This window comes from Leucopleurus acutus (genome assembly GCF_964270905.1).
Source record: "Leucopleurus acutus genome assembly, chromosome: 10".
Classification (NCBI taxonomy): Eukaryota; Metazoa; Chordata; class Mammalia; order Artiodactyla; family Delphinidae; genus Leucopleurus; species Leucopleurus acutus.
In genome coordinates this window covers 80,234,072-80,355,811 of record NC_139153.1, presented here as the reverse complement: position 1 = coordinate 80,355,811, position 121,740 = coordinate 80,234,072, and the positions used below count along the sequence as shown (strand labels likewise).

Sequence of the window (121,740 nt, the reverse complement as noted above, 5' to 3'; positions counted from 1 at the left end):
ATGTGGTGTGTATATGTACACACAATGAAATACTATTGAGCCGTAAAAAAACAGGAATCACGTCATTTACAACAACACGGATGGACCTTGAGGGCATTATGCTAAGTGAAATAAATCAGAGAAGGAAAGACAAATACTGTATGAACTCGCTTACACGTGGAAAATTTAAAAACCCGAATTCATAGAAATAGAGATCAGATTTGTGGTTGCCAGAGGTGGAGGGTGATGGGTGGGAGAACTGGGTGAAAGTGATCAAAAGGTAGAAACTTCCAGTTTTAGATAAATAAGTTCTGGAGATGTAATGTACAGCGTGGTGACTATGGTTAACAACACCGTATTGTATATTTGAAAGTTAAGAAGAGAATGGATCTTAAAAGTTCTCATTACAAGGAAAAAAATATAACTGTGTGGTGATGGATATCAACCACTTATTGTGGTAAACATTTTGCACTATATACATATATCAGGCCATTATGTTGTACACCTTAAACTTATACAAGGTTATATGTCAGTGATATCTCAATAAAATTATATCTCAGTAAAACCGGGGGAGAAAAATGACCGAAATCTTTTATAGCCACTTAAAAAGCTGTTTTGGGAAATGGCTGAAAGAATTTCTTTAGGAAATGGTTTTCAAAAGGTAACCACAGATAAATCAGAATCATGACAACGAGCAGAAGGCAAGACTTCTCTCTTCACACAAGTGATCTGTTGGCCTGTCCTCCTCCTTTCTAGTACTATAGGGGTACTAGAAGTACTAGAGTACTCCTCAGGAGTACTAGAATATTGGAATACTCCTCGGGAGTACTAGAGTACTCCTCAGGAGTGCTAGAGTACTAGGACAGTTTTCAGGAGTGCTAGAGTACTCCTCAGGGAGAATTGAAAATTTGTCCCATCTGTGGCAGGAAATGTCCTCGGCTATTTTTTTTCTCCACAATATTTGGGGTTCTCAGCACCTCAACTGCATTATCTGTTGCATTTTCAATGTCCTTGGAATCATCTCAAACAGAGCAGATGTGAAAGGCCCAGGATCTCATCTATGCCTTCTTGGAAACAGAATGAAGGAACGGAGAGAGTGAAAGAGTTTCAGAGGAACAGAAAGACGAAGATGCTACCACTGAAGTAATAGTACTTTGTCTAGTATGAAACTTGTGGGGTTGGTTTATGAAACATGTGTCCTCTAGTTGAGTTCTAAGACTCGTCAAGACACGGGCTATGACCCAACCGCATTTCCTGAACACAAAGAGCAGCAGAATTGAACAGCTGCAGGAAGAGACTTTCCAGTGGCACCAAATGGTCTCCTTTCCTTCTTCTTCCTCCTCACCATCCTCCATGAGAGCTCCAGTTTTGTCCCATTTACCTTTATTTTTACAGTGCCTAACAGCAGCAGGCTCAAAATATGTGCTTGAGAAATGTTTGATTGGAAGAGTCCTTGTGTAATGAACATGGCCATGGTCAGGCAGCTGTATTTGAATGCCACTACCTCTTTTTTGCTGAAGTACTTTACAAAAAGGTGATCCTAGACAGAATCTGGAAAGAACCATACAATCAGCAAACATTTGCAAAATAAATGCTCTTTTCTGTTTGAATGGTGACAAATGCACATGATACAAAATTGGTTCCTAGTCTCCATCCTAAGGCATCATCGACTAGTTTCTTGTCTGTTTTCCAAAGATTAGAGAGATTTTCTGCATACAGTAGTCCCCCACTTATCCGTTGGGGGGGTGCCTTCCAAGACCAGTGGATGCCTGAAACCATGGATAGCACTGAACCCTATCTATGCTATGTTTTTTCCTATATATACATACATACTGATGGCAAAGTTTAATTTGTAAATTATGTTCAGTAAGAATATCTGAATTGCCAGCATCATTACTCTTGCACTTTGGGACCATTATCAAGTAAAATAAGGGTTACTTGAACACAGGACTGTGATACTGCAACAGTTGATCTGATAACTGAGACGGCCATCAGGTGACTGTTGGGGAGCATATACAGTGTGGAGGCCTTGGACAGAGGGATGATTCTTGTACTGGGTGGGAAGGAGCCAGACGGAGCAAGAGTTCATCACGCGACTCAGTGCGCAATTTAAAACGTATGAATTGCTTATTTCTGGAAGTTTCCATTTAATATTTCAGACTGCAGTTGACCACAGGTAATTGAAAGCACAGAAAGCAAAACCATGGATAAGAGGGGGACTGCTATATATGTAAGTGGTATCATACTAGATTCATTTCTAACATGACTTTTGTCATTTTCGGACACAATTTGGACATCAGATCCTTATAAAGATAAAGGACCACAGCTACGTCATTTTTAATGGTTTGTAATACATTAAATGACTATATTATAATTAATTTAGTCCTACTGATAAAAATTTAGATTGATTTGAATCTAGTAAATTATTTTGTCTAAGTATATAAATTTATATATTCAGTTTAGCAGAGTTACAAAGCAAATGCTTGTATAACCACCATCCAGGCCAAGATACAGAACTTGCATTTCAGAAGGTCCCCAGTATCACCTCACATGGGTCAGAATGTCCATCATGAAAAAGTCTACAAACAATAAATGCTGGAGAGGGTGTGGAGAAAAGGGAACCCTCCTACACTGTTGGTGGGAATGTAAACTGGTACAGTCAGTGTGGAAAACGGTATGGAGGTTCCTCAGAAAACTAAAAATAGAATTACCATACGATCCAGCAATGCCACTCCTGGGAATATACCAGGACAAAACTGTAATTCAAAAAGATACATTCACCCCTGTGTTCATTGCAGCAATGTTCACAATAGCCGAAACATGGCAACAACCTGAATGTCCATCAACAGATGGATGGGTACAGAAGATGTGGTAAAGAAGGTCCCCTAACTGCAGCCCTCAGTCCCTCCCTCTCCTGATCACAAGCCCCTTCCTGCATCCGGAAGGTGATTGCTAAGGTGGCTTTTTATATTTTTACTACCTTTATATGTATTACTCAACAATAGTTTGATTTTGGCTTTTTGGGGAGAACCTAACAAATAGAGTCACGTGGTGTACTGTTAAAAACGTATTGAACTATAATGTACATACAAAAGAGTGCACGGTCATAGCCTAAGCTCAGTAAATTCTCACAAGAACACAGCAGTCTGGCCACCATCAAGTGCAAATTCACTCATATCTGCTTTTTCTGCTCAACATTGTGTCCAGAAGAATCATCATATTGTTGTGTATAGCTGTACTTTGTTATTTTCATTGATGCATTAAATTTATTTATTTGCACCTGAAATGCCTTTCCTCCATGCTCTAAGACAGGTGTCTCTGCTTGCTAAACATTTGGGCTCAAAATTCTAGGAATTTTGTCTGATAAAAAGTGTCTGATGTAATTCACCTCCCCTCGGAGAGCCCCAGGAGTTTGCATCTCTCCACCCTGCATGGTCCTTGAGTATAAACAACCGATTAGGGACCTATAACCATTGGATCTGAGGGTTTGAACAAAGTTTAAAGGTCACTTGTGCAAATATCTGAACAGACATGAATCTCCTTTACAGCTTCCCAAACAAGAGCTTATCCAGCATGTGTTTGTATCTTTGCAGAGAAGAGAAATTCTTTCCTTCAGAGCATAATCAGCATAGTAATTTCATCAAGTGCTTTGAATTCAGGTCATTTCAAGGATGCCTTACTGTTCCCTGAGGACAAGGAAAAAATATTAGGTCTTCAGTTGAAAAATATTAAAAGCCTTACATACAGCCAGGCATCCAAGTCTGTGTAAGTCAGAAAGCCAAGCGAAGGACCCTGAAAATGCTAGTCCTTATCCTTAAGATGCAGTTGTCAAAACAACCTAACATTTGCACTGACCACAATACGTGGGATTTCAAACTTTTGGACAGAATCCAAAGTACTTTTTAGATTAGGGACCGTCTGGCAGCCACAGCGATTACAAAGAAAGACCTTTAAATTAGGCTCTGTTGAATATTCAAAAGGCCAAAAAAGGAAAGGACAGGCTTAGGGTGGAGCAGGCTGTGGGATGAAGCCATGGGCGTGGAGGAGTCTCCTGGGTCTGGGAGGCTCCCGCTGCACCTCAAGAAAGTGTCAAGGAACAGCCACTGCGTGGGTGGGAACTTTAGTTTCTATTTGGTCCAAGGCTTTCTGGGTATTTCAAACATTTCACATCTACTAAGCTAGGCACTCTGCCCTCCCAAACCCTTTTCTCTAGAAAACGACAGTCTTGATATTTATCAAAGCAAGAACATGCACATAGCTTGAAACATCAGATAGCACCACCAGACTTCTGACGGATAACAGCCATCTCTACCCATCCCTCCCCACTCCCGAGCCCTTTCCCCACACTCCACTTTAATTCTTTTAGCTGACGGCATTTTGTTAGGTGTCGCCCGCCTCTAAGTGGCCTTGACTCCAGATGATGCCTTAACAGCCATCGCTGCCTCTTGTCCACCAGCCCTACCAGTAGGGGTCAAAGTTAAACTGGGCCTGGACATTAGGACTTGGTTGGAAGCTGACTGTCTTGGTGGCCAGCTGGGTGCCCCCAAGCTCGCAGCATGAGTGAGATGGGGAGGCTTCAGGAGTGGGTGAGGGAGACGTAGAGATGAGACTTGTGCTTGTCAAGGGGGATGGGGGCAGGGAGAGGGTTGGACTAGGTGTTTGGGTGTGGTAGGTGCAAACTATTACATTTAGAATGGATAAACAACAAGGTCCTACTGTATAGCACAGGGAGCGATATCTAATCTCCTGGAAGGAACCGTAATGGAAAAGAATGTTTAAAGAAGAATATATGTGTGTGTGTGGCTGTCACTCTGCTGTACAGCAGCGACTGACACAACACTGTAAGCCAACTGTACTTCAATAAAAAAAAAATGAGTGGGTGAGGGGAGGGTTGGGGGAGATGGAATGGAGGATAAATAATTGCACGTGGTGACTGAGGAAAAGAGGATGGAATGAATTTTAAAACCAGAACCAACTCCCCAATTCTCATTCTGTTCCAAATAGAAAGAATCATTCTCCATTTTCTGACCAGAATCCCTCCCTTAAAATGGGAGCATTGGCTTCCCTGGTGGCGCAGTGGTTGAGAGTCCGCCTTCCGATGCAGGGGACACGGGTTCGTGCCCCGGTCCGGGAAGATCCCACATGCTGCGGAGCGGCTGGGCCCGTGAGCCATGGCCGCTGAGCCTGCGCATCTGGAGCCTGTGCTCCGCAACGGGAGAGGCCACAACAGTGAAGGGCCCACGCACCGCAGAAAACCACAAAAACAAAAACAAAACAAAATGGGAGCATTGTCCTATGAGAACAGGAGGCTTTTGGCCCAGGGTGATTTCAGTGGTTTATCCTCTCATCCTGCAAATATCTGGAGGATTCCTCCAGAGCAGTTTTTTTTTCTTCATCAGGAGAGAAGAAACACACCTGACTTGTTTCTTTTTCTAGCTTCCTTGGCCTTGCTAAGAAAAAAATTATTTTGGAAATCTAAGCATCCTCTGCTAAGCCTTGGGGTTGTTTATCTAACTGTCACAGAGAACTTGTGTTCCTTTTGGTACAAAATAAAATACAAGAATCGGCACTAACCAGGAGACACAGGGTTCTTTGGGCTGACGCAGGCTGAGATGTACAACCTGGGAGTTCTCATTCCTTCAAGTTCCTTTTGTGTGACCTCATACCAGCAATTTTCTCCTTGTGCAAACAATGGCACAGAACACTGTCCTCTTTACCCTGAGAGAGGAAAGAGCTTGTGTCTAGTTCCCTGTCTGTTCAGGCTCTTCATATGTCCTCAACAGACCTTCCACGGACTGGACTTCTCCCACTTCTTGGAACCATTTGGTTTTGTTCTGGTTATAAGGCGAATGGAAAACATCCTTTGAGGAACTCAAGTCTATGAGCTGTTGAGACTCCATCCTGAGATGCTGAAAGCTGTTCATGAAGGCTGGGAGAGAAGGTTAAATACGCTGAGACTTTAAAAAATAATTTTTATTTTTTTATACAATTTTAAATGTTACACTCCATTTATAGTTATTGCAAAGTATTGGCTGCATTCTCCATGTCGATACATCCTTCAGTCTATCTTACACCCAATAGTTTGTACCTCCCACTCCCTCACCCCTGTAGTGCCCCTCCCCCCCCCACTGGTAACTACTAGTTTGTTCTCTAGATCTGTGAGGCTGCTTCTTTTTTGTTGTATTCACTGGTTTGTTGTATTTTTTAGATTCCACGTATAAGTGATGTCATACAGTATTTGTCTTTCTCTGACTTATTTCACTTAGCATACTGCCCTCCAACTCCATCCAGGTTGCTGCCAATGGCAAAATTTCCTTCTTTTTTATGGCTGAGTAGTATTCCACTGTGTGTGTGTGTGTGTGTGTGTGTGTGTGTGTGTGTGTGTGTGTGCGTGTGATCTCTCACATCATCTTTATCGATTCTTCTGTTGATGGGACTGCCCTGAGACTTTCTATTGAGAGCATAGAATGTGCCAGAAGTTGTGCCAATCTATACACTACCTTATTTAATCCTCAAAACAATGATGTAGAAAGTGTGATTGTCTTTGTTCCACAAACAAGAAAACTGAACTCTGAGATGTTAAGTAACTCAGAAGGACACCCAGGAGACAGTGCAGAGTAAGGGTTAGTTAAGAGAATGAGCCTTCAAGGGGGTGGGGAACTGGGAGATGTTGGTCAAAGTGTACAAATAAGTTCTGGGGATGTGGCACGCAGCAGGCAACGTAGAATTCAGGGCAAACTGCTAGCATGATTGACCGTCCCTGACACCCAAGCAGGTGAGCTTAAGTCACATCTGAGTTACACCTGTCACTCAGTGCTGAGAGGACTCAGGGCTGCAGCTGGGCACCCACAACATCCAGTGACACTCACTGAGGCGCCACCATGAGGGCCTGGCAAAGCCACCCCACCTCCACAATACTCCACGGCGTCCCCAAGGTTCCCACACAAACACACGCGCCTTTGTGCATTGGTTGCCATGCTGTCTCCAGCAGACTGCTTCATCAGAGTCACCGTGGCTTCTCCTGCTGCATTTTATTGGTGCTGTGGTAGCAAAAGCTGCCAGGGCTTAACCATAGGATGGAGACACAGCACTCTGGGCTAATGTGAAGAATTCTTGGCGGGGATGTGGAAACGTGCTTTGGATGAATAGAGATCAAAAGGCTGACTTTAATGATAGCTTCCTTAGAAATGCTTGGCATTTCGCAGAAGCCATCAAAGCCTGACATAGTCTGCATGGCTGAGTAATTGTCCTATAAGCAGAAACCTGAAGCTGTCTCTCTCTTTGGCTTCCGGTTTCTTGGGCCAAGCCCATCATCAGGACATAGACGAGATGTGGGCTGGGCAGCTTGCTTTGGGCTCTTAGTGACCCTGCAAGATGTGCTCTTTTTATGGCCCCGATCTTTTTCTTCTTTTAATTAATTAATTAAAAAACACTTTTCTCCTAAGCCTTCTGATGGGTAGGGCATGTCAGAATAATAGAAATTAAAACAAAGAGATGAAATATAACACTTTGAGAGTGTCCAGCCGGGAGTAGATTGTTTGTAATTATTTAATTATTCGTTGGCTGGGGGCACATCAGGGAAGACTTCCAGAAAGAGGAGTAGAACTTTCAAGGTAGAGCTGGAGGAGCTGGGAGAAAAGGAATTCCAGAGCCAGCAGAGCAAAGATGCAGGGGCAGGGAGGTGCCTCAGGTGTCCTGGGAACCAGAACCACTCGTGGCTAGCTGAAGGCATGAGCAGGAAGGACCACTGGAAAGGTAGGTCATTGTCTAGTCATTCCGAGCCTAGAGTGCAAAGCTCATGATTTTGGATTTAGCCTGGACCCTGGAGGTCAAACACTGGCTGATTTCATTCATCCTGCAGATGGCTTTTGTTTGGCCTGTATAGCATGTGTGTGTCTTTTTAATTTGATCCAAATTTTAAAAATATGGACATTTCACACACAAACCAGCTTCTCTTTAAACATGGGAAGATCTGGCTTCAAGGAGACAGTCAACAGGAGCCTAGTAGCTGATTCCCTTTCAGGCAAGCCACACAGGGACCCGCTAGCAACTGTCTACCCGCCTGGCCCACTGTGACTCATTTGTGGCCCCCTGCGGACCCTACCACAGAGAGGAGGGCCGTGCAGCATTGCGTGATGCCAGCTGGTATAGTCATGGGCACTAAACGTGTAATTTTCTCTTGACTCTTTCAGGTAATTTCTCAGGCACTTCTGGCTGCCCCTTTTGGGCTGCTCCTGGTTAGATTTAGGAAATCATTGGAATTTGTCCAACATACTATCAAGGATTTCCCATGATCTTCCACACCTTTCCTTTTATATCAGCCTTTAGAGCATCACTGCCTTCCATTTATTTCCCCTGAGCTACCCAAAGCCTGACCGCTGCTCTAGATGTCCAGACCCTTGCCTGTGTTAAGAGCAGTCTTATGCATTGGTCAGTGAGGAACAGAGGGTAATTATGTGCCGCCCCAGTCCTGCACCCAGGGCAGGCATCATTAATCAATCAATTCTGGCATGCCTCCCTGAGTTCAGACTCAGCATCAGAATCTTTCTCAACTGCACTTCAGGCAATCCCTACCAATCGATCAAGTCCAGTCATAGATTTGACATAATCTGACTTGCCCCAGGACAAGAGGATTTCTGATATAAACTGCCCAGTTGAGATAGGTCACAGGTATAGTCTTAGGGCTTTTTTCTCTTTCAAGATTTATGATGTTAGGATCTTCTTTCTGGGGGCTCCCAGTCATAGAGCTATTTCCCCCACCTACCTGAGTGTTACTGTTCTGTTAGATAATCCTAGGCGATAATAGTTTCCATTTATAAAAGCCTATTTTGTGCCAGGGCTTAAGATATGTAGTATTTTGCTGTCATGGCAAACCTGCAGCTAGTTACCATTATGCCTAGTTTACAAATAAGGCTCCAGGTGTTTAAGTGAATTTGACTACGATAATAAGTGCTGGTAAGGGTGGATGTTCAAACCCACAGCTATCCAGCTCCAAAGTCCAGCGTGTTTCTACCCTTTTACGCAATTTCCTTACTTCTCCCTTCAAGTTCTGAGTTAGGGGAAAACCTTACTCCTTCACATCTGGAGGAACAAGAATCTTTCCTTCCTATTCAGATTCCAGGGACTCAAAGGAATCACGCTTAGGTCTGAAGGATGCTTAGCCTAAAGACCCTCAATCTAGAGAAGCCCCAATGTTTGTAGCTACCACTTGCTCCGAACGGTACAAGCGCCTATTACTGGAGGCTTGACTTGGGAGCCCCAGGCAAGGAACTCCTCCTCTGATACGTTGCTGGTCGAGAAGGCCACAGAGGCCACCCCTCCACTGCTCCCCGGCCCTGCACTGATGAGGACAGTCTGACTGGGTGTTGGCTCACATTTACCAAGCACCTACGATTCATCAGGCTCTGTGCTAGGCGCTCTGAGCGCAGGTCCTTTGATCCAGTTGATGGTCTTTGAACCACACCATGTCACAGTGCTCCAAATAAACCCACTCCTCTAGATGATCACGCAGAGTAGGTGTCCACAGATGAGAACAAAGAGGGCACGAGGCAGGAAACTTGGCTTCTAGCCCCACACTTGGAGGGAATGAAAGTCGTAAGGCAAAAAGAAGACGTCTCTTGGCAACTGTCCTCAGGTACCTGGGATTCTGAACAGAATCCCAGCCACAGATGTGAGAATGAATCAAGAACAGACATGAGAAAAGTAGAAACTAACGAAGAGTAGAAATCAGCACTTTTTCATGCTGTCGGTGATGCCTCGCACCAAAGTCTCCATCAGCCAAGTGCAGACTTGGTGACGTTCCGAGGGAAATTAGCAGGGCCCAAAGCAGTCACTTCACACACTAGGAAACCAAAGGCATTTTCTTCTTTCCTGTCAAGAGGAAGAAAAATAGATCGAACTAATAACCTCATTCAAGTGAAATCTGATGAAAAGCTGGTTGTAGGGCCTTGGCAATGCCTGGTATGTAGTGACCATCCATCTCCACTTGCCCAGGACAGTCTCGTGTTATGCTGGTTGTCTCAGTGTAATTACAAAACATACTCCTCTTTCCCCTAAAAAGTGTCCTGATTTTGACAATAACCTGACTATACAGTCACTTTGCTTCCATAGCAGGTTTCAACTTACTGCCCCTTTGGCCTGCGCACAATATATTGGGTTGAGTGTATTTCCAGTGTTCAAGGAAAAGTTAGTCTGCACAGAAATCCAAGTTGTCAGAAAGAAGCCTGTGCTGATGAAATTTCCACTCTTCCCCCTCAATCTGCTGCGCGCACACACACGCAGCATCTGCTGTCAGTCAAATCTTGGATCAGTCTTGCAAGCTTTTATGAATCTCAATTCCACGACTAAATGTCTGTTGGAGTCACAGGCAGAAGGTGCAGATATGGAAGATTCGAGTGGATTTAGGGGTGATGCAGCAAATATCTGTACTGGGCAGAAGACTGGGAAGTAGGGCTCAGGGCCTCCCAAAGTATGCAATAGTTATAATAAATCAGGCCGCGTGTGTGTCAAAAGGGGAAAGGTCGGTCTCTCTTGTTCCCCTTTCCATCTTGTCTACCTCCTAACCCGACCCCAGTTGACTCATCCCAGGAGCCCTTTTCTGTTCATTCCAAACAGGATATTCAGTTTCCTCCTGCAGCCGAGACAAGCGGGCCAGATAAACACTGGCCAAGAAGACCGGGCTTCCTTGGCTGTAAATTGAGGAGTTCAGCAGGCGGGAGTCAGGGCTCTGTGGTCAGGGTGGCATCTCATTTTGGGTACACACCTTGTATTAGTTCCTATCACGTGCAGCTTTGAAGGCCAATCAGAGGGCCGTGGAACGCCCCATTTTCCTGCGAGTGTGAAAACCAGCTCCCTCCCTCACACTGACGAGAAAAAGAGGCAAACTTTAAAAGAGTGGGACAAGAGCGTCACCTAGTGGCAAAAGCATAGTTCATTCATTTGAGAGAAGAAACGTAGTGTTGACTACTATATATAAAAGATAACCAATGAGAACCTACTGCACAGCACAGGAGCACTATTCGGTGCTCTGTGATGACCTATATGGGAGTGGAGTCTAGAAGAGGGTGCATCTATGTATATACATATGGCCGATTCACTTTGCTGCACGGCGGAAACTAACAACATTGTAAATCAACGATACTCTAATTTAAAAAATAAAAATAAATAAAAGAGGTAGTGTTGAAAGACCCGTGGAATGTCTGCTGCTTCCTAGGGGTTAATGTTCACAGCACAGAGGTGCTTTGGGATCAGGAGTTGAAGAGAAAGAGCCCCTGTCCTAAAAGAACCCAGTTTTATCGAGGGACACTGACATGTACAAAAATTAGAAGTGTGATACCTGCTGGGATGGCGGGAACGTGGGGTGTTTTGAAAACGCAGAAAAGGGACACTTGCTGGTGGAATCAAGGAATGTGTCACAGAGGTGCTGAGTCTAAGATTATGTGGGAGTTAATTAGCTCCGGTCTTGGCTCACCCATCCCAGCGAGGTTGAGCATGGCACACGGCATCCACCGGCTTACACTTTCCTGTGACATGCCCACATTTCTCATTTCTCAGATTGCTGCAAAAAGCCAAACTAAATGGAACTTTTTCTTCCTAAACACACACCGGATGGGGGGTTTTCATCTTTTTTGGCTGCACCACGCATCACGTAGGATCTTAGTTCCCTGACCAGGGTTTGAACCTGCACCCCCTGCATTGGAAGCGTGAAGTCTTAACCACTGGACCGCCAGGGAAGTCCGGTTTTCATCTTTAACATAACATATATTAGCTTTTTAAAAGGCCTGCCCCACATTGAACTGTGGGAACTTACGAAGCATCTTTTTTTTCTCGGCTGCGTCGGGTCTTCGTTGCTGCACGCGGGCTTTCTCTAGTTGCGGTGAGTGGGGGCTACTCTTCGTTGCAGTGTGTGTGCTTCTCACCACGGTGCCTTCTCGTTGCGGAGCACGGGCTCTAGGCGCACGGGCTGCAGTAGTTGTGGCTAACGGGCTCTAGGCATGCCGACTTCAGTAGCTGTGGCGCACGGGCTTAGCTGCTCCGGGGCATGTGGGATCTTCCTGGACCAGGGATCGAACCCATGTCCCCCGCATTGGCAGGTGGATTCTTAACCACTGCACCACCAGCTGAGTCCCCGAAGCATCTTTTAATGTCACTATGAACTTGAAAGCAATCCTGGCTGCAGGTGTTTTCTTCTGAAAGTACACAGGTACTCGACTCTAGCTGTATTTGAATCACCAAAACCGAACCTGAATCTGGTAGAGATGTGCCAAACGCAAACTCTGAAATTACTCATAGCGTTGCCGCCGGGGCAGTAACGTACAGTTCACTTGGCGGCTGGCCCTCTCCCAACTTTGGTTCTGGAGAGAGTTGGGACTGGGTTTATATGATCCACTCCTGCTCTTTTATGAACAAAGAAGATTGGCTGAGCTTGTTGACGAGTTCTGGCCCCGAGGGAGTCACCCTTTCTCACCTAATGTCACGTATCTGTAGGGGGCCTGGGTAGGGTCAGTGTACAGATACTATAGTCTGTGGCTGTGTATGAAGACCAAGATGAAAGAGGCGCTCATTCATTCGTAAGCCTTCACTGGCTACCTTAGGATTGTTTTATCATTCTGACATTTTAAAAAGGCTGTCCAAATACATTTTCTTGAAAGAAACATTTATTTATGATCTTTATTGGTCAAAGTTTCAAACAAATCCAGAACAGGTGTTCACATTTTGAGCCTTTAGTGAGAGACACTACGTCACGTGTGAAATAAATGCTGATCCCGTGGGGTGCTCCCCTGACGCATTTAAATACTGGGCTGATCAGTCAGAAGACGACCTATGTGACAGAATCTGCTCAGAAATCTGCTTGAAAAAGGGCACGATTTAAATCCCATGTGGTTTTTCACAACATAAATGTACTGTAACTTATAATAATTTCAAAACAAACTCCCCAAGAATCAACTCTCTCTTTACATAAAAAAAATAATCAATTTATACTCTTCTTGAAAGAACTCCAACAATGTAAAATAAGTTCCAATTCCATATATATATAATATATGTACATTTATAACTTAGGTGCTCTGTTTCTCTATATACTTTTATCCATGCATCGCGGCAGGGGTGGACGTGAGGGCTACAGGGGCCTCTCGGAGAAGGCAGTGTAGCTTCTCACCCTGGCAAACAGCAGGGGCGTGTACATCTTGTCGATCTCGAAAGCTGTGACCGCAGTCTCTCCAGTTGATCTGGAAAGAAAGCACAGAATCACTCGTTACCAGGAGATATCAACTCATTTGAAATCCTTGCCTTTTTTGGGGCGGTGGTGGGGGGGGAGGAGTTTATTTTAGGCTTTAGCCTTTTTTAAATTTAATTCATCTCAGTCAATTCTAAATAATATAGTGTATTATAGAAAATTTGAAAAATTTAGAAAAATGTAAAGAAAAATCACTCATCACCCCATCACCCAGATACAGCCTCATGAAGCATTTCTTCCAGGCACTTCAACCTTGCTATCAAACTTTACTGCTGAAATCATACTCTACTTGTCATCCTGCCTTTTTAAAACATTATGACATAAGCATTTCCTCACGTCATTAAATACTCTTCAGAAGCCATTTTTGTGGCTGCATAATATTTCACTGTCTGCTTATACCACATTTACTAAATTCTCCTTTTGCTGGAGATGTAGGCTGTTTCAATATTTGGCAATTAAAAATGATGTTGTGATATTTTTGAATATGAACAAAACAAAACAGATCCCTAAGAGCAGAATTTCTAAGTCAAAGGCTATAGACTTTGTAAAGCTCTTGTTAAAATGTATTTTAGAAAGAATTATAATCCTAGAAGAGAATTTAATGAGTTTATATTTGCATGATCAACAGCACAATTTCAGGTTGGAGGGGAAGCAGGTGACGAGTTACATTACCACAGCTTTTAATTTTCTCCTAAAAACAAAAAAGGAGAAATAAACAAAAACATAAAATTCAAGTGACTTTATAGATATTATTATAGGGACGTCAACGTGATCATTAGCAGTTACAAATGACGTCACTTTTTTCTCTTAAGATGTGATGCTTTTCATTTGCTTTGTCCTACTTCTGGGTTTGGTTTCTTTCTTTGAAAAGAAAAAAAAAAAAGATTCCACTTCACAAATTACTCAGAGAAGCAAAAAGAAGATAGTAGGACCAGGAGGTAAGGATGAGGAGAGAGAAAAATGCTCTTTCTCAGCTGTCAGGACCTCCCAGATGAGTGGGAAGTTATTTGTAAGATGGAAACGTGACAGAGGAAGTTTTCAACAACGGAGTCAAGGTTGTGAAAGAGGCTAATGGAAGCTGACCTCACAACCTGCCTCTCAGAATTCTGATTTCAACTGGCATGCAGACCCTCGGGCACACACCGGTGTTCCTTCAAACCTAACAACAGCTAAGATCTGTATCCACGTGAACTGACATTTCACTTTCCTAATTCCTTTTTTTTACTTGACTCATTTCTGCACTGTTCCTTTCTCACACATTCTCATCTGTTCATTAATTATTTCATACAAGCAAATCCTAACTCATAGGACAAAGAACTTTAAATAGGAACCACTAAGAGATTTGGCTTTGGAACACACGAAATCTTTTCAGCAGACTTACTTTCCTAACTACAACTTATTTTAAATCTGGGTATAATCCCTGGGGATAAACCAAATGGAAATAAGGTGAAAAATGATCAGACTGAAACATGGGAGAAGAAAAAAGGTCTCGGTGCTTTACAACTGCCTTGAGTAAGCCAACGAATGAAGTCACGCACGGACAGCTCAGTGACCAGGCACCGTCCACGCACGGAAGCTGCTCTCAACCCCACAGGGTCGGTGCCCACCCGCATCACCATGGGCAGTGGGCAGGAGCTCGGAACGCTCCACTTCCTGGTCCACTTTTAGGTTTTCTCCAGTTGGCCGTTTCCTTCGTCTGCAGGATTATTATGCTGTGGTTTTGCTCTGTAATCGAACGTTCACTCTGAGGAATCAAACCCTATCTGAGTCCCTCAACTGAACAGGAAGGACATATCTAGTCCGTAACCTTGGGATTTTTACTGCATTCGCCTACTTGTAAGTAATATGACAAGAATGATGTATCCAGATGAGTTTGTTGAACGTCTGGTGGCCACTGGAACACAGCTGAAGCCCCACGTGAAAATTCTGATCGGCTTCTTGTACAGGGACACGGCGAAAATATCTGTATTTATAGTCAAGTGGTTTCTGTAAAAGAAGAGAGGTGCATGAGCAACAGTGAGGCCTCACTTCACTGACAGAGACAGAGAGATGGATGGTGCTACACCTCAGAAGCATGTTAAGTTACACACCATCTGCACATAGTGAACAGCTATTTTGGTTATCGACTGAGAATGTGTACGAGTGCCTGGAAATACACGAAGGACTCTAAACGCAGAAGGCTCTTCCCTCCATCATCACCATCTCAGTCAGTCATCACAACATCCCCAGGTGTGACGTGCGACCGCATCGCTGCCGTGTGATGGCCGACAGGATGAGGACCCAGGGCGGGCAGCCCAGGGCCAGTGTCAGAGATGCGAACTAAAGTTCCTGTCTCCCATCTCTAAGCCTAGTATTTCCTTCTACTCGAAAACACTTGGGAATTTTTAAAGAGGGCAAGTGATAAACTGGTGAAGGCTGTAGAAAAAACACTGAGTATAACTGATCCTTTGCAATAACAGTAAAAGTCAACGGAGAAATAGATGTGACAAGGTTCACTGGAATCACACTTCTGTAAATACTGCTAAAAACACCAGAATGTCGCCACTATGCACGGCTTCACTGAGTCATATTCTGCAGAGAAAACTGGTCATCAGCATGGGAGTCCCTAAACTCTCTTATTAGATAAAATCTAAACAGCTAGGGCCTCACGACTCCCCAGCTCTGACCTCAGTAAACTCACGGCCAAGGTCACAGTGACAGCAAGCAACTCTGCCCCTCAGGCTGTTGCCCCCCGATTCCGGGAGCCAGAGGGAGCCAGAGAAGCCACAGCGGAGGGCCACAGGACTCACAGATGAAACCCGCCCTAACTATTCCCATACATGGTGCTGGGGGTGGGAGGGAGGGGGTGTTTAACACAAGAGAAACTTCATTCAAGAGCTATATTAATTATAAAAGCACCAGGCAAGTATTTATTCTAACTACCTCACAACTGACTTCTTGAGTACACATTAGCGTTTTCAACCAGGACTGAAAAAAGGCACATGGGGAAAAGCTGTGAAAAAAATTAGCCCCTTAATCTGTTAAGCGAATTTAAAACACTCTGGAATGTAATAATTCAGCCATCGTATTTACTCGGCATTTTTTTTTCCTTTTGTAAGAAAAGGAAGAAGGAAATTATCTCACTTCAGCTTATTTCCAGTACAAACTGAAATTCTAAAAATATCCTTGTGAAAGAATTATCTCTATGAGTCCGTTTAGGAAGAAAATCTCCTAGGATTCAAAAGGAGAAAAGCAAAAACATAGTCATATATAACTGTACTAGTTATTTCACAGGAATAACTAATAGTTACTTTGGCTTTACGTTTTCATGCGTAAGAAACCTGGACCAGAAGAGGAAACTTGGAGAAGAACAAATAAGTTGATCCAATAAAAAATAACTGTGTTTTAGAAACCCTCCAGCTCTCCTCAGAGATATGCTGTAAGTCAACACCCATATTGTATAAATTACGAAACGGTATTTTTTAACCTTTCTAATCAAGAATGCTTGAATGAGCAGGGTAAGAAAATTAAAAGGAAAACTGCCAATTCCACCTTGCATACTCACTTCTTCTTTCTTCTTAGTTATCACAGCAAATACTTTCGTCTGATTGTCTATATCTTGTGACAAGCGATAATGACCCAGTAGAATTGCATCAGTTCTAAAAATTAAAAAAAAACCAACACTTTAAATCTATTAATCCGTAATGTGTATTTATTTAAGTAATCGAGAAGGTAATAGGTTAGTTAGAAGTGTTTATTCAACTTGCCTGAGGGCAATCAGCTAGGATGTGAGTAAGTCTAGTCTCCGAGGCCCCAGACCTGCGGAGGGACATCTCTGCGGAGAGGCCCAGGGATCAGTTGTGTTTTTTTTTTTCTTTTGGCCGTGCTGCATACAGCTTGTGGGGTCCTAGTTCCCCAACCAGGGATTGAACCTGGGCCCTCAGCAGTGAAACTGCTAAGTCCTAACCAATGGACTGCCAGGGAATTCCCGGGATTGGTACTTTTCACAAGTGCCCCAGATGACTGCTTCTTTAATCCAGTATTAAGTTACATAATCTGCAAGTTACCACCTAAAATTTGGACTGGATAGAAAACTACAGAAAGACACTACCTGGTATTCCTGGTTCTTAAACGCGGAACAATGGACTGGGGCTCCTCAGGGGTGGTCAGCATCATCACGTGGCCATCTGGGAAGAACCTTATGTACCTGTGGAACAAGGAAAACACCAAAACACCACATGCAAATAGAAAACACATCCTTATTTACTGGTACCGAAACCTATTTACTCATGGCTGTGAAACCAGAATGGAAATACCGTGGGCCAAAGAAGTGGCAAAACATCATTGACACAAACATGACCTGTGAGGCCAGCAGAAGAGAACCAAAGCATTTGTGTGTTTTTCCCCAAAGCACTAACTAATGTCAAACGAAAGTGAGGCCCAATGCTATTACAGGGCAGTTACCATAGCTTACTTGTTTCCCAGTGACACTAGTATCTGGTGAACAATAAGCCTGAGTAACAGCACAAGCTACCTGACAAGGCAGAAGACACGGAGGAGCTCTAAAGTGACTTCATAGTGATTCTTAGGTTTAGAGCCCAGGAGGAATTAACTGATTTATCTTAACCTACTGGTTCTTTGAGTGCAGTTCCTGTTATAACACCGGATAAAAATACTGAGGGCCATTTTGTGGATAAATGCAAAAGCCACAAAGAACAGATGTCCAATAACTAACGAACCAATACTTGGAGAGAGAGAATTTTTCACTCACTCAGTTTACTACAGTTGTACCTGTAATATTCCACTTGGTGCCAGGCTCTATAGAAACCATCAAGAGACTGTTCCCCTTGACGAATATATGTGGTTTTACTGATATACACGCCTATAAAAAGAAACAGGTTTTTTAGAAAGAACATAATAAAAAATTTTTACCACCATGTAACATGTTTCCAGTTTTGTTTTTATTGTGGTTTCCTTTAAATATACTTATAGTACTCTGCTCTGTTATAGAAAATTAAGACTGTGTATTTCTCAAAATCAGCACAACAGGTCACCATTGCTCTAAAGAGTTCAGCTTACCATCAAACCGAACACGTGGCCTTTGTAAAAACATCTCTCTCCAGGATGTATATGCAACAAGTTTAATACAGCTTCTGCCCCAAACTTTCAAGCACGCCAAACGCCATATTTCAGGATCTCTAGGTAATAAAAGCACAACATCAACACATATAACAGGTGAGTCCCTATCCGCACTCAGACATGAGAAGCATTCCTGCCACCAGCCATCTTCTATTCGGCAATATTGGTTGAGTGCCGGCCAGGCACTGTCCTGGGCACTGGGGACAGACTGACGGACAGGGCAAAGGCCCTGCTCTTTTACAGGGAAAGCAAACAAAAGAGAAGAAAACAAGAGAAAAGTTTTAGGTAGTGTGCTCAGTACAAAAAGAAACAAAGCAGAGTAAAAGGACCAGGACGATGGTGGTGGGGAAACAGAGACTACTTGTTTCTGGGCAGGTGTCTACGGTGACGAGGAAGGGTATCCTGGCAGAAGCAACAGCATTAAAGGCCCAAGGGCTGGAGTGTGGCCAGCACGTTCAACAAGGAGCGAGAAGGATCATGCGGCTGCAGCAGAGTGACTGGGTGAAGTGCAGACTACGTGTGTGAAGAGGCAGGCAGGGGCAGGTGACGTAGTGCTCTACAGGCGGGAGTGGCCCTTTGAGTGAAGTGGAGGCCACTGGAGGGTTCTGAGCATGACTGATGCTTCTAAAAGGAGACTGGTGGTCTACGGAGAATGTGCTCCCGGTATGTAAGAGCGGAAGCCCAGAGACCACACAAGATGCCAATGCCATAAACCAGACCAGGCCTAATGGTGGCTGAGCCAGAATGGTACTCGGAGAAACAGTGAAACAGTCAGACTGGAGGTCAGTTACGAAGACAGCACCAACCCTAACCCTAACAAGACTTTGTCATGGGATTACTGCAAAAAGCTACGCAACTGACATGGTTCTAATACAACTCAAAATAATTTTAACGCCATCTTTAACACTATCTTTAACTGAAAACATTCCATTTTAAAGACGTAGGAATTACTTATATTGAAGCCAGACTGCAAAAAGAGATAAACCGCCCAAATTTACATTGCAACGTATTTCAATTTTATTCTTTTAACAAATACTTTTATAACCAAATTTTATCCTACCCCTGAAAATTTATTTTCTTAATTCCCTTTTTGTTTTCTCCTGTGTAATTAAAAGGAAAGTTAATGGAATAACAGTGCTAGAGACCCCAATTTCAAAAGGCTGGGTCAATCCACTAGGTGCTTGATAGGTACTTGTTAAACAGAAATGCACACAGAATCACCAAAAAAAACCCCAAAGGCTTTAAAGTAATTCAAATGTTTTACCCAAAACACAAGACTCCAAATGAAATTAGGTTATTTAAAAACAAGGCATCTGTATTTTAAGAACTACATAAAGTTATAAAAAAAGTTCTAGATGCTAAGGATAAAGTATTTATTTTTATATAAGACATTCATAAAGGATTACCTGTCTTAAATAAAGTTACACTAAACTATGATTATTCTTCACATAACCAGATTTTAAAAGTATAGCTCTTTTCCCAATTTTACTGAAAAATATTTGACACACATCACTGTAAAAATTTAAGGTGTACAGCACAATGGTCTGATTTACATCTATTGTGAAATAAGCCACAATAGGTTTAGTGAACATCCATCATCTCATACAGATACAATAAGAAGAAAAGGTCTCCTGTGATGAGAAATCCTAGGGTCTACTCTCTTAACAACTCTCTATCATATGGCGATGGTAACCATAGTCACCATGTTGCACATTACATCCCTAGTACTTATTTGTACCTTCTGACCACCTTCTTCCCTCCCCCACCTCTGGTAACCACAAGTCTATTCTCCTTTTCTATGCAGATGCCACATGTAAGTAAGATCATGCAGCATTTGTCTTTCTCTGACTTATTTCACCTAACATAATGCCTTTAGAGTCCATCCATGTTGTCACAAATGGTAGGATTTCTGCATTTTTCATGGCTCAATAATATTCCATTGTTTATATATACCACATGTTCTTTATCCATTCATCCATCCATGGACACTTAGGTTGCTTCCATGTCTTGGCTATTGTAAATAATGCTTCTACGAACATGGGGGGCAGATATGTTTCAAAGTTAGTGTTTTTGTTTCCTTTGGATATATATTCAGAAGTGGAACTGCTGGATCATATGGTAGATCTATTTTTAATTTTTTGAAGAACCTCCATACTGTTTTCCATAGTAGCTATACCAATTCATAATCCCACCAACAGTGTGAAAGGGTTTCCTTTTCTCTACATCCACATTTATCTCGTCTTTTTGATGATGGCCATTCAAACAGGCATGAGCTAATATCTCACTGTGGTTTTGATTTGCATTTCCCTAATGACTAATGATGTTGAGCAACTTTTCATGTACCTGTTAGCCATTTGTATATCTTCTTTGGGAAAACATCTATTCAGGTCCTTTGCCCATTTTTTAATTAGATTTGGGGTTTTTTGCAATTCAGTTGTATGAGTTCTTTATACATTTTGGATATCAACCTCTTATCAGATATATGGTTTGCAAATATTTATTCCCAGTCCATTGGTTGTCTTTTCACTTTGTTGATATGTTTTTCACCACTGCCAGAGTTGCTTAAAAAAAAAAACAGTAAGTACCTGGCACAGATATAGAATCCTCTGCACACCTGTGACAACTGCTCTAACGATCTGAGGTCCAGGTCGCTCGACACCACCCATCGGAAGATGTACATCAGGACCTCCATCGGCAGCGCTGCAAAGGAAACTATCCTCTCAGTGACTCTCCTTCCTATACATCACTCTGCTGTCACATTCTCCCTGCAGATATCTTTATGTATTCCTTAAATTTTATAAACCGCACCTTCAGTACTGCTCAGAGCTACAGCACAAGTATATTTAACTACCCAGAAGTAAAAATGGTTCCTAACATCAAGACACAAAATATCTTTGTTTTTTCACTATTGAACAGATCCAAAGGTATTTTTATAAAGTACCCCTTTCCCTTGGAAGATCATTTCATCATCAAGATACATAAAAATGGATATGTTAGAAAAATAGTCTAGTATGTATGCATGCGTATGCATTTGTTAACATTAAAAAATAACTTCCATCTCCTTGGAAATTTTCAGTTGTCCTCCTCTGGAAAGTCCCATAGCTAAGTAAACAACATTTAACATATGAAAAGAAAAAAACCCCATCAATTTTTAAACATTCAGCCCATCTCAGGACTACCGTCCAACCTGGCTGAAGTGCCTGATGGTGCCATTGTTCCTCCGGTTTCCTGAGGGCCATCCCAAATCACACATTCACCCTCGCAGAGCATCACTGAAAAAAGAACGGCACCCTTTTTTTTTTTTTTTTTTTTTGCCGTACGCGGGCCTCTCACTGTTGTGGCCTCTCCCGTTGCGGAGCACAGGCTCCGGACGCGCAGGCTCAGCGGCCATGGCTCACGGGCCCAGCCGCTCCGCGGCATGTGGGATCTTCCCGGACCGGGGCACGAACCCGCGTCCCCTGCAGCGGCAGGCGGACTCTCAACCACTGCGCCACCAGGGAAGCCCAAGAATGGCACCCTTTAACAACTGTGCTACAAACTCCACTCTGCTTCGGATCTTGAAAAGCTTATCAGTATGCACAAATTAGACCTCCCACCATACTTTGAACTAGAGCAACTGTCTGACAAGCTATCTGACCTTGTTAAGTTTGGAAAACGTAAATCTAAGGAAAAGTATTTCTCACTGAGTTATAACGACCACGAAGTCACACCTGATATGTGAGTCTGACTGCTCTCAAGTTCGGGCTGGCACAGTTTGAGCACAGACTCCTGAAACGTGAGCTGCTGCTGGAAGTAGGACAGGAGGTCTGCCATCTTGCTGTCATCATCGGTATCTTCGATGCTGAGAAAATAAGGGAGGTGAGTGAACGCAGTGCCACAGTCTACACAACACAGCTTAGAAAATGATTTTCCACAGTACTTTCAAAATCTGCTTTAGAAAAAGTCATCCAAAAGCAAACTTCTTACTACTTTTTTTTTAATATGATAAATGGTTACCCTGCCTTGCAAAGGTGTATACCAACTTTTTGAAGAAAAGAGCTTCAGCAATTTTAATTCCCATAGAGAAAGAATTTAAATTTTTGGATACAGGTGTTGAGATTTAATTAATTAGTTTTATGGCAAATAGAGATTTCATGAATTAGTAAAAAGATACTTTCAAATGATTTTTAAAAATCTTATGTAAATATATCCTTTTAAGTGACCACAATCCATTGTAACTGGATAAAAATAAAACATACAAATGTTATCTGAGGCGCTTACTTACCAAGGGTTTTCTAACGTATGTGCCTTATCACCCTACCTTTAGAGAGGAAAATATGTAATTTTAAAAAGCAGGGTCCACAAATAATTTATCAGTATGAACAAATACATAGTTAGAGTTCTAGAAAAATATATAGCTTTCCATTTTTGCTAACAGTAACCTTAAAAATGATCAGACTTACAAAAAGGTTGGATGAGGATGAAGTTAGAAAACCAGGATGGGCTTATTATAAGACAACAAAGGGCACATGCGGCTGAGGCTAGATGGACTGCAGGGCTATGCTACCAGCTTTTTACAGAAGGCAAAAAAAATAGCAGAGGCTTTTAGGGCCTGTTAAGTCTGTTAAGAAAATAAACTGTACCCTTAAAGAACTTTCATAGCATCTGGGTTTGTGTAACAGGACGGGAGAGAAAGAAATGTTCCTTTAATGTTTTAACACAACCTTTCTCAACAGCCCTTGGCGTCTATCAAACTGGCTCAGAGCTGGGTCTAAAGGACTCTACCCACATTCAAAGAAGGTTTAGAAAAAGCCCCAGTGAGTCCTTTTGAGTATGAACTACCTCACGTTATTAAATCGAATTTAGTGAACAATATTATTAGCCCCAAACAGACAATAAATGCTGACTTCACCAGGATTCTTTTAATACGGCTTAGCCAAAGCTTAAGTGTTAATACCATAAGCAGTTAAGCAGCACGGGCGATCAGCGCTAAGTTATCGATAAAGGTAACCTCTTAATTGTTTCATGGCAGAACTAATATAATGTCTCATCACCAAACTTCTATTTTTCTCTGTACTGCTCATTTTAAACCTGACATCCTTTCGTGGGGACAGACTCCCTTCCCGTCTAATATAAGCTTTGGGAGAGAGAGGGGTTAAGCCAATACAATTTTATAATTGCTTTACACACAGCTTCAAAAGTATTCGCTTAAAAATATATTCTCTTGGTCTCTGTCCATATAAACAGTCAATGCTACTCCATGACTGTGATGCCAATGGCATCTGTACAATGAAACACAGTTTCTTTGGTTTTTTTTAGGAGCGCTTATGTCCTGCCCGTGTTTTTAAACAAATGTTGCAGTCTTAACAGTATTCTATCTACAACAAAGTCTGGTTAGAGTCCAGCATTTTCCTAATAAAAAGCCTTTTAAAAAATGTATTATTTCAAACGGATAGAAAAGGAGAAAGACTAGTGTAATAAAACACTATGTACCCAATTTCAACCATTAACATTTTTCAGGCTTGCCCTGATCACGTTTTAATAGTTTTGACTTTATATGTTTCAGAAAGTTGAAATGTGTCCTTTAATTTACTCCTTTCAGTAATCACTGCTTTTATTTAAAAAAAAAAACTCTTTCATCACCTAATTTTCGTTACACCTGTTTACAATATGCATTTCTATACTTTACTCTTAAAATTTCCCTAATTAAAAAATTTCTACAACTTTATAAGCAAGTCTTTATATTAAAGACTATATAACAACAGAATTAGCACCGTCTTCTTATCATTATCATGTTAAGAGTCAACAGGGCAAAGACGCTTAACTTTAACAAACTCTATATATTACTGTCTATCAAATTATGTACGCACTAGCTGTTTCCAACGCCATCACCATCTGGAGACCGGGTATAAGTAATCTTGAACTCTATATCAGGTACAAGTTGCATAGCCCTACGATAAAACTTGATGGCTAAAAGAAAAAATAAAGCTAAATTAGCTATGACCACACATTTTTGTCATTTCCTTTGATTACCCTAACTGTGGTTTAATTTGGTAACTTTCTTTACAAACAGCCAAATTCCCTTTTTCTACATGCAACAGTCGCAGTCAGCAAACTTATTTCCAAACCCTACTAGTCAGAAATAATCTTTTTCTAAAGCTCTCACGTTACAGAAACTTAAGATGTTGCATTTTACTCTTATCTTTTAGCCCATCTTTTCCCTCTGCCTCTCACATATTGTCAGAAATGATCTTATATGTGGCTGTCTTTCTCTGTGCTTTGAAAATGCCACTGCTGCAGCCCCAACAAAAACACCTTTAAGCAAACTTCTTCCTAGGATGCAGAAAATCAAACGTTTCCTCCTGAGTAGAATAAGGAGAAGGGTTTTCTGGAATTTATTGGAATTTATTCTTCAAATCCAACTTCCTTTAGTCCAGCTGCCTCTTATTTAGCTAAGTAACCTATAAAACCTGTTTTAAATCAATCTGCTGGCCAGGAGGTTTAGAACTAGAACACTGAGCAGTCTCTCCCACAGAGACACACCACAGAACCTGGGGCTGCAGAAGCCGACTAGTTCTTTCCGCACAGATGAAGCCCACTCAGTTCAGTCCACTCTGCCGTGTTCTGCTGCTCTGGGTGAGTGACTGTAAACTACGTGGACACAGGAACCTCACAGGCTAATAAAGACTGTGGCAGGATACCACCATTTGGGCCCTTTTCATATCTCAGAGTGAAAATACCCCTAGAAGAAACTTGCAAATAAATGCAGTAATTTTGAAAATGTTATTTGGGGGGCATTTTCGAACCACTCAAGTGCTAGCATTTTTTTCCATGCCCCAATTAACAGCTTTTCTATCAGGAAATGAAAGCCTAATTACAAACCTAATCTGGTAAACAGCCCCACTACTTGGTTTACTTACACATTTCTACTGGCCTAATAAAAGAGACAATTAAGGCTGAAGAGTATTCCTTCTCTAAAATGTACATTAGAATTTAGAAAGCATGTACATGTTCCTCCATCTATCCTTCATAGTCTCCTCCTCTGAAATAACGTTCACCTATAAAAGGCGCATATCCTATTTTTTCAATGGCATATCCTGCTATTTTTCAATAAGCAACAGTATTTTTAAGACTTTAATAATAAAGAATAAATACTAAACCCTAAATGTAGAAAAAGGTTATTTGACTAATCCTACCAATATGAGATGTTTCTCAGCAATATTTTTTGGAGAGAGACAGGTTATATAAAAATACAATTTTTATTTTTTAAAAATCAATATCAAATATAGAGACTGATGTTCTGTATAAATATATTCTATTTTTTAAAAAATTGGTGAATAGCAAAGAGTTCTTATTCAAAACTGTCAAGACAAGATGATCCTGGGACCTGAGTTTTTACCTTCATAGAGAGCTCCATTTTGTTCTTCTTCTACTGCTTTTAGGAAGAGTTCTCGAGCCTATAAAAATAAACAGTGAAAGACAATTTCTGAAAATCTGTACTAAAAGTGAGCGTGGGTGGTAGAAGGATAGCCTTTTCAACAAATGGTGCTACAGCAGGTAGACATCCACAGGCAGAACAATGAATGTCAACCTCTACTTCATAGCTTACATAAAAAGGGACTCGAAATGGATCAAGGACTTAAAAGTCAAACTTTAAAAACTTTTAGGGAAAAAAAGCAAGAAAATCTGGGAGACTTGGGCGAGGAGTTCTTATACTTGACACCAAAAGCACAATCTATAAAAGGAAAAACTGATAAATTAAACCTCATCAAAATTAAAACTTTTGCTCTGTGAAATTTCCTGTTAAGAGGATGAAAAGGGTTTCCCTGGTGGCACAGTGGTTGAGAGTCCGCCTGCCGATGCAGGGGACACGGGTTCGTGCCCCGGTCCGGGAGGATCCCACGTGCCGCGGAGCGGCTGGGCCTGTGAGCCATGGCCGCTGAGCCTGCGCGTCCGGAGCCTGTGCTCCGCAACGGGAGAGGCCACAACAGTGAGAGGCCCGCGTACCGCAAAACAAAAAAAAAAGAGAATGAAAAGACAAGCTACAAAGTGAAAGAATTTACAAGCCACATATTCAACAAAGGACTTGTATTTGGAATACATAAAGAACTCTCAAAACCCAACAGTAAAAACATGAGCAATCCAATCAGAAAAGACAAACAGGTATTTCACTGAGGGGCGTATAAAGACAGGAAACAGCACATGGAAAGATATTCAACATCATTAGGCACTGGGGAGATACAAATTAAAATCACAAGAAGGTATCACTACACAGCTATCAGAATGGCTAAAATTAAAAAGTAATGACATGGGCTTCCCTGGTGGCGCAGTGGCTGAGAGTCCGCCTGCCAATGCAGGGGACACGGGTTCATGCCCCGGTCTGGGAAGATCCCACATGCCACGGAGGGGCTGGGCCCGTGGGCCATGGCCGCTGAGCCTGCGCGTCCGGAGCCTGTGCTCCGCAACGAGAGAGGCCACAGCAGTGAGAGGCCCAAGGACCGCAAAAAAAAAAAAAAAAAAAAAAAAAGTAATGACAACTCTAAATGGTGACGGGGATGTGAAGACACTGGATCACTCATACACTGCTGGAGGGAAAATGGTGCAGACGCTCTGGAAAACAGTTTGCAGTTTCTTTTAATCAAAGATGCACTTACCATACAACTTAGCAATTGCACTCTTAGGCCAGAGGGATGAAAACTCATGTTCATGCAAAAACCTGCATATGAATATTCACAGCAGTTCTAGTAATAATAGCCCCAAACTGGAAAAAACCCAAATGTCCCTCGACAGGTGAGTGGTCAAACAAAGTGGGGTACGTGAACACCATGCAACACGACTGAGCGGTAAAAAGCAACAAACTCTTGACACATACAACAACTGGGACAGACCTCAAAGGAATTAAACAACACTTTTTGAATATCAAAATTATAGAAATGCAGGCCAGCATAGGGGCTGCCAGTGGTTAGGAATGGCTGGGGAGGAGGTGGGCAAGAGAGCGTATAACTATCAAGGTAGCAAGAGGGAGCCCTGTGGTGACAAAACAGTTCTGTATCTTGATTGTGGTGATGGTTACATGAAGCTACACGGCTAATTGCAGAGAACTATTTATACACATACAGACAGTGAAGTGCTTGGAAACCTGAATAAGCTCTGTGGACTGTACCAAGGTCTACTTCCTAGAAGCCTAGCTACGGAAGGTGTCACCGTCAAGGGAGGACGGGAGGGGTGCACAGGACTCCCCTGTGCTATGAATCTGTGATTATTTCAAAATTAAAATGAAACAAAACAAATATGGAAGTTTTTAGTTATCATGGTAATGTCGATTATTAAACGGCAAATTTTTGTAAAGAAAAACTTGGGTCTGATGGTATGAAGATGACAACCCCTGTGGAGTAACAGGATACAGTCAGCCCTCCACATCCCTGTCTCTGCATCCTCGGATTCAACCAACTGCAGATCAAAAATATTTGAAAAGAGTTCCACAAAGTTCTGAAAAGCAAGACTTGAATTTGCTGCGCAATGGTAACTATTTACTCAGCATTTACACTGTACTTACAACTATTTACAGAGCATTTACATTGTACTAGGTATTACAAGTAATCTAGAGATGATTTAAAGTATACTGGAGGATGTGCGTGGTTATACGCAACTGCTACACCGTTTCATACAAGGAAGGTGAGCATCCCCGGACACAGAGGGACAAATGTTGTGAAAACTGAAATGGTGGGTTGAGTGTACTTTGTGTGAACAAGCACTAGGAAAGAGGTGAACCATTAGAAAGCATTCAAAATTTTCCAGGATAAGGAAGTAATTACTGCATCACTATAAATCTGTTCAACTCAAAATATAACAAAATATTGCATTATGACCTTTGGGAAGGTGTTAACATTTAAACCAATTTTTTCCCCTTTCAGGCTTCTGTTAAACAGATTCAGAGGCATCTGTCTTTTAGACCAGGTGAATCTCAGGGGTGTATATTACCAAAGAGTTCCGGCAAGACTGTATACCTGCAGGAAAGAAGGAGTAATGTGTCATCCAAAGGCCTACAAAAAGTGGTGAGGGATGGACACCCTGGCACACTTGTCACCGTCTTTCCAAGTACAACGCCCCTAACACTTAACTTTTCTTCTTTTGCCAGCTCCTGCCTTCCTCTGGTGTCCGCTGCTCTCAGTGAAGAGCCTCTCGTTGCTCTCCAAGGTCGAGATTCTAAACTGCTCGAGCCTCCACCTGGGGCAAGTTCAAACATCCACTGAGCTCGGAACCTCTGGAGTTGTGCCTGAGGGAAGAAGAATGTTTCAGGACCCACCAAGGAAGAGGAGCTCAACTCTGGAACAATCTGTCAATAGGTCCAACACCGATGTCCACACATACACATATGCTGAGAAAACACTGTCTTTAAATTATTAAATTACTGAATACTACCATTAAATACCTGTTATCTTCCAAGATAATTTTTTGCTTAAGACTTTGAAGAAATTGTGAAATTTTGCCTAAAATAAGATTCTCTATACAGGAGAAATCTAATGGTATGAGAAAATCAAATTTTAATTGGAATCGAAAATGTAAGCCATCACTTAGGGACTGAACTTAGATGCTTTCAAACATTTCTTCCCTTGGAATACATCACCTCAAAATCCTGTATGCGAGCCCCAAGTCTTTCTTTTAATAACCTTTCTCTTTTTTAAAAGAAATTATTTTTTCTAATACATATCATTAAAAAGAATCTAAACATAGAAAAAGTGAAACCCCCTCTGTGGCAGGCTCTGCTGTGCTGCCCAGACCCCCCCATTAGGAACTGCTGGGAGTGCCACAGAAGAACAGCCCTCAGCCCTCGCCCTGCAGTAGGGCCTCAGGGAGACCACACCCCTTCCCAAGTGCTCCCCACCCAACGACTGATCAACGAGAGTGATCAAAGACCCCACTCTGAAAGGTCATTCTTCCCCCGCTCTGAGGAAGTCCTCGGAACTTCCGCAGGATTAACTGAGCTGGTCCACTGAGACTGCAGAGCAGTCCAGCTCCCCCAACCCCCTCAGGCTTCCCTCCCTGCCTCCCTGGCACAGGTGCTGACTCCAAGAGCACTGCTTAATAAACCTCTTACACCCACCTCGGAGTCTGCTTTCTGGGAACCCAACCTGGGATGCCCTTCCCCCCAAAGGACATTGGTAATTGGATTGTATATATTAGTGCTGGCTTTTTAAAAAAAGAGTACAGATTTAAAACATGAAAGCTTTTAATAATTTTTCTCTACATTCTGCACACTGCTTTGACTCCCACCTTCCTATTACGAATGTAACACATATACCTCTGACTTAAGCATGTGGGATCTTAGTTCCCTGACCAGGGATTGAACCCGAGCCCCCTGCATTGGAAGCGCGGAGTCTTAACCACTGGACCGCTAGGGAAGTCCTAGCAGCACTCTTAACGCCTACTAGATGGTGCACTCCAAACACACAAGTATTCTAAAGATTACAAATTCAGTAAGAAGCACTTAACTAACTACAATGAATGGTTTTCTATTTCGATGCACAAAGCTCTACCCTATCCTTTTAAACGGCTGCAGAATATTTCACTGTATGGATGCATCATTACTTAACACAAGTGATGGATATTTAGGTTGTACTCCGTTTTTCCATATAAACAATGCTACAATAAACATTTTTGTATGTGTATATTTACTCACTTCCCCTATTATTTCCTTAGGATTAATTTCCTAGAAGTAGGATTGCTGGTTCAAAGGGAATGTATGTTTTTCATTTTGATCCATATTGCTAATCTTCCCTGCAAAAAAGCTGTAGCAACTTATGCTTTCATGTATACTGCGTGAGTGTTCTCAGAGCCTGGACAGCAATAGGCATTATTCAGTAATCTGATCTTTTTTTAAAAAAAAATTCTTTGCTGATTTGTTTTTTTTGTTTTTGTTTTTTTTTTGTGGTACGCGGGCCTCTCACTGTTGCGGCCTCTCCCACTGCGGAGCACAGGCTCTGGACGTGCAGGGTCAGCGGCCACGGCTCACGGGCCCAGCCGCTCCGCAGCATGTGGGATCTTCCGGACCGGGGCACGAACCCGCGTCCCCTGCATCGTCAGGCGGACGCTCAACCACTGCGCCACCAGGGAAGCCCTTAATTTGTATTTTTAAAAAATTATTAGTGAGGCTGATTATCTCTTCTAATGTTTCATAAATATTTATATTAATTTTTTCCATTAGTTATCCATTCCTATCTTTCTATCCTATGTTGTTACTACTTTTATAAGGATGTTACATCTGTATCAGAGATATTAATCCTCTTCCCCTAGATGGTAAATAGTTTTTCCAGTTAATTATTTCTTTTGATTTAGGAGGTCTTTTGCTATATATGGGTTTTAAACTTTTAGGAGGTCAAATCTGTCAATCTTTTTCTTTAAGGTGATGGGTTTTAGTCATGCTTATGCCTTGGTTTGAACACTTTAAACCCACATACTGAATTACACAGCAGCAATTACTGATATTCCTTTTTACAGAAAAAGAAATCTATAACATAGTCATAACTTAAGTATTCTAAAAACCGGTATGAAGATACAGCTACATTCAATGCAAATAAGAACCTATGAATCTTCATAATTATGACCAACTCCTGCTTATGTATGGAAAGCAACAGAATAAGAACGAAATGCACAAAGGAAGAAACATGCCTGCAAATCTGTCTCAGCAGGGCGTTCGTTTTCATCCTCATCTCCTGCCCTGACAGCGTCGGAATGACAATCTTCCTCAGCTTCTGCCTGAGTGGGGGAAAGCAAACGACGCTCAGGAATAAGCAAACACAGTTTCCCTGGTAACCTACATCTCCTATTCAGCTACCTGCCCAGTGAAACACACAGCTGCCTCTCTCTGAATATCTTCTTCACAGGTAAGTTAAATGATTGCAGTCAGAAAAGTCTGACACTTTAATTTTTTAATACTGTAGAATAAACAACTTCACTGGGCTCCAGCTTAAAATGTTTTGGTAGGTGGTTAAAAAGAACAACTTTGCTTCAGAAAATAACAGTTGGTGGTATAGAGTTCAAATAGTTTTTGTTTCATGGATCTCTTAAGACCATATAGAGCCCATATATGGTTGTCCCTTCTTTACACAAACTGGAATGTTATTAATGTGTGAATGACTTTAGTCTAATAATATTTTAAATGTACTAGAAAAGCTCACTCAAATCAAAGACATGTAAGAGTGAAGGTTTTTGTAAAGAAGCTCCTTCCATTTTTTTTTTTTTTATAAATCCAGATTTTCATATATTGGATTGACTTAAAGTGGAATAAAGCTGGGCTGGAACTACTGTGCACGGCTTGGGACTTAACAGAAGCCTCAGGTCAGTTTCCGTCCATTTTATCCTTTTATTCTCCATAAATGTTTGCTAAATAAAACTGGATCCTATATTCCAGTGAAAACGAAATGTTGCCTAGGTGTGGTCTATAACCTAACACACTTGTTAGCAAATAAGACTTGCTCAACACTTCAAGTGTTCAGTCCTATAAAGAAATGTGGCAATCAGGGAAGTGACTTTGAAGGTTAGTTAGAAATAAAAATAATAAAATCTATTTAACTTCACTCATTCCAAACACGGTAAGTTTTACAATTGCCAATTGGGGTTGTAATTTGTTCCCAGGACTAAAATGTCTGTATTAACACCTATCTTTGAGCACAGCAACCAGATATACTTGCACTACTTCATAGCACAACACAAACAAGCCTGGCTCCCTATCTTATCTCTGGCAACCAGACTTACAACAGAGGTGCCTGTGAGATGTGAACTAGTTAGTACGTGGTAAAGTGCTTGGCACCCTGGAAAGGCTAAATCAGTGGAGAAATAAAAGAGAAAGGCTGAGCCTCGGATGAACTTCCAGAAAACTGGAAAATCTGAGCATCAACGCACTGTCAAATACATTTTTTTAAGTCTCTGTAAGCTGAGAGCTTTTCCTACTCAGATCATCAGTAATGGGAAATTACACAATAAAAGGGTTTGAGTTTATAGATCTAACAACTGTATTTCTCTCTCTTCTCAAATAAGGGTCTGCTTTATTACTATAAACTCTAAGGACAGCTAATGGAAGGGGACCTTGGTCCCTGGGGTATCTCAGTAATTCAGCCTCTACCTCTAGCCCAACAGCCCCACCAAAGTGACTTCAAGAGCTCCCCCTGCTCTCTCCAGCCCCGCGCTTTGGCACACGCTGCTTTGCTCTCTGCATCTGGAATGCCTGCATCCTCTTCCACTTGGCTACTTGCTACTCATCCTTCATGATTCAGCTCAGGGATTATCCCAGGAGGAAACAAATTCTGATCCTTTCACTTGCCTCTTTGGTTTTCCCATTACACTTGTGCTGGTATCACAGCACTTAAGACTTGTATTGAGATTTCGTCTCTTTCGCTAGAAATCAGTGCATTGGCATCAAGATCTGAGGTCTGGCACTATGCCAGGCTGATAATAAGTGCTCCAAAAAATGAATTAACAAATAAAATGCCATGAGGATATATAATGCGTATCTCAAGGATGAGGTAAGGAGACAGGAAGCCTATAATACAGACAGCATCTTCTCCCCTGGGCTGTGTTAATAGAGTTCTCATCCACTAAGACTTTGATTTTGACAGTATGGTGACAATAACAATAACAAGAACCATCAAATTTGGGGTTTTACCATATGCTCTTCAACTCAAATACCACTTGAAATAAGTAGGTCTTTGGCTGTCATCCAGAAATTTTCACTTTTGTTTTTCATAACTGAGTTGGACCTAACATCACCTTTCACTAGAGTAGCTCATGTGTTCATCCTTTTACTGTTTTACACATGGGACTAATGAAATACAGAAAGTTAAGTGCTTAATCCTGGGCAGAGAACTATTTCTGAAAGTTTAAAAGCATAGTCAATTAGTGTTTTTCTATTCACCAAATTGACTTCATAAAATAAGTTCATTCAACCATTCGTGTATTAAATAAACACTTGGGTGTCTACTATAAGCTAATGAGTTTGGGATCATTTCACTCTTGAATCACTCAACTTTAGCCAGAGATTAGTTTCTCGGAACGACAATTTATTTGAAGCCAAAGCAAAGCAGCATGGGGCAGAGACTACATACGCCAACACGCAATAGCCCCATGGAATCTGCTTTGTCAATTTCTGGAGCTTTGCTCAGTTCCTCCATTTGGACCGCACTGACGCTGCTTGGGCCCTCGCTGCTGTGAAATGAGACAAAATCCCTCCAACCCCAAGCCACCAGGACCGCCAGCCAAAACCCTGCCCCAGGAACTGCCGCGTCCTGGGGCGGGCGTCTCCTAAACCCAGGACTCCTTAAAGGGTCAGAACGGCGGCTCCATGGGCAGGCTTTTTGTTTTGGAGGGGCGGGGGGCGGCGATCAACAAGTGTCTCCACTTGCCAAGGCTCCCTCCCGTTTTCAGATGTTGCGACGGCTCACCTCAATCTACGCTCGCTTTTATTAAAGGGACGAGATCGGTTCAATGCCCTCAGCAGGCCGAGAGGCGTTATTCTCGGCCGTCCAGCAAACCCGCTCTGCTCACCTGGAGACCCAGCTAGGGGGCTCGGTAGGAAGGAACCCCGGGGAGCGGGCAGGACTAACACTGTCCGCCACCCTCAGGCCAGGGCCCCAGTATGGTGGTAGCCGTGCAGCCCCCAACCCTCGCAGGTTCACCCTCTCCACGTCCCCCGGGGCTCCCCGCAGGCCCGGGCCGTCCCGCCCGCCGCCCGCCCGAGCTCCTCGGCGCTTTACCATGCTGGCGGGCCAGCCGGCCGCGGCCGAGGGGCTCTCGGCGCCCCTCGGCACCGCCCCCGCGAGGAGGTGCCCCGGGAGTCCGGTGTCTACTCCTGCCGTCTGCTGCAACGGGACTTAGCAGAGTTCTCGGTCGGAGAAGCGCACCAGGCAGCGGCAGTAACTGCGGGCCCGGCGTACGGCAGCCATTTTCGCAGGGCAGAGGGCCAGATCGCGGCGCGCTGGGGCGGCGGCCGGGGACTCGCGGAGCGCAGGGACGCCTGGGGCCCGCCGAAGCCGAGGACTGTGCGTGCACCGGAGCCTCGACCCTGCTGGAGACCCCGGACGCCGCAGCGTAGATGCACCCCTGCCGCGGAAACCTGCGCCGGCGCAGCGAGCATGCGCAGTGCTGACCCGCCGCCGCCCGCGTGGGCTGCCCTGCTCCGCTGCCCGCGCACTTCCCTGTGGAGGGCTAGGGACGTGCGCTTTCTGTGTGCGCGAGGGACAGCCCGGGTGAGGTCAGCCCGGGGTGCCGAAGGCCAAACTCAGCCTAGTATTCGGCTCAGTGAACTTACGCAAACTTGAACAGGACTTAACTCAAATTTAGAGTTGAGACCCTAAGGCAAGCGGCCCGAAGGCATCGAATTGGGTGCCCGGGACGGTCACTACACCATCCTCGGCGACTGTGGTTAGAGTCCCACTCCGGGATTGCAGGGAGACAGTTAAATTCCACTATCGTCACAGGCTGTTATAACGACTAAACTTTTTAAAGACACGGTCCTGGAGGTTGAGAAAAGAGGCGCTCAGGAGAGTAGCGGCAGGAGAGAAAACAGCCCCCCCCAACGCCCGTCTCACTACAGATCCCATCATGCAACGCGGGAGGACGTTGCGGCTCTACGGCTCCGAACCCCGAGTCCTGCGGAGACGGATTCCGCAGCGCTCTGGGATTTGTGGTCCGCCGTTCCGCGTAGAGCACCAGCCCTCACTTGCCGTCCGGACCCCGCTTCTTACAGCCCAAACACCTGATTTCATTTCCGCAGAAGGCACTCTTGTTTGTCAGGCAGTGTATTATTTTCCCACACTTTACATTGTTTTAAATACTGAATGTTGCATGCTCTCTACTCTGTGTAAACCTAGTCTTGGGGCTTCTTACCTTCATTCAGCAAACATTTATGTAGTTTCTAAAGTTTCTACTAGGTGTGGGGTACTAATAGTCATCAGGTTTCCAAGATCCTACTCGTGGTTCTCACGAGTTCACAATAGTTTAAATCTCTTATCCATTATTTTCTTTTATTGTGTTTATTTAGATCTTAGTAATGCAGTACATTCTTCTTCAGAAAATAGAGGCGAAAAAAAATGGGAGGGGTGCAGAATGGTGAGCTACAATAAGGAAGCCCCAACTGCTGTCTTGTAATATTAGAATCCACCCTTCCGATGGGCTTTTCATTTGCATCCTAAGTCAGCTACCTATAAAAAGTACATTCTTGTTTAACGGGGACTAAAAATTTACTAGTTTTCAGTTTTTAAAAGAGACTAGGGCTTAGGTCTGTTAAGGATGATTTTCCTCCCAATGACCTCTTTTAAATTGTATTTTGAAATTTAAATCGGGAGAAAGATTAGATGTATGGATTTATAATAGAAGAAAATGTTATATGTGACTAATGAATACAAAAGATCAGTTTTGCAAATGAGGAATGGGGTATTGAAATATTTTCAGAACGAGTCTATTTCATTAAACTTGTTGAATGCTTAGTTAGCACAGATGATTTCTATTATTCTAGTAAATAAACAAAAAAGTTTAATAAAATAATACGTACTTTTATCAATAAATTGAGCACCTATTTTATTAAAACGCTGTTATGTTTCATAGCTACTAATTTTCAATTTTAGGTCAGTATCCACTGTATCCACTAGGCTTCTTTACAGTGTTGTATTATCTCATCATATTATGTAATACGTGGTTATAATTTTCCCGAGGCTGGGACTATGGACCTAAGCCACTTACTAGCCCAATGGACCCTTGTTAAAGGTAGATCAAGACAGGCCATTTGCCAGTTGCTTGGACAACTGAATTTGACTAAAACTGATCATTTTAAATACTTTAAAAATCACTTTTTCTGGGAGTAGTATATGATTTGTCGGGCTGCCTCCTGTCTCCCTATCTTTTCATTGACAATGACGTTCAATTTTCATTTGCCATATGGTTTGGGTGTTATATAGGTAAACATGAAGGTAGATAAATGTTATACGTTTGCCAAGTGGCCAGATGACCCTTTCCCATTTGAGACAGGAAGTCTAAGGAAGTTTGTCCTGTATCTTGTAGGTTTCTTCAACAGAAGCAAGAAGAAAGAGGGATTCAGGCCTTTTGCCTAGATTCTTCCTAGAAAACACAATCTTCTCGGTTATTAGAATTCAAAAACAAAGATAGTGAGAGAAAATTGATATGAGCTAGGGAATTTAAACTCAGAGAAAGATCCACAATGTGTGAAAGGATTACTGTTTTATTAATTAAAACTGTTGCTTAGGACAGTGTGGTTTGCCTGACCAGTAGCATCAGCACCAAAATTCTGGGGAGAGGGCCCAGCAATCTGTTTTCACAAGCTATCCCGGCGATTCTGATGCCTCCAACTAAAGCACCCTCGGCTTGGGGCAGTTATGTGAATTTAAATCGAGGACCTCGAAACAATTTCTTTTTTCAAAGTGGTTCAGGGCCAATCCTGATAGGATGATTTACCTCCGCAATATAACTAACGGCACAAGTGACAGTGTTTAAAAAGTGTTAAGTGTTAGACTTCGTAGAACTAGTCAACACACAGAGGACGATTCTGTAGACCATTATCTAGTCTGTTCCCCACCTAACAATCCAGTCTTCCAAACTAAAGTTGCTCACAATATAGAAACTCTTGAAGTTCAAATGGATGCTAACAGGCAGTCTGGTTTTTATTTTAAATATTTTTTATTATGGTAAAATAGATATGACGCGATTTGCCATCTTCAACCACTTTCGGTGGCACTGCAGTTACGTTTTTTAAAGCCAGGAAAGTGTGTTCACCTCTATCACCTGTAATGAGATGTCCTCCGAACGTGCATCCTCAGCCTGCACTTCTCCATTCTGATGCCCGAGGCAGTCGATCTGCAGTCAGGCGAGCGTGTGGAGCTGGAGGGCCAGTTGGCGGTCGGCGGGGGCCTCAGGGACCCTGGGCTCCAGCAGGCCCCGGGTGGAGAGCGGAACGCGCGGCTCGGCGCCCCCCGGCGGCCCGGCCGCGGTGCAGGGACGCGCGGGGCCTGCGAGGGGAGCTGCAGGGTAACTTTTCCCAGGGAAAGAGGCCGGTCGTCCCCACCAGAAGCCTCCCTGCCTTTTGTTTGTTTTCCTGCCGGAGGCTGGAGAGCGGCCGGGTGCCCAGCCGCTCACCATGCGCGGCGCGGCCCGCGCCCCTCGGCGGCGCCCCCGGGCGTCCCTCCGCGGACCCCTCGGCCCGTCCTAGCGCGGGTCGCCCTGCTCCCGCTCCCGGGCCAGTTCGGCGCCCGCCCTCCGAGAAGCCACGCTCCCCGCAGGCGCGGGCCCCCGCCTGTGCTCGCGGCGCCGGTAAGTGGGGTGCGGATTAGGGGCTTCTGCCGGGTGATCTGTCACTCGGGGTGATGGACCGGAGCTGCGAGGGCCCCCAGTGCCGTGGCCCCGCGAAGGATCGGAGGGCGAGGGAGAGGCTCTCGGGCTGTAGTTTCTCTCCGCGGTCCTGTGGGTCTCTCCCTCTTGGCAGAAAAACTCCCGCTTCCTCGGAGTCTGGAAGATTTTGGTGTGTGTTTACCTTTTGGCGTTAAAGAAGGGAAAGATCCCGGCCCGATTTGAAGCCCCATTGGTAGGATATGGAGGACTTGCTTTCGGAATTTTCCTGACTAGGCCTTTGGCTGTCCCGCAAGAGGTCTGAGCAAGAAATCCTCACACATTTATGTGCAACCATTTTTCACTGGGTTTCTTTCTGCTCTGATTTCTTTCTTACTAATCAGAGTAGACGTTATGAGAGGCATGCTGAAGGACTTTACAGAACCGCTGTTTCTTTTCTAATGCACCTTTGAAAGTTTGACTTTGACACTAGCATTGAGGGCTTTTACTTTTAAATTAGAAAGTAGTTGAATGCCTTATTCTGCAGAAAAGAGTATTCGTTTCCACTTATAACTAAATAAAGAGCTGCTTTTGCTAAAGCTGAATTATACTGAGAAAATATCACCCTGCATTTTGCATCCAGAGCTAGACTTCTCTAAGGTATTGGCACTTGTTTTCTATTTTTGCTTGGAGCACTCTTTGTAGCAGTTTGATAAGTACAGTTTTCCTTTCTCACATTTTCCAGTGAGTGGGCTTTCAGGATGTGCCCCCAAAGTGAACTGTACTATTGCTGAATATAAAATTAAAATGAGCTTTAAATTTGTGTAGCTAACATATAAATTATTAAGAGGAATTTGTGCCTCAACCATATGTTAGCTGTGCTAAGAGTTAATGTATTCATAAATATGCACATTTGAAATAGTTTCTGAACAAAGCACTGCAATTTGGTAAAGAATTTGGCCTTCCTGTCTATTTGGGTGTAGAAATAAGAGCAGTGGTGGGATCCTTTATTTAAAATGATACCCTGTACCACTGCTTGCTTCCCTAAGGTCCAGCCCTTACAGTGACCCTGCCTGTCCACTTTACCTTGTCCCCTTCTCCAGAGTCAAAACTGGTGGCAGGGCAAGAGTGGACAACCACGTTTCTAAGTGAGACCAGTTTAGTTTCAGATGATGGAAGGATGTGTTGGAGGGCTGATGGAGCGTGTCTGAGTGGGCAGAGGTCTGTCCTAGCCAAGGGAACTCAGTATTTAGTCACAAAGAAATGCTTTTTTCTCACTGAAGTTTCTTACCTACAGACTGTGTGTAAACAGGCTACCAGAATAAAGAAACCAGGCTTTGGGGGTTTTATTTGTTGACTGTTTCACATCATCAAAGCTCTTTTTCTACTTTCATTGTTTTCATCTCATTGTTTTTTGAGGTTCCCAGTAATGGTGGAAATCCTGTCAGTCTTGAACCTTTTGGAATTCTCTTCAACAGTCTTTTCCTTCATTTCCTTCATCCTTGCTATCGATGAGTCATGAAGACCTTTGACATGTGATTTATATAGCGCCCTCCCTCCATATTCTAATCCAGAGGCTCACGCCTCCTCTCCTGCAGACTGGGGCAGCCTCTGAGCTAGCCCCGCAGCTGGCTCTTAGTAAGTCCTCATTGAATGTTTGCTGAATGAGTGGATGGATAGATGGAATGGATGAATGAATGAATGAGACACACCTTCTGGTTTCTTCATCTTCTTGTCCATCTAGTCTTTTAAAACTATCAGTTCCTCACGACTCTCCTTGCCTTGCAACCCTCAGGTCCTCTCCCTTCTCAACTATCTCAAGTCTAAAACAATTTGCCTGATTTTTAAGGCCTTTCATAATTAGGCCTCACGCCTCCTATCTAAATTCTATTTTCAGTTCAGCATACATCTTCGCACTCTATGGGTGTGGTCTTCTTTCGAGCCTGCTCTACTAAGGAGGCCAGGATGGTTCCTGCTCAGATCGCAGTCCTAGAAACCCTCACCCCTCTCCCCCATCTCCTGTACAAATCTTACCCTTCCTCAGACAAGGAAGCTAAGTCCTCACTTCTTCTATAACATCTTCTCTAACTATTCATTTCTCTTCTCTCTCTTGCAAGTCTCCAGATACTTGTTTCTTTTAAGTTTGACTTTGACACTAGCACTGAGGGCTTGGTTTTTTTTTTGTTGTTGTTGTTTGTTTGCTTGTTTTTGGCTGAGTTAGGTCTTTGTTACTGCATGCGGCTTTCTCTAGTTGCGGACAAGCCGGGGCTACCCTTCGTTGTGGTGCACGGGCTTCTCATTGCGGTGGCTTCTCTTGTTGCGGAGCAGGGGCTCTAGGTGCGTGGGCTTCAGTAGTTGTGGCTCGCGGGCTCTAGAGCACAGGATCAGTAGCTGTGGCGCACGGGCTTAGTTGCTCCGCGGCATGTGGGGTCTTCCCGGCCCAGGGTTCGAGCCTGATCCCTGCATCGGCAGGTGGATTCTTAACCACTGCGCCACCACGGAAGCCCGAGGGCTTATATTGATCTCTCATTGGTTTAGGTTATTTTAAGCCTCTTTAGGGCAGGAGCCATATTCTCTGCATGGTCCTGTGGGGTTGTGGGCTTTGAAGTCAGGCAGAATTGAGGTCGGGGCCTCACTCCTCGGTACTCATGTGGCCTTATGGATTCTCCAAGCATTAGTCCTCGCGTGTAAAATAGGGGAAATGCCTCCCCACCTGGCTGTGGTGTGGAGATGGTCTTGGTGCCTGAACAGCACCTGGAGCACACCTGACAAAAATCTGCTCATCCCTCCAGTGACTGGGAGAGCCCTGAACACGTAGCAAATATTTGGTAGATGTTTGTCAGCTGACTTGGAGTCAAGTCATGGCTGGGTCTGGAGGCCCAGGGGATGGCAACCACGCAGCATCCTTAGTAAGTGTTATCCTGCCCTTACTTAAAACAGCTTGAGCTTAGCTTATTCCTGGTGACAGCTCTGCTTCTGGGATCTGTTGCTGTTTTTCCGTCTGAACCTTGCCAGGAACACGACTGCCTTTAAATTTTCTTTTTTCACTGCTTCTTTGCGGCAAGCTCCTCCGTTTCATTTTGCAGGATCTTGCTGAGTTGGAGTTGCACGCAGCACTTCTGTTTTTCTGCTTGTGAGGGTATGTGTGAGTGTATGTATTTATGGTAGGACGTGTTGCCTAGCAATTTCTTGGCAGAATTCTGGGCACAGTGACCTTTCTGTGTATGTTGATCTGTCAGCCTGTGAATAGTGTCTTAACTGTAAATTGTCTCATCAGCTCTCTTGCTTGACCATGGCCTTCTGAGAAAGGCCTGTAACTAGAGCATCAGAAACCTCCTATCTGTGGGCCTCGGTGTTTGTGGTTGCTGTAGGTGACCCGGAGAACGTGCAGAGACGTGCGCCAGATGACTTACACGCATATCTACAGTGTAACCGTGTCCTAGGTTGTGGCTGTGCTCTCCTTGAAACAGTTTGAACTTCCCTATTAGTACACCTGTGTGTTCAAGAAAATTACCTGGTAAAAACAATTTGCTGAAGTAAATCAATTCCTGGGGCAGATTGCATTAAAATGCTAAGTTATGGAAGGAAGAAATCAGAGGCATCTTTACTTGTAGCCAGAGAAGTAGAAGAAGCAGTGGAGGGTCCCCTCGAGATGGTAACCAAGGTTGATGTGGAATTCACGCTCACTCTCTCTGCTCCTCGTGACGTGCTGTCTGATGCTCGGAAAATCCTACTGCTCAACAATCCAAGCGGAGAGCTTCCTTTCTTGATTCCTTTCAAGGAAACGGAAGCGTCCTTGCACTTTAAGTGCCTGGCTCACTGTGCTTTGAAAGTCGAAACCTCCGTAGAAAGAAGTGCCTGGGTTTGGACTCACCTGTGCAGCTGGCGTCAAATCCTGGGAGCACTGACTTCTGAAGCTGTCTCAGAGTTTGAAGAAAGCACGTCTCTGGAGAGCTGCCACTTTTTTTTTTCTATGTAGTTTCAGGATTAGCAATACCTTCTTGTACTTTTTGAGGAAGGGGAAGTGGGAGCATTTGTTACATCTTTAATCGACTATGAAAACATCTCTTATATTCACATATTTAAAACTCTGCTGCCCTGAAGGTATCAAGAATTCTGTCCGTTGGGCCACAGCATCTCAGCTGTAAAGTGAGGGTGTTGGGGGGTGATCTTTCAGGTCCCTTATAGGGAAAAAAATCTGATTCTATAGTCAGCTTTCCTCAATATTATACTATGCCCGTGTTCAGCTTAGGTCCTATTAAACTGAGCATTCAATCTATGCTAATTAGCATTAGGTTATATATTACCTTACTTTCCATTTTTCCTAGATTTTGTTTGTCATCCTCAGTTTTTTTAATTTAAAAAATACTGTTTTTAAAATAAAATAACACAATAGTGTTATTTCCACCATGCTCTTAGTAGCCACTTGATAAGTGTACAGTGACGGCCAAGGGCTTGTGAGAGCCACGTATTTGTGAGGAAAGCTCAATGTGAGTCATTTTTTATCTTTCTATAGGTGTAGTGTGGTCTATGATAAAGTGCTGATAACATGTGACTGCTCTCGTGGTTAATATAAAAGATAATGGCCCAGAACCAAGAAGATAAAGGAGTAGTGGTGTAATGTCCAACTACATATTTCACAATGTCATGAAAGTTACTATCTGCATGAGTTTGTAGTTCCGAGAAGACAATAGTTAATGGTTCTGGCCTCTCGGACACTGCCTGTGCTTTGAAAATGAATTTACTGATGATTGATTTAACTCAGACGAAACCGAGTGAGAAAAAAGTAGGTTATATATGCCTACCTTTTTTTTAAATAGTAAATATTTATTTATTTATTACATCTTTATTGGAGAATAATTGCTTTACAATGGTGTGTTAGTTTCTGCTTTATAACAAGGTGAGTCAGTTATACATATACATATGTTCCCATATCTCTTCCCGCTTGCATCTCCCTCCCTCCCACCCTCCCTATCCCACCCCTCCAGGCGGTCACAAAGCACCCAGCTGATCTCCCTGTGCTATGCGGCTGCTTCCCACTAGCTATCTACCTTACGTTTGGTAGTGTATATATGTCCATGCCTCTCTCTCGCTTTGTCACAGCTTACCCTTCCCCCTCCCCATATCCTCCTACCTGTCAGCTTAGCTGTTAAAAAGCAAATGTTTTCCTAAGTTGTTATAAAAGCTTTTAGAAGGATTCATAATTTTTGTGCCCTCTTCTCCATAGAGCTGTTCAGTTTTGCAGAGAATCTATGAGGGATGGCAGTAGGAGTGGGGTTGATGGTATAGGAAAATTAACAAAGTGACCCTTTATAAACCCATAAGTTACTCATTCATTAATTTATTCATTCAACTCATCTTTATTTGGAGCACCTATTTGGGCCGACCGGGTGCCAGGTCCTTGTCTGGTTGCTGGGAATACAGTTGTGAACATAACAAAACTTCTGCCCGCAGAAAGCTTATATTCTCAGGATACACGTATATGTAACCCTGTGACCCACAGGTACATGAGGATTATGTGGAAAGGGCTAAAGTGCTCTGCCTCCATGCAGCATTTCCTGTGTTTCAGGGGTCCACACATCATGCCCTGCAGGCATGTCCTGCCGGCTGCCTGTTTTTGTAAATAGACTTGTACCGGGATGCAGCCGTGCCCATTTGTTTCCGTGTCATCTGTGGCTGCTTTTGTGCTACAGCAGAGGATTTGAATAGCTATGCCAGAACCCTGTCACCCTCACAGCCTAACGTATTTACCGGCCCTTCACAGAAAACATTTGCTGACACCTGCTCTATTTTATTTTTATGTTAAGCCTTTATGTCCTCGATATGTTTTATTGATTTGTTTGTTGTTACACATGGTGGTGAAGCATCTTACGCTGCATGAGATCGGCCCTGAGTTAAACGTGCTGTGATATTTGAGTAGCGCTTGAATGTGTGACATGTTCTGATTCACTCCCTCATCTTCACCTCGCCCTCCCTTGCCCACCCTTAGAACAGAGGGTGGCAATCAGGTGAGCAACTGGGGCTGGGGGACTGTCACCCCAACTCATCCGCAGTTTCCCACGAGTCAGAGGAAAGTTATTCTTCCTCTGGGTCTTCAATATTTCCTTTCCCTTCAGTTCTTCACAGCCCACAGACCACATAGAATGATGGGTCCTAGTTTAGAACTAATCTACAAGCAATAGAAGACTTTACTTTAGGTTCGGGGCACAGCGCCCTTTGTGGGAGAAGTGATGGGAAGTGGTAGACCCTTCTCCTGGGATTTAGGACTTGGTGCATGAATTCTCCTTTCAGAAGCTGGGGTTGAAGGATGTGAGGGAGGTCAGGGCATGAAACAGTCTCTGGGGAGTGGAAGAGGGCAGCCCAGGTAACGGATCCTCTTCTCCCATCCTTCCAATTAAGGCAGTAGCCAGAAGCATCTTTAATGTGCTCCTTGTCACAGGAAAGGCAAAGCACGTTCCACAATAAAGGAGGCTCTTTTGGCCTTGTAGCTGCTGTCCCCAAAGCAGAAAAAAGCACTGGTCCAAGAGGCAAAATATTTAAAGGACATTCTTGCTAAAATGTATGTGGGCAGAAGAATTAGGTCCCAGAGAGAAAAATTAGAAATACAGATGTACTATTTTTAGTACCTTTTTAAAAGAAATGTAACAATATTAACTTTACTCTTGTAAAGTTATGAAATGTTCGAACCTAGAATTCATGCCAGTTAAGGTAAAATGGAACTCACAAGTGCCAGGAGAAGGGCCATTGAGTGATTTTGCACATGATCTAGTTTTCCGATGAGGACAGGTGAAAGCAATGGCATCTTTTCAGTGGAAAACGATCAAGGCTCAGGGAGAAAAGCTCTTCACACAGGTCCGAATGGTGGAAGTGGTGCTGGTAAACCACGACTCCCAGAGATGCCCACTTTTGCGTACAATTTTCTGTCTCCTATCTTAAAAAATGAGTAATTGTGGCATTTATTCAATGACTCTTAAGTTTTCAAACTAAAGAGTGGACCACCCTGTGCCTGGTTGGTTTCCCAGGTTGGGAATGAGACCCCGGCCGTGAGCAGATGATCTGCCCTACTGAGGACGGAGCCGAGGGGAGGGAATTGGGACAGACCGCAGGAAGGTTTCCCCAATGTCACCTAGCCAGAAAAACCATAGCATTCATTTCAAAGTTTGTCTGGAACGCTTTGAAAGCGAAATACAGCTGTGCTGCTCTGTGAGTTGGGTACAGCCTAACCCAGAAGCCGAAGGCCTGATCTGACGACACTGTGGGGACCTTTCTGTGATTCTTTGAGACCCAGTAATTCCAGCAGCATGGTGGGAGGGCCCAGGCAGCCTGCCGGCTTTAGCCTTTCTGCAGTATTTACTATTCTCCCATTTCAGAACTTCAGAACATTTCTGCTCAGGGCAAACAATCTGAGTACCATGACTTTGCACAGGAAGAAATAGAAGAATTCTGTTTCGAGATATTTACCAAGGGTGGCACAGAAGATACACAGCAAAGACTAAAATTCATGTTTTGACCATTCAAACCATGAGTACCTGCTAGCGTAGGCGGAGCATGAGGTAGGAGAGCAGAGATGAAAGAAGCATGGTGACTGTCCGGGACAGGCCTGCGTGTCATTGACCACTGAGGAGGTGGGGACAGGGCACTGTGGCCTCTTGGGGAGAGAGCCGTTGGCTGTGTCTGTGCAGGTTGGGACAGGAGGTCCTGGAAAGGTGATGTTTGAGCTGGACTCGGAGGGAGGAAAAGGAGTAGATTCTGAGCTTTGGGGTCTGGCTGAGACAGTGAGACACTTATCCTGCTCTGGAAGAGAGATGATGTATAGCACGCAGGGTCCCTCTGGGGCACTGTCTGCTCTTTGCTAGCTTTTGTGCAGGTGATGGGAAAGGTGGAAACGTTGATCTGGTTTTTTTCTTAGACAAATGACAGCTTGATTCCTGACCCAGAGAGTCACAGAACCACAGAATAACGGAGCAGGAAACCACCTTGCTTCATTAAGTCCCGTGCCGTCACCTCACAGAAATTAACCCGAGGACCAGGAGATGCTCCGAGTCACAGGTGCTCTGTGCCAAGTGGAAACTGGGACTCAGTTCCTCTTTGTCCGCAGTCACTTGCCTCCCCTGTAGGCAGTGGCTGCTGGCAAGGTCCCCGCTCGGTCCACTGAAGTTCGATTGTAGAATGAGGCCAACTAGAGCATGGCCACATCACTGGTTTCCATATTTGGACTTTGAGCTACAAAGTACTTCTTTTAATTCCTCTCGTTCTCAGATCCTCAAAAGATTTCATAACCTTTGGATCTTTTGCAATCTCTCCCTTAAGTTTGGTGCAGTCGGCCCAGGTTCCTATCTCGCTGCCAACACTTATTAATTGCATAACCTTGAACAAGTAGCTGGTGTCTCAGATTCCTTATCTGTAAAATAGGGGTAATAATAATAGTACCTACCTGGTGCCGATGTGAGGACTGAATGGATTAATATATGCAAAGCACTTATAACAGTACGGTATACATAGTAAGTTCTGAAATTATTATTATTTTTACCTTTTTGGCTTATTTGATATATTAGTAAGCTACATGTGGATTGGTTATAGTGAGTGATTATCCAAGATCATTCTTGGAGTCTGAGTGGTATTTAGAAGTACTGCCCATTAACATGTTAGCTGATTCCCCAAGTTAATGGATGGGCTGTTACACCCCATTCACTTCACAGGCAGTAGTGACCGTCTATACCAGGGACTGTGAATTCAGATGCTCTCAGGGGCAGAGGAGGAAATGTAAAAGAATCAGGGAAGCTGGTTATGTGCTTCTTAAACAGTAAGGAGTTGCTCTTCTCTTTTAAAAAGAGAACAACAGTTTTTCTTTCCCTCCAGTTTTTCTTCGAATGAGGTTTTTTCCCAGGCTTTTTCCTTTGTTACTTTTGATATAGGCAGAGGAATAGAGAAATATTTTTCTTCTAGTAAAACAAGTGGCTGTGAAGGTGCAAAAATAAATGGCAACTAAGAAAAAAAAATAGCAACTGACACAACATTCATTTTAGGGACACAGGGAGGTTGGGGACAGTGGCGGGATAGAGAGCTCACGCTTGGCCTAAAAGGCCAGTGACCACGCTCGTCTAGCTTTTATTCCCATGGAGGACAAAGGACCTTGTGTTATTAGCTCTTCAGTTTTTCTGGAGCTACCCCAAATCTCGATATTTATATGAAAGTTCCCATTTTTAAATATAAACTCAAAGTATATCTGTGAATTGCATCCTCAGGCTGCCTGTTTGCAACCCCCGGTCCACACAGGGTGGAATCTCTATATGCTAATGTCATCTACTGAGATTTCAGCCAGAATTGTGAAGTCTTGTCTGCTTTGTAGAGTTAAAGAGAAATACTCTCTATCGTTCAGAAAGGACTGCCTTTGTTCATTGGGTAACTAAGCATTGGATTCTTGATTTCATTCCTAAGACACTCAACTTTGTATGACTAGAAACCACAGCTGCCGTAGCTCAGATGACTGTGGGAGTCTTTGGGAGGTTTCATTGGATGGTGGTATCTATCCCCTGAAGATATCACGTTCTAGTCCCTGGGACCTGTGAATTTTTCCTTATTTGGCAAAACAGACTTTGTAGATGTGATTAAATTAAGAAATCTGAGTTGGGGAGATAAACCTACCTATCTCTAAATGGAGATAGGTTTAGTGGGCCCTAAATGGAAACACTAGTCCTCATAAGTGAGAAGCAGAGGGAGATTTGACACAGAGAGGAGTCAGTGTGACCACAGAGGCAGAGACTGGAGTGATGTGGCCACGAGCCAAGGAACACCAACAGCCACCAGACGCTGGAAGAGACAAGGAGGAAGTGAGCCAGTACCTCTGGAGGAGGTGCCAATACCTTGATCTCGACCCAGTGATACTGGTTCTGGACTCTGGCCTCCAGAAACGTGAGAGAATACATTTCTGCTGTTTTAAGCTACCAAGTTTATGGTAATTCGTGAACAGCAGCTGTGGAAAACTAATACTGTTAGTAAGGAAAAAATTTTTTAATTGGTTTTTGCCAGTGATGCATGGATTAGTAAATGACATGTCCTTGACGAGAGAAATTAGCCATTATTTAGGGATCAGTGGCCCTAAGCCTTCCTTGAGATTTTTGGCTAGTGGTCCACATGGTGACTTCTTGCTTGTACAACTGTGGCACTCTGGCCATCTGTGCCCTGCCAGAAACTTACCCCAAGGGCCATTCCCTGGTCACTGTGTGTGTTCCAGAGGAATGCTTTCAGTTGTCCTTGACAGAATATCGGATGGTGGCTTCAGCAACAAAGACTTTTGATTAGGTCATATAATAAGAAATCTAAAGCAGATATTTTCAGGGATCGTGCAGCAGCCCAGTGATGTCATCCAGGATTCAGCTTCTTTCTCTTAATCCATCCTCAGCAGTTGGGATTCTCATCTTTAGAGCTGACGTCTCATAATCACCAGAAGACCGTCTCAGCTCTGAATATTACAGCTTTATACAACCATGTTCAAGGCAGAAACACGGGGCAACCTCTTTGTCAGCTGTCTCTATCAAAGAGTAGATTCCCTCCCAGAGGCCCTTCTCTTCCCTCCCCAGCTCACTTTCCTTTCCATCTGGTTGTCAGAGCCGTAGTCCCGCTCCTAAACGGTATTCAGTGGGAAGGAAGTACAATAGAATTGTCTGGCTTGGCTTCAACGGAGCACTGTTTATGCCCTGGGGCTGTAGTAGGTGGCTGCTGTCCCTGATTGTACTGAATCGTGAATAAAATCAGAGCTCTATCAACTAAGCAGCAAGAGGAACGTTGCTATGAGGTAGATCAGCAATGGCATCTGTCACATCGCCCTTCTTTTTCCTAGTGCGTTGTCCATCACCCTGCTGTTTTCCCAGAGCAGCAGTGAGTTTTTGTCCTTTCCTTTCAGAGTATAACATGAGTCATCATATTCAGGCCACCGCAAAAATGGTGAACAGCTGAACAATACTGATCTCAAAAGCCAGTAACCACTTCCTGCTAGGATATGCTCAGAGTTGACTATGGGTTGAATGCTACTTTTTGTCTAATGCTAGTTTGAATAATACCACTTCCTTGTTTTTAGTTTAGGAAATAATTCACTAGAGAACAGAAAGCTCAGATAGTTGTCATGGTTCTGTTCTCTAGATCTGTATATAGTGTAACTAAGCCTCCTCTCTGATACTCCTTGGGACCCTTGAAACAATCACCACGGCTTCCTAAGTCCCTTTTTCTTCGTGTATTCTCTGTTTCTTCAACTACTCTTCTCGTGCTTTCATTTAGGCCCCTTATTATGTGCTTGAATATCTTTCTTGAAGTTTGTCACCCAGAGTTGAACAGTAATCCAGGTGTATGTTGAGACTGTCATGTCCCTTGTTCTGGATCCGCAGCTGCCATGTTGCAAAACTCCAGTAGACACCATCCATGTAGTGTTCTGTGAGTACCCCAGAGCTGTGCGTGGTATTAGCATTGTCTGAATGCTGTCCTCGTAATAAGAACTCCAATAATGCACTATCTTTGGGGGAAAAAACATAAAGCAACCTTAGAGCATCTCCAGTGAGAGGTTTTGTACATATCTCAAATTCAACACCTTAGAAAACAGAACCCATTGTGTCTCCTACTCTCTATAACATTCATCCTGTCTGGTGCCTTTGTTCAGGCCTTCCACATATTTCACCTGACTATTGCAGTACCCTCCGTCTAGTCTCTCTATTCTAACATCAGTTTGAATAGTCCGGGGTGGGTGGTCTCCCTCATGTCATCTCCCTGCTTAAAAGCCCCAGAGAGCTCCCATGTGGCAGGGTAAAAACCAAACTCCTGCATGGCAGATGTACGCCCTCACAGCTGGGTCCCACCCTAAGTTTCTAGCCATTCCCTGCACTTCCTTACTGCCCTCCGTGGCTTTTATGTCCTAGCCCTGTACTTCATAGTGGGGTTGCACATTACAGTCCCTGGAGGGCTTTCTAAATTATCAAAACTCAGTCCCCAACCTCGACCTGACTCTTAGAGGTGGGGCCCGGGCATCAGTATTTGTTAAAATTTCCCCAGGTGATTCTGTCGTTCACCCAGTGTAGGAACCGTAAGCTCTCGTGAACATGCCAAGCTCTTATACCCACCAACCTTTTGCAGAGTTTCCTCCATCTGGAATTCCTTTCTCTCCCTTTTCTGTGTAATAAAACTTTGCTCATTCTTCAAACCTCAATATTACCTCTTCTCTGAGCGGGTGTCTGATCCCTCCCTCCTCCCAAGAGTTTGTTGTTCTCTCTACCATGGGCTTATAGCGTTTCCTACATTTTCCATGTTTGTGTTGATTAGGAGTTATTTAAAGGAAGGACCCTTCTCTTACCCATAATGTGCCCCAGAAGCTTTGCATAGTGCTTGGCCTCTTGGTAAAGTTTGAATAAAATTGTCAACCTGACTTCAGTGCCTGAAGAGAGAGACTCTAGTCTGATCCATTTTACAGTCGGTATGTAATTACCTGAAATAAAATTGAAAAGCAACCGCCACGTGTTGGTGAGGGTCAAATCTTGCCAGAGAAATTGAACTTTGTTCTATGATAATGTGACAGACAGTAACAAGGAGGAATCGTAGGGTGACTGTATACTGAATGAATGACCCACTCTACCATGATTTCAGTAAAGTTCTTAATTTTTTCAAGATAGCTTTTCCTCAGTGATAATCTATGAAGACATTGTCCCAATTATGCAGTTTTAGTAGATGAGGAACTAACTATCAGAGAAAGGCTTCTATGATTAATAATTGATAGATATGAATTATTATTATTGTATATAATGCCATTGCAAAAAAAGTGGGAGAGAGCCCACAGGCTACTGGAATGTAGATCGTTATTAAGTTTTGGTTGCCACAGTTCATCAAAGACATGGAGAAATGTGTGAGGTTTCAGAGATGAATGCCAAAGATAATTAAAGGAGTGGAAAACAGGTCCTATGAGGAAAGGTTGTGAAATTACAGCAAGAGGAGGTTGAGAGATACACATTTGATTACTAATTTGATGTACATCACATTTTCGTGAGATAGTTTCTTTATATTCACACACACAAAAAAAAAAGCGTGAGGAAATTAGCTTAAATTAGAATAGGCAGGTTTCGGTTGGACGTTAAGAAAAATACTCTAACTGGATTACAAAATGCAAATCTGATCATGTTATTTTCTTGTTAAAAAAAAACCCTGGTGGCGCAGTGGTTGAGAATCTGCCTGCCAATGCAGGGGACATGGGTTCGAGCCCTAGTCTGGGAAGATCCCACATGCCGCGGAGCAACTGGGCCCATGAGCCACACCTACTGAGCCTGCGCATCTGGAGCCTGTGCTCCGCAACAAGAGAGGCCGCGACAGTGAGAGGCCTGCGCACCGCGATGAAGACTGGTCCCCGCTCACCCCAACTAGAGAAAGCCCTCGCACAGAAATGAAGACCCAACACAGCCAAATAAATAAACAAACAAACAACTAAATAACTTTATTTTAAAAAAACCTTAATTGACTTCCCATTGTCTCTAGGTCAAAGCCTACTTTAAAAAAATAAATAAATAAAGCATATAATTTATGAGTTAGCTGATTTTTGACAGATCAAAGTTCCAGTGATTTTTTTTTTAAGGAAGATGACATACAACAATGATTTGGGAATTTTAATTTGTTGGAAAATGAAATTATGAATGATGCAGAAATCATATGCCATATCAAAAATAGATGGAGATAAATATGAGAAAGAAAAAGAGGGGAAACAAACACAGAGCCCAAAATTGCTTATGTTGTGGCCCAAATGCTCTTTCTATGTTATGCTGAGACACACCTTGAATCCAAAACAGTCCACAATGCACAAATCGTGAAGTGGAGGAGCCATGATGTATGATGTGTTCTGTCTTATGAGCAAGTTCATATTAGGTTTTATTAAGTAAGTCTATATTAAAATGTTTTAGGCTGAAAAAATGCTTAAGATATGTATTATCTTTTTAAAGATTTCCTTCCTCTACCATTTTGAGAATTTTTTTAAACTTTTAGTCTAGAATAATTCAAACATACAGAGTTGCAAGAACAGTACAAAGAAGACCCATACACCTTTTCCCCAATTTACCTTGTGTTAACATTTTACCCCATTGTGTGTTTGTTCTCTCTCTCTCTCTCTCTCTCTCTCCACACACACACACACACACACACACACACACACACACACACACAGAATTTTTGTTTTACCACTTGAGAATAAATTGCATATATGATGGCCCTTTGCTTACAAATCCTTCAGGGTGTATTTTCTTAGAATAAGACTATGCTGTTTCACAACCACAGGACAGGCATCAACTTTAGTAAATTTAATACAGATACAATACTTTAATCTAGCATCCATATCCTAATTGTTGCCATTAATGACCTTTATAGTGTTTTCTTCTCCTTTAGTATAGGATCCAGTCAAAGCCTTATGTTTTTTGAAATGTCATTTGAGGCTCTCAACAAGCAAACTTCTGGGGTTAACTCTTTCCAGTTCCAAGCTCCCACCTTCCTCTCCACCCCAGATTCAAGCCCCTGTGCCTTCTTTTCTGCTCCTTGGAATGCTAGAATCCCCTACATTACAAAACACCTACTTTTCTTTTTCCTTCAAGACTCAGTCTTTTATGAAGACTCTTCTTACTGCCCTCCTGAGCCCAAGTGGAATCAACCAAGCTAGAAGCCGGGGGCTTTCTCCTTAACCCCTCCCCACATCCTGTACCCTCAGTGTACATGAAATATCTTAGTGCATGTTCATGAGTAGGCATCCACCCACCCTCATCCTCTGCCATGAGACTCTAAGATCTTTAAAAAAAAAAAAAAGGACCGTATTTTATTGGTCTTTGTATCCCCAGATATTAACATAGGGTCTGTCACACAGGAAGTGCTTTATAAATATTTATTAATCAGCAATGGAATCTATCACTGTAAAGAGCTGCTGAAGAAAGTTGTAAGTTGTCTGATCCTGTAGAGCTTCAAAAGAAGGAAAATGCTCTTCAAACCAGGGGCCTTAAAATGGTTCTATGGGGGAAATGGGAATGAGTGGGAGAGGAGCAGGTAGGCTTGATCTCTAAAAGGTTTTCCAGTTATATGGTAGAATATGGTGAAATCAGGAATAACCTTTACAGTTCTTTTTTTTTTTTTTTTTCCGCGGTACACGGGCCTCTCACTGTCGTGGCCTCTCCCGTTGCGGAGCACAGGCTCCGGACGCACAGGCTCAGCGGCCATGGCTCACGGGCCCAGCCGCTCTGCGGCATGTGGGATCTTCCTGGACCGGGGCACGAACCCGTGTCTTCTGCATCGGCAGGCGGACTGTCAACCACTGCGCCACCAGGGAAGCCCACCTTTACAGTTCTTAAGGTTTCTCAAGGTCATGCAAAGCCTTCACAAAAACATAGACTAGAATTACTTCTTAATTTTGAACTAATTTTAGACTTTCAGAAATGTTACAAAAATAGTACAGACAGTTCTTAGCGATTCTTCACCCAGCTTACCCTAATATTAACATCTTCTATAACCATAGGACAATGATCAAACTCAGGAAGTTAGCATGGGCACAGTGCTGTTAACTAAACTATGACCTTATTCAAATTTCACCAACTTTTCCACTAATGTCTTTTATCTGTTCTGGGATCTTATTCAGGTTCTCACATTGTGTTTAGTTGTCATGTCTCCTTCTTTGCCTCCAATCTGTGACAGTTCCTCATTCTGTCCTTGCCTTTTATGATCTTGACACTTTTGAAGAGTATCGGTCAGTTTTTTGTAGCATGTCCCTCATTTTGAGTTTGACGTCTTCTCATGAGTGGATTGAGGTTCTGCATTTTTGACGGAACACCACAGGGGTGATGGTGTGCCCTCCTCAGAGCATCACATACAGGGTACATGGTGTCGTATGTCTTAGTCATGTTGATGTTGAACTTGATCACTTGGGTAAGGAGGTTTCTGTTAGATTTCTGCCTATAGAGTTACCATCTTTCCCTTTGACATTAATGAATGTCTTAAAGATACTTTGTTTTTTGGGCTGCTCCATTTGGCTTGTATCTTAGTTCCCCAATGAGGGATCGAAGAAACTGGGCCTGGTAAGTGAAAGGGCAGCCAGGGAATTCCCAAAGATACTTTGAAACTATGCGGATAGCCTGTTTCTTCTCAAACGTTCATCAACCAATATTTGCATCCATCGGCGAATCTTGTCTGCAATAAATTGTGACGTTTGCCTAATAGCGAATTTCTTATTTCCCTCTTTCCTTCTACATTTATTGACTGGAATTCTTCTGGAAGGAGAAGCTGCATTGACTGGATTTAGATGCAGAATGTCACTTATTCTATCATTCTTTTCTGATCTTTTGATTTTTCAGATTATTACTTTGACAGATGTATTTTTTTAATGTCTTTAGTGTTCTTATTTAAGCATTTACATTTTTTAATGTTTGCCTAAAGGCATTGCAATCACTTAAGTTATGTACTACATTTTCTTCATTATAGGCAGACTGAATGACACTCAATTTCATAAATGAAAAATCAATGACTTATCTTTTTCTTTATAAATTTATTTGTTTTGGGCTGCATTGGGTCTTCGTTGCTGCGTGCGGGCTTTCTCTAGTTGCAGCGAGCAGGGGCTACTTTTCCTCACATATGTGGGCTTCTCATTGTGGTGGCTTTTCTTGTTGTGGAGCATGGGCTCTAGGCGCGTGGGCTTCAGTAGTTGTGGCTCGCGGGCTCGGTAGTTGTGGCGCACGGGCTTAGTTGCTCAGCGGCATGTGGGATCTTCCCGGACCGGGGCTCGAATCCGTGTTCCCTGCATTGGCAGGCAGATTCTTAACCACTGCTCCACCAGGGAAGTCCCATGACTTATCTTTTTAAAGAACACAACTGAAGGACTTTAAAAGAGACACACCCTACATGCAGGCCTTAAAAAATTACTAGTTCTTTGCTTAGTTTCTGAATATCTAGTAATAAAAATAATATTAATAAAATACTGTTGTTGCCTAGCCACAAACAGTTCATGGAGCACATGTAAGTTCTATATCAGGAGAACCTTAATTTAAGCATTTCTTGGCCTTTGTACGTTTACGTTGTTAATTGTAGCTGAATTACACAGAACACAGTATATTTAGCATGGATTCTTGTAGCTCAGCAATTTCCATCGACCGTAGTTATCATGTCGTGTTTGCCTACAGTGGTTAGTCAGCAGAAAGGCATCAAATTGCAGCTGATTCATTTCTGAGTCAGTGATAAAATCACTTTCCAAGAACGCTGTGTCTCATTTTATAAAACATTGGAAAAGAGCATTATTTAGACCAGAGGTTAACAAACTTTTTTTTTTTTGTAAAAGGTACAATAATATATCCCTTAGGCTTTGTGGGGCATACAGTCTGTGTCACACCTACTCTGCTGTGTAGCGTGAAAGCAGCTGCAGACAGTATGCAAGTGAGTGGGCATGACTGTGTTCCAATAAAACTTTATTTACAAAAAAACAGGTGGCAGACTGGGGGTTACAGCTGGCCCCTGATTTAGACAGACATAGAATGTACATTAACATTTATCCTTGTCTTTCATTTTTCTCTACAGGCAGAAGACTCATCTTTGAAAATATGTATTTGGGAGATAGTCACGTTCTATTGAATACCTTGTGCTGGTGCTGCCATAGAAAAATCTGGTTACACTCCGGGGAGGTCTGCTGCGGCTGCAGGACTGATCCGCCTTGGCCCTGAGATGAGTGTCCGGCCTGAGCGGGCACACCATGAATAGATACACAACCATCAAGCAACTCGGGGATGGAACCTATGGTTCCGTCCTGCTGGGAAGAAGCATCGAGTCTGGGGAACTGATTGCTATTAAAAAGTAAGTTTTATCCTTCATGCTCACGAATCCATCCTCAGTGACACATGGTCAACATAGTTTTAACTCTATGCTCTCCATTCTTCATCTGTGAAAAGTTTCTACAGGGGAGGCATGGAGAAGAATCTCAGACATTGATTGCTGTGGGTTAGATGACTGTGAACTCTGGGATGCTCGTGTTAGGGTCTTCAACACATCCCCAAGTTAGACGCACTACTTGGCATACAGCTCTAGTACTTGTTCCAAGGATCTTCTCATGTGGGGAGGTAGTAACAAGCAGATTAAGAAATACTTTATAGGAAAGGAAACTGAAACTGAGAAATGAAATGTTATTTTGGATCCTTTACACGTGTGATAGTCTGGTGACTACGGTTTTGCTCCCCCCACCCCACGCACCCTTTGCAATCCGAGTCCAGACCCATTGTATTAGTTATCTGTTGCTGCATAACCGTTTACCCCCCAAAAGTGTGGTTTAAGACAACTATCTCACAGTTTCTGTGGGTCAGGAGTCTGGGCCTGGCTTAGCTGAGTTCTCTGCTTTGGGGTCTCTCATGAGGCTGCAGTCAAGCTGCTAGCTGGTGCTGGGATCTCATCTGAAGGCTGGACTGGGGAAGGAGCCACTTCCAAGCTCACTCACATGACTGTGGGCAGCATTCAGTACCTTGGGAGTTGTTGGACTGAGGGCCTTAGTCCTCTGCTGGCTCTTGGCTGGAGGCTGCCCTCAGTCCCTTGCCATATGGGCCTCTCCAAAGAGCAGCTCACAACATGGCAGCTTGCTCCACCAAGACATGGAAATCAAGAAGGCAGTGAGTCTTCAACCAAGATGGAAGTGACATCTTATTGCATTTGTAAACTAATCACAGAAGGGGTATCCTCTCAAACTGCTGTATTCTATTGGTTAGAAGCAGGTCATTAAAAGAAGGGGCGTTATGCCAGTTTGTGAATACCAGGAGATGGGGGGCTTTGGGGACCATTCTAGAGTCTGCCTGCCACACCCATCTATATCCAGTTGCCTTCTCAACATCTCCATTTGGATGCCCTGAAGACACTTCACACTCATCATACCCAAAACTGAACTTACATCCAGCATATAATGCCTATCTTGATAAATGACACATTTCCATCCCCTCAAAGCCTGGGAGTCCCCCAAAACCCCTCCCTGTGCCCCAGCACTGGTCGTCTGGTCCTATAGACTCTAACTACCAGATATTTATCTGATCCACCTACTTCTCCAATTCCCCACTGCTAACCTCCCATTCAACTCATTATCATTTACCTCCTCTGCCTCTAGAATACTTTCCTCTCTAGGGTTCCTGGCTTCCATTCTTACCCCTGTCCATTCCAGCCTGAAGGGATTATATTAAACACGTGAGTCTAATTGTCTAAAATCAATTGTACCAAACCTTCTTTGCTGCCCCATCATGTCCCCTTGTCCCACCTGACTTCAGCATGCTGGGGTGTGCAGTGATGTGCCCGCCACCAGTATCCCACCTCAGGTGCACGTGGGAGACTCAACCAAGGTGCTCCTGCTTGGTCCACAGAAGGTCCCCAGCAGGACTGAGCCCCCATTGCCCACTGCAGTGTCAGCTCTGTAATGTGTCCTTTCATGGGTTTCCCCCCTCTCTGTTCTCAGGTTCCCTGCTCCTTGCCCTGGGTTCCTGGAATCACCTCCCAAATCAACTCCCTGCATCCAAGTCCTTGCCTCAGGCTCTGCTTTCAGGGATCCCAAACGAAGAGCTTTTAATGTCTTCCTATCAGTTTTAGGGTCAAGCCCCCAATTTTACAACTTGCTGCTTCACTCGGCCCCTGCCTGTTTTCCTTGGCTGCATTTCCTCCCACTACTCCCTTGCCTGCTTTGTCCTGGCCACACTGGCCTTTTGGCTTCTTGAACTCACCAGATACCTTTCTGCCCTCTGTCTTCCCATGCTACTCACTACCGCATGCCTCCGACCAGGCCAAATTCTCCTGGTCCTTCAGGTCTTGGTTGAAATACCACTTCACTGGAAGGCTGTTTCCTGATACCCTAGACAAGATTAGGTCACGTTGGGGTCCACTTTCATGGTGCCCTGTCCCTTCCCTTCATGGCACTCAGCACAGAAGTCGATGGATGACCTGCCTTCCTGCTCCGAGGTCGGTTCCATGAGCAACGTCTTGCCCATCATTGTATCTCCAGTGCCTGGGCCTCTGCCACGTGTAGCAGGGGCTAAAATATATCTGGGGCTTGAATAAAGGAAATGGTCACTCAGCTGGGAGACAGTGTGACATTGGCACAGACTCTCAGAGTGAGGGGGAGAGATGAGAGTTGATCTGTTACTAGCCAGCAATGAGACCCTGGTGAAATGGCATAACTTCTCTGTTTCTTAGTTTCCACCCATCCCATCTAGCTCATGGTGCTGCTATAAGATTCAAATGAGATGATGTGGTTGAAGGGCCATGAAAGAGAGAACCCTTAGACTTCTGGCCAGCTCACCAGGTTGTCTGTCTCTCCCCTCAGGCTCTGGACCAGGGGTTGGCACACGTTTCCTGCAAAGGGCCAGACAGTAAATGCTTTAGGCTTTGCAGGCCATGTGGTCTCTGTCATAACCCAGCTCTGCTGTTGTAGTGGGAAAGCAGCCATGTATCATATGGAAGCAAAGTGATTGTGTTCCAGCAAAACTTCATTTATGGAAACTGGAATTTCAGGTCATTTTCACATGCCACAATTATTATTTTCTTTTCCTTTGTTTTTCCCAACCATTTAAAAGTATAAATGCATTCTTGTCCCATGGGCTGTATAAAATCAGATGGTCGGGTGGAATTGGCCCGTGGGCCATAGTTTGCCACCCCCTGTACCGGAGTGTCCATCCCTGTGCCGTCCAACATGGTGGCAAGTAATCATATATCATTTAAATTTAAAATTTAAATTAACAATCCGGTTTCTGTGTTGCCCTATCCTCACGCCAGGTGCTCAGTAGTCACCTGTGTCTACCGTACTGGACAGTACAGAACATTTCCACCAAGACAGAAAGTTCGATTGGACAGCTCTGGTCCAGATAAAATAAGCCTGGGGGGTTTTCCTCCAGGGCAGGGTTAGCTAATTAGTGACAGAGCAAGACAGCAGTCCAGGCCTCTTTGCAATGCCCTTGTGCTAACTCTGCTGGGAAATTTTGTGCTGGAGGATTGATTGCACTGCCAGGTTTTTAAATAAAATGCTGTTTTGGATAGTATAGTATCTGGTAGAAATTGGAACCCACTTTAAGCACTGTTCATTAGGTTCAGAACGAAAACATTTTTTTTTAAGATAAAGCATAGCCAGTTACTGGGAATAAACGTGCTATTTGTTTCTTTCTTCTCTTTTAGAATGAAAAGAAAGTTTTATTCCTGGGAGGAATGCATGAACCTTCGGGAGGTCAAGGTATTTATTAATACACAAAGGGATAATTTATGGTATGGTTGATGAAAATAGCTTTATACACGCATTGATTTATAGTTGATACAGTTTGAATTGTTTCACTGATGTTGAAAAAGGAGGCAGATGATAACATAATGCAGCTGACAGCTGAGAGGAGAAGATTGCTGTGCTATTTATGTGTGTGCACTTTGTTTTTAGTTTTTTGGTGTGTGTGCAAGTACTTCTTTTTAAACCTTGGTAATAGTGCTGTTAACTAAACCACAGATTTATTCAACTTTCACTAGTTTCTCACTAGTGTCTCTTTTCTTTCAAATGGTGATGAAATATACGTAGTACTTACCTTTTGACCATTTTTTTAAAGCTTTGCACAATTTTGTTTACATAGCAAACTGGACAACATCAGAAAATCTGTCATACCATCCAGAAGTTGAACATATGTAACAATGACATTTTGTAGCCATCTCTGGAGAAGGCTCCTCTGCACATTTTCTGCGAACAATGCCTATGCATTAAGGTTAACAACAACTCAAAGGAAAGTGGCAGGTTGCCAGGTAGATAATCAGAGAAATAGTCCAGATTGTTAGAACAGCGATAAAGGTGTCCTGTGCTAGAACCCAAAGGACTCAAAATAGATACAGAATTGCGTATTTGACCTAAAAATGGTACAGCTCAGTGGTATTAAGTACATACATAATGTTGTACACCCATCAGAATGGCCCATCTCCAGGACTCTTTTTATTTTGCAAAACTGAAACTCTATGTCCATTAAACAATAATTCCCCGTGAATCCCTCCTCCCAGCCCCTGGACAGCACCATTCTACATTCTATCTGTCGACTGCACTAGGTACCTCATATAAGCGCAATCATACAGTATTTGTCATTTTTGTGACTGGCTTAATTCACTTAGCAGAATGTCTTCTAAATTCATCCATGTGTCAGGATTTCCTTCCTTTTTAAGGCTGATTAACATTCCATTGTATGGTTCTACTATATATTGTTTATCCATTCATCCATCAATGGACACTGGGACACCTTTGGCTATTATAAACCTTCCCATATCTTTAAACTCCTTTCCACTGGCTCCTTGTCTTCAGTCTATCAATGTGCCCACCGTTCTGTCTAACCAGGCTCAGCCCTCCCTCCCGTGGAGCTCCCACCCCTTCCCCTTCCTGACCTTACCTACCAGAGCACCCCCTCCGCTGTCACTTCCCCCCACCACTGACTTTCCACTTAACTGAATCAGGCATTCACCTCTGCAACTCTACGGAAGTTGCTCTCCTAAAAGCCACCAGCTGTCAAGTCCAGGTTCATTGGGACTTCCCTGGTGGTCCAGTGGTTAAGACTCTGTGCTGCCAACACAGGGGGCGCAGGTTCAATCCCTAGTCAGAGAAATAAGATCCCACATGCTGTGCGGCGTGGCCAAAAGATTAAAAAAAAAAGTCCAGGATCATTTTGTCAGACATTTTCTTGTCTGTGGACCACTTCCTCCTCTCCTTTCCCAGGTCTCTGGGACTCTGCTTTGACCCACGTCTTCTACCTCTTCTTGCCTTTCACCAGTGGTTCTATGGTTTCACCCTTTAAGTATGGATAATTCCTCACATTCTCTTCTCAGCAATTTTCTCCTTTGCTCTGGCTTCTCCTCCTGGGTGATTCTATTCATTTCCCCTTGCTTCAGCAGCCCCATCACATCTTTTATCTTTCTTATGCATTTAGACCAGGGGTCAGTAAATAGCCCACTGCCTGTTTTTGTAAAAAAAAAAAATGTTGGAACGCAGCCATGTCCATTTGTTTATATATTATCTGTGGCTGATTTCACACTACGCTGACAAAGCTAAGTAGTTACAGCAGGGACCACATGACCTAGAAAGCCCAAAATATTTACTCTCTGTCCCTTGACAGAAAAGTTTGCTGACCCCTGCTTCAGTCCCATATATCCAACTGCTTAGTGGACACCAGCGTCTGAATTTTCTAGAATGTCTGCCTCCCTCAGTGCTTATATTTTCTCCCTCTTGTGTTAATGATCATCTACCCCGGCACTCAGAAACCATAGCTCATTGCAGTGGCCTGTGCTCCCCACTCTCCACACCTCTCATCTCCCTAGCACTCAGCTGTTCACTCACACACCATCTACCATTTACTGAGCAGCTGTTATGGGCCAGGCAGCACCTTACGTGCTCTGTCTTATTTCATCCCCACAACCACCTGATGAGGAAAGTCTTAGTATCTTGAATTTCCCGGTGGGCACAGCTGAGGCCCAGAGATTCCGTAATTTGCTGGAGGGAAACACAGCTCTAGGCAGCGGAGCTTGGTCTCAAGCTCAGGGTCTGTCAGAAGACTTCAGTGGGCATCCACCTGGCATCCGGGCAGTTCTCATCCCTCCGACACTGGGTGGCCACTTGCTCCCACACCCAATCTCGGAGGGGCTCCCTCCTGACGTGCCCTTGCCCTCCCACCGAGTTTGTCCAAGCCTGATTCTTCCTTCAAGTCTCGTGTATGAGACACTCACTGACCACTCAGAGCTTGCAGATTCCTCCTCCTTGAAGCATCCCCCTGATATGCTCCCTCTCCGCCTGATACGACTGTCCTGCCTCTACATCTTTTTGGAAGCCTTTCCCAAGCCAACCCAAGATGCCTTCTTTCTGGAAATATACCTCTTGAAAATGAATCACATGAAGTCCTCCACAAAATTAATTCATGTTTTAAATTAATTCTTTTTCTATTAAACTGATATAGACTTTAACTTGCCCCTGAGCCTCACTGAGAAACGAGAGCTGGAGCCACTGTTAGACTTGGGCCGGTAATTCATGCTCAAAACACACTTGCGGCAGACGGTATCCTCCTCCTTGCCTAGAATTCTCTTCTTGCAAAGCTTTGAAAACGACTTCATTTTCCTCTGAATGAATCTGCCCTGTTCATTCTGCTGCTCATCCACTGGACACCTCAGCCATTGCTGGTGGTGCATTTTAAGCAGACAAGCAGGAAAGACGCCTGCAGTCCATGAGAGTCTGGTGAATGCTTACAAGTTAGGCAATGCTTGCTACTCATGGAGAACCAGAAATCCAACCCAGCTAGAAAAAGTAATCAGCCTGTTGGGTCATTCTGGAAGGATTTGGCCATTTGGCCAAAACAGCTGAGTATTTCCTGCCAGAGAGGCGCTTGGCAAAAGCTTGTCTTTCAGGGAAGAGGTTCCAGAAGAGTCTTATTTTGTTCTCATTCACTGGCCATATTTCCTCCCTCTTCCCAGCTGCTTGAAGCAACTCGGTCATATTGCACATTCCCCAGCTCTGATCCCTTGGGTGCGTCGTTACTGAGTGTCCTTCCAGATTTGGACACTCATGTTAACACTTTCATCTTCAGACATTCTGTTTGTTTTATAGAAGGAATGTTCCTTTGAAGGAAATTCAAAGATAAAGAGGGCTTTACAATTTATTATTATCGGACTCACGTCTCTATGAGGAAGAGGCTTTTTGAATGAAAGGGCTCAACCCCCTGCCACGGTGACCCCTTGAGGCATTCTTGAAGGAGACGGTCTATCAAATTCTGATCACCTGGTGAGCAAACCCACAGTCGGGTGTCCGGCTGTCACACATGAACTGGATTACTGCTCACCAACATGAAAGTGTATTTGTTCACCGTGGACAGAGCTAGTGATGCAAACAGAAAATAGCTTGCGCATGGCTGCACTCACGTGTATGTTCCAGGAGGAGGAAAACCATACATGCGCATGGGGAATAATCAGAGGGTCACTTACCATTTTCTGAGCCACCCTCTGTTCCTCATCCCCCGCTTGACTTTTTTACCTTTGCTGTTCTTGGAAGCAGAGGTGTCTCTCCCATCTCACCTCAGGATCTTTCCAATGAGATTTCTCCTCCTTCTCGCCTCCTTCTTCTCCTCCTTTAACACTCACCTTGTAAGGAGCGCTATGCGTCCCATGGACACACACGTGTCAGAAGAAGGTTGGGAGAATCAGGCTGCCAGCCTCTGTCTGAGCAATTTCCTGTTCAGAGTGTCTGCAGACTGCTGCCTGGTGATCTCAGCTCCCAGCAGCTGCCTCTTCAGTATCAGATCAATCAAAGCCTCAATGGATTCCCCTCTGGCCACTTTCATGGCGTGAATTCCATCACCTGGAGGGAGTGCACCTAAAATAGCCCTGGCCCACTGCCTGGTCCTGGGGGCAGCCAGGAGTTCCAGTTATGGTCAAGTTCTTACCTCCTAGTCAGTTAATTGAAATAGTTTTTCTACATAAAGTTAATACCAACTTCAGAGAAATACCATTGATTAACACATTGTCAATAACAAATGAATTGTGGCACTCTGTGGTTCTGGAATTAGGTGTTTCTCCCTAAGTATATGTGGAATTAACTTTTTTCAACAACAGACTTGCTCTAATTTTTTGTTTTTCTTCTTCGCCTTTCAGTCTTTAAAGAAGCTCAACCATGCCAATGTAGTAAAATTAAAAGAAGTTATCAGGGAAAATGATCATCTTTATTTTATCTTTGAGTACATGAAGGAAAATCTTTACCAACTCATTAAAGAAAGGTACAGTGTGGTCATCGTGATCTTAGAAATAAATGTTGCAAAGTGGATGTGTTTTCTTTCTGCTTTTGTTTATTGTGGTCATGCTGCTTGGCCTTGGCTGTTCAAAGCTGCCCATGAGATGAGGGGCCCCATCTGCATTCCTGCTTTGGAGGCCCTGTGATAACGGCAGAGAAGCTGCTTTCAGTGCAGCCGTCTTGAATGTCTTAATGGGTTATTCACCCTAACAGGCTCAGAGATTTAACAGATACTCTGCAGCTCTCCTTCCCAACAGGACTGTATGGGCAGAGTGACCACAAGTGAGGGGTGTAGCAGCTTCATTCATTCTGAGCCATCCATCGGAACTTCCAGGTTCCTTTCAGTGCCTTTCTTACTACAGTGCACAGGGCTTGCATGCTGGGAAGACAAAGAAACTAATTTAAAAAACTTACCTCTGATGGTCATTTTGGACTTGACAAGTAAACCATGTAGAACCTCTTGGGCACATTTTCCTGGTGGCAGTTGAATGCCATTCTGAGCATCTTCTGAGTGATTTCAGTGAACAAATATCGTTTCCATTGTCAATAACAGCAGAGAAGCTGTGTGGTTTGCCCAACCAGGGAAAATGTCACTATCCACTGCATCTCATAAGCCCTTCATCTGAAAGACCTCAGATTTTCCCCATCAAAACGTTTTAAGCTTTAATTATATTATGGAGAGAGGAGACTTTTATATGCTACATTGGAGGGAATTTGTTTGTTTGTTATTAAATGTTTGATCGTTTCTTTTTGTAACATAACTGATTCGGTGCTTATAAGGTAGGCTCTCTTACATGGATAAGCAGTTGTTTTTCTTTGATCTTTATTATCAGAGGATCTAGTCAGATTAGCATGTCAGCAAGTGTTTTCTTAAATTCTTACTGTATAACCAAAAGAACATGAAAACAGGGGCTTTGTTTTCATTAACAAATTTCATAAATCTAGACTTATAACTTTTTTTCCTCTGCCCTATACAGAAATAAGTTGTTTCCTGAATCTGCTATAAGAAATATCATGTATCAGATATTGCAAGGACTCGCATTTATTCACAAACACGGTAGGTGATTTGGAGTATTGTGCTTTGGAATAGCAGTGAAATGCTGTCATCAGGTGGAAGATGTAGGAAGCATCAGTGTCTTTTGTAATTGACTCTCAGAAAAAATTGAAGAGTTGAGAGGCTGACAATGGATTTTGGAATATGTTATCTTCTGTAGCTTGATTTCTGAATTTCCCTCATTATTTATCATGTCTGTGTGTTCTTATTCGTTAGGCTTTAACATGAAGCTTGTTAGTTACAGATCTAAGAGTTATTCCTGACCATTAACTGGTGTATTAATCAGGAACCTACGATTAGAATTCATAGAAGCTCCACATGTGATGTTTCACCTACTAACTAACACTGCTTTGCTGTGGCTTTTCATTTTTTTAATGTATTTCAATTTCAGCTTGTTCAGAAGGGTGCAAAGTGGTCTAACAAGATCTATGCAATCCAGGAAAATAAAATACACTTAAAATAAGCAAAGAAAAAGGCAAAACAAGGCACGGACATAGCCGGGGTGAGGTCAATCGACAAAATACATGTCAGCAAGTTTTACCTAAGTAGAAGAAGCAGGCTACAGATGTGAGCCTGAGTTTGCTGTCAGACAATGCAGAATGTGAAACACGACCAATTACAACCTACATGGTTCCTCCAAGGTAAAAACAGTTCAGTTGCCCAAGAGAAGCAGAACTTTTCTTGGTACTGATACCAGAGAGGTTTCTGTCATGGATCCTTATGTAACATGACTTTATGGTAAACACAGTGACAAGTTACATGGGACAGTTTCAGGTCATCTTCCTCAATATAGGCCAATTACATCACCTGATCAGAGAAAATGGTCCTACTGGGGCCCAGTATGATTCACTCTGGGGATGGTCTGGTGAGTCCAGGGAGAGATTTAAGGCATCCAGAGGTGTGGATGGTCATATACCCTTCAGGAAATCCTCCATCACTATTGTTCTTAGCTGAACTTTTGAACAGTATTGAGTAGCAATGCTTTTGAGGTTATATTTCCAGCAAGTCCTGAGGCATTACTAGTTTGGGTTACTAACTGGCCACAGACCCAACTTGGGTTGGGTCGATATGCTCTAATGAACGCAGAGCCTCGGGATGGACGTGTCCACCAGGGGAGCCAGGAGTCCCTCAGAAGGCCATTTGAGGTTGCTTTGACATACAGACAGATGACAAGCTGATCTTGCACAGACAGAAATCTGTTCCCTCCCAGTCTAAGGGTATCATTGCCATTGCAAATATTGCACCAACAAATGAGTTTCATTACCCAATAAGGAAACTGGGCGGAAGCCCTTTGATGATACAGTCAGTTCAGATTTGACGCAAATTGGCAGTGAGGGGAAAAGACACTGTGCTGCATGGTACGTCTGGGACCCTTCCCAGCCTGCTCTGTGACCCCTAAGCAACCATCACATGTAGAGGCCAAACAGAGGCTGTCTGTACAAGTTCTTGGAAGATGCGGGCATGTGCTGAATAATTCGAGAGTGATATGCAAGCCCGTGAACCAATTCTGGTAAAAAGTTTTCAGTAAAAGGTATCTCTGATCCCACTGACACGGGTAGAAGGAACACTTTTGCCACAAGAATTTCCCAAGGGATGGTATGAGTCTGCAAAATGCTGAAAACTTCTGGTATGGTGTCTTTAGGGACAAGTAGGAGGAGAAGAGGCACTAGATCTGAGAGCCCAGGAAAAAGAAATGGTGAGAAATCAAAGGGATTCTCCAAAGAGAAAGGTCAACCAGAAGTTTTCACATAGGGACCCGTCATGGTGTCTCAGTTACTGGGGCTCTTTGCTCAGTACTGGGAACGGCATGGTGGATCTATAAGAAAGTTGATACGTGTTGGCTTTCTCTTCCTTTCCTTTCTCTTGCTTTTTGTGAGACTCAGATAGTTGTTGCCAGAAAGAACTTGTATCCTTTTATCCAGGTCTCTACCAAATCCCATCAAATCAACGCAGATGCGCATGCACACACACGCACCCATACTTGTGCATACACACGCACACATCTGCGTGTACACATGCACATGTGCACCTACACATACACTCTCCCCCCAGTACCCACAAATGCACATGTATGCACACACACACAGTACATATTCGTATCCAGTATTTTAGCATCCCTAAATTATTGTGTCAAAACACCTCTTTGAAACGCTGCACTGTCAGTCTTCCTTGCACACCTTACATACTCCGATTGTGTTCAGAAATGGTGGAAGGGAAAGCTCAGTTTAGGATGGTCAGACCTCCTTCGCTTTTCTAACCCCAGCACCATGCTTCTCCCTAAGATTCTTGTGGACACTCTCCCCCAGCTAAGTGCCAGTCCCAGTCTGAGCTTAATATCATTTCATCCGTTACCTTATTTGTTTCCTTGCCAGTTTCTCAGGTAGAGAGGACAGATGGTATCTATTCCTTTCAAAGAAGAGGAAACTGAGATTCAGGGAGGTTTAAAGACCTGCCAAAGACCCCACTGCATTAAAGCAGTAGAGCGGAGATTAGCTCCTGTATCTGTGCCCGTTTGCTACACTTCTCTAGAAAAACCTGTCTCTTCTCACAGAGAACAGAGAACAAGAAGTGAAGAAAGTGGTGATAGTAGTTGGAGGTGGGGTGGATATTCATTTTGCAGGTTCTATCGCATTTTCATTGATAAATGATTTTTGAAAACTTTGAATGGTTTTCATACGGTGTTGACGTAACTTTGGAGCTTAATGTTGTTCTTTTCCTCCAGTCACGGAAAAGAAAGAATCAAAAGCACTTTGCAGATTTGTCTTGTGAGTTTCAGGCTCTTCCCTGTTGTCTGGTTCTCACTGTGAGAAGGTGCATTCTGTCCCTGGGAGTGGACTCCTTTGGGAGCAGAGAACAGAGCTGCAGGTGGTTGCCATGGCCATGGTTCATGTCAGTGACTGCTTCCCCCCCACAGGGAATGAAAACTCAGCTCCACTTGGTGCTGATCGAGCAATGCCAAAGCAGATATACTTTGCAGGAATTAAATAATTAATGCAAACCGTGTTTCATCCTTGCCCTGCCCTTACAGATATCCATGCAGGAGATCCAGAATGCCTTAGGTGGCTTAAAGGACAATGTTTGGCCCCAAGAGGTGGTTCTCTGCTACCATGTTTCACCACTGTCTTGCTGTGCGTGACCTTGAGTCAGCCCTTGGCCTTTCTATGTGTTGCTGTCCTCCTGGCCTTATTGATAAAAGCACTGTGGGTTTAAATTCAGTAATACCTGTGAAATTACAACTTCCCTAGCAGGAAGTTGTGCTACAGAAATTCATAATGTTTAAGTATTCTCTGGTTATTTCCATATATTCCTATCAGATTCCTCATGAACAGAATGTGGAGGGGAGAAAGCCTTCTTTGTGGCTTGATGTTTTCTTGCCCAAGGGTTGTTAATAAAAAAACGAAGCACAACGCATTTTCTGCCAGGATGAAAGAGAAAATCCCTCTGTTATTCGACTGGCATGGGGTACCCTGAAATTAAATTGGAGGTCTGTTCCTGTGTTCTGAAAGCCAAACAGTTTCGAACAGGAAGATTCTGTGTTAACAGCACTTTGCCGTTGCCTGATCTCTGAATAACCCAGCAATAAGGGTTTCCACTGTGAATCAGAAGCTCAGAGGGTGACGTGGGCTCATTGTTACAAGCCTGAGTGCACACATCAGCAGAACACGTGCCCAGCCAGGAGTCAGATCAGAACTTAGTGCCACCTCCTCACAGGCGGGGGGGCCCCGAGGGGGTGGGGGGGTGGGCAGTCACCGGCCTCGCGAGCCTTAATTCTTATCTGCAACAAATGGAGCCGTGTCTGCCTGTCCCCCTTGCCAGGTTGTGGGGAAGATAAAATGAGAGGATTCGTACTACTAACAGTGACAAGCTCTTGCAACGTGCAGATGTGCCAAGCGCTGCACTGAAAGCTCTACAAATATTAACACGCTGAATCCTGCAAAACAACCCCATGAGGTAGATGCTGTTATTTCCCCATTTTACAGAGGAAGAAAGTGAAGCACAGAGAGGTTAAGTGCTTTTCCAGCCAGATTTGAAATCAGGCAACCTGATCGGTCTACACACTTAACCACTGTGCAGCGTTTCCTCTCATAGTGATAAAATCGTAATGCTTTGTTAAAATAGAGATGAAAAGTAAAGGTACATGACAAGGGGGTCTTATACCTTAAATTACCAAGGAATAGAACCCATGGGTATAAGGCTGATAGTAATTATTGCTATTATTCAGTAATGAAAAGAACAGAGGGCCAGATATTCTACAGACATATTCACAAATGCTTCCTAGTTATAAAGGCTTATCCTCGAATACAGTATAACAGGTGACATATGTCAACTGACAAATACAGTTTTCATCAGTCACTTTTAAAGAGTCTGTTTGCAGTTCAACTTTTTTCCCTAGCCATTTTCCCTCTGATAGTTTATATTGGGCCTGAAGTATGATCCATAGAAAGGAAAGCTGCTTAGAGGGATAAATGGGGAACCAGAATCTTCTCTCTCCTCATTTCATTAGTGCCCATGTTCTCCGTGGAAGTAGGATTAAAGATGAGTTAGCAGGGAAAGGATAAAGCTTGACCGATGGGAGGAGGTGGTCAGTGTGTACTGGAGCGTGACCTGGGTGGAAGCAAGGTCCGAGGTCTGGAGTCCAAGAATGATGCTTGTATCTGAGTATAGTTGATGTGATAGGATGAACTGAACAGGGGGAAGATGCAGGTTTGTTGAGTGGGTGTTATATAGATGGTGGCAGGGGGAGTTGCAGTGGGGCCTGGGGGTGGAGGACATTTCATTATCAGAGAAATGCCACTTATGTTTGGAAACAACAGTGTAGCCCAACTAGAGGAGAAAAAGGGAGTCTAAGAGGAGAGACAGGGTGAATGTGGACTTGAGAGGCCCAGCACCACAAGTCAAGATTTGGCTGTCTGGATCGACAGGGACAGAACAGAGCCGGATAGGGCAAGAGCTCTGACACACTTCTTGGTAGGATTGTGACCAATTCATCCCCCGCTACCCCCATGACTCACTTTTCCCATCTGTTCAGTAAGAAAATGATGTCTGCCATCTCTTTTTTCCATGCTTTTGATGCTCTGAGTGTTTAGGAAGAGAGACCATCGGTCTCGCAGGTCATATGTTTTAGGGGCCACGGGAGCCTTGCTGGATGCACTGTCAAAAGATCCCATTCTCATAACTGCTTGCATTTTTAAGTCAGAGAAAGGGCAGAAAGGACAGATAGGAGGTATTTTGATGGAAAATGTGACACAGCTCCATTACTGTCTGGGGACAGATGGATCCAGCATAACTACAAGCTACCTGGATGTCATATCAAACGTTCAAGAAGGAGAGAGAATTTGGGAGAGGAGAAGAGTGGTTTGGGACAGGTCAATGCAAGGGTGACAGTGACATCAGCTGCTGTCCCATCAGAGACACAGGTCTGGAGAGGATTTAGCAGGCACGTTAGAGATGCAGCCTTGAGCACATCGGCACAGAGGTGGGTGAGGAATAGCCGATGTCTTCAGTGACAGCTCTTCCTTCCTCCCGTAAATGCGCTCGTAGAATCCAGCTTCACAACATTGGTGATGGTGGCAGGTAACCAATAACCCCATTGGCAGCACTGACACAGCTGTATTTCCGGTTTTGATGACCCATTGAGACTTAGACTCAGGTAGAATGATGTCTGTCAGTGGTACTCTCTGCAAGAGGAAGGTTTGGGGTCTTCAGAGGCATGTGATACTGATCAGTGGGTGTTTGAGTCTCTCCTACATGTACCCCCAAAGCCCTGCGGTAGCTGAGACAGGCTTCCCATCCCGTGAGTTATCTCCGCCTTTCACAATGCGAATTACAGATGCACCCCTGTGCTTCTTTACTGGGCAAAGTCATCAGTATTTGACATTTAAACGTTCGTTGCAACACACACCAGAATCTCATATACGAGTAGGTCCTATTCATAAATCCCTTGTTTCTTAAACAAAAAATGTGATTGTGTTTTTGCTGTGATGTAAACTCTCAGTAGCCATAAGACTTGTCTTCTGAAATGGTTTTAACCTCAAATTCTTTCTGGCTGACTGGGGCAGGGTAGGCATGATATATTTTTCTTTGAGTGACAATTTCTTTTGCCAAGTTATCTCAGCCCATAATGGAGTTTTGATATGTTAAAAGAAGTTTGCTCTCCTGGAAAAAAATGAATGATTCGACATTTTTGTATTTGTCAAGGGGAGATGAATGGTCCAAAGTGCTCTGCATTACCCTTGGGATGAATGTACAGAGCCTTCAGTGTCATACCGGACTATCACTGTCATGAAAAGAGCAATACAGCTGCAAAGAGTAATGCAGGCACGATCTTGCCTCTGAATTCCTTCTCTACCACCTCCGCAGGCTTCTTCCATCGGGACTTAAAGCCGGAGAACCTCCTCTGTATGGGACCCGAACTCGTGAAAATTGCAGACTTTGGATTGGCCCGAGAAATCCGATCGAGACCTCCATACACAGACTATGTATCTACCAGATGGTGAGTACCATCTTCCTCAAAGGACTTAATTGCACTTCTTTAAAAATATACCATTATACTGAGGATAATATTAATGTTTGCATTTCTTTTTTTTTTTTTTTTTTTTTGCGGTACGCGGGCCTCTCACTGCTGTGACCTCTCCCGTTGCGGAGCACAGGCTCCGTCTGCGCAGGCTCGGTGGCCATGGCTCACAGGCCCAGCCGCTCCGTGGCATGTGGGATCCTCCCAGACCGGGCACGAACCCGCGTCCCCTGAATTGGCAGGCGGACTCTCAACCACTGCGCCACCAAGGAAGCCCTGCATTTCTTATTTTTAAAGACCATTTAAAGACCATGTGATTATACTGAGGATAATATTATTGTCACAAATACTAATTTTCCACTAAGAACACCATTTGAAACACATATGTGTAGGAATGTTGGCATTGTACAAGCCTAAAAGCTTGTATAATAGGGGCTTCCCTGGTGGCACAGTGGTTAAAAATCTGCCTGCCAGTGCAGGGGACACGGGTTTGAGCCCTGACCCGGGAAGATCCCACATGCTGTGGAGCAACTAAGCCCGTGCGCCACAACTACTGAGCCTGTGCTCTAGAGCCCTGAGCCACAACTACTGAAGCCCGCACGCCTAGAGCCCGTGCTCCACAACAAGAGAAGCCACCGCAGTGAGACGCCCACACACCACAACAAAGAGTAGCCCCTGCTCACCGCAACTAGAGAAAACCCATGCATGGTAACAAAGACCCAACGCAACCAAAAATAAATAAAATAAAAATAAATAAATTTATTTTTTTAAAAAAAGCTTGTGTTGTAAACAATTTTAGAAGGAAGTCCAACAGGGAACTATATTCAATATCTTGTAATAAACTATAATGGAAAAGAATCTGAAAAAGAATATATGTATCTGAATCACTTTGCTGTACAATAGACACTAACACACACTGTAAATCGAATATACTTCAATAAAAAACTTCTTTAAAAAGGAAGTCCCTTGTGCTTTTCCATGATCTAAATAATATTCTGTATATAGAGCTTCCAGAAGACCTTTTCCTAAAAGAGTTGTGTGAAAGATTCTCCAAAGACCTGTCTGAAAATCAGCCAGTTGGTGTTATTAAAACTTTCAGGCCCTAAGAATTTGATTTAAGCAGTTGGCCATGACCAAGAAGAGCCTACAGACCACTAGCTCTATATTCTCTCTCGCTCCTTTTCCCTCCTCTCTCACTCGCTCTTTTCCTCTTCTCTCTCACTGTCTGTATTTCTCGAAAATGCTATAGAGCAGAGGCCTGTCAAGAAATGCTCCATAGAAAACCCTGTGAAGCAGAGGAGTCCAGCTTTATGCTGCAGCTACAGCTGTTGCTTGACGAGTCCGTGCACCGCCCTGAACTAGACAGAAAACAGAAATACAGAAACGCTCTGAGGAGCTGAGTGTGTATTTAGTTTGCTTCTGACCGGTGGGTATGGAACTAGCTTCTCCTTGGTCTTGCAGGTACCGGGCCCCGGAGGTGCTCCTGCGGTCCACAAACTATAGCTCCCCCATCGACATCTGGGCCGTGGGCTGCATCATGGCAGAGGTGTACACGCTCCGGCCACTCTTCCCCGGGGCCAGTGAGATCGACACAATCTTCAAAATCTGCCAAGTGCTGGGGACACCCAAAAAGGTAATGAGGTGGGACAAAAGCCTGTGGGACAAAGCTGCAGCTTCCTGTGTTCCCTGCCCCCCGCCCTGGGCAGCACCGGCTTGTTCTGGATCTTCCTCGCCCTGGGTGGTCCTCCACACCCTTCTCCTACCCTGCAGTGGAAGACGTCCTGGCTTCCTCTGCTTTTCTGCCCGCGTCCTCTCCGCTCCCTTGCAGAGCTTCTGCGTTCTCGTGGCTACAACTCTTATCCGTGCAGACGTCTCCTAATGTGATCTGTAGCCCTCCCCCTTTCCTTTATAACTCTGGTCACAAATTTACATCTTTCTCTGGGGTGTTTCCCTGACACCTTCACCCTTACCTCCAACTCAGCACGTCTGACCCAGACTGCTTACGCGGGCCTCTCACTGTTGTGGCCTCTCCCGTTGCGGAGCACAGGCTCCGGACGCGCAGGCTCAGCAGCCACGGCTCACGGGCCCAGCCGCTCCGCGGCATGCGGGATCCTCCCGGACGGGGGCACGAACCCGCGTCCCCTGCATTGGCAGGCGGACTCTCAACCGCTGCGCCACGAGGGGAGCCCCGGACTGCTTTTTGTTTCGGCCCCAACCAGCCTCCTTCGCTCATTCCCCACTTCTGCCTGTGGTCCCATCACATCCCAGAGCCTAGCCTTGAGGCTGAGTTTCAGTTTTACCTTCTTCCTCTCTCCCTTGCTCCCCTTTCCCTTTATCCAAGCAGTTGGCCCATAGATCCTGCTATCTCCAGCCGGTATCTCAGACTGAAGCCCGCCTGTGTCTGGGGAGGGGGGCACCTCCCCAGTCTTTCTGCCTTCAAGTCTTTTCCCTCCAGCGTTTCTTCCAGTCTGCGGCCAGACTTATTGCCCTAAAGAACTACTCTGGTACTGTCCTCCCCTCCTAAAAATATCTACTGCCCAGCCCCCTAACTCTAATCCCGTATCTGCCACTTGCACCCCTCCTGGCTCTGTGCTCTAGAATCTCCCGCTTCTGCCAAGTGCATGTCTCATGTGCCCCAATCCCACTCTTCTTCCAAGACCCTCGTAATCTTTCTCCTCCCTATTCCTCTAATCTCTTCATGTTCAGCTGTGTTCTGTGTTATTAATATATCATGTGTACATAATCTGTTTCCTGGACCATAAGCTCACTCAGGGAACAGATTTGTCTTGTGTTTCTTTTTGCATTTATTTCACACATTCTAGCACCATTGCTGGTACAAACCAGACCCTCAAAAAATTTTTTTTAATTATCTGAAGGGGGCTTCCCTGGTGGCGCAGTGGTTGAGAGTCTGCCTGCCGATGCAGGGGACACGGGTTCGTGCCCCGGTCCGGGAAGATCCCAAGTGCTGCGGAGCGGCTGGGCCCGTGAGCCATGGCCGCTGAGCCTGCGCGTCCGAAGCCTGTGCTCCGCAACGGTAGAGGCCACAACAGTGAGAGGCCCGCGTACCGCAAAAAAAAAAAAAAAAGAAAGAAAAATTATCTGACGGAATCATTAGTGCCACCTCTTCAAGATTTCCAGACTCTCCTGCTGGAATCTGTCCCTCCTCTGGATGACTGTATCTCTACTTCTCTTGTGACCTTTGTTACTTTTTATTTTGTGTTACTGTGCTTTTAAAATAAATGTCTTATTTTCTCTTTCGGACCATAATATCTTTAAGGACAGGATTTATATTGGATTATTTTTTGGATACCCAACAACATTAAGTATATAGGAGGCCCTCGGTAACTACTCTAAGTGAATGAATGATACAAGCTATATATTCTGCCACTTCACTTTAAAAAAATAAAAAGCAATTACCTCAGAATGTGTCATATAAAACAGGAGTTTGTTGGAGCTAACAGGGATCTTAAAGACTGATTGCTCTGCATCTTCCGTCATTCGCTCCAGCGCTGAGTGCCCCGTAGGTCTGATGCATGAAAAAGTGGAGGACTTGAGACTAATAGCTATCCTGACTGCTGGGTTTCTAAGCGTTTGTACTTTGACTCACCAAGATGGGGATATAGTAATATGGAGGCTTTCACAAGTTTATTTGACCAAGAACAAGGTGTTTTGTTTTATTTTTTCCCCAAAAAAAACTCATTAGCAGTTTCTAAAACCTATGTCTCATGGAACGCAATTGGGAAAATACTAATTTGGTTCAACCCCCAAATCTCAAGAGGTGAACTGTCTTGTGTTAAAGTTATAAAATAAGTTGGAATGGGGATTTCCCTGGCAGTCCAGTAGTTAGGACTTGGCGCTTTCACTGCCGTGGCCCAAGTTCAATCCCTGGTCAGGGAACTAAGATCCTGCAAGCCACGCGATTCAGCCAAAAAAAAATAAAAGTTGATGGCAAATCCAGTGTCTTTCCCACTGTTCCCCAGTCTTCCTGTTCTTTGTGTCTCTCTGTTAGCATCCTCCTGCATTTCAGTACCCACAGTGCCACCACCACCATAGTTAGTATGGACGTGGCAGTGACACGTCATACACGCCAGATTATAAAGTCCGATCACAGCGATTGGCTGAGCAAGATTTTCTACCTTTTCCTTCTTTCAGACTGACTGGCCTGAAGGCTACCAACTGTCGAGTGCTATGAACTTCCGCTGGCCCCACTGTGTGCCCAATAACTTGAAGACCCTGATTCCAAATGCCAGCAGCGAAGCAGTTCATCTCCTGAGAGACATGCTGCAGTGGGATCCCAAGAAACGGCCAACAGCTAGTCAGGTTTCCTTCCATTTTCTTCAGATGCGTTTCTCTTGAAGTTCATGTCTAACTGTGAATAATTCCTATAAATCTCATGGAAAGTATTTTATTAGGCATTACGTGTGAAAACTAGTATTGAATACCACTAATGGTGAACTATATAAGGTATAAGAACTTAAAATAGTTTGAAACTGTCTGTGTCTAAAGTAGTTAAGGTGTAAACAATATAGTTGCTTTGAAGATTGCCATACAGTTCACGTCATATATCACCGTATACGTGAAAATGAAAATAAACATATCCACCTGTCTTTGGCAGATGTTTTCAAATATATTCTCTATGAGTTAAGATGATGTAGCAGTTTGTTTATAAGGCAGTACTGGTTGTTGAAAGGCAGTTTCAAAGTGAAAATATCTTGTAAGATCCAAATCACTCATTTTACAGATGACAGAGAGAGAGAGAGCTAGGATAATAAATGTAATTAGCATTTTATAGCACTTTATAGCTTGCACATGCTTTAGGATGTTTTTATGTGATTTTAACGCTGTGAAGTCTCCATGAGATAGGTGTTACTGTTTTCATTCTATAAATGAGAAAATTGAATCTCAGGAAGTATAAGTGATTTGCAAAAAAAAAAAAAAGAAAAGAAAGCTTAAGTGATTTGCCTTAATACCTCTACCAGTAACTAGTACAGATAGTGTACTATCAATGGCAGTTCTGTCACGTGGATGACACATCTTCTGTTTTCCCAATTCCATACCTCCTGTTTTCCCAATCCGCCCTCCCCCAAGGCCACTTTGACTTAGATTATAAAGTACACCCAAAAGAGACATGTAGTGCCACGGGCTTCAAACACCGCCAGGCCTCCTGCCAGCTTCTTTTTGTGGTAGTTGTACCTGGCCCCTTCTCATCTTGTCTCATTGATAATCCCACTGCTCAGAGAATCAAAAAGGTGACCAGTTCTAATCAGAGTCAGTGATTTAGCTGAGCGACAGTGACAGGGGCACTTGAAGATAGGGCCGACATGACGTTAGAATTTGTGAGAGCTGAGAGCTGATGGTTGGGGGGATTAAGGAATGGGAGAAAAGCAGCTGTCCAGTGGCTCAAAGAAGAAACAGCCAAGACCCTGGGTGGCTCAAGAAGGTTGGAGAAACAAATGGTTTCAGGGCAGGAAGGAAGCTTTCTGACGAACCCAGTTTTTTACAATGTAAAGTTTTTTAGAGATGAAAAGAAAAAGATTCTGTAAGGAACCCAGGAACCAAGAGAGGAATGTGTACTTTTAAGAATAGTATCAGAAAAGCTAAAAATACCCCCAAGTCAGTTGAGACTTGCAAAAATACCTGGGAGTACAGAGAAGACTTTCCGAGTTAGATATCAGGGTCCAGGACCACTATGGGAGTATCCATGTTATTTGCCTCTGTATCTACACTTACTATCATTACAGGTGTTTATAGCTATGTCCCAGATTGATCGAGAAAGGTTATGTTGTAGTCAATGACTTCCACTCAAAAAGACTAGGGAATATTTCAGAAAGAATTGCAAACCCAGCACTTTAAGATTTATCCCTCGGCGATCCAGAGAGCGTGATTATCTTGATGGGCAAGGTTTAACTGTAGCATGCATTACACTCTTGGCGTTTCTGGTGTTAAAGCAGATGCACCTGCTTATTTTATTTTTTTTTTAGTTGAAGTATAGTTGGTTTACAATATTGTGTTAATTTCAGGTGTACAGCAAAGTGATAGTTTTATATACATTTCTTTTCCGTTACAGATTATTACAAGATATTGGAGATAGTTCCCTGTGCTATACAGTAAATCCTTGTTGTTTATCTGTACCTGCTTATTTTATATTTGATTTTTCAGAGTCCTCCTGGATCATTATACTTGGCTCTCTCCATTTTATTTTTTTTCTTTCTATGGACTGAAGAAATGGGCTTAGAACGGTGAAATATTATATTTAAGACACACAGCAAATAAGTTACAAAGCCAGGATACTGGCAGAAGTAGCAAAGGGCATAGCAGTGAACCTGGATGCTTTACCCAAGTAATTTGAGTGTGGCAACCGGTCCGTACATTTTACACTATTTTAGATAAGGAAATTCACAAAGGGTGTTACAGATTCAGGTTGCTGTTTTATAATTGGTTTGGACTAAGCAACTGTAGTAAACCGGTTTCGTGACATCTAGCCAGCAACCCTGAATGGTGTCAACCTTCCTGGCCAGATTCTTCTCCTAAAACAGCCTTATGTGTCGTTCCAGGCGCTTCGATATCCTTACTTCCAGGTTGGGCACCCCCTGGGCAGCACCACACAGAGCCTTCAGGATTCAGGAAGACCACAGAAGGACGGTCTGGAAAAGGCAGCCCCACCGTCTCACATAAAGCCGGTCCCTCCTGCCCAGCCCCCAACCAAGCCACACACGCGCATTTCTTTGAGACAGCAGCAAGCCAGCCAGCCCCCTCAGCATCTCACATACCCCTACAAAGCCGAGGCTTCCAGGACGGATCACCTCCCAGAGGACAAGCCAAGCCCTTTGCTCTTGCCATCCCTCCACGCCAAGCATCCCCAGGCAGTAAGCAGGAAGATTCACTCGAGAGCCCTGTGTCTGGCCTGTCCCTCCTCTGACCCTACTTACTGAGTGAAATATTTTCTTTTTCAGCAGATAAGGTCTAATTATCATAGATCTGTCTTTGCAATATCATGGAATTGTGAAAAGAGCCTTGGCTTTGGAGTTAAAGGTCTAAGTTCAAGTTCTGGCTCTGCCTGTGAATTACAGTGCCGCGCCTGGGGGCCTGGCCGCGGGGTGGTGGCCGAAGGCTGGACGCGGCCCCAGATCACTAGGGTCTCGCATCTCGGCTCTGCTGTTTCATAGCTTTGTGACCCTGTGCAGGGTACCTGGCCTCTGTGCTCCTCACTCCCTCATCTGTGAAACAGGGGTGGATAAGGAGAGCGCTAGTCATTGTTATTATCGACCCCTGTGGACTCAGTGTCCTAATCTGGAAAAGGAGGATCCTTGCCCACCAGACAGGGCTGTTCATGGGGATCAAAGGTCCTGCTGCTTGTGAAGATGTTTTGAAAATCGTCAAGTGCCCCACTAATATTTGTAGATCATTATTCCTATCGGTGCCCTCAGTCGATGCTGGTAATGCCAGGCTGTTGATGGAGCCCAGCTCTTCCTTTTCCTCTTGCTGTTCCAAAGGAAACAGTGAGTGTTAGTCAATAAGATAATAATCTGACACGGGAGCCTGGTTTCCATTAGCCTTATAGTGCTGTCTGAGAGTCTGATCTTCTAACACCTTTATGCAAAAATAATACTTTATCTGTCGACTAGCATTTACTCAGTGAGTGCCGGCTCCCGACTAGGGCAGCATGAGGTTACAGGGATGGTGTCTCCAGACTGTCCACTTTACCCCCGCCCCCCTGCAGCAGCAGTGGGTGTTTGGAAATTTCTTACTGTAGCTAATTCTGCAGTTAAATAGGATCCAGGTCTACTGAGAAGGCAAAGAAGGCATTAATTGCATTGTTTTCTATAAAAGAGCAGGTGACTGACACTTTAGCTATATTCTCTTACATTCTATTTAGGACAGTGTCAATCACACTAACTCTTTCAGAGATGAGCCCTGTTTCAGCATCCAGCCACTTTCCTCATACGTGAGAAGTACCTTAAATTTCTTTTTTTAAATCCTTATCTTACACAGCTTAGCGTCCCCATTGAATGAAAACTGATGTAATCTGTGCAGGCTGAATGACACAGGTCCGGGACTGTGTTTTCCACCGTTGTCCTTTCCAATAAACAGTATATTGCATATTGGGGAAGGAAACGCCCCAGAACCCTCCTTTACATAACCGAGAAAGTTCAGAATGGGGATTACTCGTGGGTGAGCTCCGTTAATGCCAAGTATTGCTTTTTTCCCCCCTCTCCTTGTATACACAGAGAATTCTCACTGGCCTGGAGCACAAAAATGGTGAGATCAAGCCAAAGAGTAGGAGAAGGTGGGGTCTCGTTTCCAGGTTAGCAAAGGATTCTGATGGCTGGGCTGACTTAGATGACTCGGACTTCAGCCCATCGTTCACCAGGATTGACCTGAAAAACAAGAAGAGACAGAGCGATGAGACTCTGTGCAGGCAAGTGTGGGCTCCTGTCTGTGCACGGACTGCACCTGGGGTCTGTGAGGTCATCTTTACGTCTGATGAGCTGCCCAGCTCGTGCTGACCGAAACCATCTTCTCCCCACTCAGATTTGAGAGTGTTCTGGACCTGAAGCCCTCAGAGCCCGTGGGCACCGGAAATAGTGCCCCAACCCAGACATCCTATCCCCGGTGCGACACGCCCACCTTGAGGTCAGCGGCCAAGCAGCACTACCTGAAGCACTCCCGGTACCTGCCTGGTAATAAACATTCCTGCCTCTGCTCTGATCACTGATAAGAAATCGTGTCCCTGGAATCACGTGTTCACAAAGATCCTGTTTTGGATTGCAAGTGCCTGGGGCTTCTCTTCCGAACTGGTGGGACCACCATAGAAATACTAGCTGAAGCCCAGGCTTCACATTCTTTCTTTTTTTTTTGGCCACATGGCATGCGGGATCTTAGTTCCCTGACCAGTGGAAGTGCGGAGTCCAAACCACTGGACCATCAGGGAATTCCCAGGCTTCACATTCTTATCTTCTGTAGTTGCCTAAGATAAGAAATTTGGTAGAGGAAACCGGGTCCAGTCCCCAGGGAAGGAGTAACCAGGAAGAACCAGGCAGCTTGCCCAAGGTCTCTCCAGAAACTACCAGCCCTGTGTGTTTTCTCAGGAAAGCAGATGGGAGCTTAGTCACCCCATGTGGCTGTACCACAGGGGTTAAGTGAAAACATTGTAGTTGGAGGGTACCCAGACCTCTCTTCGCATTCTCCGTATTCTAAGCGTACAGTGTTAGCCAACCGTTCATTCTCAAATTCATTCCATCAGTAAATCCGTATTGCACAGCGTCCCATGCTGGGCACTGAGAATCTGGTGGACACAATAGCCAGGAGGGGCCACTAGGCTGCCCACCTCTAGGGCCTCCATTCACATCACAGGCTATGCAGTGACTTTAGCCAGCAGCCTGTAGACAGTATCCTCACCCTCGTATTTTCTAGTGGTGGGAGACAGTCCCTAAATAAATGGACACACCATAGCCACAGATGGTGACAACTGGCGTTAAGGGTGATGAAATAGGGGCAGAGGCAGTACTTTAGACAGAGTAGCCGGGGAAGGCCTCTCTGAGCAAGTGACTCCGACCTGGGCCCCAGCGATTGGGAAAGAACTCCAGGTGCACAGAGACATGCTGAGCAGAGGGAATAGCCAGTACAGAGGCCTGCAGGCAGGAAAGGGCTTGGCTTGAGAGAGGCCAGCATATGGCCCGAGCCCCGTCAGAGAGGATGAGGTGTTAGACGCATGAGGCATCTTTGGGTGTCTTATAAGAAATTTGGATTTTATTTCATGAGCCACTGGAAGCTCTTGAAGGGTCGTAGCTGGTGGACTGACGTGCTTTTTTTGACATCTGTGTGCTGCATGGGTGAGGGGCCCACAAGCTGTCGCTGTTGTCCAGGTGGGGACAGTGGTGCTCAGACCCAGGGTGGAGACCTAGGGCGGGGAATGGAGGCCCTGCTGATGCACTGGTTCCCCACTCTTGACTGGGAACAGGCCTCCTAAATACTGCCAGACCTCATCGGGCTTGGCACTGTGGCCTTAGGAGACTGGCCTGCCACTTCCCAGATGACAGGGTATGGGGGGGGGCAAAGACTCCAGCTGCAGTGAGCACAGGCAGAGAGAGTTATTTCTTTTGGGCTCTAGGGGATGAAGAAGGGTAAAGGATGAATTGAGGTTTTCTGTTCTGAAAGCTACCTGCAAGGCCTGGTAGGAGTGGGAAGTGGGTGGTCCGGGGGGGGCAGTGGTTTGCTTGCAGTTGAGGTCAAGGCAGCCTTGGGCGTGAGGGAGTCGGTGAGGGTCATTGGTACAGACCAGAGTCACCTCCCATAGTCCATGTCAGGTTGAGAGGATGGAATTTCAGAATTCAGAAAGAGGAGAGCAGAGGGCTGCGGAGCTGGGCTTGGGGGTGTGGAGGGACAAGAGAAGAACTTGGGCAGCTGACGGAAAGGCAGTGGTCTGCGAAGGCAGATGAGTAGGAAGGCCGAGGGACCCAGAAGCCCAGGACTGCACCAGGTGGTCAAGACATCAGACGTGGACAGATCTGTTGGTAGAAGTTGAGGTCTGTCAGGCCACCCACCACCCCGAAGATGGCATCTTTCCTCTGCCACCTATCTGATGACATCATCATGGTCAGTTTTTGCTTTGATTGTTGAAACACGGGAAGTCTTTGACAAATTGGATTCTGCATTCGTTTCATCTCTGACATGTGATGCAAGATTAAATATAAATTTTGCATTTGAAAAACATTTCTTCCCTATTAGGAATAAATATAAGAAACGGCATACTCCCAAATCCAGGAAAGGATTTTATTCCATCTAATCCATGGTCTAGTTCTGGTTTGTCTGGAAAATCTTCAGGGATGGTATCAGTGGTCAGCAAAATAAATTCAGGTGAGTAATGATGATTAACCCCTAAATGATAAGAAGCAGATTCTCTGGATGTGGCAGGGTGACAAGCCGTGGAACCGCGAGGGCCTCTCTGGCGTGAAAACCCTGGGCCTCTTTTCCAGGCCCGTGCTGCCCTCTCTCACCTGGCAGCAGGCCTTGGGGACTCCGCCAGTTCCCTCCGGCTCCGCCGTCAAGAGTAGCAGGGGACGAGAGCAGTCTTCCCTGGTGCAAGGGAAAAACAGTCTTACGGGTCTGGATTCCGAGGCCCTGCTCTGTGGTGGGCGACCTCCAGGGCCACACTTCACTGGGTCTGCCTTGCTCTGCCTTCTCCCTTCTGTCTGATGGCCCAGCCTTAGCCGGGGGCATCAGAACCCCTTCTGGTTGGAAGGTGGACGGTTTGGAAGCCCCTGCCTACTCTTTTTATAATAGACAGATGAATTTCAGAAGTCCTCCAGGGAGACACACCCCGTGCCCAGTAGACAGCTTCCCCTGCTGTGGGCTGCTTCGCCTTCCACATGCCAAGTAAACATCTGGGCTCCTCTTCTCTCTGCCTTTGTCCATTGCGTGTTCATGTATTTTTTTATTTTTTTTTTTGTGGTACGCGGGCCTCTCACAGTTGTGGCCTCTCCCGTCGCGGAGCACAGGCTCCGGACGCACAGGCTCAGCGGCCATGGCTCACAGGCCCAGCCGCTCCGCGGCATGTGGGATCTTCCCGGACCGGGGCACGAACCCGTGTCCCCTGCATCGGCAGGCGGACTCTCAACCACTGCGCCACCAGGAAAGCCCCATGCTTTGTTTTTAGTATACAAGAAATACCTAGTATGGTTTTGCATGTTTTAAAATTTATATGCATATAATCCTGGATCTCCACTCATTTTAATAATTATATTACATATGCAGCAATTATACATCCATAGAATATATATCACATTATGTATAGTATTACATATACAATATATATAAGTGTATGATACCACGATTTATTATTCATACTAGAATATAATTTTTTTAATTCAAGTATAGCTGCTGTTCAATATTATATAAGCTACAGGTGTGCACTATAGTGATTCACAATCTTTAAAGGTTATGCTCCACTTATAGTTATTATAAAATATTAGCTATATTACCTGTGCTGTGCAATATATCCATAGTAGCTTATTTTATACCTAATAGCTTATACCTCTTAATCTCCTACCCGTATACTGCCCCTCCTCCCTTCCCTCTCCTCACTGGCAACCACTAGTTCTCTATATCTGTCTGCTTTTCTTTTGTTATATTCATTAATTTGTTAATATTTTTTAAACATCTTTATTGGAGTATAATTGCTTTACAATGGTGTGTTAGTTTCTGCTTTATAACAAAGTGAATCAGCTATACGTATACATATATCCCCATATCCCCTCCCTCTTGCATCTCCCTCCCACCCTCCCTATCCCACCCCTCTAGGTGTCACAGAGCACCGAGCTGATCTCCCTGTGCTATGCGGCTGCTTTCCACTAGCTATCTATTTTACATTTGGTAGTGTATATAAGTCCATGCCACTCTTTCACTTCATCCCAGCTTACCCTTCCCCCTCCACATGTCCTCAAGTCCATTCTCTACGTCTGCATCTTTATTCCTGCCCTTCCCCTAGATTCTTCATAACCGTTTTTTTTTAATTCCATATATATGTGTTAGCATATGGTATTTGTTTTTCTCTTTCTGACGTACTTCACTCTGTATGACAGTCTCTAAGTCCATCCACCTCACTACAAATAACTCAATTTTGTTTCTTTGTTAATATGTTTTAGATTCCACATATAAGTTATATCATACGGTATTTGTCTTTATCTGATTTATTTCACTTAGTATAATGACCTCCAAGTCCATCCATATTGCTGCAAATGGCAAAATTTTGTTCTTTCTTATGGCTGAGTAGTATTCCATTGTATATCTATACCACGTCTTCTTTATCCATTCATCTGTTGATGGACACTTAGAACATAATTTATTCATTCCTTCTCTTCTTGACCAACGTGTAAGTTGTTGACAGTTCTCACAGTTAGAGCACCGGAGTGAATATTGATGCCCCCTATAGGTGGTGTGCACGTGTGAGGTTTCTGGGTATCACGTAAATGTGTTAGCTTAAAGGCTGTGTTCATCTTGGACTTTGCCCAGCTGCTGTCCAGCAGGGTGTGGGAGTTGTGCTCTGCCCTTGATGCTCTTGGTACTGTTGAGATTGTCAACGGGTGCTCATCTGAGGGTGTGCAATGGCATCTTACTGTGGCTTCAACCCGCATGCCCCATTGACTAATGAGGGTTGAGCATCTTCTCTTGTGTTTACTGACTCTACGTCTTTTTCCTTCTGTGATTTCCTTGTTCAAATTCTCTTCCCATTTTTCTTCTTATCTGTCTAGTCACCAAAATTGCAAAATGTGCTCCGGCTGACCAGCACAGCTCCTCACACATGAGCTCAGACCCTTGCTCCCGCTCTGCCTTGAGCAGTTGCCAAGAATGCTCTGTGTTGTGAAGACAGAGAGCAGCTCTCCCCCTCATGAGCTCTTCCGAATGGATATAACTTCCATTTGTACAACATTCTTCATTATTCCGTGTGCACCTTGATTATAGATACACATTCACCCATCTGATACGTATTGACTACTTGCTATATGTAAGGCTTCCATGAACCGCCTGGGACACTAAGATGAATAGCACCCAGTTCCTGCCCTTAAAACTGTCTCAAGACAGAAATGACATAAAAAGTGAACGTATTTAATATATTTTAATAAGGATTAATTTTCTGGTTCTCGACAAGAATACTTAGCATAGAATTACTTATAACAGCTAAATAATTAACATAACCTGTATGCTGATCAATAAGAGAACGGTTAAATGAGCTATGGTTTAACCGTATTCTGGAATTTGTATGTACTGACATGGAAGGCTAACTCTTGTATGTTATGGAGCAGAAAAAGAAAATTCCAGAACAGCTTAAACTTATTATTACAAACAGAAAATTCCAAATTTCCCCTTTTTTTTAAGCAAACCAACCTACCAGCCTCCCTGTGGGTACAGGCTACAGGGTCAGCACCGTCTTGCACACTCTCGCCCCATCCCCCGGCGTTTCCAGCAGCGTAGTGTGGTGGAATGCTCTGCTCGGAATTCACTGTTTTTATCCTAATTCTTTTCCCCTGAAAGTCAAAACCTGGTTCTCTATTGTCCTGCCCCACTGTCCTTTACCCCCATTGGTGTCCTGTGCATGTCTTGGCAGTAACAAGCTTTTCCTTTTGCAAATCAGTTGGTTCCACCTCAACAAGTTCTAGTGGACTGGCTGGAAACTATATCCCTTCCTTTCTGAAAAAAGAAATCGGTTCTACTGTGCAGAGGGTCCACGTGGCACCTATACCTGACCCTTCCCCTGGTAAGTTCTATTTCAGATTATTATTATTCATGAATTGATTCAACAAACAGTTATCAAACAGCTGCTTTGTGCTGGACCTTGTAGGCCTAGGGTCCACGAGTGAAGGAGACACAAAACTCCTGTCCTCCTGGAACTTGTACTCTACAGACAGTAAGTAGACCAAATAAGATGCTCCTAAAGTGCCAAGGGGAAACTAAAGCAGGGAGTAGGGAGTGTGGGGTGCAGATGCATTTTACACAGGGCAGCCAAAGAAGACCTCACTGCAAAGGAACCATCGGGTAAAGATCTACAGGAGGTGAGCAAGAAAGCCCTATAATGCAGGCTCTTAGTGCCTGGGCCTCCAGGTAGGATGGGCCTGGTAGATGCAAGGAACAGCAGGGAGGCGGAGTGCAGGAATGGTGTGAACAAGAGGAGGGTAGCAGGAGGAGGAGGTCAGAGAGGTGATGGGGGGCGCCCCCCACAGGTCACTGTAAGCACGTCGTCATGACTCTGAGCCACATGGAAGCCCCCGGAGGGTTCTGAGCTGGGCAGTGAGGGGATCTGACTTCTATCTCCAGGCTCACTCAAGCCCTGTTGTCACTAGACTGAAAGGGCGAGCAGGGTGGAAGTAGGGAAACCAACCAGGAGGCTGTCACGATTATCCAGGTGAGGAATGAGGCTGGCCTGGGCCGGTGGTGATGGTTGACCTGGGCCAGGTTTTGGGTAGGTTTGGAAGGTAGAGCCAATAGGATTTGCTGAAAATTACAAGTGGGATCTGAGAAAAAGAGAAGGGTCAGGGATGACACCAGTAATTCTGGCCTGACCACTATAGAATGGGGTTGTCCTTAACTGGGAGGGAGGACCCTGAAGAGGCGGCTGCTCTTCAGCTCTCCTTTGCTAATATTTTTGTCACCAGGATGCTCTTTGCCGCACTTTGTTTGCATGGGTCCCGTATCAGTCAGACCCACCTTTTTCTTTCATTGCAGGTTATTCTTCCCTGAAGGCTGTGAGACCTCATCCTGGGCGACCTTTCTTCCACACCCAACCTAGAAGCACTCCCGGGTCGCTGCCCCGGCCTCCGGCTGCCCAGCCCGTGCACGGCCGGACGGACTGGGCTGCTAAGTATGCATCTCGGCGATGACTGTCACGAAGCCCTTTGTAGGGGACAGCAGGACACTCTCCCTCAGCCAGCTGGTGTTCTACCTGCAAGAGACTTTCAGATGGTGGAAAAGCAAACACTTTATAGTTATTCTTCTGAACTGAGACATTTCAATATTCATTTTTAAAGTTTTTTTTTTTAATATTGATTTGAATGCAGTACCTTTTTTGTACAAAGTTATTTTATTCTAAAACTGGGTCCCATTATTTTCTTAAACAGCAGCATTTTGTATATATGGATTATGTTTTAGCATTTTATACAGTCAACTTTGTAAGGAAGTTTTTAAAGATTAATTGATTTTCCTTTGGGGTTCCAGATAATATTTTATACAGATTTTTAAAAATAGAATAATAATGATGCAGTATTGCAACAGGGGTGCAATTTAAGGCTACACGATAAAGGGTTTTTCCCTCAGTGTGTGCAGATATTTGTGAAGTGGTTAAATTTTAAATGTGGCATATTCGGTACTTTAGGCTTTTTTGGACTGACCTCAGCACCAGAAAACTGACCATCTGCCGTTCTCAATACCATGTTATTGGTTTGACTTTTTGATACCGCTGTGCTGTTCTAAAAGTACTATTACATAATTCACTTTGTTTTCTTTTTACTCCCCAGATGAAAGAACTCTAAGTAAATATTTTTAGAAATGTTTATAACACCCTTTTTGGTGGTTGGAGATATCCAGCTGAAACCAAGCTATGCCATGATACTCTATTTTCTTCCATTTTTGAAATCAACTTGTATAAGTACCCACAAAAAGGAAGCTTTTCAAGCCAAAATGTTCTCCACATAAAGGTTAACACGGTCACTTAAACTATATCCCTGCCAAGATACATGATCCAAAAGCTAAGTTTCAAAGCAGCAGAAGATTTTTTATTATCCTAACCCTCAGAATGTTGCATTTAGCTCGGTTTTCATGGCAATCTGGGGAGCAGGAAAGATAGATGGCAGAGGTCCCACTGGTCTGGGAAGTCACAGCTACCATGATGTCAGTGTCTGTCACGTGCCACATTCAAAGAACTCTTAACCCTTGTGTAGTTTCTTTCAACAGTGAGAACTCTATATGGTGGGCAGAGGCTGTTCCATTGAGAGGAATGTTTACAGCAATTTTGAAAATGACAAAGCTAGTTTGGAGACAGAAAAAGACAGAACGTCCACTCTGATCCACCTCTGTGGGCACACTCGCCTCCACTCATGGTCGCCTGAAAGGCAAGAGAGAAGGTCACCGTCTGTAAACGCAGCATAGTCTCCGGAGTATATTGACTCACCTTCTCGCAGGGCTCAAGTCACTCTCATTTGGTTCCAGGATATAGCAAGTTGAGCCAATGAAATTGTCATCTTTGTCGGTTAAAATGAATATCGGCACCTTGATATGGTTCAACCTAGTAAGTTGGTAAATTTTTGCTTTGACGTATTCATAATATGTTGCAGCTTGAACAAATCAGGCTGGTTCCCAAGGGGCCCTCACCTAAAATCAGGGAGTAATTTGTGCTTTGGAGAGTCTGGCTCAAAAATATACCTGACCAAGCACCATGATCGCTGGGGGCGTGAGAAAAGCACACGATGGAAGTGGATTTGAGAGGTAATATTTTCCTGTTAACAAACTGGCAGCAAAGCTTCAGGAAATAAAGATGTATATGTAAGCACAACTTGAAGCTGAATTCATTTCTGTATTATATTCTCATTATCTCAAGCAGCAGAAAATGTGTTTTCAGAGATGAGTCCTTTACTATGAGGTTAATATTTATTTCCCCTTTCTGTATTATGTATAAAAAGTAAATTAATCTGAAAGCTTACCCAGCTTGCTGGAAAGCTGGTTTTAAATTGTAAATACCCCCTAGAGAACCAGATGGATTGTGAATACCATATTCTTGGCCCTCTAGCTTATGTTAAGGTCATTACATTTTTTTTTAATTGAAAAACCCAGTTACCTGGTTATTACACATTATAAAATTGTTTTTCTATTACGTTTGTAGGGCCCAAATTCGGAAAATATTTCACTTTTCTTCTTCTTCCGCTTTCATTTGTTTATCAGCAAACAACTTCCCTTGGGAAGCAAAACATGTTTATTCATTTGCAAGTCAAGTAGCTGACGCTGCATTGAGCAAACTAGAAGGCTGAAAAAACAATGTCAATTCTAAAGAACTAGCAAAATCCTATAAAGTTCTCTTTTCCCCCCCGCCCTGAAACGGGTAAAGGATAAATTGAGCATACAAGCTGTTTACTATAGAAGCAAATAGTCACCATTATTTTGTTAAGTGAAAATGAAATGCTACCTGTTGCCTATATTTTTAGTGACTATAGACTTACAAAATCTACTGCAAGACACCAAGAAGAGTGATGAGTTTAACTGTACCTATCCACGTCTGTACCTCATTTCCAGGCAGAAAGCTTTCTGGGACGTCAGGAAATGGTACAGTGCCCAAAGTTTCAGTGACAGTGGTATGCCAAAGGGTATGTGTGTGAACTGCAGGGAAAGTTGCATGGGCATAAAAGCTACTCTTGGTGTGATTGTTAATTTGACAATAAGCTGCCATTGATTACTAAGCCCTCACCCAACTCATGTATGATTTAAATAGGAAGAAAACTGATTTTTAAGCAATTTTTTAGACACATCTCTTGCCTAAAGGACTATATACGTCTAATAAACTGACGCTATGTCATCATCTGGAGTCATCAAAAGTTGAATACAGTCAAGGCAACCCACGTAACGCAAGAATCGTTTTGTTTTTAAGTACGAATTACCAGTACTGTTGGAGTTCACAGGCACCATGTCTTTTCACGAGGTGGCATCAAGCCATTGTTCTGGGCCATTTAGGAGAGAAAAAGAATGCGGGCTGTATGTTTCAGCTCAATGTATGATCCAAAGCAATGTGTTTATAAGAAAATGTTTTACATACTAATTATTTTATATCATTTAAAGCATACTGTAGCAACTTGTTTGTTTAATATATGTGGTTAATTTTTAGAATTATTTTTTACAATTTCCAACCAAAGTACTGTATTTTATATAATTTATTGTGAGGACCTTCTCATGGAAACCCATAGAAGACAAACTGGGGGCAAATATCACGTTAATCTGTATTATCAGTTTCTTATAGTCACTGTGCTAATGTGAATTTAAAATGACCTGAACAGTCTTCTGATGTGGATATTTCAATGCTGACAGCAATTTAGTCTCCTGGTTTGATTACAAGGGAGTAACTAAGAATATATTTAATTATAAAGCAAATATTCATATGATGGGAAGGTAGGAAGACAGAAAACCACTTACTCAAACCCCTTCTGAAATAAAATGTTCCTTTTTTGAATAGTTTGTCCTAAGGTGTTTAAAAACGTTAACTTTACTTAAGGAAAATTCTGCTCCAAATAAAGTTACAGTTTAAGAAAAATTGATTTGAGTGTTCTGTTTTTGTTTGTATGTTCTCCCATCAAACAGTAACATTACTATTTCCTAATTTGGAATTTTGATATTCTGTAACTTCTCCTTAACGCTTAATATAGTGTTACTGCTGTGAAATTGAAAGCATACACTTAGACTAGCAGTAGGAAGCATTATCTTGCAATGTGGAGGCTTTTTAAATCTAGCTTTTAGCAAGTTAGGTGAGTAGGAATATTTGAAAAAAAAAAAAGCAGGTCAACACAATTTCTTGTTGCTGATTTCATCATGATTAATACCTACCTTGCGTTTTTCTAGCTTTCACAGTACACTCACATGTACAATATAAACCTTCAAAAGAAACTCATAACTTCATGAATTCCATACAGAATTCCACAGGAAATTCTTCTCCCAAACATTCTTTGAAACCTTAAAAGAATTTTGAGGGAACATGATTTACCAATTAACCTTGTATCGGTGAATCCGTAGGTGATGTGCCCTTCACCATCAGAACATCCACGGACCTGGATGGGGGAAGGGTCAAAGACTGAGATGAGTTCCCAGGGCCTCTGAATATATTGATATATATCAGGTAGGTAGAAAGACACCATGAGTAAGACTGTCCCAGGCTGAGAGCAACTCCAAGGGTCTCCAAGAATAGAATGATTTCAGGGGCTTCCAAGGAGCAGAATGACCTAAGCATACCTGTTGTAGAATAGCAGAATTAAAATAACAGGAGTTTTTAATTTCTCCACAAGCTTGTTTAATGAGAGTCTTATGACACTGCCTTAGTTTCTCTTTCGGGTAAACAAGATTACTAGGATGATATGACCCCTAATTTATTAGGTTGGACATATGAAGTGTCCATTTTTGTAAGTTAGAAAAAATTAGTAAAATACCAACAATTTGATATGGTTCAACCAATTAGAAATAAGAAAATGGAGATAAAGGTTTGGCTGATCAACAACGTTTATAATAATGCTTGTCCTACCTAGTTCAATGAAAGCGAATCTTTGTAGAAAGGTGGGTTGAAAAAATTGATAAAGTATGACCACATTCAGCAGGTTTGGAAAATATGGCTTCTGCCTGTCTCACCTTCCAAGATGGCCCACACTGTCTGTGGAGTGTGTATTTCTCTGAGTAAACCTCCTTTCACTTAAAAAAAAAAAGAAATATATATGGCTTCCTACCTATGTCAACTTGAGTAATCTCTGTGTTAGGTCAGAGTTAGAAAAATGAAATTGAACACATATTGCTTTTCGTATTTGAAAGTGACTTTCCTGACTCTTGGTGTGCCCAGCTGTTCTTGTTTTTTCTTCTTACTTTACATATTTTCTCTGGATAAACTCACCCTTTTGCTGGCAAGTTAATCCATCTCAGTCCTCTCTTCTGAGTTGTCACTGGCCTCTTTTTTTATTTTATTTTTATTTTTTTATGGAAATATAGTTGATTCACAATGTGTTAATTTCTGCTATACAGCAAAGTTCTTCAGTTATACATATATATAATTCTTTCTTTAGTATTCTTTTCCATTATGGTTTATCACAGGACATTGAATACAGTTCTCTGTGCTACACACTAGGACCTTGTTGTTATCCATTCTGAGTATAACAGCTTACATCTGCTCACCCCAACCTCCCACCGGCCTCTTCAACTGTCTAGTGAACATTTCCAGTTGTACGGCTCGCAGGAATGAAAGACAAACCTACTCATGATTATTTCCCCCAAACCTTTATGGAGCTAGAACCAAGGTATCGTCCATTCATTCATTCATTCATTCATTCTTTCAACAAGTGTTCTCTGAACGCCTTCTCTGTGCTAAGCATTATTCTAAGAGCAGGATATACAAAAGTATATTGTAAAAAATATGAAAATCCCTAACCTCTTGGAATATACATTCTATCAAAATTTCAGACAGATAACAAAATAAATTAAAAATATAGTATGTTAGATGACAATAAATGTTATGAAAAATAAACAAGGAAGGTGGAAAAGGAAGTGTGTGTGTGTGTGTGTGTGTGTGTGTGTGTGTGTGTGTTGGGGGGGCATCATTCTCGACCTTTTCTCTTTCTCCTTTCCACCTCATTAATATTTCACCTTTTCTTACCCATCTTCTTCACATTTTTGATGCTACTATAATTCACACGGACATTTAACAGGTCTCTCTTTCCCCACCCCACACAGTCCCAATTCATCCTCCACGTTTCTGCCAGAGAAATCTATGGAAAATAAAATCTGATCTTGTTATTTACTGTAATTGATCAGCAGCACAGGCTTCTCAAGCCAGGTACTCTCAAAAACCCCTCCTGGGTGAAAACAATAATCAACAACATCTATAGCCTGAGAAATAGCAGAAGCTGCCTCTAGAAGCAAGAGAGAGTTCTGAAGGCCTTTTGGAGGCATATATTTTTAACTTTAAAATTCATGTGAATTTTTCTATACTAACCTTGACGGTTTTAAAATATTTTAAAGTTCTAACTTATCTACCAGCCAAATTACTTTTTTAGCCCCATTGATACCTCTACCCCAAGGCCCCTACTTCCTTCCATCCAAGAAGGTGCTATGTTTAACCTGTGGCTTAAAGCAGTTTTGAAAGTGTGCAAAATGAAGGAGAAGCTCAAGACGATTCACTGGGTCAAGGAAGAAAGAAGGAGGGAGAGGAGAAAAAAATATATGTATATATAAATATATAAAATATATATTATATAGAAAATATATGTGTATATAATATATAAATGAATATATATTTTATATATAAATTATATAATCACACATTTAATAATGAGTTGTTACATAGCTATATATGGAACTTTGCTTACTTTTCAAAAATGAGTTGTGTTACATAGCTATATATAAAACTTCGCTTACTTTTCAAAAATACCTCTTCTGTATGAATTACTTGATCCTTTTTTAAAAACATTGTCTGTCACATTGTCAAAAGAAAGGCAGACTGCCACGTGCAGCGCCTCATTTGGATGTGTCTGGAGTCTTGGAAGCTTGACTACCCTACGTTCTCCTACAAATGGACCTTGAGAGCTTGTTTGGAGGTTCTAGCAGGGGAGCGCAGCTACTCGTATACCCTTGACCGAAGAACGGTCCTCCTCTATTCGGGGAAGGTCGTCCTCTTCGACCGAGCGCGCAGCTTCGGGAGGGACGCACATGGAGCGGTGAGGGAGGAAGGGGACACCCGCCTAGCCAGCCAGATCAGCCGAATCAACCCTGGCGATCAATGGGGTGACAGATGTCGCAGCCAGATCGCCCTCACATCCGAAAGAACACGGTAGAGCATGCGGTATATAAACCTGAAGAGATTTTTAACTTTTTGCATAGGTCTACTTGTTTGTCTAGTCGGATCTCTAAAAGTCACTTTAAAGTCTTAACCTAACTAACACTTAAATGATCACTTAATCCCTAAAATTGCTAAAATTGGTGCTAAAACGGGCTTAATTTGGGGTTGTTTTCACATTATCCAGCATGCCTTGCAGGTGGGAGGGGCATGCTAAATAGTGCCGTGTCTATTGGTGAAATCCTCCGGAGCCTCGCCCACCGAGAGCGCCTCGGGCGGCCCACGGGTTCCCTGGCTGCAGACCGCTCGCTGGGCGCTTTGTGCGGTTCTGGTTACTCCGAGCGGACCCAGGTCTGTCTCCCTTCTGCCGCCCCCACCTGCCCTTTCCCCTCGTCTTGTTTCTCCTGGCTCCGAGCTTCTCACTCTCTCTCCATCCCGGAACCACCCCGCATTCATCCTATTCCTGTCTTCCTGCCCCGGTCCTTTGCGCCCCCGCCCCCATCTGGGCAGACGGGGGCCCCTGGGCTGGGGTGGGGGTCTTGTTTGGCTCGGTGTGCGTATCATGATTAACGCGCTCTGTGGAGTCGGCAACCCTGGGTGGAAGGCAGGGTCGGAGGTCCCCGGGGCGGGCCGCATGGGCTGAGCGGCCACGCGGAGCGCCGGGAGCCTATCTCGGCCGCCGATCGGTGGCCTGGGCGCACCCGGGGCTGGGGGGCCCGTGTCCGGGCGGGGCGGGGGCGTGCAGGATCCGGGGCCGCCACCGCGGGCCTGCCCACCGACGCAAGTCTTACGGACAGTAGTAATCCTCGGCCTCCCCACCTCCCTGTTGCTGTGAGGCTCAAATCTGACGCGTGTGAAAGTGAATTTTTGCAGAGGTTTTACGGGCGTGTACGTCTCCTCCGCGGCCCTTGGCGTCTGGACTGTAAAGGCCGAATTTGGGAAATCACAGATTTTCAAGGTCAAAGTATATGATGTTCTGATTCTGTGAAGTCCCGTGCTGCTAGTACAGATAGATGTCTTTACAGCAAATGGCCCCAGCTTCCCAAGATCCAGAGTAATAAATCGTAACGATATGAAACGGTATGAAAGCCAAGTGTTTTGTTTTTTTTAAGTTTTAAAATGGTGGTCTGTTTTTATTGAGTGAGGGAAAACGCAATTAAAAAAACGAAAACAAAATCCCTTCCCTTCCAACCACCACAAAACCCCCCAAACAGTTTTCTGTGCCAAAATCCTGAATATTCATTTAGCGCCTGAGCTCTGGGCTGAGGGCTCGAAATTGAGGCTGTTCTTTTGCGAGGAGCTGCTGCGTTTGTTTTTCAGAAAACCTGAAAGGCCATGATGGCTACGAAGCCCAAACTCCACTATCCAAATGGACGAGGCCGCATGGAATCCGTGCGATGGGTTTTAGCTGCCGCTGGAGTCGAGGTACCCTACCTATATGCTGTTTCTGCACAGATTTGTCCTACAGCGTTGAGACTTGAGGGAAACGTCAATGGCGGAGCCCTGTCCTCTCCCACTAATATTACAGATCTGCTTCAGTGAGTCAGAAGAGTCCTTCCCCTCAAGACTTTTTCTTTTTATAAATGGAGTGTAGTTGATGAAATTGTATTTAACTTTCAGCTTTAATCATTGGCTTCTGATCTACAACCAGTAGATATTTATTAATGAGGAGAAAAGGAACGAACCTGCAATTTGCCAGTTAACAGCCAGAACTTTTGTGGATATAGAATCTCTAGGTGAATTTCGTATTTATTCCAGTGGCTTCAGACTGGCAGCCTTCCTATCTTGTCTGCATTCCTTCCTGTATGTTTTGGCCCACAGTGGTTTTGGTCTTGTTTTTGTTCTGTTCTTGTAGCTTCTTGTTTATGGAAATTTTCAAATACGAGCAAAGATAGGACATTGCCATGAGATCCATGTACCTGTCACTCAGCTTCAACAACCATCAGCTTTATGCTAATCTTGTTTCACCTATCTCCTCCCCTCTGCTTGCTTTGTTGGAATATTTTACGTTTCATCTGTGAGTACTTCAGTTTTGCTCTCTAAAAGATGAGCATTTTAAAACATAACCACAATAGCATTATTGCACCCAACAAAATTAACAACAGTTCCTTATTATCAGCTAACAATCTGATTGTCAAACAGGCCTTGTTTCAGTCTGGATCTAAATCAGGTCCACACATTGCATTTGATTACATTTCTTTCAGTATTTAAAAAAATCTGTAACATTTCCTCTGCATTTAAAAAAAATAAACTTTGCATTTTGAAATAATTTCAGATTAATAGAAAAGTTCTAAAGATAGTGCAGAGTGTTCCCATGTAACTGTCTCTGTCTCCCTTAATGAAAACATCTTAACCACATCAAAACCAAGAAATTAACATTGGTGCATAACAAACTACAGACTTTATTCAAATCTGATTGGTTTTTCCACTAATGTCCTTTTACTGTTCCAGGATCCAACATTGTATTTAGTCATCATGTTTCCTTCGCTTTCCTCCATCTGTGACAGTTTCTTAGTCTTTCCTTTATTTCACCACCTTGACGGTCTTGAAAAGTATTGGTCAGGTTTTTTGTAGAATCCTCCACATTTTGGGTTTGTCTGATGTTTTTCTCATGATTAGACCGAGTTTGAGGAAAGAAAACCACGGAGTGAAGTGTCCTTATTATATCATATGAGGGGTTACAGGACATCATGAGTCGTCACTGGTGCAGTTAAGCCTGGTCACTTGGCTCCTTCATTCATCAACTAATTTTCCCTCTGTTCTTTGGAAGAGAATCACTAAATTCAGCCCACACTCCCAAGGATGGGAATTAAGCTCTACCTCCTGGTATCTGCATTTAGAATTCTTATGTAAGGAAGATTTGTCCCCCCCCCCCATTTATTTATTTATTCCATCATTTGTTTATATCAGCATGAATTTAAGTATATTTATTTTATCCTTTCGATTAAAATTCAATAATACTTTCTTTTGTTGCTCAAATAGTTCCAGCTTTGGCCACTGAGGCTCTTTCAGGTTGGCTCTTTTTTTTTTTTTTTTTTTCAGGTTGGCTCTTGTGTCCTTTCCATGTAGCCCTTTTTACTTTTTCTTTTTCCTTCAACATTTTCTCACTTTCTGACACTCCAAGATGCTCCAGGCTAATCTTGTATTTTCCTTGCCCTAGCCCTAGTACTTCTCCAAAGAGCCCTGGTCCCTTTTATTAGAAAATGGTATTAGCAGCCAAGATCTGGGTGCCAAGTGTCTGCATTTGTTTCTGGTGGCATTTGTGGAAGAAACTGCGTTTAGAATGCCCCTCATTCTGGATTTGGCGGCTTTACTCTCATTTTAACATGTTCTGTTCTCTATATTTCCTGTAAATTACTAGTTGGATCCAGAAGTCTGATCAACTCCAGGCTCCTTTTTTTCTTTCTATCTCTATTTTTTTTTTCCTGCCAGACTGCGGCAGAGGTGATACTGCAATCATATTTCTCTTGTGCGACATCCGGGGTGCATGACGTCTGCCTGTCTCGTTTTCAGCGTTGCTGAGTTTGATCAGTGTGTTCCTGTGACCTTAGCCTGTTCCACACACTATGAAGTTTCCTCCATCACCCTTTCAAGTGTCGTTTGCAGCCTTGATCATCACCATTGTTAGAGGTTACAAAATGGTGATTTTTCTATTTCTATCATTTCACCTACATTTACTAACTGTGATACTCTTATAATAAGAGTAATTGTTCACTGATTACTTAATTACCTCGAAGTACAGTTCAAATAAGAAAAGCAGGATAGATGCTTGATTCTGCCACGTTTATCAATTTTCAGAATAATGAGTCGTTACCCTAGCAGCCTCCAGAGGTGACAAATGAGGGTTGATGGGTTTGGGGTTTTGTTTCTTATGGTTGGTTTGGTTTGGTTTTGGTTTCCTTACCTATCGTTATAACTCACCACACAGTGTTTTTACAGTTTTCTAAATTAATCGATATCATTTTTATATACAAATTCTGATTTCTGACTTCTCTTGAGAAGTTGGAAGATCTGATGATCCTGGGGCCTCATTTCCATAGGGCAGCAGCTGCTGCTTCTGAGTAGGGACGGTCCCTAGAGATGGACCTTTCTAGCCTGCACAGTCCCCATCATTCCCTATTGTCTCAGGACATATTTTCTAATTGTGTTAAGAGGAAAGCGGAACAATTCTTGATCCTTTGATCACCTGTCACCTGTCTAACCCCTGTATGCTTCTGAGTTTGCAATTATCTAATAGGTTTTGAAGAGGGTGTCTTATATGAGTATGTACTAGAATCCCTTGTCAAAGCTCCTCTTCCCTAGCTTCATTCTGCCCCTCCTGCTCTGCTGTGAGTCAGCATTCTTGGCTACAGTCATAGAAACCCAACCCTAAGTAAGAAAAACAAAAAGGAACATGGGTCATGTGATCTACCTACCCTCAACCAGGCAGGCAGGTTGGGTACAGTAATTAGCCCAGCGTGGGTCTCAAGCCCACTCCTCTGACCAGGGTGGAGGGAGCTAGGCTGGCCTCCTTCACGAGGGCTGACCACGTGGTTTGCAGGAACAATTCCCAAAAGGTGGTACCAGGGGTCCCTTTCCTTTCTGTGCCCAGTGACATTTTCAGCTACATTTGTGCTCAGACAGATCTGAAACAGGAGGGCCAGGCTGGCAGCCGCTGGGTGGGTTCATGATTCCCAGGGTCACGATGTCGGTTAGAAGCTGATGTGTAAAGCACACGCATCCCAGTAACTAGGTACCTCGCACCTGCCGAGAGACAGCCTGGCCTAATTCAGGGCGTCGGCGTCTTCCATCTCACGCGCGGTTCGAGTCCTCAGACCTTGCCCCGTGCCGGGTGCTGCTTCTCGGCTGCTTGGAGCTTCGTGTGCCCAAAGACCACCCCCCTCCCCCGAACCTGGTCAGATCCTCCTTGTGGAGAGGGGGATGAACAGTGCAAAAGAGAAGATGTGAAGGCCACGAGCTCCTCGTTCAGGACTTCTAGGCAGTTCACTTAGAAGAAGGGGGCGTGCGAAGAGGGAGCGCGTGGTGTGGACGCGGGCGCTTCTCCAGGGATCCCAGCGGGAACGGCACCCCATCGGGGCACAGAGACGGCTGATGGCGTGGATGGAAGCCACACGCTGTCTGTCTGTCCTTACAGCCCGGAGCAGCAGCCAGACAGTCGCCAGCTCCCCCAAGCTCTGCCTGGGGACTTTTTCCCTTCCTCCCTCTCCTACCCTCTAATCTCCTGTTCCGGTGCTAGATTCTTCTTACAGACCAAGTTTTATAAAGTTTGACTGAAGAGAGCTTCTCTAGTGAGAGAGAGCATGCATTTTGCTACGTGTTCCCAGAAGTCAAAAACCAGAATCGGAACAATTTGGAAGGAATTAAAAAAAAAGTTTTTTTAAATTAAAGTATAGTTGATTTCGGGTGTACAGCAAAGTGGTCCAGTTATATATATCTTGCACATTATTTTCCATTATAGCTTATAACAAGATATTGAATATAGTTCCCTGTGCTGTACAGTAGGTACTTTTGTTTATCTATTTTATATATAGTAGTGTGTATCTGTTAATCCCAAACTCCTAATTTATCCCTCCCCCACCCCCTTTCCCCCCTGGTAGCCATAAGTTTGTTTTCTATGTGTATGAGTCCGTTTCTGTTTTGTAAATAAGTTCATTTGTGTCATTTTTTTTTAGATTCCACATATAAGTGATATGATATGATATTTGTCTTTCTCTGTCTGACTTACTTTGCTTAGTATGTTAATCTCTAGGTCCATCCATGTTGCTTGGAAGGACTCGTTTTTTTAAAATGTACATTTCTGGTCTCTCCCAACTACTGGATGTGAATCTCTGAGGGATGAGCCTAGAGACACACACACACGCTTTCCCATGTGCTTTATAAATGATTGTGGTCATAAAAGTGTGAGAGCCGTGGTGCAGAGGGAACACCACCAACATCACACCTGACCAGCTGGGCATTTGGACAAATGCCCAGAACATTCTTGCCCTGAAGTTACTGCTTCCTGGGCCACAGATGGAGTGCCTCTAGGGACACTGAGGCCCCCTCCTCACACGGGAGGACGCTGGGAGTAGGAGAAGCCATGCCTACACATCCTGATGCCCGTTGAGGTGGAAGAGAGAATGGCCATGTCTATGCTGTCAGCTCTGCCCCTCCTGGGATGATGGGGCAGCGCAGGGAGAGATGCTGGTGGGGAACCATCTGGGGACTCAGTGGGCATGTGAAGGGCATCAGTACATTAGCACGAGTTTTATCTATCACAAGAAAAGAAACTTTTCAGTGTTTTTCCCCGCACCACCCAGCCTTTTAGTTTGAAAACTTGAAAACCTACAGAAAAGTTGTAATAGTACAATGGACACCTTCTAACTAAATTGACCAGTTGTTAACATTTTGCCATGTTTGCTTCCTTCCCTCTTCTCTCTCTGCTTTATTTATTCTTTTTTTTTTTTAACATCTTTATTGGGGTATAATTGCTTTACAATGGTATGTTAGTTTCTGCTTTATAACAAAGTGAATCAGTCATACATAAACATATGTTCCCATATGTCTTCCCTCTTGCGTCTCCCTCCCTCCCACCCTCCCTATCCCACCCCTCCAGGCTGTCACAAAGCACCGAGCCAATATCCCTGTGCCATGCGGCTGCTTACCACTAACTATCTACCTTACTACGTTTGTTAGTGTGTATATGCCCATGACTCTCTCTCGCCCTGTCACAGCTCACCCTTCCCCCTCCCCATAACCTCAAGTCCGTTCTCTAGGAGGTCTGCGTCTTTATTCCTGCTTTACCCCTAGGTTCTTCATGACATTTTTTTTTCTTAAATTCCATATATATGTGTTAGCATACGGTATTTGTCTTTTTCTTTCTGACTTACTTCACTCTGTATGACAGACTCTAGGTCTATCCACCTCATTACAAATAGCTCAATTTCGTTTCTTTTTATGGCTGAGTAATATTCCATTGTATATATGTGCCACATCTTCTTTATCCATTCATCCGATGATGGGCACTTAGGTTGTTTCCATCTCCGGGCTATTGTAAATAGAGCTGCAATGAACATTTTGGTACATGACTCTTTTTGAATTTTGGTTTTCTCATGCTTTATTTATTCTTAATCACTTGAAAGTAAGTTACAGACATCAGCATGTATCTCCCTGTTAAGAAAGAAAGAAATAATTGTCCTAATAACTGCAATATCATTGTCACAACTAAGAAAGTTAACACTAACTTTACAACATCTAATATACAATTCATATTCAGAAGTTCCCTCTCGTCCCCCAAAAGTCTATGTAACTGTTATTTAACTATTTAGCAGTTATAACTGCCCCTCCCCCATCCAAGATCTAATCAAGATTCAGATATTTGGTGGTTATTTCTCTAGTCTCTTTTCATCTATCAATAGAACAGAGCCTGCATTTTGTTCATTTCTTCCCTACCCTTCACTTAACAGAAAAGGAATGTGTGAAGGAGGAATTGACTCTCTTGCATGAATTTCTGCCAACAGACTTAAGGGATCAGTTATGTGACTTGGAGGCCAAATGACATAAAGAATTATCAGAAGAGGGCTACCTGGCTAAAGTCGATTCCCTTTTAAATAAAGGTTTGCCCTTGAGAGCAGAATTCATGCTTTTGGTCGGGAAGAGGATAGATGGCTAGGAAACGGGAGCCAGACAAGTGGTGAGGACCACAGAGTGGGAACAGCAGAGGCAGAAAGTTCCCCAGACCAGTTTCCAAACCTTGCACATCCTGGAGGAGCTTAGAAACAAAACAGGCCATTTATGTTACAGAGTGTCCCACATCCTGGATATGCCCCATTTTCACCTTGCAGTTTGATCCAAGTGAAATCGGTTGGTGAGCTCTTTCTGCAGTGGTGCAGTGTCCTCCCTGTGTCACAGCAGGGAGCACGTGATGTCTCAGGATGTCCCCCAGTGGAGAGCTGAGTTTGACCACTTGGTTAGTTGGATGGTGGGATCTCCAGATCTGCAGAGGTGTTTTTTCTTTGTCATAATAAGGAACTTGTGGGGTGACACTTTGAGATTGTGTGAATATTCTATGCCCCATGACCCAATGATTTCAGCATCCATTATGATCCTTGTCAGAATCAGTTATTACATTATAGGGTGAAAATTGGTGATTTTCTAATTTTATCATTAATTAGGAATAATTCTACATTAATTAGTGCTAATTCTGTAAAAGAGAGCTTTTCTTCTCCCTTTTTTTTTTAGAATCATCATTTATGGACACAGGGATTTTTTTGTTGTGTTCTAATCCATAACTGATATCACTCTTTTCGATATTTAAATTGTCCCAGATGTGGCTAGAGAATCCCTCGGGTAGGGTCCTGCATGCCTTTGCTTTTGACATACCCGTTAGTCTTTGAGTACATCCTCACTTTCTGACATAACAGAGTCAACCTTTGCTTCTGGGAGTCCAGTGATATTTAGAAACAAGATGTGGGTACTGAGTATGCTCTTTCTCTCTGCTTCTGAGGCAGTTTAACTTGGTATTTTCAGTCCTGAACCTGGAATGACATTTCGCTTCTTTTTTTTGGGGGGGTGTCTTTTTGAATTTAGTTTGATGAAGACTTTTTAGAAACAAAAGAACAGTTGCAGAAGTTGCAGGATGGTGAGTATCAAAATGTATTGCTGTCGGTAATGCTGATTTTCTTTTCTAAGAACCCATATTTACGTGGAAGGGCAAAGATACTGCTGCACTAAGAATCCAGACCAGTATCCTAAAACCAGACAAGCAAGAGGAAACAGTAGCCGAAATTGCCAGGAAGTCTCTTCGTATTCAGTAGTTCTATAAAAGCTGGCGAAAGGGAAGGAGCCAGTTCCTCCCTCTGTCCCAGTGGGCAGCCCTTCTCCATCTCTCTCTCCTCCCCCGCCCTCCTCTACCTTTCCCCCCCTTTCTTCCTCTCCCTCATCCCCTCCCTCCTCATTTTCCACCTCCTCTGAATTACCTGAGGCATCTGCACCTGCTTGAAGTACGCAGGTAAAAGTCACCATTTACACTGGGCTGCTTTCTGAAATAAGTACAAACAGGTGTGACATCAGTGAAAGGCCCCCTTTTAACTCCTGGTCACACCTCCCCCTCCACACCCAGGCCCCTGTAAGCATCCTCCCTCCCGGCCATCAGCAGGATCCTGAGGCCCAACTCAAGGCTCCTCGGAGAGGGACCAGCTCTGCAGGGCTGTGACGCCCCCGTCATGAGTGACACTGCCTGGCGTCACTAGGCCTGTGCTGAGTACATATCTCCCCTCGACCTGCATGCGCCCCCAAGCCTTGAGCCCCCCCAGGGCTGGGCCGTATGCTATACTTGTAACTCTCCCCGACGTTTGGTGTGGGGAAAGTGTTTGAGACAGGCTTCTTGAAGAAAGCAGTGGGTTACTTTTTGACCAGTGACAGCGTACTCGGTGGTAGGTGGACTGTGGTAGTGGACGCCTGTACGTGAGTATCAACTGGTGACTTGGGTTTCATGATCGGATTGTCAAAGCAGTGCAGTCATAGAACATTTTAGAGCGATGGGAATGTTCTGTTCTACAATGGCCAGCGCAGGAGCCACCAGCCACATGTGGCTTTTGAGCACTTGTAATGTGTCCAGGGCGACTAACAAAGTGAGTTTTAAATTTTTCAAAAGTTTGATTAATTTAGAGTTCCCTGGTGGCCTAGTGGTTAAGATTCTGGGCTTTCACCGTTGTGGGCCCAGGTTCAATCCCTGGTCAGGGAACTAAGATCCTGTAAGCTGTGCATTGCAGCCACACACCAAAAAATTGATTAACTTAAATTTAGGTTTAACTATACACACGCTGCTTACTGGCTACTGTATTGGCCAGCGCACCTCTAAAACAACGTCTTCACTACATCTCCCCTACCCTTTGTCACTGGAGCTAGGTGTTTTTCCTGGGGTGAAAGTCAAAAGGGAAGATTTGGATCAATGCTAGTTTTCAGGCTTGTTTTATGGCTAAATCTGCACCCCTGAATGAAGTGGGGGGAGCTTTACACTAAGGCTGTGATCCCACTGTCCCTTGTCATTCAGCAGAGCGTGTTTTGATGGGGGTGCAGGGAAGAGATCACTTCTAACTCTGGGCTTCCGTTCCCAGGTAACCACCTGCTGTTCCAACAAGTGCCAATGGTTGAAATTGATGGGATGAAGCTAGTGCAGACCCGGAGCATCCTCCACTATATAGCAGACAAGCACCATCTCTTCGGCAAAGATCTCAAGGAGAGAACCCTGTACTGTGGCCCCTCTGGCGTGTTCTCACTTGTCCACTTACCGATGCTTAACCAATTAGTCGTCCTCTACAGCACACCCGTCCACTTCATGTCCTGTATCGTTAGTGGGAACAGGGAACAAAGCCCCAGAAAGGTCAAGACCAGTTAGAAAATCAGTACAGAGAGTCTGAGTAAAATGAGAGAAAGGAATTGAGTTCAGATATTAGAGCCTGTGTCTGGGGTGTGGTGTAGGTTTCAACACGTTTAAATGCTTTGATAGTTTTTTTTTTTTTTTACCTTTCTTGCAAATGTATTATCGCTGAGTATTAGGAATAGAAAGCTGCTGTGACATTCAAGGCCCAGGATACTGTGCACTGGATGATAATTTGAACTCAGAGCCTGGTCCCTGTACCTCCTGGATCATGACCCAGGGCAAAGCGTTACGCTCCAGTGTCCTGATGAGTTTCCAGTATGGTGGGGATAATAACAGCATATTCCTCATAATGCCATAGGATTCAATGAAATATCGGATAGAGAGTGTTTAGCACCGTGCCTGGTACACACCAAGCATCCTATAAATAATACCCACTATTTTTACAAATGTGAAGCTCCACCCGCCCCAAGCCCGGGTGCTGGAGTGAGGGCGGCGGAGTAGGGGCCAGGAGAGAGGACATTCGTGCCTCTTGTGCTTTGAGATGCGTGACAGGTTTTTCTGAAAGATTTTTCTGAATCGCAGCTAGCATTGACTTTGCATCTTGGCTCTAAAGGGACAGGTGGAGATGAATGCTCCTTGGTGCTTAAGTTGCCAGAGCCTTAAGAGAAAAACACTCTAGATGCTTAGTTGTGGAAGCCAATGAGTTCAAAGAGAGGGGTGACTGAGAAAACGCTCTTTTGTGTTTTGAAGGATTGACATGTATGTGGAGGGGACCCTGGATCTTCTGGAACTGATTATCATGCATCCTTTCCTCAAACCAGACGATCAGCAAAAGGAAGTGGTGAACATGGCCCAGAAGGCTATAATCAGATACTTTCCTGTGTTCGAAAAGGTAGGTGGCAGTGAAGCCTGTGAACACGGCATCACCAGACCACAAACACCCCTTTCTACTCAGGCGGAGTAAAGTTGAGCCCTGCTAGACCAACCTCCTGGACTCCTGAGGGCTCACAGGTGCCATCGGCACAAAGCCAGGATGTCTTGGAGCCTCCCAGACTCCTCCAGAGTCTTCCATGTTTTCTGGGAAAAAGTTGGGCTCACCCCTGTATGCATTGTCATTGCTTACATTAGCCAGGTGCCACCTCGTGCACGATACAGAAGAGAAGAAACCACCTACTTCATTCATTCTTTCGTCATCCTACCTGATAGTTTGGTATAAAGAGAAGAACCATTGCTGTTCTATTTCTCTTCCCTGTGCTCTTTTTGTTTTCTCTTTTGTTATTTCTTGTCTCATTACCGTATCTGTTTTTCTGAGCTTCAAACTCCTCTCTTTTCCTCAACTCAGAGGGACTATTTTAAATGCTTTAGTTAAAAACCAAGAGAATGTGAAAATCTGGAATTGGCAGACTTCCTCTGGCCATTGATGTGGAATTAGATGTAAGAAGGAGAGATATTTTCTGAGTGTTTCTGTCCTTGGTTTCGTAGCCTCTTTTTTTTGTTTAGTTTTTTTCTTTGTTTTTTTTTTGCGGTTCGCGGGTCTCTCACTGTTGTGGCCTCTCCCGTTGCGTAGCAACAGGCTCCGGACGCGCAGGCTCAGGGGCCATGGCTCACGGGCCCAGCCGCTCCGCGGCATATGGGATCTTCCCGGACCGGGGCACGAACCTGTGTCCCCTGCATCGGCAGGCCGACTCTCAACCACTGTGCCACCAGGGAAGCCTGGTTTCGTGGCATCTTGCCCATAGGCAGTTTGTGAATGTAAAATACGATGATGCAGAAATGTGCTGGGACGAGAGAGGAACAGGTGCCTTGGAGAAGGGTCACTGCCAGTTCCTCTGTCCCTGTGGCCCAGACTGTGTCAGGGCTCCACCGAACATATGAGCTAAATAATTGTCACCTTCTTTTTACCCGTAATGAAATAGAATCACAGAGAGACTGGGTGACATGCCTAAGTCAGGAGCCAGGACTGCAACCCTGAACTCTTCGTCCTCTCCCTGTCTGGCTCCAGTAACTCTGTTTGATTTGGAGTCATATTAGGGTCCTTGTCACACACACGTAAACACATGCTCACACTCATGGGCATCCGCAAAGGGCATCTTCCCTGTTCTACCACGGTTCCTTGTCCCTTCCCGATCACCGTCTATGCCTATGAATCTCTGCACCTGTGTTACTCTCAAAATGGGAGTCAGGATGAGCTCTCATTCTTTTAATGTTCCCTGTCTTAGAAGATGTGAAAGAAAGCCTGCTTTTTTACTGTCATGTCTAGTTTATGACTGTGAGTCCTGACACACAGAAACACAGAACTGGCAAATGAGATCAGACTCCTTGGACAGGACCAGTGGCTTACGTCTTACATCACTTCCCCTGAATGCATCAGGGCTAATTCTTCTCTGTAGATACATTTATGGAATAGAGGTATCCTTTTAAAGCCCTGGATGCTAAATCTAGAATTAATAGTTCCTTCCCTTTTTTAGGGTCTTGTTCTGATGTAAAGCAGATACTTAAGGATGCTTTCATTTCTACACCTTTTTTGCTCTCTCCCTCTCATATAGGGAACTTCTTCTTAGTTGATATTATTCGTAAAAGGATAAAAGGACAAGGTTGTAGTTTCAGCCCTTCTCAGATACTGCACTGATTCCACAGCTTCATCATTTTCTCCATCTCAAGTATTATAACCAATGTAAAATGTTTATACCCTGCAGGTTTTACGGGGTCATGGACAAAGGTTTCTTGTTGGTAATCAGCTGAGCCTTGCAGACATAATTCTACTCCAGACCATTTTGGCTCTAGAAGAGAAAATTCCTAATATCCTGTCTGCCTTTCCTCACCTCCAGGTACATAAAACAACGTTTGAGAAGATTGGCCCAGAACTCTTAGGCCTTCCTTCGATATCTGTTGTTTGGTAGGCTGTGTATGTGTGTGTGTGCACATGTGTGTGTGTAATTCTTTTAGGTTCTAGTTAGTAAAATGAAATGAAGGTGAAGACTTGAAATTGGTTTTCTGGTTCCCAGACCCTTAGAGCTGAAAGATCGTTTACGTGTGAAAGAAGTTGTCCCTCGGTATTGTTGCATGACTACACTCTTGCAACAAACTCCATACACAGTTTGCCAGTAGGGACCTGCTGTAGACATAGTTGTAGGGACCAGGGGCTGCTCATCTGCTTGTGCTGTATGTGCTGACGGGAGGACCCGAGAGACACCGTCAAAACAGCCTCGTCATCAGGGTGTGGCTCCGTTTCTCAGCAATAACATGGTCTCAAATTGGAAATTTTGGAGTCTGAATTCTGAGAGCTAATAAGAGGCACCCTAAACATCACCCCAGAGAATTCTCACCATTCTTCTTCCTCAGATTCCAAGGACAGACTTTTGTGCATGACTCTGTTTATGTTTCGGTGTTATTCTTGCAGGATCGATCATAGAATTTAGAAGCAGAAAAGGGCTTTAAAAAGCAAGTTTCATCCAATGCCTTCAATATATTGAATACATATGAAGAAATAGAGACCCAGGGTAAAGACGTCAGCAACCTGATGGCCTCGTTAATGGGTATCTCAACTTTGTCTAGAAACTTAGCCTTTTATCTCCAAATGCAATGGGCTTTCTTCTGTGCTGGTGGGTTGGCCCCTTGGGCCAAATCAGGCCTGCCACGTGTTTTTGTATCACTCTTGAGCTAAGAGTGGTTTTTACATTTTTAAATGGTTGAAAAACTATCAAAAGAATAGTGATACTTCCTGACACATGAAATTATGTGAAGTTCGAATTTCAGTGTCCATAAATACATTTCATTGGCACAAAGCCAGGCCCATTCACTTATGTGTTGTCTAAGGCTGCTTCTGTGCTACCACAGCAGAGGTGAGTCGTTCTGATACAGACCATATGGCCTGCAAAGCCTAGAATATTTACTAACTGGTCCGTTATAGAGAAAGGTTGCCAACCCCCTATAAAGACCAGATGGACACATCTTTGACCAAGTTATCAAAAGCCAAGAGAGACACACGCTAAATCTCCAAAGAGTAGTAACACATATACTTTAAAAAAAATTTTTTTCCCAAGTGTAGTGAACATCATTTGGACATACTAATGAGGACAGCAACCACCGGTTAAATACATAGACCCAGAAAATGAGAACAGAAATCTTCAACAAGGCAAATAGCCATTATATAGTTTAGCTCTCTGTTCCTTTCTTCCTGCAGGCACAGATATGGGCTTCTTTTTTTTTTTTTTTTTTTTTTGCGATACACGGGCCTCTCACTGCTGTGGCCTCTCCCGTCGCGGAGCACAGGCTCTGGACGCACAGGCTCAGCGGCCATGGCTCACAGGCCCAGCCACTCCGCGGCATGTGGGATCCTCCCGGACCGGGGCACGAACCTGTGTCCCCTGAATCGGCAGGCGCACTCTCAACCACTGCGCCACCAGGGAAGCCTGAGATGGGCATTTTAAAGTTTGACTTTAATACCAATAGATCCCTGAAATGGCCCAAGGACCTGTGGATATTTTCCATCCATGATGCTAACAATTTGTTTTTAAATCCCAGGTAGTTCTGTGTAAACAAATTTAATACCTGAACAGGTCAAGTATCAATATTAAAGGACTTCAAAATCTAACACCAGATCTGATTAAATTAAAGGGTCACTCTTGCATTGATTAAAGGGGGAAAAAAAGTCAAAAGTCACAAAATTTTTATTATACATGACATGTGTAAGCCCCAGGTAAATCTTGAAACGATAAATCCTTTGGAAAAAGCTTCTAATTATTGGTAATAACACAAATAATACAAATACCATAATACAAATAGTTCAAATAAGTAATAAGAAGATTGTCATATTTACATAGAATTAATTGACATAATTATTAGAGTTTTTGTTAATATTAGTGATATATGTATGAATGTTTGTATGCCTGCTTAATTAAGGCTGTGCTTTGTACATAGTAGACATTTAATAAATAGTAGCTTTTTAAATAAATGACCTCTTTATTTTGAAAGATTTTGTTAGAATACTTATATATGATGGATATACAGTTCTTTGTATAGTTCAGAATTTTCACCAGATCAAATGGATTTTTCTTCTTAATTACTGAAAATTGGTAAGATTTGACTCTATGAATGAAAAATAAGATTTTTTTTCTTCCATTACAGTTAACGTGAATATCTGGTATCTGATAACTGAGCCCTTGGCTACAAAAAAATGCAACTGGCCATCTTTCACACACAGCCAGAAAGAGGATTCATTTGTTAATAGCAGTAAAACTGTCAAGGCAGCTGAATCTTAAAATGTAACTTGTACTACCTGATGAATTTTTAAAACAATTTTATTTAAGTGACTTTTATTTAAATGCATTTTTTCTGAGATCAATACATTTGAGGTACTTCCTATGTCTTTTTCGTCCTTCCTTTTTTCATTTAAGCAAGTATACTCCTATCCTAAGTATCTCTTTTATTTTTCCGTCTCTGAAAAGAGTTCACATCTTGGTATGAACTGTGAGATTTGTATAGAGCCTGGCCTAGATTCCAGCCACTGTTGGCAGAGATTATAAATGATCATACCAAGAGATCAGACCCTAAACAGGCGCTGGATGACAGTTCTATTTGGATCTCTATAGCAAATATTTATTGAATGTATTCTGATGGACCATTTTGGGTTTTTTTTTGGTTTACTTTTTTATTGAAGCGTAGTTGATTTACAGTGTTGTGTTCATTTCTGCTGTACAGCAAAATGACTCAGTTATACACATATCTATTACATTCTTTTTTATATTCTTTTCTATTGTGGTTTATCCCAGGATATTGAATATAGTTCCCTGTGCTGTACGGTAGGAACTTGTTGTTTATCCATTCTATATGTAATAGTTTGCATCTACTAACCCCAAACTGATGGGCCATTTTGCACCGCCCTATTTTCGTAGAAATGAATACCTTTGCTTTTAGCCTTGAACTTTTGCGTTTTCCCTTTGCAGGAGTTCACAGTGAAAATAAGTAATATCCCTACAATTAAGAAATTCCTTGAACCTGGCAGCAAGAAGAAGCCTCCCCCGGATGACATCTACGTGAGAACCGTGTACAACATCTTCATGCCGTAGGACAGCAGCACGGCTGTGAGTGAGCGCTCTCCCCCAGAAATCGCTGTGTCCACAGTTGTGTCTTAATTGAAGCCAGGCTGCCGTGATCCAGCTCTGTCGTGGTGCTGTGTATATTGTTCCTAAGTTGGTCTTTCATGTCAAGGAGATCTCTTTTAGAAACATCAACCTTTTTTGTCCAGTGAGTGATTGTTACGGGACCTCTTCTGAACACCTTTTTGGAGGGGCTGGCATTTAAGTTAGATCTGCTCTGTCTACTCATTTCCTGGTAACAAGGATGGGTAGGACTTCATGTTGTCCCCTGAGCTTCTTTTCTCCTCTCCTTATCCCATTCTCAACCCCCTCCAGTCTCTTCCTGTTTTCAGTGTCTAATAACAATGGAATTCACTAGATAGTAACTCTCCTCTGAGCTATAATAATAATAGATCCATGGTAGTAATGAATGCCATTGATATTTGCCAAAATAAAGGATTTACAATTCATTGCCCTGCTGCTAGAATTTTTAAATTAAATCGTTTGGAATACATTCACATGGTTCAAATATCAAAAAAGTATAAAAGGCTATACAGTTGGAAGTGTTCTTTTCAGCCCTGTCCCCCCAGTTTTCTTTGGTTCTGCTCCCTACAGGCAAACATCATTATCATTTGTATAATCCTTCCAGTTATATTTGACACAAGTATAAGAAAATATAAATATATTTAACTTTTGTCCTCTTACTACCCAAATGGTTATTTGGAGGCTTCTAATTTTTTGCATTTCAGAACTAAAAGTATGGCTTATTAATACTGCTTTAAACATGTGTTGACTTACATCTCAGATATTAATTGAGCACCTGTTATGTGCCAAGCATGGTGCCAGGAGACAAAACCTTAGATCAGAGGCCTAGATCAGAATATTTTGCTTTAGAAAAAATTCACCACGCAGTAGGCAAGATAGATGTGTCAACAGCAGAAGTAATTTTAGAAAAGAAAGAATTGCCGCTTAAAGAGTGTCTAATAATTAGGAATTTAAAAATGGGAAAAAGGCAAGTGTTTGATCCGCGTCTCATAAAGTGGACATACTCATTCCTTCCTACAGGAGGCATTTTTGCCCAGATGTGAAAAACAGACAGTTGCGAGGTGATCCTTAATGCCTGTCCCAGTCAATGCAAGCCCCTCAGGGTTTTATTAGAGGAAAATGCAACGCAGACGTGAAGATTGTTGTCTGTCTTCACATTTTCACAATGCAAGCACTCTGTTGTCGCTCTAATATTTAGAACTACTAAAGGAGCAGAGGCAGTGCAGCAGGTGCACCACCAGGCGGGCCCGAGGAGCACTGGTGGTCCCGGCTGATGTTTCCGCCAGCCTCCTGGGAGCAAGAGAACAAAAAGAAGAAAATGGGGATGGGGATGCAGTAAAGAGTCTCACCTTCCCCAGAGACAGGTCTGGCCTTGGCTTCTGGGAGGTGATCTCTAAGCCTTGGAACCTCTCCTACCATTTTGGTGGGATTTTACTGTCCAGAGACACGCCCGATAGGAGTATCTCTGTTTGCCGGGGGCCCTGGGCCAGCCAGATAACAACTATATGATTTCGGGTGTAGGCTTTGAGCCGCACCAACAATATGATGTTGGGCAGGGGCTCTGGGTCATGTGGGGTCAGCTCCACTCTGGAGGGGCTGGAGACAGATCAGCCACGTGGGCGGTCAGTCATGCCCACACGATGGCGCTCCTGTAAACTTCTGGACTCAGACGCGGGTGGGCTTCCCCAGTGACAGAATTCTGTTGTCACACATGCTTGTCAGGAGGAGTTAGCGCTGTCCATGACTCTGCAGAATGAAGACCTCTGAGCGCTCCGAGCCTGGAACACTCCTGGACTCTGCCCTGTGCATCTCTTCCCTGGGCCCATTTCTATCTGTATCCTCTCCGTGTAATAAACCGAAGCTGTGAGTAGGACCATTTTCTGTGACTTCTGCGAGTACTTCCAGCAGATTACCAGACCTGAGGGTGTTTGGGGGACACTCCCTGAACCTGCAGTTGGTTTCTGAGCGAGGGCGGGCTTTTGGATTACTCCTTCCAACTCTTCAGGGAGGGGAAATGCTTTACACTCATTTGGAGATTAATTTACACGTGGGAACCAGACATTGACTTGATTACACCGAGGGGTCTCTATCATTGAGTTTTATGGGATGGCAGGAAATTTGAGCTAAGACCATTTGGGCGGGATTTTGCTACCCAGGGCCACTGCCTGATACTATTACTCAAGGGCCTGCTGTGTAGACTGTAAGCCATAGGGCAAACAGTGCTTTGGGAGTTTTAATTCTCTTAGACACAAGAGGGCCCTCAAGGCTGGCTCTTTGAGAAAACAACCAGGGAGGAAGTTGGCTTCTGCACTGAATTGGAGGATTAGAGAAAATAAATAGGACAGGCCAAGCTGCTTCCTCTGAAGACAGGTTCCCACGTCCTTCTGCTCACGGTCACGTGACCTTAAATTGCGCAGTTCACTTCCCACGTTGGAAACAATATCCCCTTCCCCATCCTGCACAGGTGGAGTCCCCCAGCTTTTGGGTCCAGACCCTTTAGTCTCAACACCCTCCACCCTCCCATCTTCACGAGCCACCGGACTCCGGTGAAAGAGCAGGCGGTCAGGCAGCGGATGGTTGTCCTCAAAGACGTCAGTGTGTTGAGCGTTCAGGAATGAACTAGGTAGGACCCGTGAGGCCGGGAGCCGGAGCAGAGGGCACCCACGAGGCTCACCGGCTAGACACCACAGCAGCTGAGCCAAGGGGGTAAAAGTGCACGCCTTCGTGGGTCCTCCAGGGTCTGGGACAAAAGGGGGAGCTGGACGGGTGGGGGGCTCTGGTGTCTGACAGAGGAGGACCTGCAGCGCCTAATGAGCGTGGGACCCAGCCTAAGCCACTCAGAGGGGCTTTGGCGGACTGGGTGCCCGAGGGAACGCCTGACGCTCTGGACCAGGTGCCTGGGGGGCGGGGCGATGCATGGAGGTGCCAGGCTCCTGGGGACGGGTCAGCAGAAGGTGAATTCTAGGGGGCAGTGTCTGCGGCAAATAGCCGCCAGCCCCAGCTCTCCTACCTGCTCATGTTCCCTCTTTCCAGAAGATTCCATGATGGGCTTCTTGCTCTATTAGCGCCAACATCCCCACCTAAGGGAACCCTCTGATCACGAACTCTGTAGCTCACCCCACACACTCCATACCTCTTTTTCACCACCCTATTTTATTTTCTTCAGAGCACTCGACACCCCCCGGCAATCTTCTCTGTTTAATCAATCTGTGTCTTTATATTTAAAGTGGGTTTCTTATGGAAAACATAGAATTGGGTCTTAAGCCACTCACAATAGCCTCTGTCTTAAAATTGGTGTATTTAAGACATTCACATTTAAAATGATTATCGATGTAGTTGCATTAATCTCTACCATGTTTGTGGCTGTTTTCTACTTGTTGCTCTGGTTCTTTGTTTCTCCCTCCACCTTTTTTTTGTCTTCCACTCTTTTTCTGCCTTCTCTGGTTTTATTTTATTTTATTATTATTTATTTATTTATTTTCACACACACTGTATTTTATTTTTACAAGAGATAAATAAACTGACACCAAGCATTGTAAATGGATGGCCACAACAAAAGCAACAATGATTGCAATTACCAAACACGAAACACACTCGCACTATGTCATAATATTGACATTCAGTCCAGTAATCCCCCACGGTAACAGCTCCTTTACTTTGCAGTGCTTCTCTGGTTTTAATTGAGCATTTTATATGATTCCATTTTCTCTCCTCTCTTAGCATGTCAATTATAGTTGTTTTTTTTTTTTTTTTAAGTTTTAGTGGTTGTTCTAAAGTTTCCAATATGTTTATGCAACTACACTAAGACCACTTTGAAATAACACTATACCACTTCACGGGTAGTGTGGGTACATTATAACTATATTCCCAATTCCTCCCTCCTACCACTTATAACACTACTGTCGTAGATCTCATTTATTCATAAGCTATAATCATGTGATATATTGTTACCATTATTATTTTGAATACACTGCATTTATTTGTTTATATATTTATACTGCCTATCTTCCCCAACTAGAATGTAAGCACCACCGATGACACTGGGTCTGTCATGCCTACCATTGTAGACCCAGGGCCTAAAACGGTACCTGGCACAGAGTGGTACTTAGTAAATATTTGTTGAATGAGCTAGTGGAATCTTACTTTCTTCTTACTTGAGTATCCTGATGCTCTATCAAATACCCAAACAAGGGATGTAAACTGAAGCCCCAGAGGTGTGTACAAACTGGAATGCTCATTGGCCAATCCCTTGAGGGGGTGGAGATTTCAATTAGAATGGAAAGGGTTATAAACCCTCACTTAATCCACCCACAGCACCCCAAGACAAGAGCCAGGAAAAGCTGAGGTTAGTGGTGATGTTCTTATCCACTCTTTTCGGCCTTGGTTGGATAGTTTTTATGGCCAAATTTGCAACTTGTAGTTAGCGATTGTTTTAACTTTATGGTTAACTTAATGACTATTATTTCTAAACTTGTCTATATCAAATAAAAGGCAGAAATATTTTTTTCTTTCGAGTCGATACATAAATGAAAACGAGATGCAAATGTACATCTAGACAAAGCCTTTGAAGACTTTCATTGCTTGTGCATGAAATGTGCATAATATCATACATTAAAATGCCCCCCACACCGTGTCGCACGTTAAATGTAATTTCAGAACTAAGTATGTGGTGCTTCAGTTGATAACACGCTTGGTAGAACTTAAGCATTTATTAATTCTTGAGCCATTACATTTTTTCCTCCTCTGCCAAATCTCATGTTTTTGGACACAGTTGGAAAGAACACAGGCATCACCCACTCTGTGCCAGGTGCCTAACGGGTAAACTCAACCTCCTGCCTTCGTCGGATGCTTGGAAGATTCCGTCCAAATGATGTGACACTAGGGTCTTCCTCTGGGGTCCTGCCTCCCCAGGGGATGGCACCAACTTGAAAGCAGGAGTATCTAAGTCAAGTCCAGGCACAGATTTTTCTAGAACTTGCTCCAGTCTTGAAACAGCAGTGGGCCATGTAGTGGTTCACTTTGTTTATTCTCCAAGCAACCTGGGGTGAAGTCTCCTTCTCGGCTTAGCTGTATTTTTCATTTAAGTAAGTTTGTTAGCCTTGGGGAGATGTTAATATGAATCAATCCATTAGACCCTAACGGAAAGGAAATTTCATTTCTATAACTGAAATATAGGGCTCTCCACAGAAGAGGCTTATTAGCATGTGAGCTTGGAACAGAACTACCTCCCTAACCATCCTATTACATAAGTAACCCCTACTCCCTCCCCACCCTGGAATAGGGTTCAGTTGTTTGTGTCTTAAAAATGCCATATAAACACTTGAGCTCTTTTTCCCGGGGGGCTAGTTCCCTGTAGGATACTTTCCCTTTGGTAGCATGTCAAATCCAACTAATTAATATGTCAAATCCAACCAAATAAGTATTTTGCTAATATGTCATAAATAGAAAAATAGAAGAGAAATCATTCATAATCAATTAAATGTGGCCTTTCATCAGTATCTTATAGTTTTCTGCATACAGGCCTTTTGCCTCCTTATGTAGGTTTATTCCTAGGTGTTTTATTCTTTTTGTTGCAATGGTAAATGGGAGTGTTTCCTTAATTTCTCTTTCTGATCTTTCGTTGTTAGTGTATAGGAATGCAAGAGATATCTGTGTATTAATTTTGTATCCTGTGACTTTACCAAATTCATTGATTAGTTCTAGTAGTTTTCTGATGGCATCTTTAGGATTTTCTATGTATAGTATTATGTCATCTGCAAACAGTGACAGTTTTACCTCTTCTTTTCCAATTTGGATTCCTTCTATTTCTTTTTCTTCTCTGATTGCCATGGCTAGGACTTCCAAAACTGTGTTGAATAATAGTGGTGAGAGTGGACATCCTTGTCTTTTTCCTGATCCTAGAGGAAATGCTTTCAGTTTTTCACCATTGAGAATAATGTTTGCTGTGGGTTTGTTATATATAAAACAAACAAACAACAACAAAAAAAACCCAATTAAAAAATGGGCAGAAGACCTAAATAGACATTCTCCAAAGAAGACATGCAGATGGCCAACACACACATGTAAAGATGTTCAACATCACTAATTATTAGAGAAATACAAATCAAAACTACAATGAGGTATCACCTCACACTGATCAGAATGGCCATCATCAAAAAATCTACAAACAATAAATGCTGGAGAGGGTGTGGAGAAAGGGGAACCCTCATGCATTGTTGGTGGGCATGTAAATTGATACAGCCACTATGGAGAACAGTATGGAGGGTCCTTAAAAAACTAAAGATAGAACTACCATACGACCCAGCAATCCCACTACTGGGCATATAAGCAGAGAAAACCATAATTCAAAAAGACACATGCACCCCAATGTTCATTGCAGTATGGAAGCAACCTAAGTGTCCATCAACAGAGGAATGGATAAAGAAGATGTGGTACATATATACGCTGGAATATTACTCAGCCGTAAAAAGGAACGAAAATGGGTCATTTGTAGAGACGTGGATGGACCTAGAGACTGTCATAACAGAGTGAAGTAAGAAAGAGAAAAATAAATATTGTATGTTAATGCATATATGTGGAATCTAGAAAAATGATATAGATGATCTTATTTGCAGAGCCAAAATAGAGACACAGACCTAGTGAACAATTGTATGGATACCAAGGGGGAAAGGTGGGGGTGGGAGGAATTGGGAGATTGAGATTGACATATATACACTATTGATACTATGTATAAGATATATAACTAACGAGAACCTACTGTATAGCACAGGGAACTCTACTCAGTGTTCTGTAGTGACTTAAATGGGAAAGAAATCAAAAAAAGAGGGGATATATGTATAGGTATAGCTGATTCATTTTGCTGTACAGTAGAAACTAACACAACAATGTAAAGCAACAATATTCCACTAAAAATTAATTTTTAAAAAATGGGCTGTAATGTTAAAGCTATACTGAAAGTCTTGGTTGTGCTGTTAATATTGTTCTTTCAACTTTAACATATTCTTTCTCTGAAACATTATACACTTAAAGCTAGAATAATGCTACATCTTTCCAAACTGGCATATTTAAACTCTGTGGGGAATACAGGATTCTCTCGGAGAATTTTTTGTCTTGGTGACGGATTTTGATCTTGCTGGTTGTTATGAAGCTAGGCAGTTCTTATCCATTGGAGAAGCCAGAGTAAATGTCAAGGATATTTCTAGTGATAATAGATTTAGAATTGGCATCTTGCACAACATTGTAAAGCAATTTGACTCCAACAAAAAAAAAAAAGAAGAAGAATTGGCGTCTTGTATTTTGGCCCCAAGCATCTGCTAAAACTGGCAACTTCTTAAGTTAATCCCTTAAAACTTTCGTTATCTAGAAAATTCAATAAAAGCCTGCTTTTTACCTAACTGAAATTAAGAAAAATGTGCATTGTTTTGCCTAAATTATCCAGAATGACTGTTAACGTTATCAGTAGAATTTCACCCCAGAAGACTGGCTGATTTCCCAACGTGTGTGTTCAGCAGATAGGAGCACAGGGCAAATGAATACAAGGGAAGAGAAATAAGACCAGAAAGATTGTTAAAACTGGTGGAGACGAAGGTGATCTAATTCTGAACCAACTCCTCATTTTAGAGTTGAGGAAACTGACATCTCCTCCAGACCTGCCCAAGGCTGGAACCTACACACCTGGTACTTGGTTAAACCTGGGGATTGGAGGAGGCCTCGCATCTTAGGAATTCTTCTTTTAAAGGGGGTCAATATAAATGATCCAACATCGGAAACGTACTTATAATTCTCCCTAATTCCTCTCCCCTTCCCTTTCTCTGTTCTTAGCCTCATACACTCCTGCACATCACAATTTGCTCAGCCTGCTTTTAGTTAATTTATTTTATTTTATTATTTTTTGGCTGTGTTGGGTCTTCGTTGCTGTGCGAGGGCTCTCTGTAGTTGTGGTGAGTAGGGACTACTCTTCGTTGCAGTGCGCGGGCTTCTTATTGCGGTGGCTGCTCTTGTTGCAGAGCACGGGCTCTAGGTTGCACGGGCTTCAGTAGTTGTGGCACGTGGGCCAAGTTGCTCCGCGGCATGTGGGATCTTCCCGGACCAGGGCTCGAACCCGTGTCCCCTACATTGGCAGGCGGATTCTTAACCACCGCACCACCAGGGAAGTCCATCAGCCTGCTTTTTAAACATCAGATTCTGCACTTCGTGCCTGCCCAGCAGACTCTGGGAGGACCTGGGGCCACACACTGAGCCCCAGGTGTAGTTTAGTTGGGTTCTCACTCTAGACCTGGTTTCTCAAACTCGATTTTAGTTACAGGCACACCTTGTTTTATTGCGTTCCGCATATACTGCGCTTTTTACAAATGGATGTTTTGAGACAACACTGCTTCAAGCAAGTTTCTCAGCATCATTTTTCCAATCAGCATTTGCTCACTTTGTGTCTCTGTGCTGCATTTTGGTAATTCTTGGGGTATTTTGAAACTTTTCATTATTATTCTATTTGTTATGGTGATCAGTGATCTTTGATGTTACTACTGCAAGAAGATTATGACTTGCTGAAGGTTCAGGTGATGGCCAGAATTTTTTTTTAGCAATAGTGTTTTCTAATTAATATATGTACATTGTTTTTTTAGACATAATGCTATTTCACACTTGATAGACTACAGTATAGTATGAACATAACTTTTACAGGCACTGGGAAACCAAAAAAAAGTCAAGTGACTCGCTTTATTGCAGTATTCACTTTATTGCTGTGGTCTGGAACTGAACCCACAATTTCTCTGAGATCTGCCTGTGTACAAGTGAATCACCTGGGGAGCTTGTGAAAAATGCAGACTCTGATTCAGTAGATCTGGCCCAGGGACTGAGATTCTACATTTCTAACAAGTTCCCAGGTACAGCTGGTGCTGCTGGTCCAAAATCACACTTCTAGAGAATGCCTTCAGCTCCTTTTTGAAGCAAAATTGACTTTTTTCTCACATGTGACTATTGCTGCAATCTGGAGATACAGATAGGTGAGTGTGTGTTTGTGTGTGTGTGTGTGTGTGTGCGCGCGCGCGTGCCATTTTTTGATTCCTTACTATGTTCAGCAATTTGCACACATCACATTTCCATCACTAAACAAATGAACTAGGAACTATGAGGAAACTGAGGCTGAGAGAGGTTAAAACAACTTGCTCAAGTGAGAGGGAGAGCTGAAATTTGGATGTAGGTCTTTGATTTTCCTGCTACCCAGAGCCTAACTCAGATACGTGTTCTTCCACATTTTCTAAAAGATATTTAAAATTTTTTATTTTATCTGCTCAAATTTTTGCCCACTGGTTTGTTTTTTTTTTTTTTTTTGGCCCACTGTTTTAATTGTTGATTTTTGTTTTTATTATTGATATATAAGAGTTCTTCATATATTCTGGATGAGTCCCTTTATCAGATATGATTTACAAATAATTTCTCCCAATATTTGGCTTGCCTTTTCTTTTTCTTAAAAATGCCTTTTAAGGAGCAAAGTTTTAAATACTGATAAGTGCATTTTTTAAAGTTGTGGCTTATGCTTTCTATTTTTTATCAAATAAATCATTGCTTACTTTATGGTCACAAAAAAAAAAAGGAAAAGAAAAAAAAAAGATTTAGGGCATGTTTGTTACCCAAGGACCACACTCCCACAATCCAAAGGTTTTCATGCCATTATGGCTGCTTTCTGTCCACCTTGCCTTGGGCACCTGGGGCTCTGGGTGGGGCCATGCATACCCCTGCTCATCTCAGGTAAAGCTGCACCCAGGTGAAGTTCGACAGCCTTCAGAGGTGGGGGTCTCATTTTCCAAGGTCTAAAGTTTCATGCGCGGAGCCTACTTGGAGAACCAGGTGTGTTTAATTCAGGACAAACCTGTCTGTCAAGGTCAGTACAAAAAGCAGAGTTGAAGAGGTGGGCGTGAGTTTAGACTCAGCTTGACCCCCTGGGTTCTGGTTCTTCTAGCAGCTGTGTTCTCAGAGTGTTTGCCTTTTGGGTGAAATCCAGAAAAAACTCCTTTGTTCCCGGCTCTTCGTTTCCCACGGGCAGAATGAATATTTCCGTTGCACCTGTTCTTTTAAGCTTTGACAATGTACTTTTTTTAACAGTGAGAATTGGGTTTACTTTTTGAAGCATAAACTTGGTCCTCTGTATTACCAAGCTGTGGTTTATCCTAATCTTTGTTTAAATTCATTAGAGGTCAAGGAAAAAGGACTGAAGGACTTGGTTTAGGCCCTTAACCTATTATGCCATGGGGCAGGGAAGGGAGGGGCTGAAATAACCAAACATATTTATATATATCTATTCTGTAATACATACCTATTCCTGTAATACTATATTATGCTTTTATTAAACACTTATTTCATTCTGACTTACCTCTTGGTAGTGTGGATATTCCCATCACCAGATAGAAGGTTTGTAAGGTTTTCGATGACAGGAACTGCATCTTATTTATCTTTGTATGCTTGGAGCGTCCAAACCTACAACTGTAGCCAGAGAAGGAGCTCCATGAATGTATGATGTTGAAAGAAAGAATGACAGATCCAACACAGAGATCTTAACAAATGAAGAAGCTTGTCTCTCAAAGTGGCACGCTGAGGTAAAAGCCACTGTGTGTCGGGGGTAACATGGGGTTGCTTCTGTAGCAGGTGGAGGAACCATGCCAAGATCCCTGCCTCCCAGGAGCTGGCCGTCTCCTTAGGGTCTTGCAGTGCTGAATCCCGGGGAACAGTTGGCTCTTGGCTAGGGTGTGAGACTGAAAAAGATATTGGGCCCCTCCTCTGTCTCTGCTATTCTAGTTCCTCCTGGGCGGGTTTGGGGTGGGGACTGCAGTCCTGCTGAGACTCCATCGTTCACCTGGGAGCCCAATTCAGAATATTGTGGAGCCCAGGCTAAGAGGTGAGGGAGGGCAGCTGGCTGGCTAGAGACAGCCATCAATGGGGCACACAGACATTTGCTGAGACTTTTACACGAAGTAGTGGCTGGTTATTAACGACCAGAAAAAAAGTCTCCTTCTTTTGGGCAGGAAGGTAGGATTGCAGATTACAGTCCTGTTTATCTAAAGTGGGGTCTCCTTCATTGTAACCCTGGGCTTTGGGGGCTACCTTGGGCACCAGGGAAGGCTTGGAGGTGGTGGCGGGGAGGGGAGTGATCCTGTCCCTTGGAATCCCATTCTGGATTCCCGAGTTACATCCTTCAACCTCCTACGTGCCTTGAGAATGTGCGAGGGGTGAGCAGAAGTAAGTGGGGGAAAACGGTGAGCACAAAGAGTCACATAAGATTCCCAAATACGCTTCCATACAGCAGCAGACCACGCACATCCTCCACTTACGCTCACAATCACAAACGAAGGCAAAAGCCACACCAGATTTTACTTTCTAAGTATCTTCTATTGCAATATTGAATCAAATTTCCAAAAGTTTTAGCTCCCTTTTACAAATATCAATTGATTTGTGACAAACACTTAAAAAGCACATATAAAACAGGCCACTCAGCATAAAAAACTCTAAGAAAACACTAAATCCACTTGTAATTTGATTAAAGAAATATGGAAGACTCTACTTGATATGGGTGGGATATCATGGTATGTATTCTTTTTAATATCTTTATTTCAGTATAATTGCTTTACATTGTTGTGTTAGTTTCTGCTGTATAACAAAGTGAATCAGCTATATGCATACGTATATCCCCATATCCCCTCCCTCTTGCATCTCCCTCTCACCCTCCCTATCCTACCCCTCTAGGTGGTCACAAAGCACCGAGCTGATCTCTCTGTGCTGTGCAGCTGCTTCCCACTAGCTGTCTATTTTACATTTGGTAGTGTATATATGTCCATGCTACTCTCTCACTTCGTCCCTGCTTACCCTTCCCCCTCCCCATGTCCTCAAGTCCATTCTCTACGTCTGCGTCTTTATTCCTGTCCTGCCCCTACGTTCATCAGAACCTTTTTTGTTTTTTTTTTAGATTCAAAGCAAGTCATGAGGTCAGCCCAGGCAGCAGACCCCATCTGCTGATGGGCAGAGCAGCCCCATTTGATCACAAATACTGAAGGGTGAAGATTAGTGGCCACGGTTTTGGTTTTGGTTTTTGCATTTATACAGCACAGGCATCCACTCTGTGCTGAGCACTGTGCTAGGCCTGGCTGAGGGTGACTGGGTTCTTCCTCCCAGGAATAGTTCGGTTTCACCAGAGATGAGTAAACTTAAGACAAAACAAAGACTTGAA

At 43.5% G+C, this 121,740-nt stretch overlaps 4 protein-coding genes across 4 annotated transcripts; 3 read left to right on the top strand and 1 right to left on the bottom strand.

Moving 5' to 3' along the window:
• Positions 1-12,623: 12,623 nt before the first annotated feature.
• On the bottom strand, positions 12,624-34,462 carry FBXO9 (F-box protein 9). Its single transcript, XM_082847974.1, has 13 exons — positions 34,060-34,462; positions 30,980-31,066; positions 28,433-28,586; positions 25,710-25,769; positions 24,181-24,280; positions 22,042-22,172; positions 20,917-21,031; positions 18,272-18,390; positions 17,984-18,074; positions 17,304-17,399; positions 16,758-16,851; positions 15,048-15,199; positions 12,624-13,205 (listed from the first exon to the last, which is right to left on the bottom strand). Exons 1-13 carry the CDS (start codon positions 34,060-34,062, stop codon positions 13,097-13,099), a joined length of 1,311 nt encoding a protein of 436 aa, XP_082704100.1. The 5' UTR covers positions 34,063-34,462; the 3' UTR covers positions 12,624-13,096.
• A 3,030-nt stretch (positions 34,463-37,492) lies between these two features.
• Positions 37,493-55,341, top strand: LOC309967892 (uncharacterized protein; the record flags this gene model as incomplete). Its single annotated transcript, XM_082848844.1, has 2 exons — positions 37,493-37,624; positions 55,199-55,341. The coding sequence occupies exon 2, from the start codon at positions 55,222-55,224 to the stop codon at positions 55,339-55,341; it is 120 nt and encodes a 39-aa protein (XP_082704970.1). The 5' UTR covers positions 37,493-37,624; positions 55,199-55,221.
• A 24-nt stretch (positions 55,342-55,365) lies between these two features.
• Positions 55,366-89,696, top strand: CILK1 (ciliogenesis associated kinase 1). The gene is made up of 13 exons (XM_082848842.1): positions 55,366-55,471; positions 58,808-58,862; positions 63,278-63,399; positions 64,391-64,470; positions 70,828-70,960; positions 72,443-72,614; positions 75,134-75,301; positions 77,536-77,847; positions 79,210-79,400; positions 79,514-79,662; positions 81,710-81,838; positions 85,113-85,235; positions 86,201-89,696. Exons 1-13 carry the CDS (start codon positions 55,371-55,373, stop codon positions 86,353-86,355), a joined length of 1,890 nt encoding a protein of 629 aa, XP_082704968.1. The 5' UTR covers positions 55,366-55,370; the 3' UTR covers positions 86,356-89,696.
• Positions 89,697-93,307: 3,611 nt separating this feature from the next.
• On the top strand, positions 93,308-109,950 carry GSTA4 (glutathione S-transferase alpha 4). Its single transcript, XM_082848843.1, has 7 exons — positions 93,308-93,389; positions 94,359-94,463; positions 101,607-101,658; positions 103,136-103,268; positions 104,152-104,293; positions 106,098-106,229; positions 109,347-109,950. The coding sequence occupies exons 2-7, from the start codon at positions 94,374-94,376 to the stop codon at positions 109,467-109,469; spliced, it is 672 nt and encodes a 223-aa protein (XP_082704969.1). The 5' UTR covers positions 93,308-93,389; positions 94,359-94,373; the 3' UTR covers positions 109,470-109,950.
• Positions 109,951-121,740: the final 11,790 nt, after the last annotated feature.

Bases quoted from the DNA above. Each gene is read 5' to 3' on its own strand.
- FBXO9 (XM_082847974.1), bottom strand. The intron at 24,281-25,709 runs GTAAAAACTCAG...TTTTTCTTTTAG, and splicing joins AAATGGAGCTCTCTATGAAG to CCATCAAGTTTTATCGTAGG. The intron at 18,075-18,271 runs GTAAGCTGAACT...TTCTTTTTATAG, and splicing joins GCCACGTGTTCGGTTTGATG to GCGTGTATATCAGTAAAACC.
- CILK1 (XM_082848842.1), top strand. From the start codon at position 55,371: ATGAATAGATACACAACCATCAAGCAACTCGGGGATGGAACCTATGGT. The intron at 55,472-58,807 runs GTAAGTTTTATC...CTTCTCTTTTAG, and splicing joins GAACTGATTGCTATTAAAAA to AATGAAAAGAAAGTTTTATT. The intron at 77,848-79,209 runs GTAAGCAGGAAG...TTGTATACACAG, and splicing joins ACGCCAAGCATCCCCAGGCA to AGAATTCTCACTGGCCTGGA.
- GSTA4 (XM_082848843.1), top strand. From the start codon at position 94,374: ATGATGGCTACGAAGCCCAAACTCCACTATCCAAATGGACGAGGCCGC. The intron at 101,659-103,135 runs GTGAGTATCAAA...TTCCGTTCCCAG, and splicing joins GTTGCAGAAGTTGCAGGATG to GTAACCACCTGCTGTTCCAA. The intron at 103,269-104,151 runs GTACTGTGGCCC...TGTGTTTTGAAG, and splicing joins GATCTCAAGGAGAGAACCCT to GATTGACATGTATGTGGAGG.